Raw genomic sequence first — 143,073 nt, forward strand, 5'->3', positions numbered from 1 at the left:
AACAAACTTTCTCATCTGTGATTTTAATTACGTTCATTATTTAATTGAATGGAATTGTAATTGGGAAATTGGGGTTTTTCCACTGTAGCGGAATATCGACAAAGCTTTGTGCACATTTGTATCGGAAACACAGCTTTGACTCGGGCACGTAGGAGAAGGGATGCATCCAAAAGTTGTAAGACTGATGCTCTTGAGGACCGGACTTGGGCACTGCTGGTCAAGGAGGATACATCGAGATTTGAGGTTGTACCAGAGGAACAATGGATTCTACGTAAATAAAGGTTGATAAAGTAGACCACATTTTGGTTTTGGTCTCAGTTTCCTGCCTCTGTGACGCCTGATGGCGTACACATGCTCTGCAGTCATACAAAAGTAGCACTCAGTGGTTTTCATCTCAGCACCCCCGTCATCAATGAGTAGCAACCGCAACCTAGCAACAGAGAAATATTGTTCAGTGATCGTTGAATTTCACGTGCTCTTCATGGTGAAGTCTTTATTTGCGGCGCCTTTTGAGACTTCAGCAGACTTCCTTGCCGTGAGCGCCGCTGTTCCCACATTCAGCTTCAGACAGCAGAGAAACTCATAGGAGTACATCCTGCTAATGTCAAGTGGGGGCACGAAGAAAGGGGGAAAAGACAACGAGGAAGATGGCTTGAGGGGGCACAAACAAAGCAACACACACGCACACGCACACACACACCCCATGCAGAGGGAAATGGCACAATGACACAGACAAGCACATCTGCTGCAACCCAGGATTGCTGGAGGGTCGCAGTTTAGTCGCTTCATCTGAGTCCCTTGTTGAAGATAGAAGTTTCAAAAGGCCACAGCAGGGCCGGCCCAACCCTCCATGGGGCCCAAAGCGAAATGTGGTTTTGGGGCCCTCTAGTTCTGCTAACAATGTGGACTGGCTGCAATCAGCAGTTCGATCATTAGATCATTCACACACCTGCTATAAACTTATTGCATCTCTGGCAGTGCTGTTTACATTATATACATTGAGAAGTATTATTACAGTGAGGCCCACCAGGTCAGGTCTGAATGTTTACAGTTAACAATATTCACCTCACTGTTGCCAAACTCAGCAACTTTCTTGCGACATTTAGCAACATTTCAGACAAAAAAAAATAATAATAAAGTTAATATCAACCAAAATCAAAATCGGCAGGTCAGGTTCTTTAAAGATCCGGGGATCGGCCAGAAAACTGCAACCGGTGCAGCCAACATTCTTTGATTAAATAAATTTCTCTTCAGAGTTACTCCTAAAACTTTATTTTATACCAGGTGAGTCTTTCTCCCCTGAGAATGTGGACCGGTACCGGTACTGGTACTGATTCTGAGCCTTCAAATGATTTTAACAAAAGTTTCACATAACTTAGAAGTTGATGTAAAAATAACGTTTGTTTTAGCCACAAAATAATTTTGCTCAGCAGCAAACAACATGTCCCTAACTACAGCATAGAGCAGCTCATCGATGTAGCAGCCATGTAGCCTGACGTAAAAACATTTTGCTAGACAATGTCAAACATTGAGAAGTTTTCATTATTGTTATCAAACGTTTTCAAACACGGCGTTGTGAAGCCAAAATACCCCAGAAATATACAGATTCTCAACCATGAGAATCAACTCATTTAAAGTTTAAACTCAGTTTCACACCAACACAAAGACCCGAGCATAAATGTTTGGCTGTTGAACTGGACCGTTCCACGTCGCTGTCTAGCTAATTTTCTATTAGCAGCTTTACAAATATTTTACATTACATTACCAAGGCACATTAAAACAAACTTTTATCTTGGCTTTTTTCTCTAAGTCCTTTTTGAGACATTGTTTTGCTAACTTAACTTCTGACTGGAGCTTTGGATGTTTGGATGCACTCATGTTACCGGCGATACGGTACCTACCGCGGCCACCAGGGGCCCCAAGAGCAATTCTTTTTTTTTTTTTACTTTTTATCAATAAAATAATAATTTCTACATACAGTACAGACCAAACGTTTGTACACACCTTTTAATTCATTGAGTTTCCTTTACTTTCATGACTATTGACATTGTAGATTCACACTGAAGGCATCAAAACTATGAATAACACATGTGGAAATATGCACTAAACAAAAAAGTGTAAAACAACTGAAAATACCCCTTATATTCTAGTTTCTTCAAAGTAGCAACCTTTTGCTGTGATTACTGCTTTGCACACACTCTGCATTTTCTTGATGAGCTTCAAGAGGTCGTCACCTGAAATGGTTTTCACTTCATAGGTCAACCTGCCCTGTCAGGTTAATAAGTGGGATTTCTTGCCTTATAAATAGTCATGGAAATAAAGAAAACCCATTGAATTAGAAAGGTGTGTCCAAACTTTTGGTCTGTACTGTACATTATCAAATAAATATTATTGTAAAAACAAATCACTTCATGGTGAAATTGTGTGTTTTTGATATTACAATGGCATAGAAATTGCTACAAAGAAAATAATAAATCAGCTCCACGGAGCAGGCCCCTTAGTGGCCCTGGGGCCCTTAGCGGCTGCTTAGTTTGCTTATGCCTTGGGCCGGCCCCAGCCTCTGTTTCTGTCACCAAGAAGACGGAAGAATCAACCCCTGGAGAAGGTTTGAGGGAATAAAGACACAGGGTAGAGAAAAACAGGAAGACGCTGTGGAAAGATAACATGTGGCAAGGAAAAGGAGGATGAGGAGATACACTAAGAAAGAAAACATAGCACCCAGTGCCAACCAGCCTATGTCGGCCATTTGTCCATATGGACAACATATGGACAAATGGCCGACATATGGCCATGATTGCACGGTATCATAGGCACTTGACACCATTTGATGGATATCAACTTGATACAATTGGGTAATTACCCACTCGTATCATCAATGTGGATAATTACCCCTCTTATCAGCGTACGCTACCTTCGTCACAACGTCTTTCGCTTTTGTTTGGGGGTTGACAATGCGCACCAAAACATGTTGATCTCTAGTAAACAGGACTCTGATCACCGGACATTGTCATGGTGTTTATTTTAATCTACAGTAGTTTGAACAGGTGGATGTGATGACTTCTCAAAGGTGAACCGGACATGTCACGACAACCCTTTCATACCACCTTCTTCTGATAATATCGCGTTTTTATTCAGTGAATATTTCAACTTTATTGTTATTATTAATATAAGTTATCCTTGTAATTTCAACAAAATATATCTGAGTCTGGCCATAACACGTCACCATAATGAACTGAATATTTCATAAGGATGCTAATTTCTTTACATGACCTTATGGACAGATCTAGTTTCAGCTGTGTGTTACTTTGTGTTGGGAAATACTATAAATTGCAATGTGGTTTATTAAAGTTTATTGCTATCTGGCGACAGCTTCTGAAATGTTTTAAGGGGCAGAAAGGTGTTGAAGTTGGTGTTACAGTTAGCTATTTATAGCAATATAATCTTCTCATTTCAGCCAGGGATCAGCAAGACAATAAAGTAGAGATTTAATATTCAATTGCCTTTTCCTTTAGGAAAGTGGAAAAACTGTAAGTCTGTGTTTTCAAATGCTTTAAAGGATGCAAAAGTAGGTTAAAGTCAGTTACTGATCTAAAGAAGGTCAACACTGAAAACCTATTGAAGTACAAGTAAAAAGAAAAAAAGTTATAAGAACCATTCATCTGTCATGAAGCATCCCTTGACCAATGGTGGAAACAAAAAGCACACAGTGAACTCAAGGCTAAGATAGAATAATAAAAAGGAGAGAATGCTTCAGAAGAAAACCAGAAGACATTTTTCTACAGCTGAACTAAAGAGGCAGTCAATTACCTCCTATTAACCTTCCACTCAATTCACAAGGCTGCGGGGCGCAGGCCACTGAACTTTTCAACACACACAAATACACTGCATCTAAAACACTTATAGTGCGGCCGTAAATTAATATGACCTGCTTCCAACAGAGCCGAGCTCTGTGGGTCCATTGTGTCTTACTTTTTAGCCTGTAAGATGTCCTCACGTCCACACTGACGGCTGTGAATCCCTGCTTGTTCGAAAACAATTCGCCTCTTTGTGCTCACATGGACCCAGGGTGATTTTCTGCCTTTGGAGCAGCAAGCTGAGAGGTGCTACAAGAGCTGCGGGAAGATCTCTGAAGATCAACGGGGGCAAGTCAGATGTCCCAGTTTAAAGAACAAGGCGACGACTGAACCGGTCGAAGTGGAAGCGTTCTTGGCTTTCGGTTGTCAACACCGTTTCTTTTTCTTTTAAATTACGGCATTAAGGAGGCACTTGTAAGGGAATGATGATGAAAGACTGTTGTTAATATAAAAAAGGCAGTAAAACAGGAGTGACAAAAGTACCCCAGTTAATCGAGGCCGTCTCTGATTTACATCTCACTGTTTCCTCGAGGTTTTCAAACGCTCCTGGATTGGCTTTTGAGGTGCTCAAAAAAAAAATTTTTTTTTGAATCTACCGTATATAAGGTCAATACAGAGCTAATTGACGTGGACGTAGAGGTAATTAGTCGCAGTAAAACACAAGAACAAGAAACAAGAAAGCATATTTGCTTAAGCGGAACATCAGAAGTGCAGTCAGGAACATTTAAGTAACTCCCAGTTTAAATTCAAGTAGATAACACTGAACCAGGAACAACGGCTGCTGGCAAAGATCAGGGAACAACATGAAGCCTAGCTTATTAACCGTGCTCCATTTGTAAAACATGAGACCAGAGGGAAATGCTAACTGTTATGCTAAATGAGACAGCCCAGTTGCTTTTAGCAGCATAACCTCAAATGGAGAGAAAAATCCAACAAAGACCTCCGCCGTCCTAAAAAGAATTGAAAGTTTTTTCCGCCTGTCCTCTCCCAGTTACTGAGGCTGGTATAAAGCTCTTATCTTAAGACCGTAGCCTTGGTCTTTGTGGAATAAAGTTCACAAGGGTGGGACTGCATTAATCCACAAAGTCACGATAATGTTCCTGTACTCTGTTTCACATTATCGTTTATGTACGCTGTCCCAACAATTAGTAAATCATCCCAAATTTTCTGAAAGTAGAGGCTCTTTGAGTGGCATTGGAAATCAGACGTGGGTCTGTACCTGGTGGGGCTCCTGTGCCGTTGAGGATCTTCCAAGAGACAAAGGTCTGCAGACGGACGTACTGTGGTTTGTCGAAGTAAGTGGACGTACATCATCGTCTTCACAATGTTCCACAGGATCCCACTCGATCTGAATCTCTCTCCACTTCTCCATCAGGGGTTTCTCCCATTGAGCTAATGTTCTTCAGTAGATTTTCTACCGGGCCAATGAGCAAACAGAAGAAGTTGCGATCTTTGAATTGTAGTCTGTCTGTAGCTTTAGCGATGGCAATGGGTGAAGTGAACAAAGCCGTTTAGTCCGTGTTGGTCACGACTCTAAATACTGAATTAACATTAACAGACTTAACAGCTTGGCACGTCTCTCTTCGCAGTGGAGGATGGTCGTTTACAGTGCAGGGAATTTTCAGGAAGCTTCTTGGCATTGAACTGGCGCATCACACACGACACGGACAAATGTTAGCGATTGGGGAACTTCGACACAGTGCATGCCTCCTGGAGTCAATCATTGATCAATAGCTGTGGGTCCAGACTCTCTGTATGAAGCGAAGAACAAGAGACAGTTTTTTACCCGGCTAGGTGTGTGTGTGCGTGTGTGTGTGTGCGTACTCCTTGGAGAAAGTAAGTCAGGATATCGTCCACACACCAACGTGCTGCTGGTAGGCAAACTGCACGACCCATGTACGCACTCAGCATAGGTCAGATGTGAGTAAAGATCAGTCTTTCTGGTTTCTTTATAATTCACCGGGCAAGAAGTCACATTTCCACACGGAGAAGAGTGAATACCAGGAAGCAGTGGTGGCTGAAGGCTCTGACTGTAGGACAGGAGGAAAAACAGAAAGCTCACAGGGAATCGTGGCGTGGAAGGAATTTCTGGCAGCTTCTTTAAATCCAGGCTGCCGGACGAGGAAACACGGCCCAGGTGTGTCCACTAGCGAGCGCTCAGCAACGTCCTCCTAGGTGGATCAGGAGCTAAAGAGGATAAAAACACAGCAAATCATAAAATCATGACATTTAGATGCTCTCTAAGCTCTTTTGTCCCTTTTTGTATTAATGGGTTTCTGGTTAACTATCTTTTTTACTTGTGGTGTGTTTTGTCATCTCAAAGTGACAAAGCTAAAGTGGATACTTTGTCCTCTGGGCTCAGACGCCGTCTCAGATGTTTTAGTGTTTTAAGCTTGTTGCCTTGGGCAGCTTGAACAGGAGCCAGAGGACTGACTCTTTTCTTGCGGTCCGATCTCTGGCGCGACCTTGTGATGACCTTAGAGTCACATGGTGGGAGCAGGAAAGGTAGAGCACATGTGTGAATGGAAATCTGCGACAAGATTTCCATTTAAAGTTTATTGACGAGTATGACATTGAAATGAAACAAAGGACAAAGCCTGGAATCAAAAGATTTATTAAAATTTTTTTGTAAAAATTTCCAAATCATATTGTAAAAGTTCCACACGTTTCCAGTTTTGCATTCTAACTCGGCTCACAGAGATACCTTAATGCTCCTGGATCCGACTTGATCTCTCATCAAACCAAAATTCCTCCTCTGACCTTTACTGGAGGGTCGAGCAGACCCAGTCGTTTCGATTTAGTTTTTTTTAAGCCCGCTCGTTTGAAGCCCAGCCTGGTTTCGATTCTGTTACAAGAGGCATTTGACTGAACTGTAATGGATCACAGTGCGAGATATGCTGCTTTCTTTACACAAACAATGTTTTATTCATTTATGATTTCTACGACTCTGATGTTTTAAACTTGAGAGTTTAAAACATCAGAGCGTTTCATGTTACATGAAACAATCATGTAACATGACAATAGGTCATATGGTTCATGTTGTAGCTTTGCAACAATATGAACCTGATGAAGTCAGGTCATCAGGTCTGTTGGACTTCATCAAGGAAAGTAAACGTCTCCTGTGGGACATTTTGTTACCCAAAGTAATTTTTCATAATTTACTCTACTTGAAACTTGAAAATGTTGCTGTGTGACTCGAATTTCTTTTGATTTGATCGGATAATAATCTTATCATATTTTCTACTCCTGACATGAATCCAAACTAAACACAATGTAACCTAAACAATTTTTTTAACAAGTAATATACAGGCAAACTAAAATAAAAGTAAGAATTTTTGCGTATTTATAGAATTAATTTCTATCATATCTTAGGAACTTATGGATAAGATAACCCCTTACGTCTTTTATTTTGGACCAACAGTTATTTTTGCAAAAAATAAACTAAAAGTATTTCCCATCATCTTTTATTTCCAAAAGGTGATTTAGGTAAAAAAAAAAAAAAAAAAAAGTCATTTTGGCAAAAAGAAATATTTAGTGGATTATTTTTAAAGAAGGTGACCATATTTAATTTAAATAATAGAAATTGACTAATTTTCATTAGCTTTAAGTACAAAATGATTTTTACTTTTTTTTAAAAAAATTTAAATGCTGGGGTGAAATGTGAACTAACAAAGTGGTTAACTGTTTTGGGAATTTTAGGATCCCCTAAAAAAAAAAAAAAAAAAGGCGTTTCCGTGCAAAAGCGGGACATAAACAGTTGTAAACTTTTCCGCTTTAGACGGGGACTTAAAACGTAATTTAAGATCTGCACAGAACTCCCTGGCTTTGATAAAAAAAAAAATCATTCTGCGTGTCAAGCGTCCGTTAAACGCAGTCCATGTCCCTGGGAGCTAAATTCTGCTTCTACGTCATTAGTTAGCTGACCATTATTACATGATCCAGTAAATTTTATTGAACGAGTGGAAGCAGGGACACGGCTGCATAACCTCTGGTGCATCGTGACTCGCTGTCCCGGCCAAATCCTGGCAGCGACAAACCAACCCACTGCACACATTAGAGGGCTGAGTTATGTTGTTTTTTGTCCAGTCTCTTTTAAGATAAGCAAATTGGAAAGCTGCTTCATTATTTGGGAAAATTTGTCGAGGTTTTTCTGGACACTTCTTAAAATGTGTGTACTCGTCGAATTCTTTTTCAGAAAACTTTGCAGTGCAGTCATTTTTCCCCGCAAGGTCACTGCTCGTATGTCACAGAGACGTGCTTTAACACCTGGCAACGTTATACAGTTTGTGCTAGAGGTTTATTCCCCCAAAAGTTATCAGGTGGAACTTGCCGGAATTTCCTGGCACTCTCCAGGAACTTTAAAATCACTTCTTCCGGGTTCTTTAATGGAACCCGGAAGACACAAGATAATCACATGTACGTTTCTTGGAACTTTCACAAAACTTTAAACTTTACTTTCTTGTAGCTTTCATAAACTTCACAAAGTAGTTTCCGGTAGATTTCCAAAAACCTACTAGATGCTTTCCTAAAATTTACCAAGTACTTCCCTTGAACGTATGTTCCTGAAAATTCTAAGGTTCTTTCATACAATTTACCCTCAGTGGTGCAGCTAAGTACTTCTTGAGGTACATCCAGACACATCACAGTGTGTTTTCAGAGGGTAAACAGCTGTTAAATGCAGAAAATGTCACTAGAAATAAAGTTGTCTGCCATCATTTTGCGCTGCATCTAGTGCATTCCCACTTTTTGCGCCACCGTTTGTCGTACTAAACTTGAAACTTCCATGAACGTTTCAAGAAAGTAATCTCTATGTCCAAGAAAGTAAGTTCAGGGAAAGTACAAGGGGTACGTGTATTTATTCTCATGCAAACATCCAAAATTCTGAAATCTACATTATGTTTCAAGAATTGTCCTTACAGAATCAATGGTTGGCCAACCTACCCTTTATCATGACATCCGTGATCAATTATGGATGTCGCTACAGTCAAAACAGCAAGTTATTGTTTGCAGATTTTAAACTTTGACTTGGACTTTTGGTTTTTGCAATATTTTTGTCAGGGTTTACTCTTTTTTATGATTTATGTTAAGAGAGCGATGGAGGTTACTGCATTCGGAAAGGAAGAAACGAAGGAAGCTGCTGAGATGTTGTTGTGTCCCAGGGAAAAAATAAAAACAAAAAAAAAACTGTATTGACTTTGACTTTCACTACAGTGCTTCAGGTCAATAAAAAAACCAAAAAGAGTCAGAGACATTTCTCAGACCAGCATCGAGTGACTGCATATATCTGTGTGTCTGTACATCTGCAACAGCTCCAGGCCCGGCGGTGGATTTCTCCCAAATAATTCCGGCAATTCGAGCCTAGTTTCAGTCGATAAAACAAATCAATAAAAGTATAGAAATCTTGTTTTCTTAATCTTTCACTTGCGACAAACATTTGTCCAAAAGTAAATAAATAAATAACTGAAGGTTTCCCAGATAAATGCAACTCTTGTCAACAGAAGATCATCCACAGTCATCCTTCGCGGAGGCCGCGATCCTCCCAGGCAGGAGAGACGAGAAACGTACGCGACACCGACATGCAGTGATTTCGCAAACGTCAGCGCACCGTCAACAGTCTGAAAGGTTGAAAAGGTGAAAGAGTGACAGAAAAAAAAAAAAAAGAAGCCACGCTCCTCCTTGTCAAAGTTCAAGTTCAAAAACGCAGAGAGACACAGGAAGTGAGCGTCACGCTAAGATGCGCGTTGAGTTTTATCTTTAAGAGAGGAGCCACCGCGAACGCTGCAGGCGGGGAGCGAAATTCTGGAAAACGGAACGATCCTAAACGTAATTTTACTCTGCACCAAAGACGAAAAAACAACAAAACAAAACGTGAATGCTGGTGTCATTATGGCTGCATGTACGGGAAGACGTTGGGCTGACCTACGGTTTGATAAAACGATCTGACTAAAGAATTTCATTGCGACGGTGCAGCAGTGAACATTTTGTTTCACATTTTCTCCCATTACAACCTCAGGCTTTACTGTATTTTGGCGGGATTTAAGACTGAACTGACTAACTTTTACTTTTATACACATATAAAACAAATCTTTTTTACTTAATTTGTTAAGTAGAAAGACTTGTTGTGACAGTAACGCATGAGACAGATTATCTGTGAAAAGATCGAGCTCCTCCACTTTTTCCCAGTGCTACTATTGTGATCTGTAGAAATGCAGCACTCCGGTCGAAAACAACCAATCAGAGGCAAGAGGCGGGTCTTAGCGCTGTCAGTCAGCGCTAAGACTTGTGTATTTGCTCCTAAATGTGTTCATGGTGGAGAAACAACTTAACTTTACAGGAAAACTGTGCATCCACCGTCGCAGGTGGATATACTAACAACTCTGATGAAAAGAAGGATGAAGATGAATACGGGGTCATGAATGTGAAACGCCTTTCAAAAGTTGGAAAGGCTTTTGTCAGGGGTAAAACCGTGACAGCCTGAACCCCTGACGCCGCTTAAGCCGAAAACCGGTCAGTATTTCAGGCCACCGCTTCCATGTAAACACACCAACTAACTCATGAACATCCCTCCTGCCTCCGCGGTCCTCCGCCCCCCTCCTCTGCATAAGAATGGGAGGGCAGGGATCAAGTCGAGCTCATGAGACTCCGTACTCTGGGACTCAGCGGCCAGAAGCAGAGAGGAGCGACTTGAGGAGCCGCTGGAGCTCGTTACGTTGACGCGGCTCGAAAGGGAGGGTGACTTCTGTTGGAGATGAGCGGAGCGCCGCCGCTGCTGGAACCGCGTCCCTTTGATTCGGGAATCTTTCTCGGTCCTGAGGCTGGGAGTCGGGAAAGTCTGATTTGAGAAGGGGAAAGCTTTCGGAGAGCTCCTGCCTCAGTCTGAGGTTAGGTAAGTACAGGCTGGAGCAGCAGTGACTGGAAAACATTAGGGAACTGCCTTACAAAGAAAAGTGTCTGCATTTTGGCTTTATCTCGTTTTGTTCCAATCAGCTTCTCCTTTTTAAACCACAAAGATTCCCTCTGGGTAATTTGCTCTGTCAAGATCAGGGTGAACTCTTTAGCGAACCAGAATTAGGAGCTAAAGAGACAGATCAGCATTAAAAACTCTTCTCTCTGAAAGAAGTTTTTGTGCACCAAGGGAATTCCCACTGCAAACCAACAGGGACATTTTGTAGTTTAATTTATCAATAGTTATCAAGTATTTAAAGATTTTGAAAAACATTTTTGTTTGTGCAAATATTTTGCTCAAAAGTTTCATCTGAACTGAGTCAGAGGTTTTCTCTCGTCATCGTTGTTTCATAAGATACAAAAAAAAAAAAGAAGTAGAAAGAAAATGACACAATGAGTTGCTCTTAATAAAACATAACTTAGTATTTTTTTTTTTTTTTAAAGAAGTTATTATTGTCATTAATTTTATTATTCCAACAATCAATCTCAGTACACAGTACAGGTTTTTCCAATTCAGTTTTTTTCTTTTCCCTTTACTTTTTTTTTATATGTCAAAAACAATTTAGACTGTGACAAAAATTGTTCTAATTAATCAGTGGGGAAAAAAATGCTTAATGTCGCTGTTTGTCTTTGGTCATGTGGTAACTCTTTGAAGGCCTCCCTGCCATCACCCTCATCTCTAAAATCCCCACATATATTATTCAATCTTGGCAAAAATGAATAGACCAGGAATATAACAAAATCTGCCAAAGGTACAAATCATTTTGAGCAAAACTGTACGCATAAGCTTTTTGGCAACAAATATTCATAAAAACAACTTTCGCATTCAGTGTAAAGTGTTACTAATGTAATCCCCATGACATATCAATGTTCCAAACATTTTATTTTCTCATTCCTGCTACTCAGAGCCCAAATTGTTTTGGGCGTCTACAGAGAGACTAAAAATTTGTAGTCTCTCTGTAGACAGCTTAAGCTCAGAGTCTAAATAAATCAATAAACTCTTTTGTTATTCCACGGTTGGTTTGGCTTAGCTCGTCTTGGCTGAGTTTCACAATCCTAGAGAAATTCCAGCCTTGCCTCAGAATATTCCACCTCTCCCTTGACATTTTACCAAACGCAGATTGGGATTCCTTCTCCGACATGCAAACGATTCCTCTGCCTTCCAGAACGTTCTGGCAAATCGCCACGCGACATTTTCTGCTTCTACTTTGTGTTTCCAGGAGCACAAAAAGGAGGACATAAAGTGGGAGCGTTTCCCGGACGAAAAGGTCATTCCTATAAACGTCCAAAAATAATAAAGAAAAAAAAATGACAACTCGCCTCTGCTTCCTCTTACTGGTCGCTCACATGACGGTTGCGAGCGCGCAGCCGGAGCCAAAGAACCAAATCCCCCAGGCCCCGCTGTCCGTCACTCAGAGACTCGGGCTGGTCCAGAGGAGAGCCCAGGACCCGGCCAGGCCCAACATCACCATGCCGCGCAGCCGCCAGCCGCCCATGTGCACGGGGCCCACGGAAATCCGGGACACGTTCAAGTACATCAACACGGTGGTGTCCTGCCTGGTGTTTGTGGTCGGCATCATCGGCAACTCGACTCTCCTGCGGATCATCTACAAGAACAAGTGCATGCGGAACGGGCCGAACATCCTCATCGGCAGCCTGGCGCTCGGAGACCTGCTGCACCTCATCGTCGGCATCCCCATCAATGTCTACAAGGTTAGAGATGCTCCGCGTCATTTCCGTTACAAATGTGCAACGACTTTTCGGTATTTTTGAACGTTTTCAATATTGAAAATTGTGTCAAAGTTGCGGTGCTTCCATTAGTTAAGAAATGCAATTAAAATCCTGCGTGAATAAGTTCCTTCACACGGTAAGTCATTAAAAAAAACATCCTCCTACCACTTCCTGTCGTCTTCTTCATTTCCGCTAGTAGTATTGATCACGTGACTCGTGTAATGCGGGAAAAAGTGTTTCCAATGCAGTGTCTTGTGAAAGACGCTCATTTCGATGGAGCTGAAAAATCACCTCAACCACAAAAACATTTTATACAAAAAAATTATATATATTTTTTTAAATTGCCGTGTTTCCATTGATCAAATTTATTCTTCTTATTTATGTAATTATATGGTCAATGGAAACACAGCTATTGAGGCGTTGGAGCGGCAAACTCCTCATACATGGTAGTGGCTACCTATGCAGCATTTTGGGGAAATTTGAAGTTGACATTTTCACAGAAGAGTTGGGATTCAGGGGCGGTTTCTTACTCATAGGCAACCACCCAGGGCAACATATTGAGGGAGGGCGTCATCAGCGCCAACCCTGCTGCCCCGCTCTCTCAACCACAGGACCTAATGCCAAGCACCCATTCCAGCCTCTGGTCAACAGCCTCGTTGAAGGGGGGGGCGCGCCGGAAGGGTGGTTCGCCCAGGGCGCCAAACAGGCCAGAACCGGCTCTGTCTGCATTCGACACCATTGAATGACAAACTCAACTTTTGATGAACTTTGCATGCTGCGAGAGCTCCGGCGGAGCAAATAGCTGCTTTTAAGTGTGTGTAAAACTTTGTCAATATTCCACTAACATAAAAAACAAAACAAACAAACAAAAAAAAAACAATTTCGAAATTGCGGCGTTTTTTTTTCTTCAAATTAGCACAGTTGAAATTACATGTGAATATGTTTATGTCATTAAACCACTTTCTGCCGTCTTCTTCTTTTCCCCCAGTAGTAAGATCCGGTCGTTGATCACATGACTCCTGTGATTCGAAAAAGGTGTTTCTGTAGCAGATTTGCGAAATACACTCATTTTGATACAGCCAAAAAAATAGAAATAACAAAAAAACACCTCATCCTTGAGCAAAAACTTTTTATCCCAAAAAAATGAAGCACATTTATTTTTGTAATTCCAATTTGCGCAATCATATGGTCAAAGAAACCGAAGCCACAGATAGATTAGCTTCCTTCTGGACTCTAAACCCTTCAGCCACACCTATTCCTCCTTATGTCCACATAATGAAGCACACACCAGTGAAAGTGGAGACGTAGTGCGTGTAGAAAGGTTGTGTGTGTGTGTGTGTGTGTGTGTGCTCCCTAGTGCTTCTGAAATGTTATTACTCCTCTGGACTCTGAGCCTCTTCATATCCCCCCATGTCTCTCGGCATGTTATTGTGCGCCAGGCTCACTTTGCCAGAGCGAGGGCCAGAGACAACCGGAGTGTCCGTATATTTGGGTAAGCGGGCAGGCGTGTTAAAACAACTGGTGGTCGCAGTTACATACCGTAGCGTAGGCGAGGACCAGACAGGGTGGTACGGAGACAGCGAGAGAGAGACACGGGGGTCACATATGATTTCAATTGATTTCCACTCGCATTCCTGTCCCCCATCCAAGAAAAGCTTTAAAGGCTTTGTGTTGTACATGATCCTCTGGGTGATTCTTGAACTCCAGGAGCTCAAACTTCTCATTCGGTTGGAAAGCTGACGGGTCAAAAGTGAGGCGTGCGGGGCCTCGCTGTGTGTTTCTTTCTTTTTTTTTTTTTAAATTAAAGACAAGGCTGCGATGTTTTACCCGACAAAAACTGTGAGTTCATGTTCAAGCGCTGGCGGCGAGCGCTGTCCTGGAGAAGACAGGCCCTTTGCATCACTCCCTGCCTCGGCTTTAACTCGCTGACCTTCTGCCCGTGTTGCAATCTGTCTGCAGCTCCTGGCAGAGGACTGGCCGTTCGGGGTGACTCTGTGCAAGGTTGTGCCGTTTGTCCAGAAGGCGTCCGTGGGGATCACCGTGTTGAGCCTGTGCGCTTTGAGCATCGACAGGTACGCTTGCTCAAAACCCACGCATCACGCAAACACACACTTCCCTCCTGTCCTGTTAGCTTCTTTTTCTCTCTATCTCTTTATTATTTTTTTTTTATTTAAGCAGTTGGAAACTTCACGTTTTGAAATACAGAGCTGGGGACTGTTGGACACAGGGGTTGGATATTTCTTCGATTGACCCAACACAAAGTGTACAATGGCAAAATCTGTGATTTTTATTCAAAGCTGCATAGTCTGATACCTCTAAACAAAACGCCCAGCAAACAACTGCAGTTAGCAGATGTTAGCATCCTTCTGTGTGTAATTCAATCCCAGTGTCCAGCTGTTGTGCGGAGGCCTGGAAGTTTCGTAAAGGCAAGTTTATTTGTATAGCACATGGTTAAAGCCACACCCGTGGAGAAGGGGCTTTGGAGAACCAAGCAACTTCACGAAGACCAGGGAACACGACAGGCATGAAGTCTAAAGCGGGGCTAATCCATCTGAAGGTGCACACACCTGCAGACCTACTGAGACATGGCCGTCTGCCCACACTTACAGGTCATGTAAGGAGAGAACCCAAACGTCTAGAGGAGTTTCAGAGACTCAAAGCGAATATGGCCATTACGAACGAGTGGAAGAAGAGACTCAAATTGAAGTTTTTAGCCTACGTACAAAATGTCTAGTGGCAAACTAACACACGATCATCCCCCACAGTGAAACCTGGTGGTGGCAGTGTTGTGTTGTAGGGATGTTTGGTAAGCTGAACCTGGAGAGGAGAGACTAGTGCAGTGGAATAGTTGAGATCACTGCGTCGCCTGTCGGAATGGTCCAATCAGACTTTACATCTAACTCTAATTGAGAATGAGTCTTGTTGTAATTAGAGATGAATCGGACCCGAGATTAATATTTGTGTCGGCCCTGATATTGAAAAATGTTCGATCGGGTATTGGTAGCAATGTGCCCGATCCATAACATTCAGTCTAATTTCATGCTTTGTGCTGAGTGACGTCATGCTTTATAAAAAAAAAAAAACTGTTTGGAGTTAGATCAGCTGTTTTTCTGTATCCGATCTGTATCGGCCGATACTAAGCCTCAGATATTTGTATCGGTATCGGAAGTGAAAAAAAGTGGATGGGTCCATTCCTGGCTGTACTGTATGACAAAAGCGGGGAAAAGTTAAAGGTTGAAGGAGTGCAAATGCTTTCGCAAGGCGTTGCATTGGAAGCGAACTGCATGCCGTATCCAAACCAAACACTAAATCACATTGTGCTTTTTTCCCCCCCTCCCAAAAGGATCCAGCCATTTATCTGCCTAAATCTGACTTGTTTTAAGGATCGCATGCCGCTTCGGTTTTCCAGGTTTCGTGCCGTGGTCTCCTGGAGCCGCATCAAAGGCATCGGCGTTCCGAAGTGGATGGCCATCGAGATCGCCCTCATCTGGATCTTATCCGTCATCCTGGCCGTTCCAGAGATAATAGGCTTCGACATGATCACCATGGACTACAAAGGGGAGCAGCTGAGGATCTGTCTGCTGCACCCCAGGCAGAAGACGGACTTCATGAAGGTGAGCTGAGACACGCGGACCGTCTTCTTCTTCTTCTTCTTCTTTCTGTCTGAAAGGAGAAACGATGCGTGTTGACTCAGCCGCGCACGCAGCAAAAACGCAAATGTGCAAAGGTTCAGATCTGCATGCTGTGTGCAAATGCGAAAGCTTTCTTAGCAAAGCGGCGCACTTAGAGTCACAGCGTGACGCCTGAGCGAGGGAGCCTGGAAAGAGTTCATGGATGATGAAATTATATACATCACAGATGGGAGATAGCTTGTTTTTACTTTGCATGGCGTCCCCCTTACTAAAATGTAACAACGTGACCTCCGCATATTGCCGCTGACAAGTCAGCATTTGGTAAAAGGATGTCCTGCATGACGCCAAACCCACCCCTGAGCTTCCCCCTCCACTCCGGCGAAGGTTCAGGCGGCGGCTGCGCTCCAGTAAATCAGCTTCTTACATGCTTTATCTCCAGCTCAGAGCGCTCCCACACAGATGTTTGAACGCAATCCAATGCGGTCCTTTTGTTCTTTTTTTTGTGCAGTTTTATAAAACAGCAAAGGACTGGTGGCTGTTCGGCGCGTATTTCTGCTTTCCGTTGGCCTGCACAGGCATCTTCTACACCCTGATGACCTGCGAGATGCTGAGGAAGAGGAACGGGGTGCAGATCGCCCTTAGCGACCACATCAAACAGGTCAGAGAACACGGGGTTACACAGGTGAAAATTCACAGCAGCATTTGGTTTTACTTAGCCTTTCATAGAGAGACAAAAATGTGGGTGTCATATTTTCACCGTGTCATTCATGCATTTATAAATATATCACTCAAGCCAAATATTTAGTTTACAAACTATATATTTAGCTCTCAAATTAAATATTTAGTCAGGAAGATAATTATTTATTTTGCAAACTAATATTTAGTTCCTAGCTAAATGTTTAAGTCAGAATTAAATATTTAGTTTTCAAACTAAAGGTTTGGTTTCAAACTAAATATTTGAAACTAAACATTTAGTTTGAAAAACTTGTCCGCTTAGTGGCAAGTTAATTTGCATACTAGCTAAATATTTAGCCAGCAACCTAAATGGTTAGTTAGCAAGTTCAATATTTAGTTTTAAAATTAAATACTTAGTTAGATAAATAAATCTAATAAAGTTGGCAAAATAAATAGCGAGCTTGAAAGCTAAATATTTAGCTCACACCCAAACCGAAGACCCTTAAACACTGAATTGGGAACAAAATATTTAGTCTTCAAACTAAATATTTAACTTACTAACTAAATATTTAGTTTGTGAACAATTTTTTTTATTTTGGAACTCTGATATTTATAAATGTATGAATAATACATTTTCACCAAGAATAATAATAACTTGGTGAAAATATAACTTTGGAAAACGAACTCCCACATTGTATTCTCTGTGACCGACTAAATAAACTCAAATTAGCTATAAATTTTTCTTACTGTGTAACGGTAAAATCAGATACCTACAATCCTGTTTTTAAATGCAGCTGGTGTCGATAGTGGAGCAACAGAAATAAACCTTCAGTACTAAATGTAATCAAAAGCTCCAGAATAACTGTTTTTTTTCTTTTTTTGGAATCAACTTGATCTGAAATGACGACAAATTTAGGGGAGAGCAGCATGTTTTTCTGTGATGTATAACTCCACAGAGGTGCAGTCACGTCCAGGCCAAGTCATGATGGATGGGTGTGTGTGTGTGTGTGTGGGTGTGTGTGTGTGTTTTTGTAATCAGCGGAGGGAGGTGGCCAAGACGGTGTTCTGTCTGGTTCTGGTGTTCGCTCTGTGCTGGCTTCCTCTCCACCTCAGCCGCATCCTGAAGCTCACCATCTACGACGAGGTGGACCCGAACCGCTGCGAGCTGCTCAGGTACGGAACGGGGAAAACACACGCGGCATTTACTCAGGCCACAGCTTGCCAAAGAAAATACTATGGAACACTGAGGCATGGCATCTATACTCCTTAACAGCTTCTTTTTGGTGCTGGACTACATCGGCATCAACATGGCTTCTGTCAACTCCTGCATTAACCCCATCGCCCTGTACATGGTCAGCAAGCGCTTCAAGAACTGCTTCAGGGTAAGACCAGCCTCTGTCGTACAAAATTCACATTTTGCACTTTTCTGTACATCCTTTTCGAGTTCTACTGCTTCCTAAAAAACAAAAAACAAAAAAAAACTTCCCAAGCGCTTAAGAAAAATCCACCCAGCAGTATTTTGGCAATAAGTTCATGTTTTTTGATGTCCGGAGAACGACGCATTTCAAAAACCTGCGGAAACCTCCAGATGCTCCTGCACAGAAACTCACATTTATCCAGAGAGACATGGGAGCATCAGTGAATGGCAAAAACGGCACTCCGAAATCTAACGTCACAAATCAACAGGCACTGCCTGTCACCTAGCAACACCAGCGAATCCCGGCCCATCATCTAGCAACCCAAACCGAGTTCCAGCACCTCTGGCCAACTGGTTTTTCCCACTGTACAATGGCTGCTGGAAACCTCAAGCGTTTTTGTTGTTGACTTACTATTCAGAAGCAACTTGCTGCACTCTTGTTGGTTGTGCAGGAGACTCTACTTCTACTTTTCAAAGGAGCTCAAAATAGACCGAATTGACCGGACTAAACTGTCATTATCCAAGAATGAATTTGTACAAAGAAAAACAAATGTAATGAACTTGTTTTGTATCATTACAGTCCTATTCTAAGCTGTTTCAGGAAATATTATAGTTCAACTTTGACAGACAAGCATATACTGTACATTTTCACCATGTCAATTTGATTCAAGTCAATTTGGTTTATTTACGTAGCTCTAATTCACCACATGTCATCTCAAGACACTTTACATAAAAGTAAATCCAATCATGCACACATTCCAACTGATCCTTGTTATGAAACAATGCAGCTAAGCTTAGTTTATTACTTAAAAAAAAAGGTTTCTCTCTCTAAGGACGCACAGCAGATTTTGCTTTCAGGTCGAGTCAAGTTACTGTACTTTGTGTTATTCTGTCATATTAAAGTTTGTGGTTTTAACGTGACAAAATGTCAACAAGTTAAAGCGATGTTTGGTAAAAAAAATAATGTGCATAAAATAGCTGAAAATGTGACCTTCTTTTCCTTTAAATTCACCCCCTTTCTCCGGTTCCAGTCCTGTCTGTGCTGCTGGATCCTACCTGCCGAAATGCTGATGGACGAGAAGCAGTCGTGTATGAAGCTCAAAGTCACCGAGCGATCCTCCGAGCAGAGCCACTCCCGCATCACCAACAAGTCCAGCCTGAGGAGTTAGGAAGGCGCAGCTAGAGGCGGGTACGAGGACCCAAAACCAAAACGACGAGAAAGCAAGAAAAACAAATTTGATTGACACGATTGAGTGAACGAGGCCGAATTCTTTTCTCCTTTAAGATGTCATACGAGCGCTCCAGATGCGCCTCTACAGAAACTCACTCTTTATCCGAAGAGAGATGGGAGCGGGCAATCAGCGAATTCCAAAAACTCCACTCTGGGTTTTGTGTTTCATATTTTTTTTCAAAAGCTGGAGCCAATGTTAGAAAGAATAAGAAGAAAGAAAAACGGTAAAATTGAAGAGTGTTGCTCTGAAAAGGGTTAAAGGTCATCCCACTGCAACAGCAAATCAAACCCGCAGTCTGGACTGTAACTTTGACTCAATGAATCTCATCGTATGGACGGTTGTACTTTTGTTGCAGACGCTCTCCAATACGGCTCTACGGTGGCTCTGAGGCTCTGTTGTTCATGTGATGTGTATCCAGTTAAGTGAATGTATGTGTTAATCATCTTGAATGCTTTGCATACTTACCGCAAGGGGTGTAACGGGATCGCAGCACAAGCTCTTGCAATATTGAACCGCCATCTGGTTGCTGTTTGTCTCTGATTATGTCTGTTGAAGCAAGAGTAAGCTATTCTTCTGAGGACTTTTAACCTGGCGCTTTGTTTCTCTTATTTTTCTGCGTCTCTTATTTTGAAGTAAAGGAGGAAGTAGTTGTTGAGTTGTGTTGACAGAGCCAATTGTTTGAAGAGGCCTGTGCCACTTTTAAAGGTTTGATTTGTGTGATGTGAAAAGTGTTTCTGTTGCAATTTTGTGAAATACGCAAATTTTGATTACCGAAAAACCTCCTCATCTTAGGACAAAAATCTTTTTTAGCAAAAACATGCTTTAAAAAAAAAAAAAAAAAGATTGGTGCGTTTTCATTCAGCAAAATTATTTTTGTAATTCCAATTCGCACAATTTCATGGCCAATGGAAACACAGGTACTAACACTCTTCGGTGTAGAGGCCATTAAAGAGTAACATATTCTCAAACATAGTTATTTTCAGCAGATGTGTTTCCATTACAAATATGTGCAAAACCTTGTCAATATTCAGCTAACGTCGAAAAAACACAATTTCTGAATTGTGACATTTCCATTAAATAAGAAATACAATCAAAATGATACACGAATGAATTTGTTCACATGAGAAGTCATTAAAAAGACATGCTGCGCCATGATCCTCCAACTACTTCCTGTCGTCTTCTTCTTCATGGTTTTCGCCAGTAGTAACATCTGATTGTTGATCATGTGGCCTGTGTGATGCAAAAAAGTGTTTCAGTTGCAGTTTTGCAAAACAATACAATATTGATACGGCCACAAAAAAAGAAAAAAAAAAAAACACCTCAACCTGGTGGCAAAACTTTGTGTTGAAAGATTTTTTTTTTTCATTGCCTTGTTTTCCTTTTCGATACGTCAAATTGAACAATTATAAGAAAAAAATGGAAACGCAGCTAGTAAGGAGAACAAATTTACATTAATTTTCTATGTGTCTAGACAGAGCTGTAGTTCATTTAGGCAGTGAGAGAGAGCAAGTGTTCTAGCAAACACCAGGAAGGCCGGACATATTGCAGTAAAGTTGCTCTGTTTTAATCGTTGAGCTTTCAGGCTGTTCTTTGTCATGTTTTGTAAACCGCAGAGTTAATGTAACCATCACACACAATACTTAAAAAACAGTAAAACCTTATTTTACAGGAACTCTTCTTTGATGCACACAGTGTGACATCACCACTGCCCTTATTAAAAACCTCTCAAAGCAGGAGAGGCAGAGGGAATTGTGTTTAAATTTTATTTTAAAACTCTTTCTTACATATCTAAATCAAACATGCTTTGATCGGTTGAAACTGGAGTGGATATTTCTACCCTGAACAGAGGTTCTTTGACAGATTCAAGAAACCTTCACGGTATTGTTTTTGGCTTCAGCTTCCACCAAGCGTTGACATTGCGTATTATGTGTAAATAAATCAAAACTTGAGTTATTCACAAATGTTTCCAGATTCCTTGTTACAGAAACTGCCCAAAGATTGAACGGATCGCTGGACTCCAGATGTGGACAATTGCAGCAAAAGCGTCAACGCTTCAGAATCAAACGGGCCGGAGAAGAATCGCTGAGCCTCTGGAGCGTGCGCGTGTGTTGTTTGGTACTAAATAGTACGCACATCTATAATTACACGCATCTAGCACCGCTGAGATCTCTTCCCCTTTATTCTGTGAGTGAAATAAAAACTCGGCGTTCTTAGTTTACCCAAGAATATGTAGCTTCACAAACTACCTAGTTTGTGAAGCTACAAGCTAACTCCTAATCTATGGAGTTAGCTTGTAGCTTTACAACGCTTCAAAAGATTTGTTCTTTGTTCTTTTCTTGCTCGATTTTTTAAAAACTGAAAGTATTGCTTGTTTTAACGATGGTCACGTTGGTTTGCATGTTGTGCCATGGTTGAAAGATTTTCTGTCACTTAAATTTTTTTTTATCCACTTATTATTCTATTTTTTTGACCAAATGAGTTGTTCACAAATGGAACCAGCTGATCAGCATTTCCGAAGTTGACATGTGACTCTGACTGCAACCAAAAATGCAAAGACCTAAGGTCTTTTTCATAACGCAGTCATTATGAAATGGAAAAAAAAAAAAAAAAACTCCTCTCGTTTGCCACATTATTGCTTTAAACTTGTTTTTTTTCACTGATTCTTAAACTACTGAAGTCATGTTGTTCTGTGCAGTGGCTTTAATTGATGGCCAGCTTCACTTTTTCTATAATTTTGTCTGACTCATTACCTTCGTCACTTTGACGTACAGATTTTCTTCCAACACACAAAATAATTATAATAATAAAAAAGATGCTGTTATGAAAAAGAGACCCAGTGATTTTTTTTTTAAAATTAATATGTGATGAGATGGATGGTAATTATTGCTTACAGCATTATATACATGTGACTGTCTTTGACTGTGTTCTTTATGAATGCTGGTGTGTGTGTGTGTGTGTGTGTGTGTGTGTGTGTGTGCGTAGTTAGAGACGAAGAGTTGGGTAAAAAAAAAATTGGAAAGATCACAGTAATGTTCTGTGCTGGTGTTCGTCATCACATGGTGCCGCCTGCTGCCACATTTTAGTCAAGCCAACAAGCACAAAACCTTATAACACACACACACACACATGCCCACACGCGTCTGTGTGTGTGTGTCTTTGTGGAGACTTTCTATAGACTTCCATTCATTTCTACAGCCTAAACCTTACCCTTATCCTAACCCTCACAGTTACATGCCTAACCCTACCCAAAACTCAATTCACACCTTAGTCTTAAATCTGACCCCTGGCCCAAAAACAGCGTTTCCCCTTGTGGGAACCAGGCTTCAGTCCCCACAAGGAGCAGTGTGTCCCCACAACGTAGTATATGTCAGGAAAATGGTCCCCACAAGGTATTATAAACAAACGCGCGCACACACACTCACAGTCACAAAAAAAGCTAATTCTGACCTGGAATCTGGCTCCGAGCTAACCAGTGTCACGCATGTCACATTAGCTGTCATAGAAGCTCTTTGTCCGCCGATCTCTCACCAACCCTCATCTTATTTCTTCACTCTGCCTTCATTTTTTTTTCTCTTTTTTGTGTCTGTTTTCTTTCTCTTTGCATTCCTGCCTCAGCTCCTCTCCCTGGAGCCCCCCTCTCTCCCTCTCTGCTGCTGCTCTTCCAACATGCCTTCAATCACCGAGCTGTGGTTCCATGTTAAATCAAACCCAAAGGTGCTCTGAGCAGGTCTAATTGAACAGAATCGCATTCAGAACATTCGTCTCTGGAATGCTTTTGGCTCCCAGCAGAGGCTGAAATAATATATCTGGCTCCGGTTCTTTTGGTTGGCTCTCCAAAGGTTTGATGGATCGTCTGCGAGAAAACAAAAAAGGAGCAGCGTGTGAAGTGTAAGTCGTCCAGGAGGACGTCTGCTTAGCGGCCTTTGAATTGTTGTTCAGCAGGCTTGGGGTCGATTGGTAATTGGATTTTTTTTTTTATCAACATAACTAAATCAGAGTAGAAAACTGTTTTTTAAATCAATTTTTATATAATTTTACCAACTAAATCCATTTAATTCCAGGATAATTTCAGTTCTGTGAAGGTCTACGAGGTTTTTAAGACATTAGCAAACAAAAAGAACGAGGAACACACCAAACAAAAGATTTAATATCCAGATTTATAAAAGCCGTGTTTCCATCTGATTTTCTTTTTTCTGTGCCACAAGTTTCAGAACTTTTTGCATGAAAGCGACACAATCTTTCATGCACCAGAGCCATTCCCACTTTGAAACTCGGTGGTGGCAGGGTCATGCTACGGGAATCATTTTCTACGGCAGAGACAGGGAAGCTGGTGAGAGTTTACAGGAAGATGAATGGAGGTAGTTTGTTGCGCCAGTATGGCTGGGAATATTAGTGGCCCACAGCATGACACTACCACTACTTCGCTGGACACTTCACACAGTGTTCCGAGGTTTAAAAAGCTCAAATTTGGCACAAACGAAGCGAAAGTAGCTACATTTTTGTCACGTCTGACAAAAAAAAAACAATTCTGGAGGGTGGTTTTAATTTACTAACAGCATTTTACCAATTAGGTTAAGTAAGTCTAAGCTGAAGAAGAAGAAAAAAACACTTTTCTTAGGAAACGTGATGATTTGCTCTCAGAGGCATCAAAACATGTTCTGTTTATCGTGAAGGACTTCAGTAAAAACACATATATTACAGATTCTCATCTTTATTTGTCAATAACAACACCCCTGATGCGGCAGATGTATGAAGACAATGTTTGTTAAAACTAAACTAAACTTCAGGAGGAGTGGCGTCGAAGCGGTTCCGTTACCTTCTAGCATCTCTGACAAAACCCTCAGTTGTTTACTCGACACTAAACTCTGAGGATTACTCAAGGCGTGACATTTGAGGTCTGTTGCCATGGCTGCGGCGGTCTGAAGGGCCCTCAGCCCAGGAAAACGGGCGATCTGAGAGGAACAGGGTGAACACCCGGGGTTTCCAAATCAGCCCTTCGCAGTTTTTTCAAACCAAATCTTTCTGGGTACCCCTTGTACTGGAGAGCAGCCAACAGCGAACTTTTATTCTCTATTAGCATCGCAAATTAGAAGACTCGAGTAACAACAAGCAAAATCGTGTTAAACAAAGGAAAATAACGGGACGGCTCTCATGCCTGCCCCTATAAACTAGCCAGTATTTTCAATGGGTTTTTCAAGATTGCCATTCAGTGTATATGGGCTTTTTCCCCTAAGTTTTTTTATTGTAATTGCAGATTTTATTTTATTTTACTATTTTTTTATATATATATATTTTTTTTTGCTGTTTGGACTCTCAATCAGACCACAAGATTGTTATTACAGCACCGTTTTCAAATTTAAAATTCAATTTAAAAAATGCTTTATTGAAGTTCCTGTGAGGAAACCTCCTCACACTCAGATGTCTGATTGTATGAAAGTCAACTCACTTTGGATGTTAAATTATAATTTTTTTCTCTAGAAAATCTAACACAGGATGTACTGAAAACACACTGGCCAATGTTTTTTAAAACTTGCATTTTCTCCTTCTATTTTAGAGCATTTGAGAGAGCGCTGTAAATCTACTAGGCTTCTCCTCGCTACTCAGACAGCAATACTGAGTTTTAAACATTAAATACATTTTTTCTTTAAATTAGAAAACTTGCATTTGGTTCAGTAATTGAAATCAATTCTGGATTTTCACTAATCTGGACAGCAGCCAAACCAACTAAAATCCTCTGTAAAAATCCAGCTTATTTATGCAGCAGACCCATGATGCTGCCGCCACCATGTTTAACAGTTGCTACACAGGTCATCTGGGCAGGTGCAAATTTCAGCCAAGTTTGAAAAGTGTTGACTTTGGAGCAGGGGGAGGGTTCCCTCTGCTGTAGCAACATCTCCATGTGTTTTTGTGTTTTTCTTTCCAGATTTACGTCAATTGAAAACATTTAATACAGCGGGGATGAGGTGGGGGCAGGGGGAGCTGAGTGACTCATCACTGCTAGAAAAAGAGCAGTACATTTTGGATGAAAGGCGGACTGCCACACTGACTGAGGTTTTTTTTTTTTGGTTTTTTTTGCTCAAAGGGCGTCAAAAGAGCCATTGTGAGCATGTCAATGAGGGGAACTTCACAGCAAAGAGGCGAAGTCTTACCAAGTAGGTTTGGTCTAATTTCTAGTGCCAACACATTTAGTACACTTGAAATAGGACAAAACTAGCTTACAATATAGTTTTGGAAAGATGTGGGAGCTTGTTTTAAGTGAACAATTCCTTAATGTTGATGAAAAGTGCGAGCTCCACTGGCAGATTATTTGATTTTTCACACGGAGAAAATGTCTTTTATTTGTCGATTAAATGCCGACTATTTCACCTATGACAAGGAGGAATGATAGATTTGTTTATATCGATATTCAGGAACTATTCACTGAAAACAATCTCTTATTTTTTTCTGAAAAGTTACTTGTAAGTTTGTTTTATTTCACGTGTCCAAAAACATCTGCACTACGAGCTAGACCGAAAATACTGGAAAGGGTTTTGGGTTTTTGCACTGTATGAAAATAACGTCCTATAAACTTATCAATAAAATCACACATGTGGGTTGAGACTGTGGACCTCCAGCGTTCTCGCAATGCCTCAGCAGAAGAAGAAAGATGTTACTCAAAAAAAAAAACGAATAAAAAAACCCACCAGATGCAGCAATAATTCTGCATCCAACGCAAACATACCTGTGGTGAACAGTTTGTCCTCTCCTGTCCTCTGACAGGTCGGGGTCTTAAAGTTCAGGTTGGAAGTTTAGCCGATCTGACTTTTTTTTTTTCCTCCCCCAAAGCTTTCCTCTCAATACAATGTTTTGCTTTTTTTTATGCTTAACAGCAGGCTGCACCTGCATTGAAAATAAAATTTGAACATGATAGCAGTTTTGCTTTCCAAATGTTCAAAAGGTGAGAGCGCAGCAATCTGAACACTTTTAATAGTTTAAAGGCAACATTCACAAATTTTCTTTATGTCACATTTTTAAATAAAATCTGCATCTGATAAGCATGTAATAATTTAAAGTGCAGGCGGAGCGCTTGATGTTTTGCGATTCCATCTGAGTTTTTAGCATATCTGTGGTGGATTGATAACAGAAGGAGGCGAGTTTTCGGTCTCTGCCACAGCATCTGCTAGCATTTGAAAAGAACAAAGGAAAATATGCTTTTCTTTTAATAGAGTGAACGTGTGTGTCGCTTTGTGTTAGAGGGAAATAACGTCAAGGAAAGAACACACCGGTGAGTGTCACACTTCAAGGAATGCCCGACAAACGACACACACACACAAATGCAGCTCATTCCTCCACAGATACACGAATGTCACACTTTTTCAGCCCGTGCATCGAAAACACACTCTCTGGCAGCGGTAGAAGGTGAGCAGACGCGGCTAGCAGGAGGAATTCATCAGCTTGACGAAGCATCGACTCTGGAGCATTTCCCCCCATCTATCTCCTCCCTCAGATCTCCTCTCCATCAGGGGGGGACGGTGAATTTTGTGTCTCGGTCCCTTCCTGTTAGCGCACGTGGCCTCTTACTGCTTGTCTGAACTATAAGACGACAACCCCGTCGGGGCAGGATGACAAGATAAAGAGTCACTTCGAGGCCCGGAGCGCACATATGGAGAGCATGTGCGTTTGAAAGGAAATCCCGCAAGGCAAAGTGTAACAGTCCTCACTGAAAACCTCAACCACTTTTGTCCCAAAAGATGTTAGAAAATGTTTTAACATTTAGCACGAAGAGCCCCCCAATTAGAGGGCCTGGAAAAGGATTTTGAAGTCCCCCTTTTTTATTTTTTACCACTTTAATGCTGCAGTATGCAAGTTCTATTACAAAACAAAAACATATTTGTTTAAACTGTCACCATGTGGTAACAGCATGGTATGAGGCAGGTAATCTGTGAAACAAATTGAGCTCCTCTGCCTGCTCCCAGCTAACTAGAAACAACCAATCAGAACCCGGAGGCGGGTCTTAGCGCTGGCAATCACTATCGACCCCAACCCTGCCTCTCCTTCTCCTTCTTTCTGCTACCGCTACAACTTTTCCCCGTCAGTAGACGCTGTTGTGAATGTTCAGGCTAGTTAGCATAGCCACCGATGACGGCGGATAAATGGTTTTCCTGAAATGGTAAGTTGTTTCTCTGTCATTAGCACATTTAGCAGCGCGTACCCAAGCCTCAGTGACAGCTAAGACCTTCCTCCTGGCTCTGATTGGTTGTTTTTTGGTGCATTTCTTTAGATGGCAATAGCAGCTCAGGGAGGATGCGGAGGAGACTGATGTTTTCACAGACTAACAAATGTATAAAAGAAACGTGTTCTTTATAAAAGTTACATATTGCATCTTTAAAGGAACAAACATCTATAATGTATTGCTATTTAGAGCATCACAACAAGTCCATTTTCAACTGGAAGGAACTGCTTGATTGATTTTAAATGTAAAATAAAAGTGATTGACTTAGCCATCCAATCATTTGGTATGCCCACTTAATCCATGTAGGACAGGGGTGTCCCAACGTTTTGCCATTAGCAGTGGAGAGACATCAAATTTTGACAATCCACTGACGAGTATAGACTACAACCGGCCTAAGGCGGCTTTCGATATACAGAAACGCACTGCAATAATCCAGATGAGACTAAGCAAAAGCATGACTTAAGAATTCAATTTCAAGAGCAGAGAGGATGGGTCTAAGTTTGGCAATGTTTCACAAATGGTAGAAAAGGATTGGATCAGAGCTTGGACATGATTTTCAAGCGTAAAACCTGAGCTGAAGGTTATCCCAAGGTTTCTACGAGAAGCCAAATAACCCAGATACACAAAGTTCTGCTTTATCTTTACAGTAATTTTTTTTTTGTGGTGCAAATCTATTTAATTCAGCTTTTCCTCTTCATTGAATCAAAGAAAACACATTATAATGAAGCTATTAGTTAAATCCAACCATTTTAGTGAAATGTGCAATTTTAAGACTTGATTTGGAAGAAAAGCAAAGCAAAACCACCAGTGGCTCCAACACAGAGCCATGTGGAACACCCAATCGAACAGGACAGGAATGAAATCTGTTGAGTAACCACCAGTGTTACTCAACAGATGGAGAAACATGCGCTTAGGTGAACGCATATTTGTGTGCTATAATGGCCTAGTCAAAGTCCAGACCTGCAACAGACACTTTTTTATCCAGATTGACTAAACGTGAGCTATTCTACAATAAAAAAAAGAAAAAAATTCAAGGGGTATAAACTCTATCCTGAACAGTTTGTCTTGGTCTATATGTTTTCTTTGTATGGAGGATGCAAACAAGTCTGTCAATACTTTTTTGGTTTTTTTGGTATGTTTTTTAAAATATCCCATTATTGACATGTGTCAACAATGTTTGCATGAATAAAACCCTGAAAACAGACAGAAGTAGGATTGGCATACTAGTTAGTGCATGCAGAAACAAGCGGCTTAATCAAACGTGGCGAGTGTAAAAGTCTAAAACCGAAACAAAAATATTAATGACGCCCGAATTTATTTCCTTTTTTCCCCGTAAACATGTCAGCTTCGCGTTGCGTCTGTAAATTACCTCCAGGGTTAAGCAACTGTCTTTCATGTTTCTTCATCTTGACTGAAAACACAACGTGGAGGACCGTGTTTTTTTTTTGTTTTTTGTTTTTCTAAAACATGTGTTCTGCCTCTCAGTGACAGAGGAGCAAATGTAAACTCATGCTACAATAATCCAGTCCTGCTCACTGCTGCCTCCGGAGAACCGTCATGGGAGGCAGCCATGTTTGTTTCAGGCCAAACCGGCACATTCTTCAATCTGCTGCTGCAGGAGGCTCGATTCATTCGGATCTATCAGCCTCGCTACGAAACCGATGAGGATATTGGTAAAGCAAGAGGTGCAAGCGTTAGCATTCATCATAAATGAATGCTAAATCAGAGAAGCTAAAGAAAAAAAAAAAAAAAAAAAAAAAAAAAAAAAAAAAAAAAAAAAAAAAAAAAAAAAAAAAAAAAACTTGTTGTTGCGCAACACCCCCCCCCTCCTTTCTGTCTCTACTCTCTCACTCTCGTACTTCCTCTTCTGAGAGGGGAGATGTGCTACCAGCTCTCCGTCTAACGGGTCCGTTGAGTTTCCTAAATCTGCTGGGATTTACCCTGTCCAGAACTGAAGTAAACTCTGTTTAAGCTGGTTTCGAGAAACGATTCGCCTGGTTATCTGACGGCCTACATCCAGGTGTCCCACCCTTCTTCCCCCTGTGAATTAGCCAGACTGAGCAGCCTACAGCCAACTAGTTTCACAGAGCACACCTGTTAACGGTCGCTCGTTCTCTATTTTGCAACTTGCATTTGTTATTGAACCAGGTAGGTTTTAGTGACTCGGGCGAGTCCCAAGGATGATGTTTTACATTTGGGCTACCAGCAACCTAAAAACATTTTCCACCTCTTCCTCTCCAGAATCAAACATCACAGCTATTTTACAACCATCAAAGAACTTTAAGGTGACTCATTAACTGAATGTCCACAACATCTTTAGATTTTCTTTATGCTAAATATTTTATTAGTAAGGCATTTTTGCAAGGGTCAGTACAGCTTAATTCAGTAGCAGAAATAATCAAATAAGTAAAATCAATCATCTAGTCTATCTTTCCCTACTGCTGATACTGAGAACTAAAAAAGGGAACCTTTGAGAGAGACGGACGGAGTTTGGCGCCTCGAACCCCAGACCTGGCACGATGATGAAGAAGGTGTTGCAACAGGAGGAAGATGTTGATCGATGAAGGCCAGGATCTCCGCAGGTCTGATGAGCCTCCTCTCCGCATGGATGCTGAGGTCACACAGGACTTGGTGCTGGCAGGAAAAAAGGCACCAGTTCTTCTTCCTTGTCTTTGTCTTCATCTTTGTCTTTGGGGTCAGAACCCAGCCGATGAGAGAAGTGCGATTCGAAGCCACAGATTGTGGGCCAGACGGGTTGGTCTCCATGTGCAGGACAGTCTCCGGCTCCGTGGCCCCGGCTCTTCTTCAGCTGCAGAGTTCTTTGTCCATCTCGATCTTGGCTCGAAGCTGCCCGGAGGATCCAACGAACGGTTCCTCTTTTGCACTCACCTTATATAGGGTTCATCCACCCCCCTGGTGCGCCTGCTGTCTGCTTAGACAGATGATCTCATATCCATCACTGTCTTACAGACATTTCCTGATGTCTGTGCCAATGTCTCAGGGTTGCTCAACCTCCTGTGTCCCTTGCCTGCACAACCTTTCACCTACTCTCTACCTCCAACATATCAGTGATGTTTAATTGCAGTTACACCTTCTTACACCATTTCAAGTTTAATGTCAAAATCACATTTATATCACATTTATTTTCTTTAGCTTCTCTGATTTAGCATTCATTTATAATTTTATAACCATAACTTATATCACATTTATTTTCTTCAGCTTCTCTGATCTATCATTCATTTATGATTTTATAACCATAACTTATTAATTATTCTTATTATAATCTTAATGTGAGTTATTACAGATGTTTTTCTGAAAAGAAACCAAGAATAATACATGATTCTAATTATTTACTACTAAAGTTACAGTTACTTGTTTTTCTTGTAGTTCCCACAAATATAAGTGTATTATTACAAGTAAACCAATATTCATATAAGTATTTTACTTTGAATCTTATCCAATTACTAATAATGTTTAGATTTCATTCTTTAAAACTTTCATACTTTAAACTAAGGAATAGTCTCAGCTATTTTTATAAATCTGCAGGCTGGAAACTTCCTCTTTTTCCAGGAAACCTGCTTTTCTTGTTTCATGAATCTCTCTGACTGACTATGATTTCTTATGATTAGATAGAAAAATGTAGAATTAAAGCAAAGTTTGCATGAGACAAAAACAACACACACAACCAGATTTATTTTATTGACACTTAAGTCTACTGTTGGGCCTTGATATCACTTGAGTGATTCATTTTAAAGATAACTTTATTTATTATTACTGTTAAACTAAAATCTCCAGCATGGGGAAGTGGGATGAGCTCGGATTTTCTTGACACCCCCTCCACGAGGTCAGACCTTTCACATGCTGGGATTCCATCACCCTCCTGCAGTTCGCCGTCCTCATCCCCTAGAAAGAGAAGAAGTTCGTCTGGGATGTGAAGATGCAGATTCTTCATCCTCAGTTTTCACAGAGGGCTCAGTGTAGTCATCAAAACTCCACTTCTCTTGACACCCCCTCTTTGGAGTTTTGATTTCCCCCATGAGGTGATGAATGTCGAAGAAAACTTGGATCGCTCTGATTCTTCTACAGGAACCTTCGCTGGATGAACTGTCGGTTCTTCAGGATGTGGAATGGTTCTTTAGGGAAGATGGGCTGAGACAGAAGGCCTCAAAAAAAAAAAAATCAAATTCTGGCTGTTCAGCAGAGCAAAGCAAAAAGCATAAGCATCATGACGCTTTATCCGTAATCATGATCCTTTTCCATTTTAATCCATCAGGTTGTGACAGGAGTTCTTCTTTAGCATAATCCAATTTCTTCACGGCCCTCCCAGTCCAAAGCCTTGAAGTTGTTCTTTGAACGGCAACCTTCCCGTAATAGTGACCAGTCTACTGTAGGATGGCATGGTGCTTGATTCTCTGGCCATCTTCTTGTAATGTTCTGGTTCGCTGTAGCTAAGAACTGGCTTGAGCACTGCTTCCTCATGGACCCCTTTCTTCATCAGTAGTACTGTGTTGAAGTTCAGTACTTACTTTACAAAATCTCGGGCGTTGAATCTCAGCTTGATCACCGTAGATGCAGGCCGATCTTGAGCTTTAATCCAAACTCTCTGCCCTGTTTTCAGTGACACTTCAAGCTGCAACTTCCCTTTTCCTTCTCTAAGCAAAAAGGAGAAGTGTCTTCGCCTCCCTGCTTTCTGTGACGTGAACGGAGTTCCTCTGCAGGGGAAGACCTGCTCTTCTAGCAGTTGTCACTGTGTCCATCAGCACCAAGAGGTACTTCTCACCTCTCTTTCCTGTTATCCCCATTGGCTCTGCTACATCCATGCAGACTGAACCCCATGGGACTGTGCTCTTGATGAACAAACCTTCCATCCGCTGCCCTCGGCGACCTGCGTTGTATTGACCACACACTTCACAGTCCCTCAGCACGCGTTGGACTTGTTTCACTGGGATCCAAAGATCTTGCTCCTCCAGCTCCTTACGGGTAGGTCGCACGCCTGCATGTCCAAGGGCCTCATGCACGCTCCGCACGACCTCGACCACGTACTCTTCTGGGACCTCCCGTCCTCTGGGAGTACTGTCCCACTTCTCGGTACCGACAAAGACGATCTTCCTTTGTTGGACATAACAGTCCACTTCATCATTCCCACGCCAATGAGCTCCCTCATGCGTGTGTGCTCTTTGATGCTCAACTTCTATCTCCAACTGCATTTTTAGCTCAGCAATCTTTTTCCACAAATCTTTGTGTGCCACGGGCTTGCCCCTTGCAGTCTCGAAACCATTTTCTTCCCAAATGGCCAAGTCCTCTCTAAGGGCCTGAGCACAGTAGTAACTGTCAGTTACTAACCTGGCACTCTTGATTTTCCTTTTCACCAGCTCCAGCAATCCTTCCAGTACTGCCGTTACTTCTCCGGCTTGAGCACTACCGGGAGCTTTTCCTTTCTGACGGCATTTCTCTCTGCCATCCTGCTTCAGAATAAATCCCCAGTATGCCGACTGGTCGGACCCCTTTCTGGATCCATCGGTGTAGATTGTCCATTCCGGTTGTTCTGGCTTCTCAGATGTCTCTTGCGGTCGTTTCTTACTGGTGGGTTGTGCTGGCCCAATTTCAAGCTCCGGGTCCAGCAGGATGTCTTTAACCATGTCTGCGTCTGTGTGATGATGTCAGCTGCTGGTGTTTGTTCCTCTGTTGCCGGATGTCTTCTCGATGGCTGCAGTGGAGGACGCGGTGTGCTTCCTCATCCATCGTCGGCTGATGACACCTTTCTCCGTCTCCTCTGCATGGTTGCTGGCTGGTCTGGTCAGCATTACATCACGAACCACTCCAGCAAGAGTGAGCCAGCTTTCCTTTGTCAGGGGTTGATGTTTCAGTTCCTCATTCTTGGAACCAACTTCCCCACTTGCTTCAGGTCTGAGTCACAGTAGCTGTGTAGAAGCTGATGCAGTTCTGTTGAGGTCTCCTCCTTTTCCAAACGATCTGGACGGCCGGCTTCCTCCGGTTTCTTCCCCAGATTTTCCTCCTCGAAGTGATCATCCATCACTCCGTCTCTCTGTCGGTTCGAGTTGTCTATCCCCCAAAGCCTCTCTTTAGCCTTCGAGCAGGGATGGGTCTAGACTATGTTGGCTACTAGCTTCACTGTCTGGATCCGGTCATTTATCCTCAGTAGAAGCTTTCCCTCACCTGTATGCTATACAGTTACTGCAAGGGTTGTGACTGACGGCCTTATCAGTCACCATTAACTCTATTCCCTAAGAGTTAACCATCCAAGTGAGCTATTCAGAATCACACATCTGTTTTTACTGACTTGGTTTATGGGGCCCTCCTACTCCGTTGGATCGAGCCCCACGTTGGGCGCCACTTGTTGTTGCGCAACACCCCCCCCCTCCTTTCTGTCTCTACTCTCTCACTCTCGTACTTCCTCTTCTGAGAGGGGAGATGTGCTACCAGCTCTCCGTCTAACGGGTCCGTTGAGTTTCCTAAATCTGCTGGGATTTACCCTGTCCAGAACTGAAGTAAACTCTGTTTAAGCTGGTTTCGAGAAACGATTCGCCTGGTTATCTGACGGCCTACATCCAGGTGTCCCACCCTTCTTCCCCCTGTGAATTAGCCAGACTGAGCAGCCTACAGCCAACTAGTTTCACAGAGCACACCTGTTAACGGTCGCTCGTTCTCTATTTTGCAACTTGCATTTGTTATTGAACCAGGTAGGTTTTAGTGACTCGGGCGAGTCCCAAGGATGAGGTTTTAAATATGGGCTACCAGCAACCTAAAAACATTTTCCACCTCTTCCTCTCCAGAATCAAACATCACAGCTATTTTACAACCATCAAAGAACTTTAAGGTGACTCATTAACTGAATGTCCACAACATCTTTAGATTTTCTTTATGCTAAATATTTTATTAGTAAGGCATTTTTGCAAGGGTCAGTACAGCTTAATTCAGTAGCAGAAATAATCAAATAAGTAAAATCAATCATCTAGTCTATCTTTCCCTACTGCTGATACTGAGAACTAAAAAAGGGAACCTTTGAGAGAGACGGACGGAGTTTGGCGCCTCGAACCCCAGACCTGGCACGATGATGAAGAAGGTGTTGCAACAGGAGGAAGATGTTGATCGATGAAGGCCAGGATCTCCGCAGGTCTGATGAGCCTCCTCTCCGCATGGATGCTGAGGTCACACAGGACTTGGTGCTGGCAGGAAAAAAGGCACCAGTTCTTCTTCCTTGTCTTTGTCTTCATCTTTGTCTTTGGGGTCAGAACCCAGCCGATGAGAGAAGTGCGATTCGAAGCCACAGATTGTGGGCCAGACGGGTTGGTCTCCATGTGCAGGACAGTCTCCGGCTCCGTGGCCCCGGCTCTTCTTCAGCTGCAGAGTTCTTTGTCCATCTCGATCTTGGCTCGAAGCTGCCCGGAGGATCCAACGAACGGTTCCTCTTTTGCACTCACCTTATATAGGGTTCATCCACCCCCCTGGTGCGCCTGCTGTCTGCTTAGACAGATGATCTCATATCCATCACTGTCTTACAGACATTTCCTGATGTCTGTGCCAATGTCTCAGGGTTGCTCAACCTCCTGTGTCCCTTGCCTGCACAACCTTTCACCTACTCTCTACCTCCAACATATCAGTGATGTTTAATTGCAGTTACACCTTCTTACACCATTTCAAGTTTAATGTCAAAATCACATTTATATCACATTTATTTTCTTTAGCTTCTCTGATTTAGCATTCATTTATAATTTTATAACCATAACTTATATCACATTTATTTTCTTCAGCTTCTCTGATCTATCATTCATTTATGATTTTATAACCATAACTTATTAATTATTCTTATTATAATCTTAATGTGAGTTATTACAGATGTTTTTCTGAAAAGAAACCAAGAATAATACATGATTCTAATTATTTACTACTAAAGTTACAGTTACTTGTTTTTCTTGTAGTTCCCACAAATATAAGTGTATTATTACAAGTAAACCAATATTCATATAAGTATTTTACTTTGAATCTTATCCAATTACTAATAATGTTTAGATTTCATTCTTTAAAACTTTCATACTTTAAACTAAGGAATAGTCTCAGCTATTTTTATAAATCTGCAGGCTGGAAACTTCCTCTTTTTCCAGGAAACCTGCTTTTCTTGTTTCATGAATCTCTCTGACTGACTATGATTTCTTATGATTAGATAGAAAAATGTAGAATTAAAGCAAAGTTTGCATGAGACAAAAACAACACACACAACCAGATTTATTTTATTGACACTTAAGTCTACTGTTGGGCCTTGATATCACTTGAGTGATTCATTTTAAAGATAACTTTATTATTACTGTTAAACTAAAATCTCTAGCATGGGGAAGTGGGATGAGCTCGGATTTTCTTGACACCCCCCCCCCCCCGGCTCTTCTTCAGCTGCAGAGTTCTTTGTCCATCTCGATCTTGGCTCGAAGCTGCCCGGAGGATCCAACGAACGGTTCCTCTTTTGCACTCACCTTATATAGGGTTCATCCACCCCCCTGGTGCGCCTGCTGTCTGCTTAGACAGATGATCTCATATCCATCACTGTCTTACAGACATTTCCTGATGTCTGTGCCAATGTCTCAGGGTTGCTCAACCTCCTGTGTCCCTTGCCTGCACAACCTTTCACCTACTCTCTACCTCCAACATATCAGTGATGTTTAATTGCAGTTACACCTTCTTACACCATTTCAAGTTTAATGTCAAAATCACATTTATATCACATTTATTTTCTTTAGCTTCTCTGATTTAGCATTCATTTATAATTTTATAACCATAACTTATATCACATTTATTTTCTTCAGCTTCTCTGATCTATCATTCATTTATGATTTTATAACCATAACTTATTAATTATTCTTATTATAATCTTAATGTGAGTTATTACAGATGTTTTTCTGAAAAGAAACCAAGAATAATACATGATTCTAATTATTTACTACTAAAGTTACAGTTACTTGTTTTTCTTGTAGTTCCCACAAATATAAGTGTATTATTACAAGTAAACCAATATTCATATAAGTATTTTACTTTGAATCTTATCCAATTACTAATAATGTTTAGATTTCATTCTTTAAAACTTTCATACTTTAAACTAAGGAATAGTCTCAGCTATTTTTATAAATCTGCAGGCTGGAAACTTCCTCTTTTTCCAGGAAACCTGCTTTTCTTGTTTCATGAATCTCTCTGACTGACTATGATTTCTTATGATTAGATAGAAAAATGTAGAATTAAAGCAAAGTTTGCATGAGACAAAAACAACACACACAACCAGATTTATTTTATTGACACTTAAGTCTACTGTTGGGCCTTGATATCACTTGAGTGATTCATTTTAAAGATAACTTTATTATTACTGTTAAACTAAAATCTCTAGCATGGGGAAGTGGGATGAGCTCGGATTTTCTTGACACCCCCTCCACGAGGTCAGACCTTTCACATGCTGGGATTCCATCACCCTCCTGCAGTTCGCCGTCCTCATCCCCTAGAAAGAGAAGAAGTTCGTCTGGGATGTGAAGATGCAGATTCTTCATCCTCAGTTTTCACAGAGGGCTCAGTGTAGTCATCAAAACTCCACTTCTCTTGACAACATGGAAATGTTCAAACAATATTTTGGGAAATATTGATCCTGCTCCATCTAAGTGTTTCCGTTTAACAGATTGGTTTGTTATTCACTGACTTTAAAAGGTAAAAAAAAAAAAAAAAAAAAACAAAGAAAAAAACTTCCGGAAAGATTTATTTTGGTCACACCTCATAAAGTCGGTGTTTTAACAAGGATTTCTGAACATTTTCCTGTCTGCTGTTTGTATGTTGTGTAGAAATCCACACATTCCCCCAACTCCACTCTTCCAGTCAGACTCTAATATTCGCAGCTTCTTCTTTTTTTTTTTATTTGTTTGCACAATCATCTTGAAGCTGAAAAGACTTCTTTGTCACATGTACCCTACGAAAACTTTTATATCTCAAGAGATTTAAGATTCACTTTATTGTGACTCAGCGCCGCCTCATAGACACAGAGCAGAACGAAGTGACGTTGCTCAAGCTCGCGCAAACACATGTAGAAAAAAAAAATGTTGGTACAGTTTGAAAAACAGGCATGCATGTGTGGCTGCACTGTTTATTGTTTAGGAGGGAGTGGTTTGATGTCAGGGCAGGACAATATTCAAATTAACTCCAGAAATACAATTGTTTATTTGAGTTTTTTTTTTTTTTTAAAGCTGCAGCGTCTAAGTTTTATTTAAAAATTTAGATATGTTTTTTAAATATTTGTCAAAATGATCATTATGTCGTGACAGTAGAGCGCGAGACAGACAATCGGTGAAAAATATCAAGCTCCATTCAGAGCCAGGAGGAGGGTCCTAGCGCTGTCAATCATACTCATGTACACGTTGCTACAACTTGCTCTGTGCTACGCCACAGCTTCTTCCCCACACCGGATCCTGATGTCGTGAATGCTAAGGCTAGTTAGCATGGCCACCGATGACGGCGGATAATCGTCTTGTCCTGTGGGTAAGTTGTTTCTCTGACGTCAGCACAAATATTAGACCACTTCCTGTCGGTCCCATTCTTTCAATAGCCGACCCGAGGCTTGTTTTTCTGCGCAAAGGGGTTTAGAGGTCACAACATATTTTCACTGATGTTCAGATGTTCATTGTTTCACATATCTAAGTAGTCATGACTTCCCCAGAAGAAGGCTCGGCTGTACAGTCATCGCCACGGTGATGGTTTCAGAGACAGACAGAGAGAGGCTGTTTACGTGGATAAGCTAAACACTTAAAAGTAAGCACTTGCAGCCCTCTAAGCCTCTAAAGATCTCCAAACCAGACTCTGGACAGACAGACTTATGAAGCAGAGCTCAGTAAATTAGAACTTGTGTTCCGACGAGGCTTGTTTTGTACGATTTCAAATAAATCTATTGAAAACAGCAACTTTTAAGCTGTTATTAAAGCCCACATTTCCATATTAAGAATGTTTTTATTGCTCTGGTAAAAGATTCTAACCTCAAGTGGTGTGTTTTTATTCATCGCAAGCAGGAAATCACCATAATCAACGAAAACAAAACATCAGTCTGCTTGACGGAGTGGAATACGTGAGTGAAATAAATCAGCTTTTAATTTGAACTCTGCCTTCTTTTGTTTGTGCAGCACTTTGCTCAACATTGTGTTGTTTTTTTTAAAAGGCTTTATGAATAAATAAATATTGTGCAACTTTTCAATAATGTACTAATTTACTGAGGCGCACTTGTAATATCTTGTGTAAACACTCAACACTCAAATGGATTTATTTTTAAAAAGAGCAAATTCACGTTGTTGCCACTAGGGGGCGTGAGGGTCTCATGTAAAATGCAAACTTCTCTGAGAGTTTTGGATTTTTTTATTATTATAAAAAATTAAAAAACACCTGATAGCATATTCATTCATTCTCATTAAGGTGTGAAAAATTATAGAGGTTTTTTATTTTTGCTAAATATAATATTTAGGGAGCGTGTTAACCTTATTAGTCTGCATTCATATTAGCACCACATTTGTTTGCAGAAGGCCTGCTCGCTGCTTTACATTGCAAATAAGGCCGTGTTTACATTGCCTCACACTGACAATGGTCTCTATGGGTTACCTTCGCTAACAACACAGGTAGCCAATCAGATCTCACAGGCTGGGGGAAGAGGTGTGACTGAGTGTGTGTGTTCAACTAGTTCTCTGGAATAAAAAAAAAAATAAAAAAAAGAGGAAGCAACAACTGACAACTCTGATCTTGACTGTGTGCGTCACTCCCTCCCTGGTTCCTGGGAATTCACAATAAGGGAAGCAGATCCCAGGTCTGCGAGCAGATGAGGACTCTTTCTCTCTCTCTCAGTTTGTCAGATGTAATGAGAACAATTTCCGCTCCTCTCCTCAGATCCTCCAGGCGACTGTGGCTGGGTCATATACACACACACACCCCGAAACGAGCCCAGCACAGATAAGGTAAGCATGCCTCTTCTTCAGTTTACCAGCCCTTACGGCGATTTTCTGTTCTGTAAAAGAAGGGGGGGGGAAAGCAGAAGAAAAAACGTGTGCTGGGGTCTGACATGTGCCGAAGAGAAAGTGAAAGTGCTTTCCAGGGAGCAAAAGGTTTCCAAGCGTGGCTGTTTGTGGTGTATCTTTTTAAAAGCTTTTTACCTGAGAATGCTAACAAAACAAAACAGGAAAAAAACAAAAATCTTTTCTTTCAGACACAGCTCTGTCGTTCGCACAGATTGCTTGTTAAAAAAAAAAAAAAAAAAAAGAGACAAAAAAAATAGTGCTGCAAACACCTCCACTGTGCTCCAATTCCCCATCTCCAGCAAACACACACACACCATATTTCACTGTGCTCATTTAACAAGGCCCGGTTACCCAAAGCAACAAGAGGGGCTTATCATCTGCTCCCTCTCTTGCCATGCTGTTATCACACTGGCCTAGTTCACACACACACACACACACACTCGTAGGCACACGCATACTCTGTCCTATTCTGTCAAAAACACTCGCGCTCTTTTCTATCTCACTTTCTGACTCGCTCTCGCTTACACACACACATGCTGGCACAAACTGGGGAATGAATGTTATGGGTAGTGGGGATGGGGGCTTATCAGTGTCCTTGGGGGCCTGGCAGTCTCTTCACAGACTCGGATCCCAGCGCCGGGGCCACAGGGACCAACCTATGTGACCAGACTGCTGATGAACAAAGGGCTCTACAGTTGGAGTGTCCTCTGTGGAGGCAGCAGGCTGCAGGCCTCGCTAACGATCAACATATAGGAGCTGGGGACAGGTCTCTGTTCAGGGCAGGAAAAATGATACTGTTCTGCTGCCGGGTGGAAAAAAAACAGTTCTGTCTGTTTCCTCTTATACAAAATGGTTGATTTTTACTCCCAAAACCGATTGTGCTTTGACTAGAACCGTTCTGTTTTCAGAAATGTTTGAGTTACAGAAGGAACAAAGCAATTAGCAATTAAGCTAACTGTTTAAAATGGTTAGAGACAACCAATCAAAGGTTTAATTTTACCAGAAGTATTCATACCTTTCGAACTTTTCTCATTTTGTCCCATTTAAAGTTGCGGCAATTATGTAGAATCGACTTTTTTTTTTCAGCTTTACATCATGTTACGATGTTGTTTCCTCATCAAAGACATACCTGGAGTGTTGCTTTGATTCTGTCTTTTTAATCTCCGGTGGCAACCATTCACGGGATGCCTTAACGTTTGTTCTCATTGAACGCTGCATTTTCCTTTCAGCTCCTTCAGACTAGCCAGCGGCATTTAGCAAACACCTGCGCTTCTTCTGAGCCCGTCAGACGAGCAACTTCTCAGTGCAACGCTGGTGAAAACGTTAAAGGCTTAATGGAGAAACGTTGCCGTGATGACGTGGTGCAGGTTGGAAAGAGCAGGAGCTTCTTAAAGAGACAGAAGCCCAATTTCGAGGTGTTAAATTGCGAAGTCAAATTTCTTTTAAATCATGTTCGATATACCATTTTTATAACAAATGAAGTTAACATGATTGTGCTATAAAATGCCCCCATAAAGCATAATACTATTCCTTTGAAGCACAACTTTAATGTAAGTTCTTGATATTATTTGTAATAGAATGACACAAAAATCTGAAAAATTAGGCCCTTTTTGATTTAATATGGATAAATAAGATTCTGTGCAACTAATTGCCATGCAAAGTCACAAATAGTAAATGACAGTTCAACAAGGGGGCATTTAATCTGAGTGTAAATCCAAAAAGCGTCAGAGCTTTGTTAGAAAATATTAACGAACAAACATCATCATGAAGGCCAAGCGACTCAGTAGACAAAACAGGTTATAAAATAATAGCTCAAGCTTTAAACACATAAACTTGCCCATTTTCATCAGTGGACAACAGAAATCTACCAAGCTACTTATGACTTAAACTGACAGGCTAGACTATAGTAAAATCATTTTAGGATTTACAAGGAAGTGGTGCACCTGGGCTGGAAACTGTTTTGGTGACCTGTTCACTAAAGTAAAGAATAGGGCTAATGTTAATACAAATTACAGTATATTAATAGGTATCCCTTTGCATTACCAAATGTGAACTGATGATAAAAACTGATAATTGTAGGTTCAATATATCTCTTAGCCAGTAGCTTCATGTTGTTCTCCCCAAATATTATTACAACCTCTTAATTTTTAAATACTTGAATATTGTTTATCTTCATACAGGTCCCAAAATAGTATCACAACTTACCTGATATAGGCTCTTATGTATAAAGTACAATGTTTGCAAAACACACATTTGTAAAATAAAAATAATAAAACAAATAAAAATCCTGCGGATCCCCCACACCCAAAAAAAAAACAAAAAACAACTGGTGCCCTGGGCTAGTGCCCTGGCCCCAGGTCAGAGGTTAAACATATGAAAGGTCAGAAGAGACCAAAACTGAACATACAGTCTGCCAAAACTAGCTCTGCACATCATCCTCAGCATGCCATTCCCAAAGTGGCAGAAGATGGTGGCAGCATTATGCTGAGGGGAGGCTTTAATTTAGCAAGGCTATTAAGTCAGTGGTTCAGGGGAAGCGATCTTGGAGACTGAAATGGAAACTTCAAAATGTTCAATACCACATTTCTACTGCCTTTCAGTGTTACATTCTACCCTGTGTATGTCTATAGCATAAACCCCTGTAGAACGTTCTAGTTTTTTGTAGCTGTGTAACTAAATTATATAGCTACTTAATGTTTTTTAAGCAATTCATTAATTGTTATGGGACTGAGGGGGGAAAAAAGGTTTGAATCATAGATGTTTTTTTCTGATTCAGACTTCAAACCAGAACACACTTCACTGGCAAAGCCCTCAAAAGCCTCCACTCATTTATTTCTGTTAAACCACAAGCCATTATGCATAAAAATATAATTCTGTAGAAAAAAGACGTCATCTTCTTTCTTCATATAACTTATCAAAACTCCCAAGAACAAGTTGTTTTCTTTCAGGTCTTGTGGTTAAACAGTAGATGATGTAATATCAAAGAGTGTCAGTGCTCTAAACTAAATTAGTGACAGTGACATTTGATGATGGCGCTAGCATGTCTCCACAAGTACCGCTTGATTTACAAAAGACCGGTTTTCGTCCATGTACAGCCCCTATTATCTGTTCAGTTTACGCTTTCTTTTTGTACCTTTCAAAACTGTACTCATTTAGCCTCAAGTGCTTCTCAAAAACCTCTCTGTTGTTCAGAAATAATGCTGTATTCACTCCACTAATCCACTTCTATGAGCATCCTGTTTTCAGTACTGATTCCACATTTCTACCTAAGACTTGACCTGCTCTTGTTGGAGTGAGCAGGTGTGCCACACAAAGTAGAGATACACAGGGCAGAGCGGTGGCTAGCGTAGTTGATTCTCAGCTAGCAGGGCCCTGCTAACTACACACTTCAAACTGCTCCTAAATGTAAGAAGCCACGGGCCAGAGTTACTGTGTCAAAACCACAAACACTTTCCATCACTCCAGCTTCAGAGTTTGATGTCCTTTTAACAGAATGCTAAAGTTCAGTGTAAGCAGATTCACTGCCTGCTGGCCCTAGCTTACATGTTTCAGGTCACTGCTATTACATGTTTTGCTAGCTTGGAAGTCATTTGGCTGTTCAGGAAGTGATGACATGGAAACTAAAGTCACATCACCCATTAGTGATATTAATACATTTTTAAAAGCACAGTTTGCATGTTCAGAGGCCAGAGTGTATTAACGAGCAGAATGCAGGTTAGCAATTTGAGCTAATAGCCTGCCATACTAACTAATGTTAGCTTGTAAGCATGTCAGGGTCACTCTGTAGAGAGTCGAATTTCAAAAAGCGATAATTTTGGGCATAATAAGCATGTTTATTCCAAAACATCTGCTAAACTCTGGCGTATATTTTAGTATTCAACTGCTGTGTCCATCATTTGTTGGCCATCTGATGAACGGTTGGAACTCTTTCACCTCTTTCTGTGACTGATTTATTTACTTGTTTCATTGAGTCAAATCAGAAAATGCGTTTTATAGGAGGTTTGTCATTTACATTTTTAAAACCTTTCAGAGAGATAACAGCTATAGATTTGTGTTTCTAACATAACAGATTTATTTTCTTGGTATACGTGAAAGTCTAAAGTCCCAGTCAAAAATAAATACAGCCATAACGTTATAACTGAATTGTTTTCTTTGTTATGCTTATTGCACTTCCTTTTTTTAGTGACATGACATTTCTCTTATGATTTCATTTTTAAAGACAGACAATATAAAGCCCATGCTGCACTTTCCACTCAATAAAATATAGATTAAAAAGCCACTGCAATATATTTCTCACTTTCAATACTTGATTAACTCCCATATTGAGATTAACTAGTTTTATTTGCCTTAAACTGATTTACTGATTCATTTCAATAGTAACTTTTTTTTAATTATTATCAGACCAGGTTTGAAAGCAGCAACAAAAACTGCAGTTTGTCAGTTTCCTAAATGGTTTGCGGCTGCTGGCTTGTGATACAAACTCTATTTCTGCATTCAACAAGTTTATTGTGATTGAACAGATAACAGACCATCCAGTTCCCTCTTATCTTTAAGAAAAGGAGCATTTCAAACCATACTTATTGAATACGTATTGTTAAAAAAAGATTGCAGCATCACATTATTAACAAAAATATTTTTTTTTTGCAATTTTTAATTCCCAAAGCCTAAATTATCTGCTCATATCATCCCTTTTCTTCTTTTCAGTGAAGATAACTTTTTAATTATATTAATTATACATATTTTCATAATTATATTCCTTAATTATGACAAAATGATCATTTTAGCTTTCGTCGACTCCATTTTGGTTTTCGAAAATGTCTTAAAGTGGACAAACATTTCAACATGATGCGTCGATGACTTCCACCTGGAGCAGCCCGTTTGGTTATTGTGAAATGCAAATTTTATGTAGACATTGTACGTTCTCTATGCAAAAAATGAATAAATAAAAATGTCAGAAATGTAATGCTTTGTTTACAGTTTACCAAAAGGCTTAAAATTTACTATGAATTAAGTCTTACATCTAGAGTGAAACATGCAGACTTTGGAAGGAAGTTGTTTTGAAATTATGTTGAAAAAACCCCAACATGCACCTCAACTAAACATTTCCATTTGGAGTAAAATCTAAATGACTTGATTTGATCTACACGGGAGACTTATACAAAAGCAAGTTACTAACCTAACACCTGCAGAAAAAGATGCAACTCCTGTTACAGTTTTGATTTAAAATGTTCTTTATTTAAAATCCAAATTCAGCCTCACAAAAACAACGTGCACGCCCCGAGTGTCATCACATACGGCATGTGGCAACCGAGCCAAGTTTGTTCCCTCTTTTTTTTTTTTTTTGCGTTTTAATCTAAATTTGCTGAGTTTACTGAATGGATGTAGCACAAAATGTGACAGTATGCAAAAACACTGCATGGATCTAAGCTAAATTTGGAGAGAAGAACCAGAGCGGACTGGAATGTAACTCGACTGCTTCAGAATCGAAGTCCAAAATTCATCAGAGTTGCTCGTCTCCGCGCTGATTTTTCACAAAAGGTAGAAGTTCATGTCTTCACTTCAAATGGCTTTAAAAAGTTAGCATTTCAAGAAATGGAAAGTTAAACACAAACACCAAACTTTACTACCCAGCTGCGTTTTTATATCCAGTTTAAGTCTGTGGGTGTGAGAAAAAAAAAAAAAAATTCCCCCACAAGATGATATCTCTAAATCTAACTAAAACAGTTTGCTCATTTTGGAGGCGTCTGTCTTTTCTAAAATAATGCTTTGCACCTCGTGTACCATCAGATAACAAATACACTCACATGCTGACCTGTCATTTCTCAGGTCATATTAATACCACCAAGGCTAAAAACAACTGGGAGCATCAGAAGCTGAGAGAGAAGAGGCCGCTGCTGGCAGAGGTATTGGCCCAGCGGTTTGGCCCAGAAACTCAGGAAGTGGTTCCATCTAACTGAGCTGTGCTTCCTGTGTGATAACTGACCCAAACACGCTGCGACTCTATCTCACACGTACACACCAAAGGAGAGTTTTAAAAAAACATCCCTTCTCACGTTAGGAAAAAAAAAGTACTTTTTCATCACAAGTGCGGATTAATTGGATTTAAAATGTAGGAGCAGTTTAAAAGAAACTGGAATTACATCCTTGGACGTAAATTGTTCACAGAGCGAGATCCAACACAGACAAAACCTAAATGTGGGTGGAAGAGTTTTAAAAGAAAAATAAAAGAGGGTTGAAGGTAGGAGCAGGTGTGGTAGCAATGTTTACACCTTAAATTTGACACTGGTGAGGGGGATGGGGGGGCTAAATGGCGCCATGGCAACAGCATTTATTCCCCCTTTTTTCACATTCTGTCACATTGAAACCACAAGCCTCTGTGAATTTACTGGGATTTTATGTGATAAAACAACAGTTTTCATTTTATGTGTCACCAGTAAAAAATTTTTAAAAAGTCTGAAGAAAAGTGGCTTATAATCGTTTTAATAGCCTGACTGAGGCACATATGAAGGGTGAAACTTTCACCCATTTGTCTTTGCCAAACAGCTCAAGGTCAGTCTTCTTTTTTATTACTTGTTTTGGATATTTAAAATGGATATCAGTTCCAGTGTTAAACGCCGTTTAGAAATTAAAGTTTATCGATCTTTGAGACGGTCCACCTGGGTTATTATTCCCCTACTGTTGAATCACTTGAACATGACCGCAAAACGACGGTATTATTGTTTATCGCAATAACCTCTACGACAATTGCAGCAAAATTTATTGTGACAGGCCCAGTTCTAAAATATGATAATATAATTTATATGAATAAATTCTAAAAAAAAAAATCTACAAAACTAAGTAGATAGCTTTCTGAATTATCTACAGAACTTCCATTAGAGAAAATTACCCCAACAGCAACAAATTTACTTTTGTAATTTTGTTTCCCTATAAGATGAATTGAAAGAGAATGTAATTCCTCCTTAACCTAACCCCCAGTCAAGAATTGCATTATACTGGTTGTGTAGGGAGAACTCGGTTTACTTTGTTTATTCCAGGCAAGTAATTATTAAGTTGTTATTACTGTTGTCATTTTTTTAATGCAGTGAAAACGGTTTTAAAAAAACATTGGGTGAACAAAAAAATAAGCTTTTGCACAATCTTCCCTCTGATCTGTCCACTGTGGCAGGTTGTTTCAGTGGATTTTTTTGAAAATCGGGTAAAGACAAAGGCACACCACACTTTTAAGATTTTATTTCTCAAAAAATCTAGAATGTTCTATGCATATGCATAACTTTCCTTCCATTTCACAATTATACACTCCTTGGGGTTGGTCTACCATAGAACCCCCCCCCAATAAAATACATTGAGATGTGATTCCAACCTGACAAGACAGGAATAAGGTTGAAGGGACTGAACAAGAGATATTTTCGGAAGCACATGGAGAATAATTTCCCTCAGAGAACATCGGGTTCTGGTTGGTGGACTCAGAAATTTTACAGCGTGTGCTGGGCAGAAGGCAGAAAAAGGGAGGGAAAAAGAAAACAAGAAACGAGAAATGAGTAGCGGAGAGGAGCCGCGCCCCGTCGGTGTTGTTAAAATCTCCTCCTTCACGGCCATGTTGTGGGGAATGCGCGACCCTGAGGCCACGAACGTTGTGCAAAGACGTCATCTTGCAAGTTCAAACCCAGCTGCCTCCCCTCGACCCATAACACCCACCCACCCCACAGATACTGACGCACACACACGCCCCTACACCCACACACACACACACACACACTGCAGCGCGAAAGCTTCCTTCCTGTTGCTGGTTTAGCCCAGTTTAGAAGCGTGATAAGAGCGAAAGAATTAAGATATGTAAAACAGAGAGACTTGAGCTCAGATACCGATGTTGTCGTCTTTTTCCACTCGAGGCAAAGTATGCCATTTTTTTAATCTAAGACTTGGATCAAAATTTGAGAATATCTTGAAGAAATTAGGTTTGATCCCTCGGCGGCTTTCTGCAGGTGTAGCTGTGCCTCTAACGGCTCCCCTCACTCACATTTTGTTCCCTGGTGCCTCTGTGTTGTTCTTCAGCAGGTTCAGTCAGACCACAGGACAGTTCACCGCCCCCCGCCCACCACCCCTCCACTTCCTCATCAAGAATCGAAGCAGAGCAACATGAGTTTCCTGTGACGCCGCTTTGTCTCTGGTCAATTAGTGTAGCCGTTCGCATCACTCCTCCACAAGACGGGCTCCCAAGCGCATCTGCAGCTCCGCGAAGAGTTCCTCCGCAGGAAAGATCCAACAACACTTTTCTGCTGGTTCGGATCCTCCTCGCCGGAGGGGCCTGTGATGTTGTTTTCATGACGTTGGAGTTGCTTCGGGACACGCAGCCATGCTTCAGCAGCCGGAGCTCATCTTTGACTTTGCCAGCGACCACTTCAGCTCGTCACAGGTGAGATCTAGTTTGGTTTTTTGGAGTTTAAAAAATTTTTTTTTATTAAAGCCAGTATTTGATTTAAAACAACCATCCGGTTTCAGATGGGGATGTATTCAGAGTACCCTGCAGTGGTGGTGGAGGAGGTCCCCCATCAACACCTGCTGACATACACAGGTCTGATGGGTGAACACTCACAGACAGAGGATCACCATGAGCTGCTTAAAGGTCAGCCCCCACACAACACATACACACACACACACACACACACACACACTCACCCCGTCTGCCACTCGGCCGGTAGTCACAAAGTTGTCGAAAAATGTCATTTATGTCAGTAGTTTTTTTTTTAGGACGTGGCACTCACCCACAGACTGACAGAGTTCAAGTGTCTATTGCTGTTAACTGTGACTTACTGTGCTGAAAATTCAGTTCCCTGAAATGTAATGTGGAACAATACATATAGAGCTGAAACGATTAATCAAATGTGAGTAATCGGTTGCATCGGGATTAACTGGCTACATCGTGATTAACCGGTTTACTGAAATCATCGTCAACTCGTGCAGTAATCGATTATTCGTTAACCGGAGACTAAAAAAAGAGCCAGTTTTCTGAATCAAGCTTGACATATTCAAAGCAATAATGAATTAATGTACACAAATTATCTACACTTTGCATTTCAGATAAAAGCACCTGCACTTGTCAAAATGCTCTAGCCCGAAATTCTCAAGTGGCACAGCTTTCACCTGGTTCAGATTTACTAAAGGAATGCTGTTTTATTGCACGTTAGGCAATAACATTTTTATTTCTTATTTCAAAAAAGAAGTTGTATTGTTTGTTTATTTACATCTTTCAATGTATTTTTAATGTTGCGTGAAAAATCCATAGAATATGCTTTTTAAAAAATCCGATTAATTGTAAGAATAATCGATAGATTAATAAATTACTAAAATAATTGTTAGTTGCAGCCATGCTTTACATAAGTTCAATAGGAAAGGATTTTGATTCTGAAATGCCAGCCTACTAATAGTAAACTAGTAAACAGTACTGAACCTTTTGCATTAACTTGTACTGCATCCAAGCAGCCTGATAATATTTGCCAGGCTGTAGGTCTCCCTCTTGATTATGCAACTTTTATACTACACTTTTTCCTTCCACTCAACTTTGTAACCGTTACGCTCGGATACAACTCTCCGAACAGTCAACTTCTTTAGCAATGGCCTTGTTTTGTTGAACCTTGCTGGCAGCCTCTAGGCTGCCAGTGACTGCTGGGCAAAAAAAGAATACAGGTGATCCAACTTAAAGAAAAATAATTTATTACAAGTAATAAAATTAAGTTTATCCAAGTAAATATATTAAGTTGATTAAGTTCTCATGTTAAGCAGACGTGAATGAATGAAGTTTAACAAACTTAATTCGATTACATGTCACAAGCTAACTCCTTTTTTTTAAATTGGAGCTTCATTCTCTTTTGACAGTGTCTCAAGCGAGCACTCTTCCCCCTTACTGTGAAGAACACAACACTTACTTTTCACAAATTCTTTTTAGAATTGATCATATCTAATGTTAATTTTTTTGTCTGTGTAACGGAAATGTGGGTTTTTACGGAAGAAGATTAGGGCCACCGAAAAAAAAATAAAGAGAATTCTGAGATTAAAGTTAGAATTCTGACTTTAAAGTCAGTAATGGTCCAGATCAATCCCAAGGTCAGTTTTGGATTTTCGTCAGTGATGTCATCGTTCCTTATATTTACAAGTTTGACCTGTCGCCTCTTTAAATAATCCAGAGCTATTTGTACAGTTACAAAGTACAGTTTAAGTCAGAATTCTGAGATTAAAATCATTTAAACTCAGAATTTTTTTTTGTTTTGTTTCGGTGGCCCTAATCCTCTTCCGTAGTTTTTGGTTCGCTGTAAACCATAGCGCTTAATTTAAAAAAAAAAACAAAACAGCGCCTTATCTGTGCGCATGCGCACTGGGGTTCACAGCACATGGACCACCCTCCTCAAAAAAAAAAAAAAAAGATAAAAAAAAAAAAAAAGTTCAGGAAGTGAAACAAAACATTCCTAGCGTGCTCCTGTTAGTGAAGGAGTCCCAACAGGATGCTGAGGACGCGGTGAAGGCAGGCTGCGGCTCTCCTCGTGCTGTCGTCGGAATGAAACAGTAAGGCATGTCGCCGGGTTTCGTGTTTATCTGCGGGAGCGACAGTTATTAAAAGCGGCTCTCGGCTGTATTAGCCCGCGGTAACAGCTGGTTTAGAGAAGGACTCAAGAGACAGCCGAGGAGAGTTCCCTTTAAAGTTTCTACAACATGGAGGTCAGAACCGCGAACCTAGTGGGTGTTTTTTGTTTTGTTTGTTTGTTTTTACCTGCGCGGTGGGTTTAGTGGAGCTCTGTCCCTAGCAGAAGACAGGTAGCTGCTAGCTAGCAGATGTTCTGTTGAGCTGCTTCACAGCCTCATCACCTCATGAATAAATGCGCGCAAAACAATAGACCCCGTTTTTGTTGGGGGCTACCTTCATCGTCGTGACCATACGGTACCGTACATTATGTTTCTTAAACGTGGTTGCGTGTGGTGAGTAAAAAGTAGCGAGCTGTAGCAGGATGTTTCTTGTTAAAAGAACAGCATGTAGAGAGTTTAACTCAGTCTGTTACTTATTAACAGGTTGTACTGTAAATGAATCTCATAACTTTGGCGCAAATATTATTCGCTGGTTTAAGGAAAACGCCAGTACATACTTCAATAAAATTAAAATAGCGTGTGTTATGGTCAGAAACAATATTAAAGATAAAAAAAAAAAAGAATAAACCTGTAATGTTGTAGTATTGAGTTTTTATTAGTAGTAGTATTTTGTCTCCAAGGGAAAAAAACTTTCCTGCTATTTTTAGATAGTTTTTGGTCATTGCTTTTCCAGACACCTATCATAGACCCTTTAGTATTAGTTGCTTGTTACTTTGTAATTTGTTATTAATTTAAGGCCATTGCAACAATTTATTTGTAATTTTGTTTTAAATGACACAGGGCAGGGCAGAACACTTTTTAGACAACATTTAGGTTTTTACCTGTCCTGTGTTTCTGCATTTTTTCAGAATATCAAAAAATGTTGTCTCATGTCAAACATGCTTTATTAATCCCAAAGGGAAATTAAATGTAATATTGCTATTCTTTAAATAGCTGTTGTAGATGACAGCTTAGGGCAAGAAGGATCTCCTGTTGCAGTCAGTATTACACCAAGCCTGAAGAAGCCTCTGACTGAAGACACTTTCTTGAAGTCTCATCAAGACGATGCTAAGGTTGTCCATGATTCCATAATTTTCTGTCTTTAGGACGTAACTCGTCTGCTGTAGTCGTCACGACACAGGTCTTAAACTCCATTCATAAATTTGAGGTGGTGAAACCTGAAGAAACCCTGACGTAGCTGATCCACTCGATTGGTCCGGCACGGAGCAACTTTTTTTTTTATTTTTTTATCATTGGCTATTCATAATTTCTGTCTATTGTAGGTTTATATCAACTCTTTCTCATACATCGATCGAGCAAAACCTATTTTGCGATATTATATATTGCTGTCTTTTTATCGCCCAGCTCTGTGGCGTCTATGGAGATCTACTCTCACCTTAGATGAAGTTCTTTTCTGAGTTTGCGGGGGAGTCGGCATCGCAGGAAGTGAGGGAATGTTTTGGTGACCTCTCCGTCTGAATCCCAGCCTCCCGTATCTCAACGTGTTTTTCGCCCTCGCTCCTCTTTTGATCTGCAGTGGAGCCATGTGAGAGCGGCGAGGAGGAGACCATGGAGACGCTTGTTGCTGCTGACTCGCTCCTTGACATGGACTGCGTTGACACACTCTCGCTGGAACAGCACTACTGTAAGCCCACACACACGCGCACACACACACATTTTCTGATACACAAGTGGTTTGTGCTGGGAGACGTTATTTTTAGATACGATGTTCTCTTTCATTAAATCTGTTTATGTGCCCCCTCCCCGCCCCCGCAGCCCAGGCTTTCCTCCCGTCACTGAGCGATGTCATCACCGCTCCCGTTACCCAGGTAACCGTGTCCGCCGAGGGCGTTGTGGGAGCCGTTGACCAGTCGCAGTGGCACTCGTTGCACAAAGAGAGGCCTGCGGCGCAGCTGCAGTCTAGAAAGAGGAGTGAGTTGTTATCTTTCTGAGCGGAGAGGTGAGGTCACCTGGGAACATGTGGATTAAAAAGATTTGATTTGTTTTTGTGTGAGCAGGTAAGAAACCTCGACATCGGAGGGCAGAGTCTCCTACACCGGATATCAAAGTAAAGAAGGACAAATATAACAAAGGTATTGGAAAACATCATTAGTTTTCATATATCACCTGGTGCTAGATCTGGACTTCAAAATAAAACCATTTAAAGAGAAATTAGTGATTCAAAGGGGCATTATTATGTGTTTTACAGGCACATTGTGCTATAAAAGGGCACTATCAAGTAACTTTTCTACCTTCAGTTGTTATAAAAGTGCTATATCGATCAAATATGACGTAAAAGAAATTTTACTTCTTGATTTAACGCCTTGAAATTGAGCCCCTGTCTCTTTAAAAATTCCTGCTCTTTCTGAAACTCCACCTACAGGAAGTCGTCACAACGCTCTGGATGGAGCGAAGAAAGAGCCACAAAAGATTTGAGACTCTTAGAATATAGTTTACCAATAGTTTACCCAATATAGAGCTGTGATGGAATATTTTAGGTCAGAGTGCGTTACATGCGTTACAGAGGCTCAGTCAAAGTCTACCCCAGTGGTGTCAAAACGTTTTACCACGAGACCCAAAGTCATTGAGTTGGAAGTAGTTGGGGCCAAATAAATTGTAGATATATTTTTAGGACATTTTAAAAATATCCTCAAAAACTATTACTTTTATTACAATTAACCAAATAGTGTGGTTTTTGTAAAAAAAAAAAAACTGATCTGTAAATCATTATATATTGAAAACATCAAAAAGGTCTTGTGAATGTAACAGGCCCGCGGTTTTGACATTACTTGGGTTTATTTTCTTATTTGGAAGTAAAATTTTTCTTTTGAGAAAAACTAAGTCAGTGTTTGTGGTTCTTGTAGCTCCAAAATTAAGAAAACTTCAATAATTCAATAATTAGAAATCTGTATTTTGCATCTTTCTGTGTTTTTTATTTTTATTTTTAAAGGAGACGTTACTTGTCTGTAAAAAGTGTTGCCCTAAAAGAAAAAATGTCCATCTGGACCAACAACCATCATTGCAGGTCAGCCGTAAGTGGCCCCCGCGCCGCAATTTCATCTGTAGCAAGACTTTCAAGCTGCTGTTTTTCTTCCAGTCTGACTGAAGTTTTCACTGCAAAGAGCTTTTTAAATTCAGATTTGCTAATTTCAAAACATAGCATGTTCTGGATCATCAAAGGTCTGGGCTTAGTGATTAAATGCACGAACCACTGCAGGTACGCACATTTCATCTGTTTCTTTTTGATATTTCAGTACAAACACAATTAGATATGCAACACAGACTGCGGGAAATAAAAAAACAAAAAAGAATCGACCAGTCACCATCTTTGCAAAAGCAATGAACCCATGTTTTTGATTCGAAGCGCATACCTTTGGGCTCACATCATTCACTTTCAACAATGAAACAACCAGCAGTTGCGTGGCCACAAATCATACTTCATGTACTTAAGTGGCAACAGAGCCGAAGAGCATCAAAGTGTGTGTTTGGATTATGAGTAGAGAATAAACAGCGGGAGAATATTCTATTTACTCTGCAGAGAAGATCATTCATTTTACTCCTTTGCTCTTTCTGCAGTAGCAGTGACATAAGTTGCTATCAGCTGGTTAATTAGGCAGGCCGTCTGACATGTTGCCATGCCGACTGTCGTTTCAAAACGCTCTCGCCTTATTAGGAGTGATGGTTGGTGCGCCGTCAGTTTCCACATCGTGACTCTGCTTTTTGCAACCTAAAATGTTTCCAAACAGTCAGAATGAGTCATTTTTATAAGTGATAGAAATATGGAGGAGCCTCGGGTGTAATTTGCTTCTGACACATGAACGAGCAGTACTTATCAAAGATTGCATAAAGGACAGCTGATGCGTCAGCTTGTCTTAAAGGTGATTCTTTGTTAAAGAATTATTTACAAAAAATGTGCAAACAAGCAGCCATTTTTTTTATTGTTAAAGGACTTCTGGTTGTTGCTCTACAGTTCAAACGCACAAATTGAGATTTGTCTTCTTCAGACCCTCATATAAACAATCTCAAAAGCCTGTAGGAAAATAAAAAGGTTCTAGAAAGAGTTTTACAGTGCAGCTCTATATTTAACCCTATTCCCTTTCATTTTGGTTCTGATCCCCATGTAGACCAGGTGGCTCTTATGAAATGTGACAGATCATGACTCCTTATCAAACCAAGTCACTTCCTGCCTGGTGGATTTATTTATTTATTTTTTTACTTGAGTCATTTAACCACATTTTCTTACACAAGTCTGTCGTCAAAGCAGGTCCGAAAATTCCCACTGGCAGGTATGCAGTGTCTTCCAAAATCTTTCAGAGCCCATTTTGCAGTTTTCCTTTTCAGTTGTTGTTCAGAGAAAACCAGTTCTTGTAGATTAGCAGATTATTAGCTATTTTTATTTTAAAGCTGCAGAATGTAACTTTTCTAAACAATATGTTTCATACGTGTTTGTTTAAACTGTCAGTATGCCGCGACAGTATAACGTAAGATAGATGATCTGTGAAAAAATTCAAACTCCTCTGCCTCCACCCTGTGGTCCTACTGCAATCTGCTCAGTCAAAAACAACCAATTAGAGTCAGGAGGAGGGTCTTAGTGCTGTCAATCATGCTTATGTCATTGTTGTTTAATGTGCTAATTGTGGAGAAACAACTTACTGTTTCCCACAGACTTATGTTTTAGAGAATATAAAAATAAATAAAAAATCAATTTGAGCCAAATACATGTTTCCTTACTACTTCTATTAAGTCTTTACCAAAGTTATTCTCCTCAGGTTATTTTTCTTTGTCTCTTCCTTTATTGTTCTGTTTTGTGTGTGTGTGTGTTTTCTGCTTTAGGAGGGAACACCCTCTACCTGTGGCAGTTTCTGATGGAGCTGCTGCAGGACAGACAAGTCTGTCCTCGCTACATCAAATGGACCGATCCGCAGGCGGGCATCTTCAAGCTGGTCAACTCCAAAGCCGTGGCCAGGCTGTGGGGCAAACACAAGAACAAACCAGACATGAACTATGAGACCATGGGAAGAGCACTCAGGTACAGCTTCTTTAGGAGGGTTTCGGTGGAGTTTTGGACCTCGGTCCTGTTTTAATGGTGCAGCTTCACTTCAAAAATTTAAGCAACAGCGCATCACACAGTCGTGCGTACTTGTGCAGTGGAAAAATACCACTTTTTAATTCTTTTTTTTTTTAAATTTCCATCTTCCCTCCATCTTTCTGAGACCTCTCTAGCGCCCTCTTGTGCTTCCCCCCCCCCCCCCCCCCCCCCCCACACACACACACACACACACTTTGAAAAACAGTGGTCCAAAATATAAAATCCCACTAAAACAAATTTTAGCTTTGTAACAAAATTTGCAGTAAGAACGTTCCGGGTTCAAATCCCGACCTGGGGTCGTTCTGCACGGAGTTTGCATGTTCTGCTTGTGCATGATTGAGTTCTCTCTGTGTAAATCAGGTTTAAGATCCAACTTCCTCTTCAAACTTGAACTGAGACCTGATTGGATGTTTATTCCCCTGTGTTTGTGAAGGTACTACTACCAGCGGGGCATCCTGAACAAGGTGGAGGGCCAGCGCCTCGTTTACCAGTTCACCTCTCTTCCCGTGAACATGGTGTACATCACGGACGGAGATTGCGGCAAAGAGGAAGAGGACGACGACCACGACAAAAGTGGAAACGACGAGGGGCTGAGCGACGGTACCATCTCCAGCGACCAGTCTGCGGAGGACGAAGAAGTGGACGAGGCGGAGGAAGAAGAGGACGAGGAGGACTTTCAGCCGCCGCAGAAAAAAACCTCGTTGGTCTCCCCGCGAGCCGCGGCAGGGCAGCGGCCCAGACCGACTGCCAAGCAGCCGGCTCAGCGCGACACCGTCCTGCGGCCCGCCGGCGCCAGCCTGATCCAGGAGCAGCACCTGCCCATCGTGTCCGCCGAGATGCTGAGGACGCTGCAGAACCTGCAGAAGGTCCGATCGCTGCAGCCGGCCGGGCAAGCGTCCGTCTTCAAGACGGCCCAGCTGCTCGGGAGCCTGTGCGAGAGGCAGGCTGCGTCCGAGACGGCAACGGATGCCGGAAAAGGGGCTCCGCAGAAGTCGCACGCAGAACGCCGGAACGCCCCGTATTTGGTGCCTCCCACGACCTCCGACCAATAAACACATCCAGCCTCTGCTTCATACCAAACACGTTCACTCCGCTGACTCAGGAACTCTTCCACAGCTGTACTTTGCTGCATCGACGTCTGAACGCCAGGTAAAGCCGTCAATCATTTAAGTGAGGCACCAATTAGACGTTTCTCGGCGTCTTTGTTCGGACGACAATTACGGCAAACCAAAACCAACTCGATCGTCCCTTAGAAGACGTTACACCCTGTTGTATTTTCTACCAACAAGCTACTCAAGAAACCAAAGACAGACATGCACTGGAACCCACCGCCTCTCTGCACCTTCTGCAGATCCTTTTTGCTTGCACTTCCACTTCAGGCTTTCCTGGAGTCATTTATCATGCCATCACTTCTTCGTCAACTTTTTTATTTTTAATTTAATGTACAATCACAAGCTGAATCATTCCTTTGCCTTCAAAGCGTCTTGTTTGCACTATGATCTTCACTCTGCTGTACTTTTCTTCTCCAAGTGCCTAAAGGTCTCGATCCTGGCCCTGCTTTCTGTCTGTCTTTTGCTGATAATCATGAGAATTGTGAGGGAAAAACATTCCATTTTATTATTATTATTATTATTATTATTAAGAGTACTGTTGTTTGTTTTTGGATATGTTTGTATTGTGATATGTTAAAACAAGGGATGGCTTTTTGCTGCTGTTAAATGTTTGGCCTTTCTTTTCTTGACAATCACAAGTGAAGTGCTTCTTATAAATTTCCATTGTGACTGTAATGTCTTTCTGTTTGGACACTGTGCATATATAAGCCTCGGATGTTATATACTGTAAGTTTGAATGTGCTCCTGCTCTGTTGCCATATCCCTCCCCCTGTACCTCCAATCCCCCCTCAGGTTCATTTATTTTTCTACTCTACAGAGACCATGTACTCCATGTAAGGAGCGTAATGGCCGACTGTTAATAATGAAGTAATTAGTCAAGCGTTTCCTCCTGCCCTGGCCTTAATGGACCCTCGCAACGTTCACCTCGCTCCTGAGGAGTGAGGTTGCCGTTTTGTCTGGCTAAACTTAGTTAGGAGATGCTTACGCAGTGACTGTGCCTTTGCCTGTAGGGAGCCGCTATGCAAAACTGCTTCTCACTTTATTAAGCCATTTGTCTCAGATTCCCCCTCAGCTGCCCGGGTGTCTCCTGACGCTGTTTATTCAGCGTAGGGCGAGCTTTGGCCGGATGAGGGAGGATTTCTGTTGCCTTATTTCTTTTACGCGCTTTCCTTTTTGTCCAGAGATGGTAAATGGAATAAATGGAATACATGTGTGAAATTTGTCCTCGTCTTATTTTTTTCATGTTCTATAAAACTAAATGTGAGAATCTGCGGTTTGTTTTAGAGGTTTACATCCACAGAGTTCAGGATTGCCAAGCGATGATTATTCTTTTAGAACAACTAGTTGGTTCCCAAGTTCTAATCAAACCGTTACTGGTGGATAAAACAAAAATGTTTCCATTTTAGAACCAGTTTTTTATTTTTACGTATGTGTTAAAAACTCACTATGTTGTGACAGTCTGAGACAGATAACCTGTGGAAAAAATTTACCTCCTTATGCTTCTATTGGCCTCTACAGAAATGTACCACTCCCAGTCAGAAACAAACAGAGCCAGTAGGAGGATCTTAGTGCTGTCAATAGGGCTCATGTACATGTTGCTAAATGTGTTCAGTACTTGAAACTAGGATTTATGAGCCACAACATTCTCTCTTTCATTATAAACCTTCTATAAATGCTTTTTGTCAGCATGGAGGTTGCCTTGACACATTCCAGACTTGCTGAGAAAGAACATAGAAGTTGTAGCATTGGGTTTTTTTTGTCAGTCTATTGAGGACTTTTGATCTCAGAAGATTAAGAAAAAAGTCAGATTTTTTTTTTTTTTTTCCAGTGGTCCTAATCCTCTAATGTACTAATCCTATTAATAGTATATGGATTATAAATAAAAGTGAGATTCAGACCAGGAAACCAACTAGCTTAATTGAGTGCTGCCATATCTGGTATAATATTGTGAAGTGGTCTATCATCCAGAAATGATTCCAAAAGCACATCAACGGCTGCAAAAAGTATATTATTTCTCTGCCACATGCTGTCAGTAGAGGTTGCTGTCCCGCAACCTCTACTGTATCGAGCACACACACGTGCTTGAGTGTGTTGACACCTGGCTGGGTGAAAACACTGAGGAGGAAAAGAAGCAGGTCCTGATCACATCCATTGGTCTTCATGTCTGGAGCATACCAGCTGTCCTGGCATCGTCTTTGTCGACAATCAGGACTCTAGAAAACATACTACCAAACTCCAGGTCTCCGACTTCAAGACTGATCCTGCTTGTCATGAAGGTTCCAGATAAACTAGTCTTGACCCATCTCAGTTCATGAGTGAAAACTGCTCCTGACCCTCTACAGTTAGCCTACCAGCTGCATGCAGGGGTGGATGATACTGTCATCTACTCACCGAGTTTCACCTGGAAAGTGGTGGATGCACAGAGAGACAGGATCACGGTGTGTGTGACAAGCTGCTCGGGACGGGTGACGGTGCTTCCACTGACTGCTGGGTTGCTGATTACCTGTCAGACAGGGCTCAGTGTGTTTGGCTGAGGAACACCGTGTCTGATGCAGTGCTCGGTAACATGAGTGCCACGGGGAACTGCTCTCTTCCTCTTTCTGTTCTGTCTTTACACCTCTGACTTTAAGTACAACTCTGACTCAGACCACCTGCAAATGTCCTCCGGAGACTCTGCAGATGTGGGGTGTACTGGTGGACATGAGTCATTGTACAGATAGATAGATGGGTGGGACTAAATCACAGTGAGGAGTCTTCCGCTCCTCACTGTGGACAAGACTTAGAAGATAGCAGTCCGTTTGGCAGAGTAAAACATCCTCTGACTAACTTCATCACTTCCTCGACTAGAGAGGTCATGGATGTTGGATTGGAGGACCAGCACACGTGTTATTCACAATAACAAAGTGTACAGACTTTACTCCCTGAAATCACAAGTGTTTTGACATGTTCAACAAAGATCTTCTATCAGTCTGTAGCATGAGCATTCATCTCCAGTGTAGTGGTCTGTATGGGAGTGAGAGCAGCTGTGCCCTAGCAGATGCTAGCAGATGCTACAAACTCAAGCAGTAAGTCTTTGGACTGAGCCTGGAGACATTTGAGTGAATCAGGGACAAAATGGCGTGGCAGGAAATTGCTTAAAAAACAGCTAATGAAGAGTAATTCTCCAAAAGTTATATTAAACATCGGACCATCACTCCAAACTTATATCTCGTCTAAATGGTCCAGACTTGATCGTCTGCATGTTGTACATTGAACACAGTTTGGCTGCGTTCCTTTACTCGTGAGTCAATGTTGAAGACTTCAAAGAAATTTTGTGACTAAACGTCTTAACTGATCAAAACAAATGGCAATTGAGATTAAATTAGCTTAACTGGTGTAGGACAGCGGCGCCTCTGTTGGTAGGGGTTCATCCCGTATGCAATCTGTCCTTCTTGGTCGTTGTTTTCTTGGGCAAGAAACTTCACTCGCCTTGCCTGTTAGTGGTGATCAGAGGGTCCAATGGTACTGATTAAATGCCAGCCTCTGTCACTCTTCCAGGTAAGTCGTGGCTACAATGTAGCTTCACACCATCAGGGTATGGATTGGTGAATGACTGATTGTAGTGTGAAGCGCTTTGAGCCTTTGGTCTTGGTAAAGTGCCATAAAAGAGCAGACCATTTAGCATTCTGTATTCAAGAAGGAGGTGTTCAAAAGACGTTCAATGATTGGCGCTAATAAGACTCTACGTACAATTATTAATTACTTGCTGAGATTTATTTGCAGTCAGAGTCCATGAAACATGATCTCAACACAGAAAGGACTAAACTTTCCTTACTTTGCTTCAGTAAAGTTAGTATATTGGCGAATTATTTTAAAATGGTATTTTTTTTTCTTTTCAGAGAGTAGACTTAGGCATGTTGGAATTTGTCTACTTATGGATTACTTTCTGTGCATTGGAGAGACTTATTTCAGGGACTTAAAAAGGCTGAGCAACCTGATAAAGAAGGCTGGTTCTGGGGACCAATGTGCGATCTCTGGAGACGATAGGGCAAAAAAAGAAATTCTTCATAAAATCAGGAAAATAATGGACAAGCCTGAGCATCCTCTTTTTGCGATACTGTAATAAAACAAACGGGTGTCTTCAGTCAGAGGCCTCTTCAGAACCACTGTGGAGGCTGTTGAAGAAGGGCTTTTCCTGTCCATACACATACAAATCTTTGAAGAAAATTATATAAGTTACAATGTACTTTCAATCTAGGATTAATAAAGTATTGCTGAATTGAATTTAATGACCTTTTATGAAATTACTCTTAATAATTTATAGTGATTGCAAAATGTCCCACTTCTCTTATTTTAAAACCTCAAATGAAATTGTGCTGTATTATTCAGATTGAAAATCTTCTACTTGGTTGGTGTTTTAACCTTTAATTCACACCTCTTATCTCTTTCTGCCTCTTTCTTAGTAATACATTACTTACTCGGGTACAACAACAGATTAAAACGCCACAGCGAGATGGTTTTTCTTCTGTAAATTCATGTTTTGGTGATCTACTCCAGACCGATGGGAGGAGCAACGCCAGCGTCAGCGTCAGAGCTCAACGTAAACCGGATGTTGTCGAGCCTTCTGTTGCGTTCACTGACAGTCGCCGCCGACACGTTTTCTAGTACTCTCCACGTCTAGAACTTTCCTGTGAGAAACGCAGCACAGGTCTGCGGGCGAAACCCATGGCAGCCGAACGGTAAATTAAACCCACGTATTTATTTCTCTCTGACTCGGTTTAATGCAACATTTCCCATTCATTTAACGAAGTCCGGGTGTGTGATGTTTGCTTTAGCAGCTTCTCCGATAGCTTCATTGACGAAGATCCACAGAAAGCTCTGGAGGTAAACATTAGCATCTGTTTCCATCTGTGGTTTGATTCTGCTGGTGAAGGTTGTCGGTTTAAAGTTAAAGTGATATGACTAGCTGTCCTGTACAGCAATCGGGGACATTGCATGATAATGCACATTATGTTAGCTCTGGTTTCACTTTGCTAAGTTAGCTAATGTTTCCGGCTAGCACTACTTTGGAAAGCAGCAGAGGGCTGACAGAGACTGAAGAATAATTGTTGCATTTTATTTCGCCTCCTGTTTGCTTAATAACTTTGTATTTATTAGTTGTAGCTAAATACTTCAAGTTAGCATGCTAGTTAGCCGTGCACTCGTTCAGTATTGAGTTTAACTGAAAGTGGAAGCCAGGAGACGCGTTTAAGGTCGTTTCTGTAGCTACAGCATTTACTGACGCTTTCAGAGCCTAAAGCGACATTCAGCTCCTAACTAAAGGCATGTTAGCAACATTTTCAAAACAAACAATTACATATTACAACAGTGATATTTCATATGTCAAAAATCACTGGTGGACGCAGATACGTCGTTGGCTTCAGCCAAATATTTGAGCAATTCATGTCCCTCAATTCAGAGTAAAAACCTGTAAAATGTTGTGATCCAATCACAAAAATGTTTAATTACATTTTTTCAAACCTTTCTGTGAATTGTTTAGCATGTTTTTTTTTGTCTAGTAATAAAAAATATCCTAATATTTTTTTTTTTAGGATATTTGCCTTTAAAGGGTTTTTGCCTTCTCCAACCATTTAAAGGCAAATATCTAGTAAAGTATTGTGGCTTTTATTTAGGAAAGATCACGAGTTTTCTTGCAGTAAAATGTGTTTTCACAATAACCATCAGCGTCTAGGAAATGAAAAAGCTGTACTGCGTACAATATTTTTTGAAGTAAACATTATAGTTAAGATATTAACAATTCTTTTCCTCGGGTAAGTTGAACGGTTTTGTTTGTAAAGCTACTTTTTCTTCAAGTAGCTTTACAATCTAAACTAAAATGGCTGTCACAGAATTTAGTCAGGAAATTTAATAAGGGTTAAAGGTACACTGTAACTATATAACCATTGCATTGCCTTTACACTGTACCTCATGTTAAAGCATAAATAAATTTTGGGAAAAAAAAAGGAAATTTAATAAGGCTAATTAATGCTTTGCTTTTAAAAGAGTTTATAAGTTAAGTGATGTCAGCAGGAGTTGAGGATTTTTCTTGCCCTTTGTTGCGTTTATAGTTTTATTTCTATACTCTGTCTCAAATGGAAACCACGTTAAAATAAATTGTTTAAAGGCTGAATTGTTTTCAGGTTCTTAATGAGGCTCTGCAAGGAGACTGTGACAATGCTGAGTGGCTCTGCCAGCGTGCCTATGCCCACATACTTCTGAAAAACTACAGCAGTAAGTCAAGTTCACCTTCACACAGATGGAAACGAAATTACTCCATAGTCATAGTTAACCGCAAAATATGGTAAGCTACATTCTCACGTTTTTATTTACAAAATAAAGTCACGCACCATTTAGTATATTGAGTATCATTTAGCTTTTGCTTGTTTTAGTGGTTTTATTAAGGCGAACATGTTCTGTAAAATTTACCATTTCATTGAACAGTTTTTAAGTCAGCCACATTTTTTTATTTTTTTTTTTATTACTGGGAGACCTTAAAAAGCACAAGAACTTTGATTCTGTTGCACAAATTTCTGTAAGTATATCGACTGAGCTCTTGAAACCAATTTCTGACGAAATTTAAAAAGGTAGTTTATTGTTGTATCACAGTGAGAAACTTAATATTCAGCAATGTAGCCTCTGATATCATTGACAAAATATTTTTGGTTTGATTCCTAGTATAATATCTCTGACTAGCCGTTAGTCCTTGACTTCTCTACCAACTCAGATGCAGGTCCCTAAATTCTGCCATGTAATTGGCTAAAAAAAGTGACTGGTTACTGTTTGAATAACTGCTTTACCTCGATGATTAACCTTTTTCTTTTCTTCTTTTAGGTGCTGTTGATGATGCAAAGAAAGCGCAGCAGCTAAAACCCAGCTTACCTTTAGCCTTCATGCGAACAGGGTGCGTAGAATAAAACAACTGGTGTTTGTGTAATTCACTTAGAGATAGAAATTAAACCGACCCTTTGCTCAGCTGTCAAAGAAACAACAATGCTTCATTCTTTTAAGTCTCTGGAAGTATTGAGGTTGAGCAAAGATGTTTTAAGCCTTTTTTGAAAAAAACAAAACAGCTCCTTTAGGAATAGGGTCTTAAATTTAGTCTGTCGATGATATGATAATGATAGTTAGAGTTTTCAGGTACATTTGAGATCTTCTCTTTTGTGAAGATCTCAAAAAGATAAATACTGAAAAAAATTCAATATTTTTATCACTCATTTCAGAAAGTAAAACTCATAAAACGTATTAATTGCACATAAGGCGAAGTATTTCAGGTCTGTATTTCTTATAATTTTGATGATTATGGCTAACATAACACAAACTCCAAATTCAGTGTATCATAAAATGTTAACATTGTGAAAAGTTAAATATTAGGACTTCCTGGTGTCAGTGTAATCAACTAATTAAGTTTCTTGAGGATATAAATGGTGTCTGAGTACATAGAGGTGAATTTTCAATAGCCAGACTTTACATAATATACATATTTATATTCCGTCTGATGCGCAATTTTGAGATTTTGTGATCTATAAGACATGATCAGCAAAATTACAGAGATAAAGGCTTGAAATTTCAATTAGAAATGTTAGATTTTCACTTTCTAAAATGAAGGACAACAAATATAAAACGTTAAGCTATTCAAACTTAAAGTTTGACCCAATCAAACTTGTCACGTAGCTAAGAAGTTTCTTTTGTTAAAGAAAGACGTCCACGCATAGAAGATGCCGCATTTTCAAAGTTATTATTGAGAATTTCTTTTTTTTTTTTTCTTACTCTCATCCAGAATTGGAGAGTACCACCTGAAAAACTATGAGTCGGCACATTCGGCTTTCACTCAGGGTCAGCAGCTGGACGGTAAGTTCGGTCCACTTCTGCTCTCTGCTTATGCGGAATCCACTTCAAACCACCCGCAGTCTTTCATTGCCTCTGCGAATATTTATGGTTGTTTTGGATTTCTAAATATTTGTTGCTGTGTCAGGGCCCAGAAATCCCACTGGCTTGCTCTTGTTTAATGTTTTGTATATATGCTGCTGGATTCTTTAAACGCGTGAGAATGTGAATCTTGTTGTTGCGAAGATTTGTTAATTTACTGCTGTTTATGGGTAGATGTGATAATCTCAAAGTTGTTTTTTTCGAACTGTGTTCTTGAGTCCAGACTATTGTGGCTGATTTCATCACAATTATCCAGATGAATGCATTTTCATTCAAATGTGTTGAAACTGATGGGTAAATATCATTACAGGCTGAACTTGCTGCACTAAGAGTGAAGATTGGAACATAAATACCACGATAAAAATCATTATTACTTTCATAAGAAGTGAGGCTATTGAATAAATTGATTTGACAACTGCCTACAAACAATTTGTGAGAGAAATTACAGTCTGTACCCTGAACACACCATCACTCAGAATACACACAGAGGATACTGTAAGCTTTTTTAAAAAAAATATTATAAACTTGATCAGTGTTTATGCTTGAGGCTCTTATTGTGAAGGTCCGTGAGAGGTTGTCTCATTTCATCTGACTTGAACAATTGAGATGTTTTGCCGACTCCTCCTTTATTGATCAAAGCATATGTCCCGAAGCTTTTTGATGTTAAATTAAAAACATTGCCTCGGTGCTCTGTTGGTTTATCCATTTATAATCTGAAAATAGTTTGAGTTGGTTTGATTCATTTAATGAGTAGCATCAATAAAGCTAAATCGGTAACAGAGTTAGTATCAAACCTGAAACCATGAGGGAAAGTTCTGTTCCAAAGAATCACTTCCTGAAGCACAACTGTACAGGTGACCAGTAGCAAATATACCCTGTTACCCACCATGTGGCAATGACAAAATGTATTACCTCAAGGTAATAGATTGTTTATTACCTTATGGTAATTTATATATTCAAGGTAATACAAAGTGTATTACCTTGAGGTAATACATGTTGTCATTGACACATGGTGGGTATCAACATGTTTAACACTTTAGCATTACCTTCTACTAAATACCGTGTTGGTATATTGATTTTAGCATTAGCTTCCACTAAATGCCATGTTGGTATATTGATTTAGCATTAGCTTCCACTAAATACCATGTTGGTATATTGATTTAGCATTAGCTTCCACTAAATACCGTATTGGTATATTGATTTTAGCATTAGCTTCCACTAAATGCCATGTTGGTATATTGATTTAGCATTAGCTTCCACTAAATACTGTATTGGTATATTGATTTTAGCATTAGCTTCCACTAAATGCCATGTTGGTATATTGATTTAGCATTAGCTTCCACTAAATACCATGTTGGTATATTGATTTAGCATTAGCTTCCACTAAATACCATGCTGGTATACTGCTTTAGCATTAGCTTCCTCTATATACCATGTTGGTACAGCGTTTAGCATTAGCTTCCACTAAAAATCATGTTGTTAAAGGGCTTTAGCATTAGCTTCTGCTAAATAATATGTTGGTATAGCGCTTCCACTAAATACAACCCTGGTATATTGATTTAGTATTAGCTTCCACTAAATACCATGTTGGTACAGCATTTAGTATTAGTGGATCTAATGTTTATGATTAGTGCTTTAAGGTAAGGCTAGCTTTTTAGTTAGCAGTATCCACCAACACTACATGTATTAAACTGGGAATGAAAGATAAATCATTATCATCGGCTAAACATGGCTAAGATAAGCATGTTTAGATAATTATCTTCCATAACAGCAATTTTAATATTGGCTCAAATGTTCATACTGATGCATCCCCAGATGAAACACATTCGCTTTCAAAGATTATGACAGAAGCTGCTCACAGTCTGGTTTTCTGTTCCTCACCAGAAACCTCAGCAGTCTGATGTCCTTATTTTTCTCCAGATTTGGCTTATATAATTGATAAGCTTAGTGGAACTTACTAAAGGTTTGCACAGTTGGAGATGATGCGTTTCATATTTCATAACAGCTCAGTGCAGCAATAGCTTTGATACCATTAGTTCTGACAACGTTCTAACTCTTTCTTTGTATTTGGTTTTGATAACTAAAAGGCTATGAGGAAACATGAAATGTAGTCTTGGTTTTAAACCTTTTTTTGTTATTCAACTGCATTTTTTTATATTGCAAATCTAACTGAAACAGATATTATAACACTTGTCCAAAATACTATTTTTTTATTATTTTAATGATTAAAAAGAAAACTCACACAGAAAAAAATAGATTTATAAAGTTAAATCCTAACTTTGACATAAAATCACTCTGTTTTATGTCTCAGTGTTTACATATTACTAGTTCATAAAGACTACATTTAAATCTGATGAGCTGCCCATTGACAAGTTTACACATCAGAGTCACTTTAATGAGCTGCCCACACGTCGTTGCTTAGAGTCAAGCTTTCTCTTAAAGTGCCTTTATGTGAACTCTTTCTTCTTCATCATGTGTTTGGATGCTTCAGATTTACTTTACGCCTGTTTGATTTCAGTCATGTTCTTTCGCTTCCCCTGAATGTTTCCCGGTGAGTGTCGGACCACGCCGAGACCTGCGTTCAGCGGGTCCGCCGTGTGAAAATAACAGTAGATGTTCATTGGACGAATCTTCTCAGTTGTTAAAAGCTGCATTATTGTTACTCTGCTTTAGGAGTTTGTGTCCGACGTAAAAAGTGTTGTGTCTTTCAAAATGAAAATGGAGAAGAGAAAAGCAGCTTTCAGAATTGACAGAACTTGCTAATGAGACAGATGGACCGAAACGGTCAGGGTCTTACCAGGGTGCAGACAGCAGGAGACCCAGCAGTGTTGGGAAGGAAGGAAGCACAACCAAAGTTGCAAAGAGCTGTAGAATCTCTAATAACACACAAAAAAAGACTAACACATTGATTCTGACTTTCTTCAAAAGATAAATAAAGAGAAAAAAGTGATAAGCCATTATATTAAGTACCTGTACTCCATAACACCCCTCTGGACGCTAAGGGTGCATTCACACCAGCCTTGTTTAGTCCACTTTAATTGAACTTTAGTTTGTTTACCTAGAAAATGAAGTTTGTTTGTTGAGGTGTGAATGCGCAATCAAACTCTGCTGCAGAAAAACTGCTTCTTCACTAGTTCTTGGTGCAGCGCCACCACTAGTTAGAGGGTAAGCGGTTTTACTAAGGATTTGATTCTGTTGACACAATAGAATCAAAATGCCCCGCCATATCGGGTGAGAGAGAATTGTACCAGCTGAAAATGTAACAAATGTTACAACTGAGGTCCCCGACTGATACTGGACTATTCAGATGGCATCAGCTACTAGAATCACACTCAGGTGCTGGAGACTGGAAAACACCCACACCTCTAACACTGACAGAGGGGAAACTTAATGACTAAGCCTGCATTATATGGGGTGATAAAAGGTGGACCAAGGTGGAGAGGGTCAATAGTCTCTGGATGTTGGGATAATATAAGTCAAGTCACATTACCGCCAAAAGTACTCGTGCTACTGTTGGATCTTTGCCTTTGTGTCTTTTGTGTCCCCTTGCAAATTTTGGGTCCACCTTAGAATTAGAAAAGCATAGAAGTCAGCAATTAATGGAGCGGTCAGATCTAGATTTTGTGATTTATGAAGATATAAAATGGAGCTTTTAAGTTTCCCTCAAAATATAGCTCAAATCTTTGTATTTTTAGCCATCGATCTGATCTACCTCAGCAATGGTGTAAAAATCAGCCACTGTCCTCTTCTGCCGTCCCGTCAGAGATGTTTGACTGACAGCCCAGCCCACTAGGTCATGTGTCTGCACATCCGCAGTTAACAATAGTCACTTTATTGTCATATTTAGCAAAATGTAAGACAAAAAAAATCAGTGTCGGCCAAAATCAGAATTGCAGATTGTCGATTTTTTCTTAAAAATTGGTATTCGCCGATTGGCCAGAAAACTGCAATCGGTGCACCCCTACTAAGTAATGTATAACGGGGAAAACATTTAAAACTATGATCTTTTTTTTGTTTTGTTTGCAGATTCTGACAAATCATCTGAAGTCTGGATAAAACGATGCGAGGAGATGATGGGGAGTAAGTATCTCTGACTTATCAGTAAAATTTACATTATGCTTACATCTGACATTTTATTATTGTCCATTTTAACTGCACTTGGCAGCGCTGAAATGTAAAATGCCCCGCCATATCGGGTGTGTTTCCAAGCAGGATTCTGCCGAGGTTTACTCCCTGTAAATTAGGCCGCGGTGTTGTGTTCTCTGCTGCCGTCGAACATGAAACTAAACGGTGCGGTTGGGGAGCGGATCAGCTTATCTGATCAAACAAACGAGAGCGCACATATTCAGGGGATCCGCTCCGTGTGCTCCCCCCCCCATGATGGAGGCAGCGGCGCTCTGTGCAATGAAAGATGCATGCCTCGTCGGGGCTGCCGTCGATGCCGCGGCCCTCCGGATTATCTCGAGTAAACAGGAGCACCGGTTATGTCAAACACGCTTCACACCCGCTTGCGCACGTACACTCCCCCGCCCCCTCAACAGCGCCTTGATTTATCAGAGTTCACATTACTTATGTTTGAAAGCCCCCGTTGAGACGCAACCCTTTTACACAAACCCGCGCACACAGTGAAAGAAAGGCAAGTGGAGCCAAAGTTACTCACGCACACACCGTAAGCAGGTGTTTCTCCAAGCGACGACGGCGTGTTTACCACATGCTAACACATATGCCATGTGGTTATTCTGTCACATGTGGCACAGAGAGTGTCAGAGTTCACGCAAGTTCTGCCTCCCTTCTAAAAGCCCCCCCACAGACCCCGCTTTGCTTCCCATTTCAAGCTCGACCTCATTAAGGCGACATTACCGCGCCGCCTATCCTCTCATCCCGCTCTCTCCACGCGCGTGCGCTACGCGGTGAAGTCGGTGAATAATGCATGATAGCACGCTGTGTAAACGGCGCGTGCGACCTCGCTTTGTGTAAATGGCTCACTGGGCTTTTAATGGCCGTAGATGGACCAGTAAACAAACCGGTGGAGAGGGCGGGTGAGCGTGGAGGCGCCTCCGTTTGCCGCCCATGGTGTCGGAGCTGAGTATTTAAATATGTTTTTAGAGGCTTTGTTGTATTAACAACACTTAAAGAGGATTTAGTTGTCTATATTGTTGTTTTTTTTCTCTCCTTTCCACAGCTCAGACACAAAACGGCAGCGATGCCACGGTGAGTTTCTCCGTGGGGCCACTTGGGGGCAGTGTTGCTCTCGGCATCAGATGAGCTGAAGAAGGAGTAAAGAAAGAAGCTCGTTGTTGTTTTGTGTGTGTTTCTCTCTATCCCCACTTGTCTGTTTATTGTTTCATGATTGTGTTTTTGTCATTTCTTCCTCTCTAATTATCGTCCCGACTCGGGGGCAGACACCAGCTGCTCCACCTGTGAAGTAAGTGAGCTGTCGGTATACCTTGCCTCGGCCTCTTCTGATGTGTTTTTGCTGTTTATCTCCCATTATGCAAACCCTCTGCACTCCATTACATACTTATCGTGTCACAGCGATGTAGGCATGTGGAACGTCTTTTATTATGGATGGTGTTGAACATTAAAATGGCAAAGACGGAATGATGAGAATCAAATGTAGTCCCTTGCAGAGATGGGTGAATGTGTTGGCACTGTTTCTTGCTACTCTCTTTTATTGCAGAAGCCTAGCTAAAAGTTTGAAAAAAATCCAACGTCTGAGTACATTTTTTTACGAAATTACATCTTGTTACGATTGTTGATTTTGTGTCACTTAAGTCATTACCGTCTTGTTTAGGCACAATCACAACTATTTTCCAGGAGACCTGGTGGACTCTGATAAGAGTCCACCAGGTATTTATTTGAAATCTCTCTTGGGATTTCAGAGACGTCATGATGCTGCGCAACAGAGAAAGATTCAACTAAACCCACCTTACTTAATGGAGGCTAAGGGTTGCTTTTCCAAGTCTTCATTGTTTCCACTCGGAACATGTGTTGAAAAAGTTGCCTGCCAAACATTGACTTAGTATTTAGATGGCGTGCGATGGTTGCTATGGCGATTGAGTTACCCCAACATTGCCACTTCTTTGCTGCTGTTTTCCAACAGTGAGCTTTGGAGTCTTCTTTTAATCTAATTTACCATCCTGCTCACTGTGTGTGGCGTTGAGATAAATATTAGTCCTCCTACAGGCTCTACTGCAAAGAGAGCCTGATTTTGCACAACAACTATTTTAGTACACTTGAAATGAGAAAAATTAACAAGCAACTTCCCAGCAAGATACAGCAGCTTGATTTAATTCAACAATTCCTTGAAATTGATGGAAAAGGTACTGGCTCCACTTAGGAATGCACCAATACACTTTTTTTTGTCTTCCGATATCTGTGGTTTAGTATCGGCAGATAACAAATTTAGAGAAACAGTGTTGAATTGACTTAAACGTTTCTTTTTTTTTCTCCCTTTTTTAAAAATGTAGACAAATAAATGTACCGAATTACAAATAAATCTGATAACTTTGCACCAGCACACTTATATACACCAAAAGCTTCACAATCTTGGTCAAACATGTAAAAACAACACAAGTTTTATTGGTTCAGTCGGTGCAATTAGAAATTAGAACAGCCAATAAAATAATAAAGAAACTGAAATTGATAAAAACAATACGTTGACTACTTTGGTCAAGCATGCAAAACATAAGCTGCAACAAACCTTCCGCCTTTATTGAATGGTCACATTGTAACCAATACCTAATCTAGATTTTTCAATATTGGGACCCATACAGATATTAATATCGGGTTGGTGCATCTCTAGTTCAACTGACAGATCATTTCACTTTTAACATGGGAAAATTGTCTTGTGTAAGTGAAATAATCTGCCAGTGGGTTCAGTACTTCTTATCAATACTAAGGGAATATTTACTTAAAACAAGCTCCAATATTTTTGCTGAAAAGTTACTTGTAAGTTAGTTTTGCCTTATTTTGAGTTTACTAAGCTTTTGTGTTTTTGCAGTACAGCAGCAGCCAGAGGCTTAAAATTGGGCTTCTTAGTCCCATTTAAACCCTTGGAAACTGGAAGATTGGATTATGCACCAAAGGTTTAAAGTAAAATATAAATAAACAATGATTTTCCTGCATTTATTTTGCCTCTTGTGGTTTTGTTGAACTCCATAATTCCTTAAAGTATGTCCACTAAATCAATGCACTCAAACGAAAGATTGGATTTTTCGACATTTATCAATGTAAGATGAAGCTTCTGCCATAAACACAGAATTTATTTCAGAGTTTTTTATTTTATTTTATTTGATACTCATTTGTACCGGTGTCGTCCGTTTCTTCCAGGCATGACTGGTACCAAACAGACTCACAAGTCATCGTCACGGTGATGGCCAAGAACGTTCCCAAGGACGCAGTGCGCGTCAGCTTCACGGAAAGAGAGGTACGGAAGCTCACCGGCACGGAAGCCGACACGGTCTGCTTTTCTCTCTGTATGCGCGGAACAAAGACGGGTTATCTTCTGGAGTGTTTCCTCAGGGGGGCCCATTAGATGGGTCTCATCCACACACAGACACACAGATACAGACACCCATGTACACACACACACACACTCCGCCTTACAGACCCAAACATGCCTCCAGTGGTGCCTTGTTAACATTGCCCCCAAAGTACAGATCTAAGAACAATTTACCCTCCCTAGCTTCTCCAACCCTCCTAATTGTCTGTAGATGGGAGGCATAACTGATCTCGGATCAGCTGCGGAGCCCTTCAGGGACAATCGCTCCTTTCTTTGACTTTTTCTCTTTTCGTTTCAGTCTTTCCAGCCGTCTCTCTGAGGGGTAACTGCAGGGCACCCCAGGGAGTGGCTTTGTCTTTCCTAATAGAATAACAAACCGAATTTACCCCGTTTCAAAAGAGAGAGTTCACTCCCCCACCCGAATAACAGTCACTCGTTAAGCTCCCTTTGCGGTGCCGAGTAAAGATAAGTTCATATATTTTTTACTAGGTCAGTATATACAAAAGAAATTAAAGATGAAAGGAGGTGCTTGCACTTATTTTCCCCTCGCGACCGAGCGCGGCGGCTGTGTACCTACAGACGGCACGGAAATTCAGCTAGAAATGAATATTAAAGCTGTGATTTCTTTTCTTTTTTTTCTTGCTGGAATTGCCCAAAAGCAACTTTTATCTCACTTTCTAAGCTCTTATTCCCATTGAAGTTCTTCCGTTCATTGGTTCCAGATAAGAAGTAGGCACTTTTAGGAAAACATTCGTTGTGGACTGAGACGTGGGCACATATTGACGTAGCGTGATTATTAATGCAGAGTCTATAACAAAGTTGCTCGCTTTTTCTAAGCGTTTAGCAATGAAGTCGTGTCCTTTTGAACAGGCTAATGCAGCCACAGTGTTGGTGAATGACAGGCCGTGCCCCTCGCCCCCTCCGCCCACTCGCTGGTCATCAAGAGTGTAGCTGAAGGGGACAGGACGAGGTCTCCAGACGATCACAGCAGCCACATCGCATGAAAGTTCTCACAGCCTCGCTGACGCCTTCGCTCCCGCCGTCTATGTCGTTTTGCACGTTCTCTGAGAGCTGCAGTCAAATCAAATCACAATGTTTCTCCAACAGTTTCATCACGGGGAATATTTATTTGTGTCATTTAGGGCTGCATCGATTAATCAGATTGATCGATTAATCGTGATTAATTGAATTAATTGGGATTAATTGTGACGAATCGATTGTTGAAATAATCGTCAACTAATTTAGTCATTGATTAATCAACACCTGGAGTATACAGAATCAGAAAAGGGCAATTTGCTGGAAAAAACCCAACATATTCGGAGCGCTAATTAAGCCAAAACTGTACAAGAAAATGTCAATTTTGCATTTAATATATATATGTAAAAAAATGCCTTGTCTGTAATTATGTTTTACACAAAACTCCTCGAGTGGCAGTGTTAGCTTCACCTAGCTCAAATTCAGTAAAGGAATGCTATGTCACTAAGATATTTACTTTTTTATTTATTTTCTTGTTAATTTGCATCTTTCACTGTGTTTTTAATAATATGTAAAACTGCTGAAGTGGTTAAAAGGAAAAATCTGTAGACTGCTAGTTTTTTTTTTTAAATCCAGTTTATCGATTAATCGTCAAATTAATTGATTACTAAAATAGTCGTTAGTAGCAGCCCTGGTTTCATTTAATAGTAACTCTCTTGTTGTTGCAGCATCACCTCATTCACACTTGGAGAGTTTACTAGTTGGTTGCTGATGAATCCCTCCAGAGATAATGACTAAAATCTATTTTTCTTTTCTGCAGCTTTCTGCACAGATACAGATGTCGTCGGGCGAGGATTGTGACCTCCACTTCCACCTCCTGCACCCGATCGTACCGCAACAGAGCACCTTCAAGATCCTCTCCACCAAGGTAACGCTTTCAGGGTAGCTAAACACACAGGGGTGGGCGTGTGTGTGTGGGTGCGCTGAGTGGAGCTTAATGTACAGCACTGCTTTATGAAAACGGTCTTATCCTTTGAACTTTTTCACATTTTGTCACAACACTGACACAAATTTTAATATTGGTAAGTTGAACGGGACGAAAAAGGGCGCGTTGTTTTTATGACTCAATAAATCCAGCAGTTTCTGCAGCTTTCTAGATGCGCGCTCAGATTTGGAGTGGAGTTTTTTCACTTTATATAAGTTTTGTTTCCTCAAAGAGTGCAGTGGGAGCTAATGTTTTTGTCGCCATTACAAATCTTTGTTGATATTCCACTAATATTGAATTTCACTAGGACTATTGTAAACGAATATTTAGTAATCGAGTAATCTGTCGATTATTCTTACGATTAATCGAGTAATCGGATAAAAAGAAAAAGACAAAGTAAAACATTGGTAAATCTTAACATATCAGCAGAGTTACTATTGCATATCAACATCGGTCCAATTTTTCACAATTGAGCTTCCCTAACAACAACTTTTCTGTAGTTTAGAAAATTCACCTGTAACAATAATAGCTCACTTTCTAAGTTAACCTGAAGAAAAGGTATACAAGATTCTGAAGTTATATTCAATTCAATAATAAAGAGGCAGGCTCACAAATACACTTATAAAAAATGTCAATACTCCAGCTTTTGGTTTCTGTATTCATCTTCATTCAGTTTAATAGATGAACTCTCACCTTGCCCAGACATTTATAGCTTTGTGTTCATGTTAGCGACGGGATTTGACCCCTTCGTTCGGCAGCTACGTGCCGCCACGATGAGCTCCGCTACCCATTTGTTGAGACCGGGATGATATGAAATAAATTTCCTGGTTCGTCCGTAAAGCTACACGTTAATTATTTAATGCACAGCCGGCGCAGTGTTCAGTCTAGTCGCTCACCTGTATAAATACACCTGCGGCGCTCGTCCCCGCCATTCGCTCTGAATCGCCACCAGGCAGCAGCTCCGGGAGGAGAAAAGCTGCCGTACTCCAGGCATCGTGCCACTTATTTTAAAGATGCTTATTGGTCCCCCGAAAAACGACAAAGACCCGGACATTATCTCCAATAAATAAAATCCTCCCATTCCGAACTTGAAAACTGGACATTATGCTGCTAACACTTAGCTTTCGTCAACAGCTCAGGTGGAAGTGAGAGCGCTGCGCAACGCAAGTAATAATCCGGTCGGAACACGGTGCGCTAAATAATAAAACATAACTGAACGTAGCTTCGAGGTAGATGCATTTTCCTCGAGGAATTTTAATAATCGAGGTACTCAAATTACTCGAGGAATCGTTTCAGCCCTAAATTTCCCGTTAAGTAACACCTAAAATTAAAATCACATGGGAATAAACTTGTTCGCACAGTAAGTCATTAATGGCTTTAAGGCAGCGACAAATTTAAACAGTTCCAAGAGAAATATTCATAATTCAACCACGCGCTAGAATCTTCTCTCAGCCATCAGAGGAGACGTTGGCACCTTATCCTAGCATGAAAACTTTTTTGATCAAAAAACGAAATTGGCATGTTTCCATTAAACAAATTTATTTTCATAAATTTCAATTTGTGTAATTCTGTGGATGATGGAAACGCAGCTATGGACTCAGACTAACGTCGGTTCTTCCCGGCATTAAACGCTGCACTCTCCCACACTCCATGTTGTCTGTTGTTGATCTTCACAGATGTCTGTTACCATGGCGACGCACGCTCGTACGTGATTGCCATGGGACACTCGCATACAAAATCGCGGTTTCGTAACGCAGCCTGCTCGCATGGAAGTAATTGTAATCTAATTACTTTTTTTTGTTGGAATTGTAATCCCTTACTAAACTCGTTACCTGAAATATGTAATCAGATTACAGTAGGGCGTTACTTCTACCAACTGTGTTGTCCTGTCACATGCAGCCTCAATCAAATGCATCACACAATGAGGCTGTAACATGACAAAGGTGAGAAAGTTCAACACTTTTCAAAAGGCCTTGAAGATTTTTTTGTAAATTTGATGTTAGGATGTCTTTTTTTTTGTCTTTCTTTTATTAAAGGGCAAACGACCCCTGTTGTGCCAAACTGTCACCTGCCAACCCAAAGACACATTGAGATTTTGTAGTGTGCCGGAGAAGAAAGAGGAAAAGAACAGCCCACTTTTGTTTTTCATTTATTTTGTTCTGGGTCAGGGTGACCACAGCCAGGCAACATTCATACACGACATGATGAAAAGGCCTCGGACCGAGCAACGTGAAAATTTGACGCGTGTCACAGAACGGCGGTGTCGCTTCGGCAGTATTTAGAAAAGCAAATAAAAGGCGCGGACAATTTCCAAAACAAAAAAACGTGATGCTCGCACCAATTCACGCAAAAGTGAGGAATTTCTCCGATTAATCAGATCTTTCATTTATTTTTCCTGTGGCCTTTCATTTAGTTTTATTTTTCTGTGAGGTGCTTTAATTCCTTTGTCGGGTAAAACAACGTTAAAGCGGGAAAAGAGCACGCTGATTTGAGTCTAAGCTGCTTACTGGGACCACGACTGATAATTACTGGGGTTGCTGCGCTGAGATCAGCTTCTTAGTCTCTTCAATAAATTAAAGCAGAATAAAGTAGGCTTTCCTTACCTTTAATTCCTTAATGCTGCTGAAGCTTTCGGAAGCAAGAGTGGAAACGAGGAAATCCACTCTTACTGTATGCAGTGCAGCTCCTGTGTAGACATCAGTGAAGGTGCAAATTCGTCCTCCCTCACAAACACACACACACACACACACACACACACACACACACACACACACACACACACACACACTAGTATAATCTACCCGTTGAATGTTCCTCTGCACTCTTTAAGGTGATTACTGACCTAATGAGGAGGATGGCTACTTTTTTTTTAACTGTGCGCTAATTAGTGTGTGTTACCGATGTGGGCTAATGAATGTGCTGATTCAGGATTTATACCACTGTCAGGTTTTAGCCCCACAGATCAAGAAGCAGATTTTATCCAGCTTTTTTCTTTAATCATCAAGGCTGTGAATGTTGGATCTTCCCCCCCCCCTCCTCTACCAGCGCATTGATCTGCCCAACCCAGCAACATGGAGCTCTACTCTCTACTACAGAATCTTCCTCAACTGCATTTTTTTTTTAAAGGCATTCCACTCCCACATACAGATTTGCTTCTTTTTTTGCTGCTTTGGCTGTTTTCATACATGATAGTCTGGTAGACTTGGTTTGATTCGAGACCAAAATTGCAACATTTGCAAATTTTTCAGATGGTTCGGTTCGCTTTCGCACTGTCAAACAAACCAAACCTTTTGAGAAACTCGTCCACCCCTCACCTGTGGTGGCGCTGCACCAAGAACCACTGAAGGAAACGACACCAAAACCTCTGAAGAAGACACTGTCCGAAACTTTAACGGTTGTGGGATTTCTCATTTGTGGTCAGTAGTAGACTACAGGCTATTTGTCCTGTTAGCTCTAGGCTCTCGCGTTTGTTTTGGTTCCGTTGGTTGCCCTGTTTCGTCTGCTGTAATCGAACTCTAGTTTGTTTGCCTGTTAAGTCCTGTTTGTTTGACTACTGTGTGTGTATATATATATATATATATATATATATATACAGTAGCAGTGAAACTATTACTGTAGTTTCACGCTGGAAAACTACAGCTAAAAGTTCACTGAGAATATTCTGCTCATTTTGACAATCCCACACCAAGTTATACGGAGGAGAGGAAAAAGTAAATTTCTTGCGAAAGCATAATGTTACGGACTATATTAAGACAGGCGACCTTTATGAGAAATGAAAAAGGGATTTGTCTGAGATACACAAACCACCTACGTACGTAAAGGAAAGCGAGTGCATCAGAATCTCCTTTGAAATGGTTGATTATAATGAGAAAACGGGTAAATCAAGTTGTGTGTGTATGTGTTTTTAAAATTTTTATATATATATATATATATATATATAATTGTCAAAGCAGTGATGTTGAAGCTTTGTGTGACTTATCGAATTGAGCGTCGTTCTACATCCGAGCAGCATGAGCATCAGCCGTAGAGGGGTTTGTTTTGCAGATCACAAAGCCTTTGAAGCCATTTTTTTTTTTTGCTTCACAGTGAATTTGCAGCAACTCATTACTGACGCAATAAGACAGAAAACCCCTGTTCTAATTTGTCCATAAAATGGACTTGGAACCGTCAGAGATCGGAGATGTGTCCAAGTCTATATTTGTTTTTTTACTATTATTATTCGTCAAGTCAGTTTCTCACAGAAACTGTGGCAGTGGGGTGGGAGAGAAAATGGGAAAACTAGCCTCCGATATGGAGCGAGCCTTAAAGATGCGGGGCGGCTTGCACTAATGTGAGACGTTGTGTGGTTAAACACGCCAGGTCTGCCTCTTAACTTGTCTCGCGCTCGATTGGAGCGACGATTACCGTGCTGCCCAGCAGACGGGAAATGGTGACTAAGACTCTGTGAGCGCCCGCGGGCCACGCCGCTGACCTGTAAACATCAAATCTCTTCCCAGCGAACACATTCCTCCCCACCAGCGAAACACCGCCAGGCAGTCACACACCGGACGGCACGACGCGTCTGTAAACGTCAGGGGGAAATCAATTTTTGCTCGCTTTCTGAAATCTCTCCTCATTAGAGAGGACTTCACTTGATGTGGTCGCGTGTTCATCGAAGCCCGCGAACCCAGCCGAGGATTGAGAATTTCACTTGGATGCACCGTGCCGAGGAAAAATCTTTTAGCGGATTTCTATGCAGTTTGCTTCAAAGGCATCAGGTTTCCCGTTGCAGCAATCTTGATCTTTACTTTTCCGGGCCTTCGAAAGTTTCTTTTTTTCTTCCTTTATTTTCCATTGCACACACGTTCCCTCCGGTCCTATTACAACAGCCATCACAACGCATAGGACACTTAGTAGCTCAGAGGATGACTTTACAAATAAAAAAAGATCAAGGAGAGCTGAAAGGTATCTGAAAGTTGTGGTTTAAGAAATAGGGAAACCTTTTGCTGAGTCAGTCGAAACAAATATAAGCTTTTTTAAATTTATTTATTTTTTCTCTTATTGCCTCAGATTCCATTTTCTCATCTCATATTTGAAGAGGCGAACCCACCCGAGTAGCTTAAGCTCAGAATACGTCATTTCTTTTTGAATACGTCAGTGTTCAAAAAGTTCATGGGTTCAGCAGACTTTTGTGAGATGAATAAAATTCAATTCAGTTTATTTACATAGCACCAATTCACAACCACAACAAAAAAAAAATCATCATTTTACTTAAGTCACACATACATTCCAGTTGATCCTAGTTATCAATCAGCGCATCAAGCTCAGTTCATTGGTCAAATTTAATGAACTCATCGACTTGCAGCATTCACTCTGCCTGGACGAGCACGTAGCGCTGTGCGCTTGAGTTGTCATTGACTTTACATACTGAGAACATGCATGTAGCGACAGTGGAGAGGAAAAACCTCAGTAGAACCAGAACCGGGCTCAGTGCAAGTGGCTGACTGGGGGGAGTTTGAGAGGACAGAGTGGATACTCAGAAGGAAACGGATGAACCGATTTTCAGTTATTTTTCAAATTTGTGAAAAGTGAAACGGTTAAAAGGAGAAGAGGCAGAACGATTAGTCGTTCCCTCATCCAGGAAGTCAAACAGAAGATCAGACCAGAGGCACCTTCTATGGAGAGGAAAAAACATGAAGGTCGCAGTCAAAATAACAGCAAATGAGGCACGTTGGAGAGTAGTAGAAGAAGAACACGATGCAGAAGAGGGTAAGGGAATCACACACTCGCAAAAATGTCATACCACTGACGACTCTTGATTCCTCTCCGGCAGACCTGCATGAAGTGTCAAACCGGTTGAAGCCGACTGAATTCAACAAACTCTTGCACAAACTCTTGCACTGGTTTACACACCAGCTGGTGGCGCTAGAGTGCCAAATTATTTGTTTTACTTCTGCCAGCAAAAAAACCAAAAAGTCTTAAGAGAAAGAACAGAGGGGAAAAAGAAAACAAACACGACCGACAAACGGGCTCTGTTTTCCACGTGTTTGGTTTGGTTTGCTCGGCTGCGCCGAAGGTCGGGTCAGGTCTGTACCTCCTTCACACTAACTACTCTATTTTTGTGCCAACTTATCTGGCAAAAATAGATATATTTAATGTAGAGCAGACCACAGGATGGATGATGGTTTAAAGCTTTCTGTGAGGAGCGGGGTCAGAAAGGAGATTTTCCTTTCTTTCTCACAGAATTATTAGTAAGAATTGTCTATAATTTGTGTTGTGCGTCCTCAGCTCTAGATGCACCACATGTGATGTTAAAGAAAGCATGCCCTAATAGAAGAATTATTACTGAAAACCTTTTTTTTTTACCCTACAAGTCAAAACCCAGGAATGATGCAAGTCCTACAACTTGGTTCTGTTGCAATCAATCCATTGATCTGACTCTGGATTCAGGCCAGAGCACATTTCCATCTTTGTCAGTAGAATCTTCTATCTGTTATGAGAAATTAGAGTAGATTAAGTCGTCTGCTAGAGCTTAGGAGTCTTTTTAGGACGACTAAATAGCTCAGAGTTATGCGGCTCAATATGCATTCTTCAGAAAATAATCAGGTTGTGAACAAAAATGTTCAAATCTGCCAGCGTTCAGAGAAAAAGAGGAATGTCTGAATGAAGTCTGGGTTCTTGGAACTGAATTGCTAGAGACAGCGAGGCAGTTTGAACTCATTCCTCAACACACGTACACGTGTCTAAGGCCATCATAAGGAGATGCTGTTAAATATGATTATTAAGTCAGTAGTGTACAATTGTTACTCTTGTTACTTTAAACAAATGCATAACCTGATCAAGTCAATAATAAGCAAAACAAGCACATTTGACACCGTGCCAATCATTTAAGGTTTTGGCTGCTCAGTCCTCTCGTTGTTGTAGTTCATACATCAACGGCTACACCCTGTAGCCGCTGTATTAGACAGTTGTCTAATCCCGTCTAGACAAGAGTTTTAAAAAAAAATTTTAATTAGTTTTTTAAATTTCTCCCAGTCTGTCTGTGGTGGAAAAAAACCCTTCCTGAATCCTGGCTGCACTTTTCTTCATTTTCTATGTTTATAGCAGAAAACTATTTCTATTTCTGTGTCATACTTTTGTTATTACTTTCAAAACCAGTGCATTGTGTGTGTGGGGGGGGGTTATTTATTTTATTTTTTACCGGTGTCAAAATTTTGTTCTTGGTTCAGAAATGCACAAAATACCAAAAAGCAGGTGCGTAGATAAAAATTCAAACTCTTTACAATGCTGGTGTGCTGGTATTCATCTCCATGGCTACCCTATACTTTCCATGAAGATATGTTGATAGCTTGTAAAATCTCACTTCTTTTATAGATGTTTGATCGCGTTATGCACTTTGATAGCTGGAAATGATTAACTTAGAAGAAGTGAACGCTACACCGCTGCATCTTCGGTACAGTTCTAGTCCTAACGTACAGGCTGAAAGCATTTCTGACAGTTCAGTCTGACAGCAACCCCACCGGAGGAGCGAAAGGGCAAGTCGGGGGGGTACGAACTCAAAAGCACGCACTGTATGTGAGGATGTGGCAAATAATAATAATAATAATAATAATAAAAAAAGTAGAAGCTGTAAAGAAAATCGAAGCAGAGCGTTGCGTAACCCACATCTATATGTTATATGTGCTCTCTATCGGTTGTGGCTGACCCGCACAGGAGCTGGCCCTTCTCAAAAAAAAACAACAAAAAAAAACACTTCCTTTTCACTCATTTCCTCACTTTTCCATGGCAACAGCAGACACTGCATACCAGAGGTGCACGTGGGTTGCAGCTTAAACAAGGGCTCAGTCTTAGAGAGGCTGCAGCTGAGGATGGACTTAGACTCCTTCTATTTAGTTTGCTCCCTCGCCCGTCTTTCTATATTTTGTCAATTCCCTGCACGCCCACGGTCATAGCAGCGCAGCTCCGGTCACTCCTTATGTTTCTGGCTTATTTAAACACCTACAGACTCGCCGTCGAAGCCGTTCTTTTTTTCTTTTTTTTTCTTCTCTCCCTGGACTGTTTGTTCACAGGTCCAGTGGGCTCCTCAGGCGCACCTTCCCCCCTCACACTCACCCAAACACATAGGATACCACTTGCAGGTAATTGCAGCAGTCAAACTCCTCAAACTTCCCCTCAGCTCGTACAGGTGGAGCGCTGTAGACCCTAACCGACCGCGGAGCTTTCTTTCTTCACGCGTGTCTCATTTAACATTTTTGGTGCCCCGTGCGAAGCGGCTGGGTGGGGGGATAAAAACACTCAAATGAACAACGGCATCAGCAAGTCGAGTTTCCCTAGATTGGCATGCATCTCTAATGAGCCCTTTAAAAAATAAATAAATAAAAGAAGAAGAAGAAAAAAAATAGAAAGCTTCGCCCTCAGAGCTGTTGAGTCTCAACCAGTGTCTGACTGTAACAGGCTGCCCTGCACTGTGTTTACGCTTCATCTCCTCGCTGTCTTTAAAGACAACTTAGCAGGGGGAAGCTAAGCTGGGCTTCAGAGTACGCACACACACACACACACGCATGCATGCATGAATGAATGCAGAAGCAGAACTGTAATCTTTCAGCACACTTGTGCTATTTAAACTATTTTCCTTCTTTCTTTATGTGTGTGTGTGTGTGTGTGTGTGTGTGTGTCAGTGGCGTCTGTGGCACGTTATCGTCAGCGCGACCTCCTCCCGTCCTCCCATCACAACAAACATCCCAACCGCAGGGGTCACCGCGACAACGGGGAGCCAATTACACACTAGTGTGTTTGATCAGAACAGACGGCTGATGCGCTCACACACATGCGCACACACTCGTTCTACTCTGAAATCATCTCTTTCCTGCAAATAACTAAAGTGCCGTCTCCCCGCTTTAATTTGCACGCCTGTCACTGTCTAAGAATGTTGATGTTTCTTTTTTTTTCCTTTAAAAAAAATTTTTTTTTTTAGGGAGATTGTTTGAAATCTTCCAACATCTGGGGGGGAAAAAGAGGTTAAAGATGTTGGATGAAGAGTTATGTTAGAAACTCGGTGGGGGAGATGCTTATAAACACATGCGACAAGTGACACGGGTCCCTTCTGTAAATAGCCTGTATCTCTGTGTGTGTGTGTGTTGCATAGTCCAGCCCCTGGGGTCCTGTGGGTGGTGGCCCCCCAATTGTGGTTGTGCTGTCACATCCCTTTAAGGACTGTCGCCTCGCCTGTCACACACACACACACACACACACACAGAGAGGCACATGCACGTGCGCGCTGCTCGGCCTGCCACGTCCCTTGAAAGGCAGGAAACTCGGATGTGGCAGGAGATTAATGTTGTATGGCCCAGGAGCACACATGGCAGCGCACACACCTCCACGTAGCCGGAGCCGCGGCTTGACTCCTGCCAAACTTAAAGCGTCCTAAATATTTAGGGAACAGAAACGGCACCAGCTGGTTGTTTCAATGCGAAGAGTATTTTTTAAATTATTTTTTAGGCGACAAAAGATGACAAAAAAAATTAAATCTCTTTATGTTGTTGCTAGCGCGAGAATTTTGAGCACTGCTTGAAATATCTATCACACCACGTCGGTTTGTGAGGATTGAAATCCGGATTTTTTTCCTACGTCGTAAAGTTCTTAAAACAACGTGAGATCAGACGGGAACCAAAGTGCCTTCTCAGGCGGATGCTGCATCTGTCGAAAGCTTTAATGAATGTTTGATTTCCCGCGTGACGCTGCTTCAAAACCCCAAGATTAGCTTTCGTTAGCTTCTCAAACACACATTGCTTTCAACAGAGATGGCTCCTGTCAGATTACTCTTTAGATTGATTACAAGTTGTTGCTTTATTCGTTTTGATTCTTTTTCTTGTCATTGTTGAAACACCAATATCTAATTCAAGCAGTTAAAAAAAATAAATCACAGCACTTCTTTTTAATGGGAAATTAATCAAAGTTCAGTTTGTACAGTCAGTGACCAATCACTGCAGCTCGGCTGAATTTCAGCCCATTTCCTTAGCCCCATTCTGATGTAACCTCATGTCTCACGTCGTCTCTTGAAAACCAAACTTTGAAGATAAAAGCGTAGACATTACAGGGTTTCCCCCAGTGTATCATAAGCCTGGCAGACCACCAGGCTATACCTACACCCCCACCAGGCTAAGCATCGTTTGTTTTACATACACCAGAACCAGTAACAGTGATGACATAGACGGGTTATAGAGTGTCTTTGATGAAATGGTTGGAAGCACAATAGATGTCAGTATGTGAACATATAGGTAGACTGAGGTAATTTGTTTTTATTTTTCTAATTCTCCGGTACCACATAAACACTGCCTGTCTTTAACCGTCTACATGGTAACAACTTCAGCGAATAAAATTGACCAAGTCAAAGAAATATATATTTATTTTAATTGCATATTTTTATCTTTGCCTTTTTCAAGACTTTGCAGTTTGTGTTTATGTATTAATAATATCTTCCATGTCGTTCTGTAGATTTGAACACAGTTCCTGTTAAGTTGAATGACCAACTTTGGCAACTCCTCTGGACATGATTGTATTTTAATGAAGAGGGGGGTTTCAAGAAGGCATTTGAAATGGTTATTTGCACTACAAGTATTAATATTAGGAAGGTTATTTGCAACGTTTTGAAAAAGGTGTTGCAAACATAAGTAGTTTCAGGTCACAACAATCAAAAAAGCATGGCAACATCCCGGAGGAAGTGATCTATTGTGACGAGCAACTCTGAGACGCAACCAGCGAATGAGTCGGCAACCTCGGTTATTCAAATTTTTATCTGGATATATATTAAAGTTGAAGCTCTATGTTTAATTTTTTTGTTCTAAATTAGTCTCTCTAGAACTAGCAACCTCTTGCTCCTCAGTAAATGGTTGATAATGAAATAACACCTCATTAAAAACCAGATTTAGCTCTGTAGCCTGAACGCTACATGAATGCATATTTAGCACCTAAACTTACAGGCCTCCACTGCCCTACACTCAAGTTTTTTTTTCTCCACATCAGCAATTAAAGTTGTGGATCTGTCATTTATTGGTCAAAAAAAGAAAACAAAAAGAAAAAGCGGCTCATGTTGATTTGGAGATTTTGACGCGACTGTGTCGCTAGCTGGGCCCCGCTGCTAAAAATACTTATTGCTGAGCTCAATGGTTTCCAACCAAGTCGTTCCAGGGCTCTGTGTGTTTGCCAGAGTTATGAACAATATTTCGATGCATTAGAGTCGTGTGGGATGACAGCAGTCATTTTATGTACCAGTCAAGTCCTCCAGTGTTACCAGGGAAACCAGGATATATATGACTTGTGAAGAAGTTGAGGCATTAATTGAGTAACTCGAAGCTAAAAATGTTACTCTGAACGATTTCCAATGTCTATATCACTGTTTATTTAGCTAAAGATGAGGTGCTAGTTGCATGAAACATTTTAAATCAAATATCCCATTTAACAGTTTCACAAACCAAATTCCCTGTAAAGTGATTACTTGAGCAGATCTGGGGGTTCGTCGTGGTAGATGTTCCGTTTTTAGTCCCTGCGTGGAGCAGAAAGTGATGAGGCGTACCAAAGCAGTCTATCGGCGTACAGCCACCTCGCGCACGCTAGCTCATCACCTCTAACAGCGACCGCACCGCCCGGTTCCCCTCGATCTGCTCGCCTATAACCCCATCCACATATACACCGTCTGCCTCCACCCTCATAAATAAATCATCATGTCGCCCAGCAGAGCAGAAATGTTCCTTAATTGCATCGGAATCACCGGATCTGTCTTTCGTGTGTCAAAACGCACACGGCATTAATAGGAGGGGAGAGGGATTTCTGTCTTCTGCCATGTCAGTGCAACTCAGTGTCCGTGTTCTTTTCTTTGCTGCATTGTTTTCCTCCTCTACTATGTTCTCCGTGTGTAACGATTCGGATCAAATGCTGCTGTGTGGAATTGGGATCCGCCGCCTCTTCCCCCCTCTCTCTCTCTCTCTCTTTCTTTCTTTCTCTCTGTCTCTCTCTCCCGTGCCCCGTCTCTCACACCGGCCCTCTGGCTGACAGGCGTCTCGTTAGCGCAGTGTGTCTGTCAGTGGGGTTGGAGATTGAGCTGTGCCCCCGCATATCCCCGATGTCTCTCTCCAACTCTCTCTCTTCCTTTGTTTCATTCTTTCTTTCTGTTTCTCTCTATCTTTTCTTTTCTTTCACTCATTCACAGGCTAAGTCGTTCCGTGGCTCCCCCGAAACAAGCCTCAGTAATGATCCGATGTGTTATGCTTATTTTCATTCACTTTTGGTCAAACGTTGTTGTGTGTTTCTCTCTCTCTCTCTTTATTTTCTGTTAGGTGGAAATCAAGATGAAAAAGATGGACGCCATCAGATGGGAGAAGCTGGAGGGAGAAGGACAGGAGTCCAGCATCAAACACTTCAATCCGAGTCAGTCCTCAGCTTCGGTGTTTATGCTCAGTTTTTTTTTTTTTTTTTTACTCCTGTAATCTATCTGTATCTCTTCTCCTGTCTCCACTGCCGTCAGTCCGTCTCACTATCTTCCTCCTGAACCACTACTTGTTTCTTTCTGTCTCTGCGCGAAGATCAATATAAGCTCCTGTTTGTCTGTTCTCCACTAAAATGAGAGTGGGCAGTCGGGCCCTGCTAGAGTCTTTCATTAGCGTGACGGCGAAGGAAAGGAAAGGTAGCGGTGGCGGCGCGCGGCTCGGTATTTCAGCCCACGCGTTCCTGTTATGGACGGGATTAAATACGTATGTAGTTGTGTCGGTGAGGAAGGCAAAGTTGTCGTTAAGTGGGCAGCCTAACTATTTTTCCTCTGCCCAGTTTTTTTCCCCTGTTTACCAGGGCACGCTTCTAACTTGTGACGCCTTCGAACATGATATTTGGGAATTTTTTATGAAACGTTTCCACACTTGGCCTGAATCTGTCTGCTGCCTTATTTATGTAAATCTGCGTCTGGATTACGCGTCCTGCTCTGCCTTTCCATCTCTTGCTGGGATTACAAGCGGATGTTTTTACATCTGGAGAAAACAGAAATCAAATCTTGGGGTGATTGTTCGCCAAATGAGTTTATTCGTTCAGCCTTGCTGGGCGTGTTCTAATGAAACCATTAATGGTGAACTCCAGTAAAGATTGCCATTTTTTGTCTCCTTCTTATATGGTTCAAATGGTTGCATACCATTTGAACTTTGTCACATAACTACAAGCTTCAGTGTAATTTGTTGAGTTTTTAGGTGATAGACCAACTAAATAAGGCATAATTGAGAAGAGGAAGGAAAGTATAAGAAATAATTTCTTATTTCAAATTAGAATCTACTTGTTTCATCAACAGGGAAGTTTCCAGACCTGGGCTTTATGGAAGAAAGGCAAGAAGAAACATTTTCTGGGGGGATAAAAAGAAACATTTAAAATGTTATAAAATTTGCCACAAGCAGGCCCGGCGTAAAAGGGTGGGCATGTGGAGGGCCGAGCCCAGGGTGGGTAATTGAAATTCAAATCAATTTCAAATTTTTTTTATTGATCCCAAAGGAAAATTAAATAACCTAAACATGTGCGCCTTCAAAATGATCTCGTTTGACATTTCTCTTAAAAAACAAAAACAAACAAACAAACAAAATATATATTTTTCATTTTCATAGCACCACAACAGACCCCAGCTAGAAAAATTGGTAAAAATGGATTCAGCCAGCATCATGTTTCACTCACAGATCATTTCTCACGCAAGATTGTCTAATTTTCCACTAAAGAAATAGACTTAAGAGATTGGAAATACAAATTTCCAAGGTTTTTGCAACATGTGAGCTAAAGTGTATGCTAATCTTAGCATAATTCCTCTTACCATCGGTAATTCCTCTTTATGATTTATCTCAACAAACAACATGGTTATTTCATTTGAAACGTAGCAAAGATGTTTCTTCAAACATATGAAATAAAAAAAACAAAACATGCTTACTGGCAAACAATTCAAAGAAGGTGCTACGATCAGATTTCTTATTTAATTTTTTCCCCCTCCATTGGATTTTTTGTGGGGTCTAGTGTCCCTTATACGACAGTAGGCTGTCAGGAAAGGGGGATGACATGCGGGAAATATCGTCGGGTTTGGGAGTCGAACCCGCGACGGCTGCGTCGCGGACTCAAGGCCTCTGCTACAATCAGATTAAACCAAAATTATACTTTCGACTCTACATGAAAGATGCTGTTTGGTAGAAAACTAACACTGCAGTTACAAATATGAAAACATATTTTTGTGTTAAAACGACGGCGCAGTCAAAGTCCTATTGAGAATCTGGGACAAGATTTGAAATGTAAAGAGAAATGAAGTGGTAGAGACGTAGCTTATATATAAAAAAATAAAACTGTGATTGTATTCAGAGACTGAATACAAAATGAATTCCACACTTTTCAGATTTTTATGACGAAAGCAGAGTTATTTTGCTTCCTCTTCAAAATGAAGGACTACTTATTGTTGGTCTGTCTGGTAAAAACCCAGTAAAACACTCTGAGGCTTCCGCTCCCAACCAAACGTGAAAAGGTTAAGCCGTTCTGCTTTCTCTTGTCTCCAACCTTCTCAGATTTTTTCCACTTTAACATTTTTTGATCCTCAGTAAACCAACGTTGCGAGTTCTTCTCCTCAATTTTTTTGTTTTTTTGTTACCCCTTCAGACCAGTACCCAACGTCTTCCCACCACACCCATAAGTGGGACAAGATGGTGATGGACTTAAGCGAGGAGGAGAAGAACGAGAAGCTGGAGGGAGACGCGGCGCTCAACAAGCTCTTCCAGCAGATCTACTCGGACGGCTCGGACGACGTCAAGCGGGCCATGAACAAGTCCTTCGTGAGTACTCGCTCCTGCGGTGACGCTGCTGCACGTTCACTCGTTCACTACTGTGAGCGAAGTGTAAACTGCAAAAAACTTAAGCAATGCCACGCGTTGCTCTTTACAGGCCTTTTTTTTTTTTTTTTTTTTAGGTGTGCAGAAAGGAAGCATTTTTTCTCATCACTCTTGTATTGATCTTTCTGAGAACTGAAAATAAAGAAAATAGAGTTTCAGGTCCACTCTATATAAAAATGTAATAAATCTTGTGGGCTGCGGATGTTTCCTTGTCTGCATTCATCCGATGAAGGTCTTATTGTAGTTTAGAGGCAGGAAGAGCTTGATAAGTGTCCAAGTGGCAGGAGTCCGGGGGGGAGTGGGGGGGAAACAAATAATCGCGACAAAATTCTCTAAAAGTCTGCTTTCCCTCTTCTTCTGTTTGTAGAGAGCAGCTGTGTAGATGTTTGTGCTGCCGAGACTGAGAGGAGAAATGGAGAAATATCTTCTTAAATAAAGGTGGCTTAGAGATTACACACAATATTAAAAATAATGGGTTTGACTGAGTCACTAGAAGTTTTTGTCAACGCCCCAAAGTTCTTGTTAGGCCTGTCGCAATAAGCAATAAATCAATTAATTGCATGATAAATTAAAACAAACTCAATGATCTCCTTTTGCATAATTTATTGTTTTTGTCTTTTCTCTCTCTTTCTCCCAAAAACCGGATGATCGAAGTATAATTCATTTTACTTTTTGTTTTTGTTGTTTTGTGTATTTATTTTGGATATTTAAAACATCTTCCAGTGTTAAATGTTCATTAGAATTGAAAGTTTGTTGATTTTTTGAGCATGTGTTCTTTCATTATTATCACCCATACCGTTATATTACTTTAAAATGGTCTCAAAACAACAATTTTATCGTTTATCGCTGTGACTTCTCTGAGAATTTGTCGTCCGGCAAAATTTGTTACTGCGACAGCCTTAGTTGTTTGGTGTAGAAAAAAGAAAATCAAGCCAAAAAAAAGTCGCAAATATCAGTAAACTGTTAACGTCACGTTTTATTGGACCGCACTTCTCTGCGTTTCTCTGTTCAAGTGCATTTAAATTCCTTTAAGATTAAACTGCTGCTGAAAAAAAACCCCAACCCAGTCACAACTGAGTGACATTGATGGTAGTCATGATGAACTACTGTTTTTCCTTTTCATTTAGGTAATTGAATATCTTGATTTTTTTTTTTTTTAATCCAGTCTATATAATTTAGCTGCATTAAGCAGACCTAGAGAAGCTGTTTGGCATTGAACGCAACTAAAGGTTAATTCATTGCACAACCTGAGGAACAAATACAGAGAAAACCCAACTACTGCCATTATTAGGGCACCAAGGTTGTTGACCCAGCCATCAACAAAAGTGCTGTGTGCCTCCGTAGGCAGTTCCCATATCAACGGCCTTTACTGCAGACAAATACTTCGGTGCGCTTTTAAAGAAAAGCCCAGGCGGGTGTTGAGATCCGTCTCTGCTGCAGCCATGTTTGAATCGGTGGAATTTTAACCAGGTCTGTTGTTGTGTGCACAATCCGCAAAACTGAACGTCAGGACGCTTGGGGTATGTCGTCGACAGAATACGTTGTAATTCCCCCACGTTGTAATTAAGGGTTTTCATAATTTATAATGAAAGGCTGCAACGTCTCCCTGTCTGTGATGTCACTTCCTGTGTACAGATGGACTTCAGATAGTTAAAGATGATTCTGTGCAGAAAGCTCTGCAAGTTTTGTTGACATGGGATTAAGTGGAACCACACGGAAATATCTTACTTTCAGAATGATCAACAAGTCGTATCAAAACAGAGAGGAAACATGCTATCTGTTAGCCTAGCACTTCAGCAAACTGCTTTGCGTGCTACGCTCTGTCAGCGGGAGCAAAGACACGAGTTTATTAAACACTGTTAATGTCTCAGAAATAGGCTTTTTTTCCCCCTCCAAAGAGATCCGGAGCTTAACCAGAGCCCGTCCTAGAGCCGGTTCTGAGTTGGTTCTTTTCCACAGCCAAAGTTATTCAGAGGTTTTATTCAGAGGATTTGGAGAAGATCGTAGTACAAGGGCACTTAGCCACACAAATTATATTATTTATCTCGGTATCCATGGAAATAGATGTTGTATTCTTATAGATATATAGATGGATAGATCAAATGTCTGTCTTTGTCTTTTTTCTGTCTATCTTTCTTTCTGTCCTTTGTGTTTTGCTTTTTTATCTTTCTGTTTCTTTCTATGTTTCCTTCTGCCTTCTTTGTCTTTCTCCCTGCCTTTAGTTTTCTTTCTGTCTTTGTGTTTTTGTCTTTCATTTTGTCTTATTTCTTGTTTCTGTCTCTTTCCTTCAGTTTGTCTTTCTTTCTGTCTTTATTAATGCCCACAGGAGAAATTCATGTTTATTAACCCTGTGGTTTTTATGAACCCCTCATATTTCCTATCAGCTTGGTCTCCGAGCCGATCGGAACCAGCAGCTCGGTTTATCACCACCACCTGGCAATAATAAAAGACGGGCGGCGATCGGGAGACGAGTCTTGAAATAACATTAAGGGATTTGGCTGAAAATGTCAATTTTAAGCGCAGATCTGTGTTAACGTATTGACCCGCACAAACGCTGCGACATCAAAACAAACATGGGAAGCAAAAGAGACACTGATGCTTATCCAACTTTTCTCTGTGTTTTGATCTTTGTCTTTTTGTCTCGTGTTAAATTAGACGACACAAATGATTTAGCCGCTTTGTGTCGCAGTCGGTAGGATAGGCATCCCTTGTTTAAAAGCCACTTAAAAGAAACTGATGCTGGAGTTTTAAATATTCTCGGAGTTTTGTTGATTGGGTGTTGGCCTCCATAAGCCGTCACTAGCTCCTATAAAAAACGGTTCTTTCATCTGACCTAAGAACCAAGCTTATAAATGCTGTTGATTTGATGACTGAGACTTATAAACAAATCCCTAATTGGATCCTCATTAGATCATTCCTAATCTAGCAAAAAAAAAAAAAGACTTGTGTTTTTCCCTCTTAGCTCACCTCATTCTGCCTTTTTAGCTCTCATTTGTACATCGGTAGAGTCACTTCTTACAGGCAATCTACAGATATACACAACGAAACAAACACTGATACGTACAGCCTGATTTTATTGGTAATTGCGGCTGCACAAGCAGTCGTCTGCTGTTTGGGCTCAGGGTTGGTTTTCCTGCTGGAAACCCAGCAGATCGATGTGAGTTTTAACAATTTAAAGGACCCGAGGAATTCCAAACACACTCCGAGCTTGTGCAGAAAATAACCCATTGTAGTCCTTTGAAATAAAACGGAGAAGAAATCTCTAATGTCAGTCTCTGCGCGTTTTGTGGAGAGCTGACCTTTTGATAGAGGCAGCTCTGGTCTTTTCACTCTAATAATCTTAAGTAATGTTGATGCCGGCCGCAAATTGACCGTCGCGAAATGCGCTTTAATGACAGAGACCCGGGCTAATTTGGATTCCGAACTCGAGACAAACCCCCCCCAAAAAATACAGGCTTTCTCGGTGGATGTGTAACACGCTCACACTCCTGAACCGACAGCGACCCAAAGCCTCTTAAAGAAGACATCCATCTGCACTTATCTACAGGCATTGATTTGTCACCGGCTCTAAGAGAGGAGCTGAGTGCAAAGTTTACACGCCCCAAAGTCAAAACGACACAAAAAAATGGAAAAGTGGGGGGAAACTCCGTTTATAGAACGTTATTTTAATTGAGGGAAGCTGCACATGTCCCAGTGATCAGTGTGAGGTTTCAACCTTAAGAGAATCATTCGCCGTCTTTCCCAGCAGAATTAACCTGCGACTCTTTTTAACATTCATGCCAAGTAGGCGTTTGCCCCAACGTTTACCAGCGCTAGAGCGGCGCAAGCATCCGTCTACATTGCGACGCCGCCGCTCAATAAAAAACAAAAAAAAGCCAGGAAAGGGAAGAGTGGTGGAAATAAAGATGCAGCAGGGGAGAGTGTTTCTTTAGTCGCATTGATTACTGCGAGAGTCTTCACAGGTCTGCCCAGAAAGACCCAGAACACGTCCTTCCACTGACTCCCTGTAGCTCAGAGAGCAGACTTTAAAACACTGCTGCTAGTGAATAAATCACTGAACGGCTGAATGGCACCGCAATACATTACAGACTGACCTTCCAAGTCACTCAGGTCTTCTGGTTCTGATTCTGGTTCTGCATCCCCAGAACCACATCCAAACATGGAGAAGCAGCATTTAGGGTTTTTGCTCCTCATGTCTGGAAGGAACTTCAAGAAAACCGCAAAACTGCTGAAACACTGTGCTACTTTAAATCAACTCTAAACCCTCCTGATTAGAGATGCCTTTGATCGGGTCACATAATTGGCAACTTCTCTGTATTTTGCCCCTGAAATTTATTGTTTTTTTGTTTTATTTTATCATTTTGTAAAGCGCTTTGAACTGCTTTGTTGCTTAAATGTGCTATACAAATAAACTGGCCTTGTGATTTAACATCATTTCCACAGAGAGCCAAGTTGGTGTGGATTGTCAATGAATTATCAATTCAATTCTCAATTCAAACTGTTTAGTATATATATACGTTTTCTCTGGTTATTATTAAAATCAGATTGGTGCACTTAAACATTACATTGTGACAGAAAACAGTAAAAACAGGAGAAATCTACCACAACTGATGGCAATATTATATTTATGTAGCCAGCTCCACTTTTACCGGAGTAGTGTGAACCTTTATTTTTTGCATATTTTGGCACATTTTAACACAACTGAAAAAATAATAAGAACTTAAAAAAAAAAAAAAAAACTTATAGTAATCATCTGTTTCTCCTCCTTGTGCAGATGGAGTCTGGTGGTACGGTCCTGAGCACCAACTGGAGCGACGTTGGCACGAGGAAGGTGGACGTGAAGCCACCAGAAGACGTGGAGTTCAAGAAATACTGAATGTCCCCCTGCGTCCCTTTTTTTCTTTTCTTTTCCTTTTTGTTTAGTTTTAAACATCGTCTGTCTATACTCTTGCCCACCTCAGCTCCTTCGGGATCCCTCGTTGCTCGGCCGTCTGCACCGCGGTCTACTCTTTAGCCTCCTTCCTCCAGGAGGCGCTGCATTCACACCACCGCTCCACCGAAACCAAGCTAATCAACTGATTGGGTTTGAAATGCGAATGATCTATTGTTGTTTTTTTTTTTTTCTTTAGAGGCCGACAGACTTACAAAGGTGATCGGTAGACCTGAAATGCAGCGATTCAGCCTTCAGACGAGTTTCCTCTAAACAACCACAGCCTTTCTGTTTGGAAGCCTTTTCACAATTTGCCATCTTCAACAGCGTGTAAAAAAATGTACAATTGCTTAGGATAAGAACTATAAGTGAAACTTGTTTTTTTTCTTCCTGTGAAGAGTCTGCACCAGTGCTCATTGTAAATAAAAAAGATTTCTTCTTTGGGCTGTAAATCCGTGTACTGTGTTGTTACTGTCTGGAGTCTGTTGCGAACGGGACGGGAAGTCCCTGAACGCATCACTCAAGACTCAAAGACGGCAGCGTATTGGGACGGGGAGGGGAAGCCGCGTGCTGGGATTGCACGCCGGCAGCGGTGAAATGTGGTATAACTGATACGAGAGCAGGCGGTTGAGATACGGCTGACGCCTTGAGGACACGGTTTACTTACTGCAGCGTGATCGGTATCGAGACCGAAGAAGTTCCCCCTCACCTCAGGTTGTTTGTCCAAGGACAAGGATGCAGCTGAAGACGAGGGAAGCGTTCGTACTGTAAATGCACAGTGTGTCGGTGCATTTTTAAGAAGTCTTAAATTAAGGCTTTAAATTCATTTTAAAAATTAAGGTGGCATGTTAATTGCAGCTATTAAATTTTGTCTTGACAGGACTAATTCATCTTGTATATTAGAGGTGGCCAAATCGATAGAAAATATCGATAATGTCGATACCAAGACCATATCGGCTCGATATTGGAGTGGTAAGATCAATGCTTCAGTTCCAGCTTCCCTCTTCAAATTTAGTTTTATTTTTGTATTGCAGTTTCTAACCTGCTCTACCTGAAAGAGTCTGTTGTGATTTGCTGGAATTCTCTTTTTTTGCACTTTATTTAGGAAAAATGCACACAAATCAAGTTAATATTATTAAAGTATTTCATAGACACTTATAAATTTAATCCAAATTATGTTAAACCAGAAAACCACCAGTAGGTCAGATGTTTGATATCAAACTTAAATAAAAAGTATCGGTATCAGTATTGGTATCGCCACTATGGAGCAATACCAATATGCAGTATCGCACCCCTCTGTCGTATATTCCATGTAAATTTTTTTTTGTCACACAGGTTTGACTCAGACATCTTCATTGCGTTCTGTGACTCGAGACGGTTGAGGCTACTGCTAACTAGATGCTAATACTCCCTTGCTAGCTAGCTACCGTTTGTGTCCATCATGGGTAAGTTCAGATTTATTGCCAGTTATATAAATGAAGTTTGGATATTTCTGTGGAAATATAGGTCTTAAATTTTATTCACAGTGCTCTCAAAAAGCTCTTCAATGTAAGTTGGTGAAACAGGCAGAAACCCGGTATGCAGCAGCTGCAACTGTGGTGGGGGGGGCGCGTCCTACCAAGCCAGGAGAGCATTAATATGGATCAGCCTCCCTAACCACATCATCAAGCCTCTCACACTGAGTTAAGTGTTAAATTCATCACACATCGTTTCATCTCTCCTGATGATCAAACAGCCATTTGTGACTCTAGATGGAACTCTTAGCTCCGTGACACTTTACTTTTCTCTCTCTCTCACTCACACACACACACACACCCCTAGTATGCTTCCCACACACACAAAAAAACACACCGCCCCATCCTTACCCCCTACCCCTGCCCGAGGCGGCTCTGCGACATCAAAAGGAGCTAAGCGCTTTGCATCGTGGGTAAGATCTGGGAGCGTGACGGCTGCAGAGTCTTTAGTCTCATTAAAGAGTTCTAGATCTTCGACTCTCACATTAAAGAACTCTGGAAAAACTTTCTGCTGGGGCCTTTGGAGCAGGGACCAGATGAGACGCTTCTCAGAGAACACTGAAGGAACCCGGCGATACACACAAGACGTGTGATCAGATAACGTATATTCTTTTGATCTATAACGGAATAAAAATGCTTGAAACCTAGAAGTTTACTTTAAAAAAAAAAAATTTATTTCATGATATTGCACTTTGAAAAGTTTGGAATGGAGGTACAGCTACATTTGTTAAAGGCAACTCGTGAAAAGAGTTGAAGCTAATTTTATCTGAAACGTTAACAGTGTTCACCCCCCTGGAGCCTCTTCCAATGGGTTTTATTTGGGTTTTCATTCAACAAAATGGCGCACGGTTGTAAAGTGAAACGTGTTTCTTAACAAATAATCTTAAAAGTGTGATGTGTCTTTACTCTGATACCCCCTATTACAAGTACAATCCATCACCTTCAATTCACCTGGCGTGGTGGTGGAAGCATCATGCTGTGGGGATACTACAAACATCTCATATTTTTGCATCTATTTGCTTTATCTCTGGATCTTGGGCGTTCTAGCATGAAAGCGTATCTGTGAATCTGACCAATAGTGAGAAACGGTGACATTGTAATGTTACTGTGATGACTGCTTTGATTACGACAGAGCCATAAATGACTTCTCTTCCTGATTGTTAGCATTTTGGTCACCAAGATGTAGGAAAGGTTGATGCCTATTAATATTGTATTGCTAATCAGAGCCACCTGGAAGGTTACAGCCAATCAAATATGACATCTGTTTTTATTATTTGTTATTAAAACTGATTGAATTTCAGCTTGTTTTACATTTCTAAACCAAATCCTTATGCAACTCTGGCTTCTGGTGGAAGGGTTTCATAGGGGCAGTTACCCAGGGCGGCCTCAGAAAGGGGCGGAATGCCCAAAGACAGGTTTTCTTCCACCATTGCCCTGTATTTAACCCTTCCCTCCAACTCTGCCCACGTACCACGTTCATGGCGAGTTATCACATAAAATCCTAAAATAACAATAAAATGCATCGAAGTTTCTATTATTCAACTTCGGAAACCTCCAGATGTGCGGTCCTGTAAATCCACCGACTTCTTCTGGAGGTCTTTGTAGATATTTATGTACAGAATTTTAGGCAATGTCAATCACTGGCTCTATTAATGCAAGCTTTTCCTATGCGTTTACATGAAGTAATGTCGCCTTCTCTGTTTTCTAGGTAGCATGTTGTGCTCTAGCTCAGAGGACCCCAGATTAGTAGCTGCAGTGTGTGTGTGTGTGTTTTAACAGCATGAAAGGATGTGCCGCCACTGCGTTTGCCTTTTAGTGTCAGATCAGCTTTATATGCATCTAGAATTCATAAACACAGCTACTAATGCAAGTTGCTTTTGAACAAATCTGCTTAGACTCAGCTACCTACAGTAGATGTTATTAAGTAACTCCCCCCACTCCCTCTTCTTTTTTTTTTTTAATAACTTTTCCCTTCATCTCACCTCCCTTTGAACCCTGTCCCTCCCTCCCGGGCTCTGCCACATCTCGGGCGAGTGCGGTGGTTTTCTCACACCAGCCCCATGATGCGCGCCACCCACCATTTGCAGGGCATGATAACTCTGCAGGCCACCCTGCAGCCTTGGTAGTGGTACGGCCAGGGCTGGTAGCCGCCGAGCGGCTCGCAGATCCTCTGACAGTGGGTGTAGCCGCGGCGACACTCGCTGCAGCACACGCCCTGGTGGTCCAGCATGGGGTCGATGTCCATGGCGCCCTGCTCGCCCTCCAGCCCACGCTGCAGGGAGGAGGGAAGAGAGGGGGGAAGCAGTCAGACTTGAGTGGCTCGTTTTCCTCGTGGGCATGTTTAGCAGTGAAAGAGATCTCATTTCAGCCCTGTTAAATATGGATTTTTCAGCTGGCAGGATTGGGAGGCAGGGAGGTCACACGTGGGTTTTTTTTTTTTTTTTTCCCCTGTTAGTTTTCAATTTAATCCTGCCTGTCAGGGCTGTGATGAAAGGAGAGGAGGCTGCAAGTCTGAGCAGCTGGAAAGGAAGGGAGGATGTGTAAGGAGGCAGAGGTTTATAGCAACTAGCTACATTTACTCGCTTACTTTTACTTGAGTAATATTACTATGAAGTATCGCTACTCTTACATGAGCAAAAATTCTGGATGCTCTACCCACTGTGAGTAACTTCACTGAATGAAGAACAAACACGTTTGAACCAAAAATCCATCAGACACGCACCTGAAGTTTTTGTTAATGTTTCCGAAGCTTGAGATGGAAAGAAATTGATTTGGAAAACTGCTTCTTTTGCCTGATTTTGCTATTTTGTAATTATGCTATTTACATGAATTATTTTTCATTTTGGTCCTTAAGGGGGTAGTATTACATAAAATCTACTTTTTTTTAGCTTTAGATTATGTTATAATGTTGCTCCATCATCAAAAACATACCTGGAGTGCCGTCTTGATTCTTTCGTGCATGTTTGAGAAATCCTTTAATCTCCATGGCAACCATTCAAATTGTGCAAAATGCCTGTGGGTGACCTAGCCCCGCCTTCAACAACAAAGTTCCTCCTCAGAGCTGCAGTTTCCAAGCTCTCCTCCATAACCGCCTCCACTCAGCTCCTTCAGACTAGCCAGCAGACATTAGCAAACACCTGGTGGCACTGCACATGTGCAGAGCTCAATAGAGGAGCTACTTCTTAGTGAAATGTTGGTAAAAATGTTAAAGGATTACTAGAGGAGCAATTAGTCTGAAGGTGGAGTTTCAGAAAGAGGAGTTTCTTAAAGAGACAGAGGCCCAATTTTAAGGCACTAAATTACTAAGGCATGTTTGATATATACAGCCTTTTTATGGCAACTCAAGTTAATCTGCTTAGACTCAGCTACCCTGTCCTACCCTGTTGTACTATAAAACTGTGCTATACAACTAGAAAACACATAACACTGCCCCTTTAAAATACTAAAATTTCCACATAACATATTTTTGCTCCATCTGATGTAATTTTTAAATATTTAAATGATTCGTGCTTTGATCAGTTACTACAAAGTAGGCTTCTTTTCTTCAACAAAATTCTTCTTTTTACTCTTGAGTACTTTCTTGGACGGCTACTTTGTACTTTTACTCAAGTAAAAACATGTTGAATAGCGCTACTACTCTTGAGTACAATTTTTGGGTATACTCAAAAACCTCTGCATAAATATGGAGAAGAAATGCAGCGGGTTGGGGGCGATGAAATTATTCATACAGCCTCATTCCTGAAAAGGAAAGCTTTAGACAGCCGCGCGGAGAAAACACATACACTAAAAGATGTGCAGTGACGTGCCGGGCCCCTCCGCCGTGACCCCAGCATCTGCTGCGGCTCCCGTAGATGTGAGAAACTCTCCGCGGGGGAAAGGCCTTCTCAGGTAGCGCCCGTCGTATCCGAACGGACAGCTCGGAGCGCTCCGGCCGGATGTAAACACCGCGGAGGGAGCGCGTGTGACTCACCTGATAGGGGTTCTCCGGGTTGAGCTGCGGCCCCCCGTCCTCGTGCTCCACCGCAGCAGCTGCCTGCCGGCGCTCGCGAGGAGCGGCTCTGCTCTTCCTCTGGCCGCCTGCACACATCACAGCGTCACCGTCTGACAGCGGGCCAAATTTAGGAGAGGAGTGACACTAATGTCGCACGGCCATTTCCCGGGCAACGGTTTTCAAGATTATCAGACGATGAAGTAGGAAGATAAACAAATGGTTTTATATATATGTATATATAGCCATATAGTACAGACCAAAAGTTTGGACACACCTTCTAATTCAATGGGTTTTCTTTATTTTCATGACTATTTATAAGGCAAGAAATCCCACTTATTAACCTGACAGGGCAGGTTGACCTATGAAGTGAAAACCATTTCAGGTGACGACCTCTTGAAGCTCATCAAGAAAATGCAGAGTGTGTGCAAAGCAGTGATCACAGCAAAAGGTTGCTACTTTGAAGAAACTAGAATATAAGGGGTATTTTCAGTTGTTTTACACTTTTTTGTTTAGTGCATATTTCCACATGTGTTATTCATAGTTTTGATGCCTTCAGTGTGAATCTACAATGTCAATAGTCATGAAAATAAAGGAAACTCATTGAATTAAAAGGTGTGTCCAAACTTTTGGTCTGTACTCTCTCTCTTTATATACTGTATATATATATATATATACAGAGATAACCTTTGACCTCACTGCATGCTAAAAATTCTCCATTCACGCTCTGTGAGAAACTTCAAAAACACGATTCAGATCAAACGGCTGCGATGTTAAATAGAAAAATACTTCAACCCATTTGACCCATGTTGTCTTTGTTCCGTGTAAGCACTCTGTTTGGCTGTTCAAATCCTTTCTGTGTCAGATCTGAAATGTTTTTGGGTTGGTTTTTTTTTTTAGTGTGTGTGAGTCCCACACACTCACTCATACCCAGTGAGTGTGTGGGACGGAGCCAGAAGATGGGCAGGTCTCCACACAGGTCCATGATCTTGCTGCTGAGGAAGGAGGAGTCGGACAGAGGCGGGCCTGCTGCCACCAGGATCAGGTCGTCCTCGAGTTTGGCTGGCATCACCTCGTCGCCCTGCAGGGAACGAATGAAAATGAAGCGCACTCAGAGCCACAGCCAGTCGTATCCGTACATGTTTGTTCTTCCTCGTCTTCAGATAACCTACTCTCCACGACGGGAGCTTCACTTTCTTGCCATAAATATGGCGTCGAATTTACGCCAAAAACGTCATTAGCTGCACGAGCGCCTTGAACGTCCCATGCGCGCACCATTCAGGGACCCGTAGCGATACTGTTTAATGACGTTTTTTCGGGGGGGAAATTAACACCTGTAGATGGCTGTGCGCCTTTTATGAACTTTATTAGCTGTCTGTGATCTCAAAATATCAATCTGTCAACGTATCAACTCACCCTGTTAAATAATGGACAAAGTGTAGAAGAAGAAACAATAATTAGTCTATGATTGGCCAGTTTTACGCTATCGCGGCCCCGTGACTCCAGTTGTTGTGGCTTCCATAGCTAATATATGGATGCATAATGCTAACGCCGCTGAGTCGAAGCTTGTTTAGTAAGAGTTTTATGAATTTTTCATAGAAACATACATGTTTCATAGTTACAGGGATGTTATGTATGTATACATTACAAATCCACAATACTACTTGGTCTGGAAAAAGACACATTTGTAGTTTAACAGGTAAGAAAGTTTGATAGTTTTAGCCAACATTTAGCTCCCCTTATCTGGGGACAATAAAAACTGTAACCCATCTTAGATCAAGGTCACACTGGGTAGCAAATAACCATTCAAATAATTTACAGCACGAGAAATAAAGTGAGACTTTTATGTATTAATTTACTTAAGATGAACTTACTATATTACTTGCTACAGAATATGTTGATGTGAGAATCCATATTAAGCTTAAGGTTTCAATATATTTTTCTGTTTGTCTTTCAGCCTACTTCTCAGACCTGGTAGCTGCCAACACTTAGCCGCCACGGGGATCCTAGAAGGTCCCACAGGTGATGACATCCATTGCTAATTATCTGGAGTGGCAATCACAAATAGTTCAGGCAATTAAAAGCTCCAGCCGCACATTTGCTTAAACATCTAAAATAGAGCTGAACTTGGAAAGAAACACGCCGAAAGGTCAACGGAACGTATCTGTGGAAACACAAAGAATTAGACCCAGTCCTTCAGCACGATCACAGTGGGCAGATTGCATTTTAATTAAGTGACCTATGAAGCCAGCTTTTTTTTTCTTCTTTTTTTGTTGTTGCAGGGTTTCATTTGCACTGCAAACCCCAAATCTTACCAAGTATTTTTAGTCTAGTTTCCAGTGCAAACAAATTAGTACATTTGAAATGAGACAAAACTAACTTACAAGAAGCTTTTCAGCAAGATATAGAAGTTTGTTGCAAGTCAACTATTCCTTAATGTTTATGACAAATTATCAAAGCCAGTGGAACTAGTACTTTGTCATCAATATTAAGGAATTGTTGACTTAAAACAGGCACTTGTTTCTTGCTGAAAAGTTGATCTTAATTCAAGTGTACTAATATATTTGCTCTAGAAACTAGACCAGAATTACTTGGTAAGATTTTGTGGGGTTTTTTGCAGTGTCATCCTTCACGTACTTTCAAAACCGTGTATCATTTTCCTTCCATAATTATGAACCGGCTTTGTGTTGGTGTATAGCAAATATCCCATATAAAAAAAACGTGTACCTATTTTAAGGTGCATCACTACTAAAGTCATTGCCAAGCAGACGTAACAAGAACAAAACAATAGTTTGCTGCCGGGTTTTATCTGTATCTCGTCACTCCCTTTTAAATAACCCACACTCTCCGCATCATGTCCCAGTCTAATCCTCATTATCGGTGCCCCGTTAACGCTCCGTTTTGGAATTATAAAGTCAAGCCCGAAGGCCCTCCGGGCTGCAATATGTAGATTTTGCTTTCGCGCTGACATTTGGTCGCACGCACGTAACGTCGGGTCTCGTCAGCGTCCGACGGGGGCGTAGAGGGGAAGTTTGACGTCATGAATGGACGAGAGTCTGCGTAAGATCCAAATGAGGTCTCGCCGCACAAACATACGTGTTGTGTGTACCCACGGCCCGCAGGAGAGGAAGTGGGGAAAGTCTGCTGGGATGATCTCGCCCACAGGCTGCACTGCACCAGCCAAAGTCACGTTTAGGGAACCGTTCAGAAATTACTTCTTTTTTTTCTTTCCCAGCTCAAAATAATTTGCTGGAGGGACAAATAAAAGCAGGGGGTCCTTCTTCACTGCTCGTCTGACTGATAAGAGTTTATCTGACCCGCTCCCACTGGATCAGGGAGGGGGTTTTGTGTGTGTGTGTGTGTGCACTTATCTAACCCATATTTCCCATCATTCTAAATTATAGCAAATGACCAGCCTGCAGCAACCATTATAACGACATCTCCATGTCTTCCAAACACACGCGGGCTTCACACATGGCGTACACACACACACACGCGCGCGGCGCGCCCACGATCATTTATGAGGCAATAACGCAAACACACACCCGAGCACAAATGTGAAATAAATGATCGTTTATGAGGCAGACAGAGGCAATAAGAGCAGCCTTGCGTGATAATTAATTGTGTTGTTGTTGCGTTCACGTGGGAGTGTTTGTGCGCGTCTGCGTCGACGGGGAAGCGGTTGGTGCTGATGCGGATTTACGCGGATGCGAGGCTTACCCAGAACTAAATGATTTTAATTATCACGCAGCCTCAATTGAGCAATCACACGCTGTGGTGTGTTTTTGTGATAACAATCCTCACACACACACACGACGTGCAAGTCCTTCTACTGTGTGTGTGTGTGTTACTAGTCACTTGTGTGGTCCTGATAGGTGACTTGCTTAGATTTCTGAGCGCGCATTAGCGGTAATTAAAACGTGGCAGCTGTTTAGAGCAGTGATGTTAAGTATAGAGAATTAGTTTTCATAAATACCTGTGAGCAGCTTTAGGATTTGTAATTGCAAGCGTGCGACACGGGCTACATTTATTAATCCCTTAGACTTCAACAATGCTGCACATAAACGCGCGTTAAGGGTAAAAATAGGGCTGCACCGATTGCAGTTTTGTGGCCGATCGGCGATTACCGATCTTTTAAAAAGCTGAATCTGCCGATTCCAATTTTGCCCGATACCACTTTTTTTTTTTTTTGTCTGAAATGTTGCTCAAAATAGCAAGAAAGCTGTTGAGTTGGCAACCGTGGGGGTTGCACCGTCTGTCGGAAAACTCATCAGCACGACAGTGTTAGACCCACGCAACAAAAATTTAAATAATAAAATTAAGAGAATGAAGTCATACAATTACAAGCTGTGTTATTACGAGAATAAACTCATGCGAGAATGAGAATAAAGTCGTAATTCGTGAAATCACCAGAATAGAGTCATAATATGATTCTTGTATTATTTTGACTTTATTCTCAAAATATAACTTCATTCTTAAATTATTGCGACTTTATTCTCATTATTTCAACTTTACTTTCTTAATATTATAGCTTTATTCTCATAACATTGTGGTTTCATTCCTGTGATATTAATGACGTATTTTCATAATTTTATGACTTCATTCTTGTAATTACGATTTTGTAATTTTTTCTTAGTATAGCCCTCACACTCCGTTGCGCATCAGGGCTTGTGCAGGGCTAGCTGCTAGCATTTCTGAGGACCCCACACATCCTGGACACAAACTGCGAAGACGTTTACCATCGGGTCGGCGCCACAGAGGCCGTTTCTCCTCCCAAGTCATGCATGCGTTTCGAGGGAGGAGGGACTCGTATCTCATTCTTGCTGCTCTGATCAACAAAACAGAAAACATTCAATCCCAAAAATAATCAGGAAACTGCGTGGTGGGAAAATGTTTCTGTTTTGGAGCTGCTATGATTTCTACATCCCCTTTATACCCAAAAAATTACAACTTTATTCAATTGAAGTGTAGGTGAAATTAATTAAAATTTGAATCTGAATCACAGTTTTTAATTGAGGGGCAGGTGGGGGGGGGGTCAATCATAAGTCCTTTCAAGTTGGCCCCTGTAGTAAAACGTTTGAACACCACTACTGCAGAGGAACCATTAGCTTCCAAACTGAGCGGTACAGAGAACTGAATACCTTTTTGACGATTGTGCTGCCGGCTGAGTTAGTTTTAACCAAAGCACGATTCATAATTAGGCTGAGGAATTACAGCTACAATTTTCCATCTCTTGAATAAACGGAATGAAGGCTGAACAGCATTTTGAACAAAGACAAAGCAGATCACGCCCAAGCTGGGCACACATCTGACTAAATATTTCTTTTTAGACGGGTTTCCGTCTCTTCACAACGGATGGAAGCGTGTTGGTTACACAGCATAACCAGCAGATATGTTTGCAGCAGAAGAAGTCCAAGCTAAAAATGATAACAATCAGCATGTTATAAAGGATTTATCACCTGTTTTTGACAAAGCAAAAGAAATTCACAGTTCATCAGATTTTAGCTCATTGCGGGGATAAAGAGCAGCAAATACTTCAATGAAAAAAAAAAAAACACACAAAGAAATTCATCTCACCAGTTCAAATGTGGTCGGGTCCTTGTTCAGAGGCTCCACATCCGGGAGCTGAGCTTTAACCTGGGTCCTGATGAAGCACTTGTCTCCCCCCGAATACCGGATGCCTGTAATTCCCTGAAAAAGTTTTGAAAGTGCGAGTTTCTATCTGTTCACCTCACCAATAATGTCACACTCGAGATCTGATGCATTTGTGCACAACTTTAAATATACATGAAAAAAAAAAGGATCAAAGGGACTGTGATTAAAGGTCAGAATTTTAATATTCAAAGCCGTCAACCGCCGCCGCACTTCTCTGATTAGCCTGATTGGGGCTCTTTAATTAAAGGTCAAAATCCACCAGTCTGAATGCGCCGGAAATCAGAGGGCCGATGCATCTTGACACTGATTTTTCCCGAGGGGATCCGATGTCTACTTGTTCTTCATTCCTCCACCGGGTTAATGAGCCGATCTTCCAACCCCTGACCCCCAAGAGGAGCCGTCGTCGTTCCGACCAATCTCACTGATTCCTCCGAGACAGCCAACGGCGGCGCGATGTTCTCCGATCGCTTCGCATGAAACTCACAATCTCGAAGTCGTGGACCTCAAGCGCCTCGTCCGCACCGCTGCCTGTGCTGAACGTCTCCATGTTGTTGGCAGAGTCGATCTCCATGGAGCCCTTCTCCACCTTCCCATTGATGCTCATGGTGTAGTGGACATTGTAGACCTGTGGACACACACACACCCCAATGCATGCAATGAGCTACAAAGAACATGCTCCACAAACTTTTCCATGTTTTTTTTTTACACAAACTTCCGTGAGTTTGTTTTTTTAGGATTTAATGTGACAGAGCAGCACAAATTAATGCATAACTTAAACCGTTTCTCGTAATCAGAATGATAAACTTTCACTTTGGAGAATCTCAAGAGCAAAGTCCAGGTAATAGAAGATTATTGCACTGCAAAAACACAAAATCCTACGAAGAATTTTTGGTCTAGTTTCTAGGGCAAATATCTTAAGGAACTTGAAATGAGACAAAAGTTAATTCCGAGTGACTTTTTAACGAGATATAAAGACTTGTTTTAAGTAAATAATTCCTTAATATTGTTAAATACTTTTACCATTGGCAGATTATTTAACGTAACTTGACATTTTCCCTTTGTTATAAGTTAATTTTATCTGCCAATGGAACAAGTGCTTTTTCATCAATACTAAGGAATTATTTACTTAAAAAAATGGTTACTAGTAAGTTTGTTTAGTCTTATTTTGAGTTTACTAAGATATTTTCACTAAAACCTAGTCCAAAACAATTCTTGGTGGGATTTTGTCATCTCAACAGTTTTGGTCAGTATCTGTGAATGCTACCTTCTTGCATTCATTGTTTCTGAAAGGGGAACTATTATGTCTTTTCCATCCTCACAGTGCCATTTCATAGCACTATCAAGTAAGTATGTCGCCTTCAGTTATTATAAAAATGCTGTATCTAAAAAACATGACTTAAAAGAAATTTGACTTTGCGATTTGACTCCTTGAAATTGCGCTTCTGTCTCTTTAAGACGCTGCTGCTCTTTCCGACCCTCCGCCTTCAACATGTCATCACATCAGTGCTTCTCATTATGCCGCCTACAGCCGTTCATTGGACTGAGAAGTTCTTCCCATGATGAGTCGCAGATCCACCAGGTGAAACCCTGGAAATACCACCATTCATTTCTTAAAAGAAAAAAAGAAACTAATTTCATTCTTTTTCCCCCAGTATATCATACAGTCTCTTTTTCACCAAATCTGTCGCTATGTACTTTGTGTCTTAAACTGGTAATTAGCGCAAATGTTGCACCATGGTAGTGCAAGGTCACACACACACACACACACACACACATTGACTGTTCCCTATTCGTGTCTCAGTTCATTAGTCAGGCAGTTATTACGGGTTCATTTCTTCGTCAGAGAAATGCTGCTTAGACTCTAGGAGCAAACGTTTCCTCCCGTTGCTACAGTAACAGTGGAGCTGAGCTGACACCAGCATTCCTGGAAGCTTCATTATGCTGATCCGAAGTGTTTTGTCACTATTCACAAAAATGTACTTTTTAATCACCATTCGTTCGAAAATCAAGTATGTACCCAGAGAACCGGTCATTACCGGTCAAGACTCCCTCATCATGCTGGTATAACATATTTGAAAATCTTGTGTCGCAATTCTTACCCTCGCAGTAGCGCACACGTTTTAGTCGATCTACTGCATGAAATTTTGCAAATTCATGCTGAACTGTGTCATTGTAACGTAAAACGTGGGAAAGGCCAGAAGGTGTGAGGACGTTTGGAGGCTCTGTGGCCGACATCCACCTCACACTGATGTGTAAGTAAATAAAACTTTACTCATATAGTGCTGTTCAATATATATATTTTTTAAAAGTCTTACATCTAACAAATACACAAAACAAATGATATTGGAGTCGGAGGAAGGGCGTTGGAGCCACAGGAGAGGAACCTCTGTCTGCTCTAGTATTTAGGTTTGAATGGGGGGACAATCGGCAAGTCGTCACAGGACCTCAAGGCCCTGATGGGGGTGTAGAGACGCAAAGGTTTGTGGCACAGATCAGTGTGTGTCCATGTAGGCTCCCCAATGTCTTGAAATGCACTAGAGAATGAGCAGGGAGTCCATGAAGTAGAATTAGAAGTGGAGTTACAAAACTATGAAGATCCAGTCAGGAGCCCAGCAGCAACATCCTGCACAGACTGCAGCTGATCTGTGGAGGTTCTGTTTAAACATGTGCGATGTAAAAAAAAATCCGAACTGGACGAAACAAAAGCATGCATTAAGATTTCCATTTCTGGATGAGAGACAATAGGACTAAGTTTGGCAATATTTAGCAAATGCTAGAAACAGCAACAAAGCAGAGATTTGACTTGATTTTCCTGTGAAGGATATCCGAAGGTTTAGAACCGATGATTTAGCCACATAACCAAGAGGCCCAAGAACCTGCTTTATTCTTAATTTTTTTTTTTTTTTTTTAGTCTGGCGCAAAGATGTTCACTTTGAAGAAAACTTTCAGTCCTCCAGCTTATAATTGAATCCAGAAAGTTTAGCAAAATAGTCTTTATTTGGATGAAAAGAAATATACAACTGGATATCATCAGCATAATAACAGCTGCGTTTCCATATAGTTGCGCAAATTGAAATTGCGAAAAGAAATTTGCTTAATTTGCCAATTTTGCTGAACAAAATAGAAACAAGGCAATTTTGGAAAAAGACTAATATCTTTTTGTAAAGATTTTGTGCTAGGATGAGGTGATTTTTTTAATTTGCTGTATTGAATTTGGTGTATTTTACAAAACCACAATGGAAATACTTGCTTTGCTCCACTCAAGTCACGTAATGAACAGCCGGATGTTATTACTAAACCACGAAGAAGAAGACAGAAAGAGCTTGGAGGATGATGGTGCGGAATGTTTTTTAATGACACCACAATTGCAAAATTGTGTTTTTTATCACAATAATATCAACAAAGTTTGTAGCTCATTTGTAATGGAATCTCAGCTACTAAGACGCTGACGTCTTCTGTGACACCTGGTGATGAAATATTTCAGCCACCCGAGAGCCGTGGCTGAAATAAGAATATATGTTGTGTAGATGTTTACATCCGTCGCTGCCAATGAATTTTAATAACCTATTGCCAGAGCTAGCTTACTTAGACATGTTTCTATTCTTAATTTAATAGAGACGCAGCAATTGCGGAATTGTGTTTTCTTGACATCAGCAGAATGCCGACAAGGTTTTGCGCACTTTTGTAACGACAACTCAGCCAGTGATGGGAAATATTCTCAAAAAGTGACGGTATCGGACCAAGAGGGAGCAGGTAGGAAAAGCAGTGGGCCCAAAACAGAGTCCTGTGGAACGCCGAAATTAAAGGGACAGGAACATTTTCTGTAGCCAAGAAGGACAGGAAGTGGTACGAGGAAGAGGGCGTGGGATTTATTTAATAACTTATCCTGAGAGCAAACTGTGATTTGAATTGGATTTCTTATTTAATGGAAACGCCGCATTTACAAAATTGTGTTGTTGTTTTTTTAATATTAGTGGAATATTAACAAAGGTTTGCAGACTTTTGTAATGGAAACACAACTAGTGATAGGAAATATCCTTAAAGGAGATCAGTATATCAAACCAAGAGGGAGCAGGTGGAGCAGAAACAGCGATGGCCCTCAAGCAGAGACCTGTGGAACGCCAAAACGAGTGGGACACGAATGAGATCTGTACGTAAATGTAGCCGAGAAGGTTTAAAGAAGAACCCGAAATACCAACCCAACTCCTCAGTCTGTCTCACGATGCCGATTGGTGAACAGTGTCTTTTTGTTCTCTCACATTCACCTCTACCCTTCTCTAAGTTAAACCTGACACTTTTCCCACAAACGTCCCACATTACTTCCCTCTCGTCCTCTTCCTGAGACACACGTTCTACACCCGGTTTAGTCTGGCCTTTCCTCGCCACAGACCCTTTCAGTCTCTCGGGAGCAGAAAGCGCTCGCGCCGCCGACTGCATTTTGCCGCTGGTGTTTTCCACCTCTTGCCCCCGGAGCTTCGGCCGGACCAGAGAGAGAGGGACGGGGAGGAGGGGGCCTCACCCCACCCCACCCCTCTCCACCTCGTTGCTCCAGTCCAGGGTCCCACAGCACAATGGCTCCTTTCATTTGCCTCACACTGTACCACAGAGAGGAGGCGGATGATTTGCACTTCTCCTTTTGCCTAAATACCAACAATTTAAAAAAAATGTTTTTAAAAAAAACTCATTTTGAACTCCGTCTGTTTTGATCTGCTGGGACTTTAATTCAAACAAGTTGGACATCCCAACACCGATGACTAATGAGCTTTTTTTTTTTTCTTTCCTCCTTCATTTTGAACATATTCAGCCGACATCTTTCTGGATTGCCATTTTCTCCAAAGAGAGCTGTTTTACTTTTCTCTTTCTAAGTGGATGTAGAGAAGCAGAGAGGAGTGTGGGGGTATTTGAGTTCTATTAAACTGGTACAAACTGATCAGTCACATCCCTCCCGTTTTTAATCTGCGCTTTAATGGACCTGCAGCAACGAAAGGACCACTGGATACGACCCTGAAACAAAGACACGAAGTGTAAAAAAAAAAAAAAGCCCGTGCCCTTTAATACTAACAAACACATTTCGATATGCACACAATAATAAACCAGAATCTCTCATTGGTCCGCACTATGTCCTCTCAGCCTTCTTTCTCACCGACCCACGTTACGTCTCAGGCGGGCTGGCGAGTTTCTCCCGCACAGAGCCGCAGGTGTGAAACGTCACTCTTACGTGTTTCTCGCTGTTGTTCCAGAAGTAGAAGGCGCCGGCGGCTCCCAGCAGCAGCAGAACGGCTCCGGTTACCAGCACGGCGATCCCGGCCTTCAGCAGGCGTCCGGCGGAGGCCGGCTTCACCGCCACGGCGGAGTAGGCCTGGACGGGTTCGACACGAGCAACAAAACAAAAACCCCGCGACACATGAGACCTCTGTGGTTTGACTGACCCGGTCACCCTTAGGGGGATGCACAGCAGGGTGCCACGGCGCCGTCTTGCACTAAGCAACTCACCGGTGGCATGAACTGATGCTGGTCCTCTGGTTCCGCTGTCGCGATGGGTATTTTCTCTGAGCTCCCGGCCATGACTGGAGGCAAACAGGCAAATACCTTTTTAAGCCCCAGTTCACTCAACCCCCCCCCAAAAGTCCCCCTGTCTCTCTCCTCCTTCTTAGAAAAGGAGGAGGGCACTTCTCAGCCAACCTTTACTTGTTAGTCCAAGCTGAGCATTTTCAGCTCTTAGAACTTTTAATAAAAAAGGTAAAGTTAAGGTTGTAACTTCAAGCTGATTAGCAGCCAGAGAAGGCATTAATGTAACTCGGAGGGTTTTTTTTTTTTAGGCTTTCTTCCAGAAAAAATCATTAACCATTTTTTTCCCCCCCTTTTGAAGCTTCCATAGGCTTTTGCTCATGCAACTTACATGAGTCTGATCCCGCTCTGATCTGCAGGATTTCATATCATTAGGTTTTATGACAACCTTAGCAAGGGCCGACGTGGACCTGTTCAGTAATCGTGAGGATAGGGGAGTTCGTTTGTTCTTTCCTTCTTTTTTTTCCTTCTTTCTTTCTTTCCTTCCATCCCAACTTTGCACTGCTCTACCTCCTGATTTTGTTCCCAGTTACTGGTCAAAGGTTACTCCTGCGGAATGTTGCCGTTTTGGTTTTTTGGGTTTTTTTTCCCCTCCTCCTTGATGGACATGGCGACGAGCCAAAGCTGTCCTCTCTCTCTCTCTCGCTGAGCCGCATTCCTACACCTACCTCCTGCGTCCGCAGCGTTTGCTGCTAATAAAACATGCCCTGAATCCATGAATGATGGCGATGGGATTACGTGTGCGTTTGGCACGTGGACAAAAATAAGCAAATAAATAAAAATGCCTCCAATTTACTCAAACGTTTTCGTTAACCCATCGGCACTTTCCAAAGTCATCACATCATCATTGTTTAAAGAAGGTAATCATTTTGTATGTAAACTTCTCATTTTCGAGACAATAAATCTGACATATTCTCATTGTTGTTGATTTTAGGAAATAGGAATCATTTCGGCGATTTTAACTGACCTAAAGCCAGAAAAGTTTGATCTAATTTATGTTCAGACAGCGATTTTAAAGAAAGGTGCATGTGTCTTTTTATTCCGACTAGGTAAATATCTGGTTTTAGTTGTATTTGCATGAAGAACTGGGGGAACTAGTTTGGGTTTTAATGGTCAAAGTCACTAAAAATTGAGATGCAAGTGTGTAAAAGTTGCTTTATCTGTTGTTAAAAACTTCAAAAGACGAAAAGCTCGACAGGGAACACAGCTGTTTTGCAGAACAGTTTGAGCAAAGCAAGATTTGGTCAAGATCATCTCTTGACCAAATCTTCCCTGCCTCTCATAGCATGCTGAATGAATTTTAAAAAGTTTGGTTTTTGAGCCCATCTGACTAAAAAACAGAAGGACCTTTCACAGGTTTTGGTCATGTAATCCAGGAAATTGGAATTACAAAAATAAATTTCTTGAATGGAAACAGGCCAATTTTGAAAAAACAGCACCTCACATTTATCAATAAAAGATTTCTGCGCTAGATGAGGTGGGGGGTTGTTTTTTGGTATTTTTTGGCTGTATTGAAATCAATGTCCTTCGAACTGAAATGGAAACATTTTTTTTTTGCATCACACGAGTCTCGAGATCAACAACCAGACGTCACCGTCGGCGTGAAAGACGAAGAAGACGGCAGGAAGTGGTGGGAAGGTGACGCCGTGGCAGCATTTTTGAATGACTTCTCTCGTGAGCAAACTTATTCTGACATGATGGGAAAGTCGAAAGAAATCGGCCAATATATCAGAAGAGAGAACCGTGGAGCTGCCCAGGTCTGGTTCTTCCTTGGGAACAATGTCCAGACTCCAGAAGGAGTCGCGTTCATCTGGTCAGTGTAAACACGGTGAATGTCCTGTCATCACATCGCTCAGGAAGGAGAAATGGTTCTGTGTCCCAGAGATTAATGCGATTCGGTCCAAAATGAGCAAAACTGAACCCAGAACAAAAACCTAGAGAAGATGCCAGCCGAAGCTGATAAGACGGAGTCGTCACTCGCACTGAAACATGTGCAGTTAGGCTTGAATATGCCGCTCTGTAAGGAGGAAGCTATTACTCCAAAAAGAAGCATAAGAATCAAATTGCGGTTTGAAGATCCACACATGGACAAAGACATTCAATTTTTTAGACCTGAGGTCTGACGAGACTAAAGTGGAACCGTTTGGTCTGTTGTTACATTTGGAGATGAAAACCTGGGAACAGCACCCCATCTGGTTAGCATGGGGATGGCAAGCATCGTGTTGTGTTGGCTAAAATAGATGGCATCATTATTAAAGAATATTATGTGAAAACATTAAGGCAACATCATCCAGGAAGTTAAAGCTTGGGTCCAAATGGGTATTACAAATGGACAGTGACCCTTGACATGCAGCCAAAATGGTTTGCAAAGTGGCTTATGGACAACAAAGTTGTTTGGTTTTTTTGGTGTGGCCGTTGCAAAAAGCCCTGATCTCAGTCCGATAGAGATATTAGATATGAAACGGCAGGGAGGAAGGAGCCTTACTAACCTGACTCAGTTACACTGGTTCTGTCAGGGGGGAACTCCAAAAAACTACTGAGAAGCTTGTAGAAGGAAACGCAAAAGGTTTGACCCAAGTCACGCAGTTCAAACGCTGAATTGAACACTTTTATTTTAGCTGTAATGAGGAAATTTATGGAAACGTCTGATTTTGAAGAATCCGACACATAAATCTCTAATAACCTCTTTTATTATTGTGATACTGGGCATATAACTGACCTAAAACACGAGACGTCGGATCCGATTTAACTTCAGACGGTGAGAAAACAAAGGTGCACGTGTCTTTTTTTGTTTGGTTTATGTAAACTTCTGGTGTCGACTGTAAATGCAAGAAAGTCGGTGATAAAGAGCAGGATTACTAAGGTGGGTTTTGGCTGACTTGTGTGTGAAATGGTGGGAGTCGGAGGGGCAGGAGGAGGTGGGTTGCTAAAAAGCGCCTCAGTCTGTTTTTGGCATCTCACCAGCAAAATCATGTATTCACAGAGGGGGAAAAAAACCAAAAAAACCTTAAGTGACCTTCCTCTGCGGGCTGCAAGGACACTCAGGCTCAGCCATGCTGCAATAACAGCGACGCCTGTTGGCTCCCGCTGCCGACTGGTCTGACTGACGCTCCGTCATCCGTTGGAACAAACTCCAACGCGCGGGGGTTCACAAGAGTATCTCAAAGTTTATTTCTTTTCATAGTATTGTGACGATTTAAAAAAACAAAAACAAATTCTGTACAATGAATTATTGCATTCAAAGGTTTCCATACATGGTTATCAACTTGATACGTTTTGAGTCACCGGCCCCTCAAATGGAACATTTTCTGAGGGCGTTTTTAAATAATAGGCATGCTTAAAGATCTGTATTTACATATATCTACATTTTTTTTTTTTTTTTTGCTTAATTCTCTTTTATTCATATATAGAAAAATAAAAGTCTCTCCATGTACAAGGCTTGCATATGATACACTTCATGTCCAACAAATGTCTCAAAGTGATTGACTGGACCTCAGAGGTGGCTCTCAGCATAGAGACAGACATACATGAAACAGCAGAGCCGACCCAAGGCATCAGAAAACTGTGTAGCTGCTCAGGGCCTCCAGAGCCAACAGGGGGCAGCAAAGAGCTCTACAACTGTTGCACAAGTCAAGTTTTAGATCATTTTTTTGTTGTTGTTTTCTTGTACAAGTGATACATCTGCAGTTTATTGTGCAAAATAAAACTTGTGATCACATTATACATCATATCTGAAATCATTTAGTATTTATATGGTTTTTACAGTTTATGCTATACAATCCCCTAAGTTAGGGTGAGCTTTCATGGTATCGTTTCTGTTATATGTACGATGCGTTAACTTTTGATTATAAAAAGGATTATTTGAATGATGGCAGCTGACAAGGGCCCCAAATCAAATTCTGCTCAGGGCCCCATTCACTCTTGGACCGGCTCTGTATGCCAGGAAAGGATTCTGTAAGCTCACTCAGCAATACAGCCGCATCTCTCTCAGCTTTGAAGCATCAAAAATTAAAACTCTGGAAGGTCTGTGCATTTCATCGAGAGCGTGAGAGTTTGTGCGGCGCTCCGCCCTAGACGTCGTTGTTGGGGCAGTGCGTCGGAGTCGGGGTGTAAACGGGGATGGCGACTTCGCTGATCTCCTGCACCCTCGCTGGTCTGGGCGGGGTGACCAGGACGTAGTCGTATTCGCTGTGCAGGACCTTCTCGTAGACGCTCTGCAGCCCCACCGTTTTGGGGATGTGGGCCTGGTAGTAGTTGTCCCTGCGGTTGGGGTCCCGGGGCAGCGAGGCCGTCTTGGGCAGGCTGCTGAAGGAGGAGAGGGTCGGGGCCGGAGAGGGGGCCGCGTTGGCTCTGGTGGCCGAGGGGCTCCAGCATCGGTCCGAGTGGCCCAGGACTTTACACTCGCTGGTGCATGCCCACAGAGCTAACAGAGGAACAAGGTTAGGTTAGATATGTGGACTGGTACAACTCATCATCTATTGTTTTGATGTCTTCACTCCTTACCGTTTTGCCCCCCCATGGGAGGAACCATGGCCCCATCCTTCTTCAGGCCAGTGTCGCCGCTGACGTCACTGTCACTGTCATTGAAGTCGCTGTCCCCCTTGCCACTGTCTTTTCCACTGAAGGCGGGGTCCCGGGCAGAGATGGTGGTGTAAGAGTTGCCCTTCCAGATGGTGATGGGCCTCACCGCCTCTTTGCCGTTCCCATAGCCAGGCAGAGTGGAGTAGCCCTGAAGGAGAGAAGAAGAAGAAGAAGAACAAGAAGAAGAAGAAGAAAGCACATGTTAGTGTCTGCTTAGTAAACACATTTCTCCCCCTCCTCACAACCCCTCTGTCCCAAAGGAGCATCTCACCTCGTGTTTATTCCCTCGGACTTTGCTGTTGTTGTCTGAGTCATACACACAGGGCACCTCGCTGCCGTCCTCAGAGGCCGAGCACATGTCGCTGCCCCCGGGGTGAGCCGGAGTGAAAGCACCGGGCTGGCTGCTGAACGAGTGTCCATCAAAGACCTCCGCTCCTCCTCCTTCTCCACCCGCTCTTCCTCCTCCCCCCGCGGCTCCGTGGAGGGGCAGAAGCGGGTTGTCCCCCGCGTGGCCCCTGCCCCGCTCCAGCGTGCCCTTCTCCCCGTAGGAGTCGCTGTCCTCCCCGCTTTTGTCCCGCCGGCGCCGGTTGCAGGTGGTCGCGATGAGGATGATGGCGAGCAGCAGGAGCGTGCAGCTTCCCGCGAGCACGACGATGATCACCACCGACAGGTCCCACTGCGCGCGCGCCTCGTCCCCGCCGCCCGCCTGGTACACCGTCCTGTCGCTCGGCGGGGAGCCCGCGATGATGAGGAAGTGGAGCGTGGCGGTGGAGGTGAGCGCGGGCCTCCCGTTGTCGCTCACCGTCACGGTCACGCTCAGGGTCTCGTCCACGTCGTGGCTGAGCACCTGGTTCAGGTAGATATCCCCCGTGACTTTATTGACGGAAAACACGGAGGGCTCCCCGGTGGCGAGCCCGTACGACAGCTCTGAGTTCATGCCCTCGTCGGCGTCCCGCGCCTCCACGCGGGTCACGATGTAGCCCGTGGGCGCGTCCCGGGACAGAAGCACCTCAGCCGAGCCGTTGTTGAGCGGCGGCTGCAAGATGAGCGGCGCGTTGTCGTTCTGGTCGATGATCCGGACGTAGACGCTGGCGCTGCCGGACAGAGGCGGCGAGCCACCGTCGCTGGCTGTAATTCGGAGCTCCAGCTGCTTCATCACCTCATAGTTGAAGCTCCTGAGCGCGTAAAGAGAGCCGCTGGCGGGATCCAGAGACACGAAGGTGGAGATCGGGGAGCCCATGAAATAGGTGTCCGCTAGTTTGTAAGTGACCTTCCCGTTTGACCCCATGTCCATGTCCCGCGCCACCACCGTGGTGATGTAGGAGCCGGGTGCATTGTTCTCCACCACCGCCACTTCGTACACGGGCTTGCTGAACACCGGCGCGTTGTCGTTCTCGTCCGTCAGTCTGATGGTGTACTGCGAGATGGTCCTGAAAGGAGGGGAGCCCAGATCCTCCGCCACCACCGTTAAGTTATATTCGGGGATCTTCTCCCGGTCCAGCGGGCTGGTGCTCACGATCATGAAGCTGTCCTCGTACGCCTGCTGCAGTCTGAAGTGGTCGTGTCCGTACAGCGTGCAGTGCACCTGCCCGTTTGCGCCAGAGTCTCTGTCCGAGGTGCTGACCAGAGCCACGAAGCTCTCTCTGGCCGCAGCCTCTGTGATGTACGCTATCCCCGCTGTGATAGAGGTCATCGGGGTGATGGATATCTCCGGCGCGTTGTCGTTCACGTCCTGCACCTGAACTACAATTTTGCAAATGGCCGGGCTCGGGTTCGGACCCAGGTCGGTGGCCTGGACGTCAAACTCGTACGTGTTCTTGCTCTCAAAGTCAACGGGGCTCTCCAGAGTGAGCCGCCCCGTCTTCCTGTCCACCCTGAAGAGTTGCCGTATCTCGGGAGGCACCTGGTTTCCGAACCCGTACACCACCTCACCGTTCAGCCCTTCGTCCGGGTCCTCGGCGTTCAGGTCCAGCAGCAGGGAGCCCACCGGCGCGTCCTCGGGCAGGTCCACGGAGAAGCTGCTCCTGTCGAACACCGGGCTGTTGTCGTTGTAGTCTTTCACCTTGACATTTATGCGCGTCGTCCCGCTGCGGGACGGGTTGCCGCCGTCCATGGCGACCAGCTCCAGCGCGTAAGAGGCTTGCGTCTCCCTGTCCAGCTCCTTCATGAGCACCAGCTCCGCATATTTAACCCCGTCGGCCCTGCTGAGCACGTCGATGGAAAAGTGGCTGTTGACGGAGATCTGGTAGCTCTGGATGTAGTTCACCCCGACGTCCTCGTCCACGGCGAAGTCCAGCGGGATCCGGGTGCCGACCGCCGTGTTCTCGGAGATCTCCAGACTCGACTCCTTTCGGGGGAACTCGGGGGAGTTGTCGTTGATGTCCCTGACCTCCACCTCGACGTGGATGAGCTTGAACTGCTCTTTGGAGAAGCTGACCACGTCGAAGGCGATGAGACAGTGCAGGGTGTGCTTGCAGATCCGCTCCCTGTCCACCCTCTCGCCTATCGTCAGCTGCCCGTCGCTCTCCCTGAGACGGATGAAAGAGGAGTTGAACTGTTTCATCATCTTGAAACTGTTCCTGGAGCCTCCCGAGAAGGGCGAAGTAGAGTAAACGTCCTTGGCTAAGTTTCCAATCACTGTCCCCGGCGCGTCCTCCTCAAACGTCTGATATTTCATCGTTTTTCCTTGCGTAAAAGCGGCCAAGACCAGGACGGAGGCGCACGTAAACACCAGCAGCCCGTTCCACCCTCTTCCTCCCATCTTGATATTCTGAAATTCAGCAAACCGTCCTCACTGAGTCCAACTTAGGAGTTCAAACAAAAACGCACCTGGTCAAATAATAATAATAAGAAGAAGAATAAAGAAGTGTCCTCCTCTCCCTTCAGTCCACTCTCCTGGGTTGTTTGTCAGAACAAAGCCCGTGATAAATATTCCATATGTCTGATTATGCGCACTCAGGATGCGCTCCGCTCTCTCACTCACTCACTCTTTCACTACTGAAGGTGTGCTGCTCTGTCAGCGCAAGCGGGCTGCAGTGTCTGCGGGAGGGTTTATATGGCGAGGCATGCAAATGAGCCGCACTGTGACCAATCCGGGCTTTGAGATGGGGAAGACAGACAGAGAGAGAGAGCGAGAGGAGGAGGGCCAGGGGGGGCAGTGGGGGTGGGGGGGATCTTCTTTGAGACCTCTAAACCCTGTTTAGAGATTCCTGGGCTGTCCGGAGCAAGTTGGCACCCAATTTGTGGGCTAAATGCAGAGCTTGATTTAATACAGCTATAGTTTCCGTTGCTTGTTTATGTTCCTCGGGGTCGTTAAACGAGTCTGCGCACCGACACATGGGTGGAGGGGGAGGCACGGAGATGCGCAGTGTCCCTGAGCTAGAGGACAAAGCATTTGAATAGGAGCGTCTGACTGGGACTGCTTTTACGTCTGAAAAGAGGTTTCAGTGTGCGACGAGATTTACACCGAAACGCCGTTTGGATCCCCACACGCGCGTCCCGTGTAACCCACTAAGAGAAAACACGAGGCTGAGACGCGCCACTGACCTCTCCACCTCTAAAGCGGGAGGAGACCTGAAACTCAAAGCACGCACGACACAATTTATCATTTTCACCTCGTCCTCGGAGCGCCCTCATCCCCCCTCCCAGCCGGAAGAATATGCTGAATAATGGAAACGGCCACGGTGCTTTGGAAACGTGTTCGGACCCTTGACCCCCCCACATTATGGCACACCACCTGCAATGGTACTGTTTTCTGTTTTGGGGATTTTGCGTCATTGTAAACTCAGAAGTAAAATAATATGGAGCTTTTACACACAGATGAGTCTGAAAAGTGTGGCGTGCCGCTGGAAGTCTTTCGGGGCGTGTCTCAGTTGCTTTGGACATGACAGGCGGACATTTTGTGTACATTTTTCTTTGCTCAACAGCCCAAGTTCAGTCAGACTGGAAGGAGCATCAGTTATCCAAACTTCCCGCACGTTCTCCTGTTAGGTTTAGTTCTTGACTTTGACTGGGCTGTTCCAGCACGGGAGTAGGATTTGATATTATACCATTCTAGCTTCGGCTTCATGTTTAGGGTTGTTGTCATGCTGGAAAGTCATCTGCGGGCTCTTAGCGGGTTTTTTTCAGGGACTCCCAACCGTCTCATTGAGTCAAAACAGCCACTGCCGTGTTTCACAAAGGGCATGGTGTGTTTTGAGGGTCTGCTGTGTTAGTTTTAGTTGGACGATTTGCGTGTCTGTGTTCTGATTGAACAGACCTCAGTTATCCTCACAGTTTGGGATATAAACTTCTCCACAACTGTCCTAATGACCTGCTCTGTTCTTTACCCACTGTGTTGACGCTTGTTCTCTAATAATAACCTCTAACAATAAATCATATTCTGAAGTGCACTTATAACTAACTGCGTTGGTTTTTCTAAGACATTTGTCACACTGCAGTTTGTTTAGGGGTAACATAGTAAATAGGATTGAATGGGGTCCATCTTTCATATTTTTATTGGTGAAAAAATTGTTCAAATTCTGCATTATTTGACTTTGACCTCACAATGATGTGTTGATGAGACGCTTCCAAGAAATTCATTTCCGCATACGCTCAGAAGAATGTGGTGCTAATAGCGTCATTTCATAAATTCCAATAAATTCTAATAAATTCCCTCTTCCTCCCGTTCACTCATCCCCTGCCCCCTGCTGTGCTCTAATCTTGTAATTGTTTGTCTTTCAGATCATATCTCCAGCTACACGGGGACTATGTGCACTTCGGCATGGATTTTACTCTAATTCGGCCCTAGCTCAGATCGGCTCACGAGATGTCTTGTTCAGGAGAGAGGGCGACATAGAGGGGATGTTTTTATTTTTTAATTTTTTTAATTAAAGCCTATGTAACGGTGCCGTTTAGCGCGCGGCTCCCAGTGGCCTCGGCTGCCGGAACAGAGAGGCGCAGGTGAAGACGCACAAATACTCCCGGCTTTCACCCGTTACAAACGGGATTTAGCTGTCAGCGCAGAGGGTGAGGTTGGGGTGGGGAGGTGTGTTTATCAGGATTTCAATGGCGAGATTATATCAAAAGCCTATGAAGCCCTCGTTAGCAGCGGCGGGATAATGGCATGACGGGGTCTCCCTTTGCAGCCGTCTCACGCCTGCATTGTGGCCCCCTCTAAATCTGTCTGCGCGGGCCCTCGCCCTTTCTGAACCCCTCACAGTCCCTCCAAACCCCCTACCTCCCTCTCGGCCTAACTGTGGCATAATGGAGCAAAGCCACATGTAGCCTTTGTAGCACCATGCCCTTCCACCCTCCTCCCTCCCTCGTCCTCTCCAGATCCAGAAACAGTCCCCGGCTATGACTCCTTTCATTACTCGGAGATGGGAGATGAATTGCCCCGGACACCAGGGTCTCCCCCATTAAAATACATTTAGAGACAGACCGGGGCCCCGTCACGGCTCTTTAAGAGATTTTCTCATTCTTCCTATAGGGCTCGCTCGCTCTTTCCCGACCCCTCCTCATGCTGCACCCCGTCACCCCCCCAGCCCTTTTTCCAGGGGCAACACTTGCCTTGCAGTGGAAGCTAATACAGGTTGGCATGTTCTATAAAGAACCCATCTGCCACTGAAAGTCAAATAGAAGGCACCTGAATGAACAAGCCCAGCTTAGTTGGGCCTGTCCCAAAGAAGCAGACATGAGACTTTGATTGATTAATGACATCACTTTCCAATTACCCCAGAAGAATGGGATCACCTCATGACTTTATGCTTTAAATGAGTCAGACTTGAGGTCCTGAGGCTTTTTGAAGGATTTTCAACCTCTGTTTTTTTTTTCTTTGCAATTTGTCTATACTTATTCCCTCATTTTCTGTTCAGAGCTCATACCAGGACAGGATATCAGATTGTGTAGCATGTGTGCGCACTGCAACTGGTTGGTGAAATGAAGAAATATGAATTGGCATTGCATCATTGGTTGAAAAAAAAAAAAGAGAGAAAAAAAAAGCTATTTTAATATCAGTTTTATTTTTTACTTAGAACATTTCCAGGTTGGAAACATAAACAGGAAAACTTCTAAGTTTTAAGTCAAAAATGTATCTGGTTCCATATCTTAAAATCCAGCATGCCTGTCTTTCAAACATGGTGATAGCCACAGTACAACAGTGAACTCAACCTGTGAGTTACTGTAATCTACAAATACTTGAGACCCCTCCATGACTGCCTTTTTTAATGGTTCAAACAGTAAATATACCTTAATATGCATTAATACTGTTTAAGCTCTTCCACAGAACATAACATCCATGGTCAACCTTATTGTAGTGCTCGGGGGTAAGGGGGGGGGCAAACCCTTAGTTTTTCGCGGCGATTAGTTTCCAAAAAGAACCTGTGATAGGCGAAATCCGCGAAGTAGGAACCTTTATTATACAATGAAATATTTCATAATACATTGAAACCAAAGAACAAAACCTCTTTACTACTGTACTGTAAAATAATAATTTTAATATGAACTGAAGGTGGATTCCCGTGCCCGAATTGCGGAGATCAGCGCTGCCTCACCGCGACCCGAGTTATTGGATTAGAACAGGAGAAAATAAAAAATGATTAGGGTTAGGGTTAACCTTACATTAGTCTTGAGTACACAAGATGGAAAAGCATGGTTATTAATAATACTCAGTGCCCTGTGATATCCGGCATGAAAATGAAGGCAGTGAACGACAGAGTGATGAGCATGGAAGACAAAAGTTGAGTTTTGTAATGCAAAAACATAGGAGCAAGTATGGAGCCTTGTGGAACTCCTTTATTTTATTGTTTTCATCGGCATAACAGGAACATTGTGCCGCAATGAGCAACTCTGCGGGACAAAAGACATCTATTAACGAAATAAAATACAATAAAAACACTGGTAGCCATCAATGGGCTGTGTTTGATTTATGAAGCCAATCAACTGCTTGTTTGGAAAACAATATCTGCAAGATGTGATCAATGGTGTTAAAGGCTTTAAAGGGATCCTAAACATTGCTGCTGGTCAGGATGGTTTGGTATGTTATTGATGAGCTTCATAAGGGCTATGATATTTTACTTTATCTTATTTTTATTTGTTGAAAAGCACTATTTTTTCTCCTCTAAAAACTAATTAAATACATATTAGCAGTAGCAGAGAATAATAATAATTTAAAAAAAAACTTCTACGAGGGCAACAAAACAAAAACAGCAATGATATTCGAGGTAGTAATTTGTTTTGCAGCTGCAACATTAACCTCGGTGCAAAAAAATAAAAAATAAAAGATCTTTCATTCAGGCGACTTGGTGAAGAGCTCTTTCAGATGAAGACAGAGAGGCTTTTTTTTTTTTTCTGAGCCCACAGCACAACATGCTCAGAGTGAACACCGGATTCCCGCGTATTCCAACACCGCTCAGCGTTTTCTCACACCCAGAGGTACAGAGCAATCAAAAGCAAATAACGCTGCTGCTGTATGTCGCGTCTCGCCTGGCGGATTAAAAAAAAAAAAAAAATCGCCGCACGTGCACACGCGCGCGCACTACACAGACACTTCTCCTCCCTCCCCCTTAAAACAGTTGCTGGACAGACTCTTGCATCCACACACACACACACACACACACACACACACACACACACACACACACACACACACACACACACACACCCTGACAAGAAAAGCTCTGATTTGAAGACTCAAAAAAAAAAAAAAAAACTTCTGTCACGTGATCACCGTGTCAATCGCGCCCGTCTGCACGCGAGCGCAACAAAAGCAGAATTAGGGAGTCTCTGAAATCCTCTCCATTCTTCACGAGACATATTAGCATTTTCTTTAACATATATAAATATGTCTTTAGAGCAAACCTCAAACCCCCCACCTCCCCCCTGTTTTCTTCCATTCTTCCGCATTGTGGCTCCATTTGCTCAAGTGATTGCAGAGGGTATTTGGGGGTCTGAAGCTGCTCGGCCGATCCGTGCCTTTTGTTGGGGTTTAACTCTTTCACATGGAAATGGGCGATTTGGTCGCTTTTGTGTCCAGCAGATAAGCGCTTGGAAGTGGGGAGGGGGCTGCGGGTGGAGGGGGGCAGGAAGGGTGAGAAAGGAGGACTGTGAGCGCGACTTTGGGAAGGAGGGGTGTCTGTTTAGGATAATCGATCAGAGTTGGTGACCCACGCACAGAACCCCACACGCACCAACCCCAAATCTCACTTGCTCACGCGGCCTTCCTTTGGCCGAACTCGCGTGCCATCACGAGCCCTGAGCTCTAATTGGTTCCCAGCAGTAATTATCCAATTACCGCCTCTCCAGCGGAGAGCCGCTCTCGACGCAGAGTTGGCCCGGATAAGGGCCTCACCCTTCTGCACTATTGATGGGAATCGTTAGGAGTGAACGCGCCCCGTCGGCTCCCGGGAAGTGCAACACTTGAGAAAGTTGGTGCCGCTGCTCCTGGTGATATAGAGGCCTTTATGGTGAGGACACCACTTCACATGCAGAGACCATTCAGGCAGCGTTATTCCCAAACTCTTATCGAAATTGAATTCATGATAAAGTGGTCGGTGGGTTAATTTGGCCCCTTTGTGTGGCCATTAAGAAGTAAATGTTGGAAGCCTGACATTATAGGGCGGCTTCCCACGGGAATACTGGGAATGTAAAACTTCAAGATTTCTGGCTGGAAGATTCATTTTAAATGTTTTTGGTGTTTTTTTTTTTTTTTTTTACCAAAACACAAACAAAACTGTCAACGGCTACTTGAGTTTTGCAGAAATTAACCTTATAGATGGAGAGACCGTAAGAAAAACCTACATTGTTAATCACCTGGCCACACCTACGGTCAGGGATCATGCGGATATTTTTCTGCATGAAGAGCTTGAAATATTCTTGAAATTCTCCTCCAATTCTCTGCTCTGAAAATCACAGTAAGGCATTAATGAAACTTCCAACACAATGATTAGCCAAACTATCCTAGCAAGAGACTAAAGAAGCGGCTTGTACTTAAATCCCATAGAAAATCTATGGATGGACCTGAAATACCTCTATCGATATTGCCCATCCATTTATTGCTTTGATGCTGGTATTGCTGCTAAAGGTGCTTCAACAAAGTATTGAGCAAAGACTGTGAATACTTATGAACAGCATAGCCCAGAAGTTTTGAAATTATTTTCTTTTCGTCAAGAAGTTAGTTTCTGACAGGAAAGCAGACAGGTTTTTCAGAAATTATTCACACTCTTCTTAATAATAGATGGAAAAATGTGTTTTGATGTGTCCATTGGTGTTTTTGATACCATTTAAGGTTGGAAGGCCTCCTTCACATCGTCCTAATTTTTAGCTAACTCCACAGATTCTCTCGGAGATTCTAGTCAGGACTTTGGATGGGCCACTTCAAAACGCTGATATTACTTCCTTCCAGAGGTGCACTGATTGTAGTTTTCTGGCCAATCTTTAGAAACCTTGACCCGTTGATTCCAATTTTGGCTGATGCTGATTTTTTTTTTTTTGTCCAAAATTTTGTAAAAGATAGGAAGAAAACTGCGGAGTTTTCAACAGTAGGAGAGAAAAGGGGGATGAACTGTTGTTAACTGTAAATATGCAGAAATGACCTGGTGGACAGGTCTGTCAGTCAAACCTTTCTCATGGCAGAGCAGAAGAGGGCAGTGGTTGATTTTTTTAATCTTTGTGGAGATAGATGAGATCGGTGGATACGATCATTGATCTTCTACAATTGAGGAAATCGGCACCGTTATGTCGGTGAAGATACATTCAAAAGAATTATGTTGGCAAAATGTAAACACATGTATTACATACATGTTGATACCATTTGAGGTTGGAAGGCCAGTTGATGTTGGTGGTTTTTACTAAATTTACGAGCAAACTGTTTTCACATTGTCATTGTGGAGCACTGTGAGACGTTGAATCCAATTTGGAAAAAGGCAAAATGCTAAAATGTCGATTTTCCTACTGCTAAACTCCCATAGTTTCCACTTAGGAATATGAAAATGTACTTTATTTCCTTTCATGTTTAAAGATGCACAAACACACCAATCTACACTACAAATATGGCTGGAGAACCACGTGACAGTTTAACTTTGGAAAGGTTTTAGATCCAGTCGGTCAGCGGACGGGCAATGAGGCTGATCCGAGCGCAGCAGCAGGCCCGGGCTGGCACCACAAAAGCCGACAGCAGATTGATAACGTCCAGTTTTACGCCCCAACATTCCTTCTCTGCTTCCTGCACCTCTCCTTCTCCCAGAGTTAACTCCTGCTCCAACCCATCACCTTTCAGCCCATCTGTCGCCGATAGCCGCAACACTTTGAATAAATTCCTTGCCCCGACAAACAAAACGGTTAACACCTCATGAATACGGCTTTTACACCCCGCACACAGATTGTGGGGAAACTTTAGGGCCGCAGGAGTAAGTAGAGCAAAGAAATCTGTCAGCGGACACTCCCCTCTTCCCTTCCACTTCATTAGCAGTATTGTGCTCGGGAGCGCGCAATCTGTGCGGCCGTCTCTGCCCGGCCCCGCCAGCTTTCTAATGACTTTCCGATGATGATTTAAAGGATCGCACTCCATCCCGCCTCCCCGTCTCATTCTCTCCTTTCTCCTCTTTTCGGTTTGGGCCACTTTTGTCTGGGAGCTGCTTCCATCACTCTGCTTCTTTTTTTTTTTTTTTTTGTCAGGAGGGGAAGGGTCCCGTAAAGATTCACACATCAGCCTCGCATGAAGGAGTTTCCACAGGGCAAACTTTGGCCCCTTGTTTTAGCCCACCGCACATGCACACTTATGCTTTTTAAAACTTTTTATTAGTTGTATGTTTTGTAAATTTCATATAAAAGTTTTGCCTGACATATGTATATGTATCACATGGAAATAAAAGTAGCTTTCAGTTTATATATGGCGAATTTTAAAGTAATCTTTTTTTTTAACCCCAATAGTGGTAAAATAATAACCCTTGTGATGGGTTGTGAGTTTCAGCCCAATTTTGGGTCATTTTAGCTGTGACGCTGCAGTATGTAACTTTTACAAAACATATTTTTTCTCCCATATTTGTTAAAACTGTCACTATGCCGTGACAGTATAACATGAGACAGATAACCTGTAAAAACATCCAGCTATTGCCGTCTGAAGAAATGCACCGCTCCCAGCTGAATACAACCAATCAGAGCCAGCAGGGAGGTCTTGGCGCTGTCAATCACCCTCGGGCACGCTGCAAAATGTGCAAACGACAGAGAAAAAATTTTACAGTTCCAGAAAAAAAACAAAAAAAAGTTTATCCTCTGTCATCGGTGGTCATGCTAACTAGTTTTAACTTTGATGGCAGGCTTTGTTGTGGTGAACCAGCTGTAACAGAGAGAAAGGGGGAGTGTGTGAGCAGCCAGTACACGCGGGTGATTAAGGGCGCTAAAACCCTCCGTCTGGCTCTGATTGGTTGTTCCTGACTGAGTGGTGCATTTCTGAAGTTTACACTGGGAGAGGCATAGGAGCTGAATTTCTTTTAACAGATTATCATATTATACTGTCACCACATAATGATAGTTTTTAAAAATATCTAAAAACTTTTTATTTTAAATAAAACGTACATACTCCAGTTTTAAGCAATGGTCAATTTAACTTGATCTTTGGGTAGTTGTCGTAACCCAGTATGCTGGGTCAAACCACCAACCCAACCCTGTTGATTTAAAACAACCCAGCGTCGGCTCGGTCCAAATTTGGCCCAGCACTGGTTCATCCCAACGTTGGATTAGTTTTAACCCAGCATTTTTTTCAGTGTGTGAGGAGGGGGCTTTTATGGGGGGCAAGGAGGGGTCGCATTTACTCTGAGGAGGTTTTCTAAAACGCAAACTCCTCTAAATGCCCCATTTCCCTCTTTTTAAAACAAGCAGGAACTACAAGGTAGCCTGTGAGCATAATGAAAAGCTCAGGGGCTTTGTGTGCTGCACACCTGATGGCTGCACTATGCCAGATTGCGCTGCGCCTTACATGAACAGATGGGGGGTAGATGAGCTAAGAAAGGCACGGAGGAAGGGAGTGGCGCACGTCTGGATGTCACTCATGTGGAGTTATGTGTTGTTACTGCGTGGGCCATATACACTTAGACATGCAGCTGTGTGTGATGTGGTCTATAGGAGGACGGTAAACAGTGATGCAGCCCGGGACGATCCATCTGTCAAAGCTAACTGTGCAGGAATGTGTGTAAACTTGTAAGTTTGGACTTCTCAACTTTTTAAATGTGTCATGTTGTAATCATGTATTTCAGTGGGTTTTCAGGACAACGTATTGGAAGGGTACAGAGTTCGTAAAATTTTAAAGGTGACCGCTTAAGCTTCCTTGAACAGGTTAGAATAGATTTGTGTTTATAAAAGTTTTTTGCACAAATAATGGATAATAATAAGATTAGTTTTCCCTATTCTGTGCTTGTTTCAGATTGAGTCGTTTTAGGGCCTCTTGTCACTTTAAATCCAAATAAGCTGCTGTTGGCCACGCCCCCATCCACCCCCAACTCAACGTTTACACTCGCACGTGAAAATGGTTATATACAACTGTACATCTTTGAAAATTATTAGTAGAGCCTCCAGCGCAAACAACAAGAATGCAGCAAGTAGTCAGTCAACAACAAAACCCTTATCTTTTCCAGCAGCCATTGTACAGCAGTAAAACCAGCTGACCAGACGTGCTGGAGCTGCGCTTGGATTTCTAGGTGACGGCGGCTTGATGCTGGGGTTGCTAGGTAACAGCTTGTTATCAAGACATCAAAAAACATTAGTTTGGCTGGGTGTCTTTTTTTTCATAAGCAGTAGAAACCCAAATAGAAGTACAGAAACGAGCAAAATGTGAATTTTGCTTAATGCGTCCCCTTTAAGTAAAAATTGTGTGAAACCATGTATCATTTTTCATCCACTTCAAAATTATACACTAATCTGTGTGGGTTTAGTACTTAAAATGACATTAAAAAATGAAAGTTTTTGGTAGTGAAGTGAGAAAATGGAAAGAAGTTTAATCAGTGTGAATGTTACAGACTCACTGAGACATTGTGTGATGCAGGAGCAACACAGCAAATAAAACATTTACATGTTTATTTCTATGTATAGTTCTAAATTTTTTAATGCTTTTCTTATTCTTCAAGAAATGTCCCTGGCTCCCTTTGTTTACCAGTGAAGCACTTCATATATTTTCTATAGAAACAACCTGGCTTGCCTTTAAAGCACAAACGTCATCGCAGTCTTAAAGTGGCAGGCCACGCTAAAGTACCACAATCTTCTTATTGCTGCTTGGATTTGGCTATTCATAATCTGACATGTTACGATATAGAGTCCAGAATGTGGCCTAAAGGGAAAACAAGCATGTAGCAGCTGAACAGAATGACAACCGGTCACAAGCGTGCGAGCGTTGTGTCTTGTTTAGGACCCTCAGCATCATGTTGTGACCTTGTAGCATCAATTTTTAATGCACAGCCTTCATCCATCCCGACTGGAAGGAGCGCAGCCTCCTTAATCTTCCGATTCAGACGTGAAGCGTGAGACGCTGCAGTGCAAACATAGAGCTAGGCCGAACTGTTTTCTGATTCAAATTTATACGTCAAGGATTAAATTGAAGACAGACGACGGCACAAGGTCAGCGGAGCTGCATGAGTTGTGTGAATGTGCAGAAGCAGGCTGTAATAGTCGCAACTCCGGGGCACGAGTATGATTATTAAAAACAGGCCCGCGCAGGGCGCTAGCCTTAACCTTGAGCGTTTCAAAGCACATTGGAATAAGCAACTGTTTCACTCTGGACTCAGAGCAGCGGTAAACCACAACATACAATATGTCTCGTGTAGATTTTCCGCAAAATGCGACTGTGACACTTTACGTACAATTTCCATACTCCATCATTATCGGTACTCCTGGTAAAGATGCACAAAAAACATTCCAACAAGTGCTTTCTTTATTGCAGGGGCATATTCTACACTGGACATTGAAAAAGATAACCTTTAGAATGAGTATATGTCCACCTACAATCCTCATATTTACTTTAGTAATCCATGACTAATGGTATCACTGGTGTATAAATGCGTTGTGGCTCAATGCCAGCTCAAAATTAGCCTGGTAAAAACCAGCCTATTGTTCTAAGCTTTGCTTCGTCCAGAGTGTCCGGACCCTCGGTTATTGAGAACGATTGCTTTTTGGAGAGGCGGACTCTGACGTTCTGACTTGTATCCAATCACTAACGTTTTCCCATGACGTATTTAACATCAGCCTGCGCTGTAAACAAACATCCTCCACTGCGGCGAGAGATGTGCCGAGTCGAATGAGGCGGCTGTTAATTCACCATGGTCTGAACGGCCTAGTTCTAAAACAGCGCAGAAAATCGACGACATCATTTAAAACCTCTCCTTCTGTTCGCCGATTTTTTCCAAGGGAGATGAGAATCAAGCGGGATTGCGTAGGAGGGTAATGGCCAGGATACTACGACATATTCACCTGGACTTGCCAATGTTCGCAGTTGCGTTAATAATTAAGACAAAAGCGGCAACTCTTTACGATCCTCCAGTGTGGATCGAAGAACAGCTTCAGTTTTATTGGAAGCACTGATTGTATTTAAGACGCCAGAATCATGATTCTGCTGGAAGTTATTGAATTTTGGAGTAATTATGCATTTCATGCTGGGGTTGAGTGTTTATTGTAGGAGTTCAAGCTGAAAGGGGCAAAGATGGAACACTATTTTAGTAGATTTTAACCGTGTGCAGTTTTACAGCATACCATTCCTACATTTGGGCCCTGGTTTTTTAGCCAAGCATTGTCCAAGGTTCTGTGTAGAGTTATCTTGGTTGAGCTCTATCACTTTCACTCATCAGCTGATTCGGCGGATCAACCAACTTCGAGTCTGCCGGGACAACTTTCATTAAAACTAAAGGACCTGGGTAGCGCAGGAACACACTATTATCGATGCTGCAGCTCAACTGACACAAAATCCCAAACTTTACTCCATTTTTGGTGGAGCTAGAGGACCGACAAGTCCTGGCTGATACAGCCAGCAGGCTCCAACATTGTAGCTTCACATTAAACCACAGGAATTGCTAGCTGAAAAAGATAGATAACAGACCGATAATTTCTGTCAACTCAGCCTTCCACCCCAACTAATATGTCTATTTTCAGTTCGAGTTGTTTAAAATTGCTAAGCTCAGCTAAAACCCCAAGGCACATGTCGGACTAGCTGCTGGCGTCCTCCACTCCGAGGACATACTGAGATTTTGAGTTAGCACACAGGTATATTACATCTTTCTAAAACCGGTAGTCTAGTTCCTTTTGTTCCGCTTTCCTGAGCTTCTTTGTGTCCTTGTGGGTTTGGTAGTTGAGCCATTTGCTGTTTTGGATGATGTTTTGTGTTATGTTCGTACAGCTTTCTAGCTTCTCTTAGGTGTTTCAATCATTCATTCAAACTGCTCCCTATCTCAGCCGGTCCTCATTGTTTATATATCACTACCCGTTTCTTCACTTCATTGCAATATCCTGCTGTTGTACGTTCCTGTTGCCCCCCCGTGTGTTTTGGTTTTGATTCTGCACTCCGTTCAGTCAGCTTCTGCTTCTATTATTAAATGCTTTGCTCTGCATTGTACATGTCTGACCTCCCTACCTACATGCGGTTCTTCCATTTCACTGCACTTTAACAATGCCCGTTGTTGCGTATTGTTAGTATAGCCGTAGCCTGGTAAAAACCAGAGCCTTGTTCTTCGCTCCCTCCGGACAGAGAGTGTGGACCCTCGGCTGTTGAGAAACAATTGCTTGCTGGAGGCATAGACGCTGCTGACGTTGAAGTTTTAATTAGTTCTCAATCGTGTTATGTTCCCGTGACGTATGTAATGCGCCAATTCAATGCTGTGAAGCTTACCCGAAATTGCCTGTGCTGTAAACAACCGTCCTCCACTGCGGAGAGAGAAGTGCTGAGCTGAACAAGATGGCTGTCACTGTTAAGTCAATATTTGACCACAACGGACTGAACGGCTTCGTCCACTTGCTAAAACTACAGGCAGACTACGATTCTAAAACAGCTCAGAAATTCAACATCATTGTTCACAACTTCTCCGTCTGTTCGCTGATTGACCTGGTTGAAATTCTACCAAAGGTGTCCAAGTGAATGGGAGAAAACCCAAAGGCAGTACTGAAGGGAGATTAGAATGGAGTGGAATTGCGTGGGAAGGCGATGGCCAGGTAAGTATAGAGGAGAATCTGTGATAATGCCGGCCATTTTATCCTTCCCGATGGATGCTCGAAACCTCGGGCCATCATTAGGTCTTTCAAAGGGATATCGATCCAAAGAGTGTCCCCAAATCAACAGACCGGACATAAGATCAAGCTTCTCGTTCTGCAGGCGCTAGCTCTCTTTCTCGATTTGCTTCAAGTGTTACACATTACAGCAGCTGGGAGAAATCAGAGACAATAAAAGGGTTCAACTATTAAATTCTCCAGGATCAAATATTATGTCTGCGGCGGTGCGGCAAAAAAAAAGAATGCTCTAAGCAGCATGAGATTCTTACATGTTTCATATATTGCACACAAACTTCACTGCAGTAACTTTAATCACATATTAGTTCTTTAACTTTAAGCAACAACCCACTGACCTACTTTATAGACTTTATGAGTCACATAAGACAATCAGTGTGCACTTGCAGCTGAGGTGGAAACGCTTCTTAAACTTACTTATTTGATAGGCAACAGAACGCCCACTCTCGCTTACTTTTGCCGCTTCTCACACTTATCTCCTCCCCCACTCCTCTCCCATCTCACCCATTCCCTTCCTCCATCTCTGCAGCTCTCTACCTTTTTCTTGCTGTTTCAAGTCCCCGCAGTGCTATTTAGAGCGTGGCACACAGCTATATTAATGGGACTAAAGAGGATTGCACAGGTAACACAAGTCCAGCTGGTGCTGCACTCAGCAGTGCGGCTCCACGCCGAGCAGCACAGAGCACTCACCCCCCCCCCCCCAAACTTCACACCTCCCGCCCCGTTTACTGAGTCACCCTGCCCTGAACGAGCAGCACTATGTAATTCTCTTTGAATGCCGACCCCCACTGCCCCCCATGCCCGCTACGAAAAACAGCACGAAAATAAGAGGGGACACCGTGCACGCCCACGCTCGTCGCAAGCATACACTAACGGCGGGGTGCAAACGCAAGCACCGGCTTTATGCGATAAGTGTGTCCTTCTCTGCAAGACTTTGAAGGGGGTAGGCATTGTTTTCCCTCAGGAGTAAACACCCATAGAAGACAGATAACTATATTCAACAACTAGTCCAAATGCACTAAAAAGACCAACACACATCCAGCACTGTTTTTTTTTGTTGTTGTTGTTGTTTTTTTCCATCCAGCATGGCTCTAATCAATATTTCAGCAGCCCAGCCTTGATTGTTCACGCAGGCCAGAAGAGGGCTAATGAGGCAAAGCTGCAAAGACAATGTGCTCCATAAAAGTGGGCTGTTCGCTGAAAGACAAAACGGTCCTTGGGTTCTGCAGGTTCACTCGCGCTCTCCTCAGAATGAGAACTTACTAAAGTGAGCCCCCCCAAAACCCCCCCACTATCCTGCATGACAGTTAATGAGTGGGCATGTCTCTCGGAGAGAGCGGCAGATGTGGTTTCCCTCTGATCTGCTTTGTCAAAGCAATCCTGCCTCATTGTTGTCAACCCTCTTTGAATCGTAGTTTATGTGCGAAACGTGGACGGCCTGTGAATCCCGCTTGTTGGAGTCGCCCTTAAATGACAGCTTGCAGAGTGTTTATGCGTGCGTTATGTAACCTAAAGTTCTGCCGTGGGAGAGAGTGCGAGGAGGAACAAAGGTTTGTTGCTCAGAGGACGGCCGTCGTTTATCTTGTTCATGTGCTGCGCTAAAACTTCGTGGGTTTCTGCTTTTAGTAGCATGAAAAATGACGGTGTAAAGATCACTTAATGCTACGTGCGTGTCTGTTGCAGCAAGGTTTGCTGAGGATGAAGCCATGACAGTGTAGCCAGGTCTACGTAGAACATGCTCACTGCAAGAATATAAGCATGTGCTTATATGCTGACGGGTTTATTTAAATAAGAAGATATAAGAAATGTTTTCCCTTGACCGACTGGTAATATGAGATGGAGTCTGGAAAAGTCTGGATTTTAGCTTGTCATGTTTTCCAGGTCTGGATACGTTTGGTAAAGATAATGAATAATGACAAATTCACAGCAGTTCTGCGGGGCGGTTTGCAGGGAGCACTGTCATCCGGCAGCAAGAAGGTCATAGGTTCAAATCCCAGCCTGGAGTCTTTCTGTAAGTAGTTTGCCTGTTCACCAGGTTACTATGTATGCGTTACTCTGAGAGTACTCTAGTTTCCTCCCACAGTCCATAAAAAAAAAGACTTTTACGCGGTCTCACGTTCTCCGGTGTACTGTTTGCGTACCGTGAGCCGTGCAAATTCCGCACACACCGTCAGCGGACGTTGGGGATTTTGTAGTACCGATTGCTTACATCTCTCGTGACACATTCCATCATTTTCTACAGTCTAAATCAGGGGTGGGTAATCCTGGTCCTAGAGGGCCGGTGTCCTGCAACTCTTTAGACATCTGCAACACACTTGAATCCAACAGAAGAATCACCTCCCAAGTGCAGTCAAGTTCTCCAGAGTCCTGCTAATGGCCTCATTATTTGACTCAGGTGTGTTGAAGTAGAGATACATCTAAAAGTTAATGCTAAACACCCCCACCTCTGGTCTAAATGGATAAACAGATACCTGGACAAACTTTGTTTTTTTTCTCCACCAGAGAAACCACAGCACACACCACGCGTCCTTATTTAGACTGGTTGCGCTGACTCTGGTCCTGTCCCAATACTCACACTACACCCTACGGCGTGTGCTCAGTCGAAGTGCACATAACGGTTTGAGTGTGCAGGTTACAAGCGTGTAAAAACTGGAGAATTGGGACTCTACAGGTTACATCATCGACTTGCGCCTCTGCGTTGTAACTTTGACATCCAAAATGGCGGGAGCAGTCGTTTAAGAAAGTGGCAGTACAATTGTAGGTGTGCAGTATGGATTTTTGCTTTCCAAAGTCACTGCAGGAGATATGTAGCTGTTCAAATGTGTTTTGTCAAGACTTGTTGAATACAGAGGAAAATTTGATAGCATTCACACTATAGAATGAAACAAAAAACTGTTGTTCAATACTTTTGAAAACAAATTTTTAATTTTTTTTGACAGAACTAGCTCGGTGAACGTTGGCATGTCTCTGCCTTTTAATTCAAAATATCACAAGCAGTGATGAATTGTGGGTGATAGACTTTGTCCAAGTCTGCTTGGACGCAGGCTTATAGCCGAAGTGTGGATCGAGGGTGCAAAGGGGACGGGGCGAAAGACCACTCCGGAGAATTGGGCCCCGCCGGAACCCTTCAGTGGGAACGCACCTTCGAAGGACACAAAAGTGGAAGTGTGAGTATTGGGACATCTTGGTGACACATGCAAAACATTTCAATGTGAACTCTGTTTCCTACTGAGGGACACCACATACACGGTTGTAAAAGTTTACCTTTGTGCAGATCTGTTCCGCGTAAGTCTGCCTTTACGTTAATTGGTATCTCCAAATTATCCGGAGGAGTGAGTGTGTGCATCGTTTGTCCTGTGTCACTATGTTGCCCTGAGATGGACTGGAAAGAACAGAGAAACACCTAAGAGCAACTTAGAGAAGCCAGTTAGCATAACATGAAAGTTGCTGAGCAGTGAGTACCCAGTGAACTCAAGCTATGCATGTGGAGAGCCCAAAAATTAACTACTGCAACATCATTGTAGAAATCTCTGGCATAAATTCCATGGGAACTTTTGTATTTTCGATATAAGGGAAGTAAGAAGGACTGAGAACTCTGGAGGTTTGGGTTTGGAAGAGCGTAACACTGTGACATAAAAAGATGGTTGCAGAAACATTGCAATTAAGCCCTTAAGTCTTTCGTGACACGATGCCTCCTGCGGCCAACTCAACGTTTGAACGTTAATCTAAAACAAAAATCCACAATAGTTTATCCGTGGTTAGAGTGAAAACAGAGAACCCTCGCTTTGAGCATTGCTGGCCCTTACTGAACTCGTTGATTGCAGCTCAGCACTGCAAATGCTTTCAAAGCCGTGCATTCAAACAATGGTATCTGCTTCTGAACAGCCACAAAGCTCCGAATGCACTCAGTGGCTGCTGACGAATATCAAGAGTTTGTTGCTGGGGAGTTTGGGGGCTCGTTAGGTTGGCTCATGTACAGGAGTCACAGTACACTGCACTGTTCGACAACTCTCTGCTCTGAGGATGCTTTCCCAGCTTTTATGTTGGGCACTATAAACCATTCAGAGATAGTGCAGCTTTACAGCATGTTTAGAAACCTGCAGAACAACATGTCTAACAGTTAATGTGAGGAAATACAAAGGAGCAGGAAAAGGAAAGGTTAGTTTCAGTCAGACGTTAGCAGCATTTGATGTACACTGCCACGGGTAGATGGAAACCTCAAGGGGAATGTTTTAATTCATGCTTTATTAGGTGGTTCAATGCAAAAAATGGTTTGTCTTTACTGTATTGTATTTTTCCGTGTTTATCAACGGATGGCCAGTATTTTTAGGCTAAACATGTGTCATGCTGCTGTACTGCATGGCTTCTGTACAACATAACGGTGTAACAAATACACCAATGTGATATACTTTATTTTAAAACCCACTAAAATCCAAATGTGAAGAAAATTAAGTTCACATTGTGAAACATCAAGTTCTAAAATATACATAAAGTATGTGAGATGCATTTGGTAGCATTTATTGGATCTGTATTTTGGAAAGGCATAACATTTACAATGAGGACCAGTGGAAGGATGAAGTTGTTACTCTTGCTGTGATATCACCATGTCTTTTTTTTTTTCTTCATTGCTCAAGTGGTTTAACAAATTTTAACAGTAAACAGCTGGGTCCAATTCCTTTACAAGGTCAGCCGCTGTAAGGATTCAGCATACTGTGCTAACTAAATCTTCATTGGCGCAGACAGAGTGCCTGCCTAGCTTAGCATGAGATCAAATTGTGACATCATCGGTCACTACAGGGGCATTTGTCTGGCAGCTAAATGAATTTGGTAGCTGCCGACACAAATTTTCACTTGCCACCGAAACATGAAGCAAACAACCAAAGCCCCAAACCCCCGGGATCATAATACTATCAGCGTGAAGTTTATATTTACAGCTTCTAGGTTGGGAAAAGTTTCAGGTCAAAATTTCCACCATAAATCTGACCTCAAAGTACAATATGAATGCATTTTTATATAAAACATAGTAGTAGATGCAGTAATAAACTGTATTTGCACTTTGCAGATCTGTACTACCTCTATTACTGAACTGTTGCACTGCTTGAATGCCTAAAGTGCTCAGAAATAAATGTTTTACTGGTTTGTACTGCTAACGACAGTTAGCCTGGTCATTGGGCAAAAATAATTAGCAAATCCCACTGGTTTTCCAAATTCCAGCTACAACATTGGGTAGTGGGGATGCGTCGTAGCGTTCTGCTTACCTTTCCCTACATTGCACTTCTTCTTCTTTTTTCTTACAAACAGGGAATGTAGAGAAACAGATTAAATTCCTAATATTTGCTCAAATCCTGAGCATGTTTTCTCTCCACTCAGCACAGATATTAGGCATTAGCCGCTCTCTGTGGTTCGGGAACGGAACAACGCTCTGTAATTGAAAAATCCAATAAATTTCGAGGTCCAGACCTGGTTATTGGAGATAAACATTCCAGCTCTCAGCACAAATTGATATAAGCACCTCTAAGGGTAATATGCTCAGCTTCGCATCCCTAAATATAACAAAAATAAACATTTCCCATCGGCGCTTGAAAAAAAAAAAAAAAAAAAATCTACGTTTCCTGCATCTTGAAGAGAGCCAAACATAGAGGGCGCCTGCCCTCACTGCGGACGCTCTCGGTTGTTTCTGGGTCGGTTCGACGCGCCGATGCTGGAAACAGCTGAAGTGAAAAGTGTTGGGTTTTGCCGGACCACAGAATGAGCGCAAATGACGGATATACCAATGTTGGTGCTCCACATTTTGCTTCTCCACTGCTGTCAGCAAATCTCTAAAAATGAAAGCGCTTTATAAACAGAGGCCTTCGCAGGCATGCAAACGCGCGCAGCAGGCAGCACCCAATTATCTTTGCTCATAGTAAATGAGAAATAGGCAAATTAGTGGAGGGCGTGTGCGTCTTCAGAGAGTACAGTAGAATATAACAAGCAGGGGAAAACGTCCTCACTCGCTGTTCTTCTCAAACCCTCAGAACAAAACCAAATGTAGGCTATTTCATAAAACTACAACCGGCGTGCCATCAAAGCTCTCCCTGCGGAGGCGTTATTCTTCGGCGCTCCTCCCATCTAAGCGTCCCATTTCTTCACTCAGCCATCTTTGTTTGCAACGCTTGTCTCGCGTCACAGAGAGGGGGGAAAAAGCCCGCGCTCGACTCATCTTAGCAGCTTGTGTGTCGCTGGGAAAAGAAATAGATGAATCTTTAAAAAAACAACAAAAAAAACATAGAACAAAGAAAGAAAAAAAAAATCTACCTTTGTTTCCAGAGAACAGACGGCTGACAAAGTTTTAGAGAGGCAGCCGTGAAGTTCTGCCTCATTAAATGGAATAGCTGTTCTGTATTCAGGGTCTCACTGGGTTAACAAACGCAATGAGCGGGCCAAACTCGCTTCGTTACGCCGGAGCAAGGGCCTTTTTGTCTGGGCTCGGTGGGTGGAGTCGGTCGGGGCGCTGGGGGCGGGCCAGCCCTTTAAGACAGGTACTTGTTCCCAGCTGAGGGGACTTTGTGAACAGGAAAATATACTCAAACGTGTTCCCTGCAGACGGAACGTCATTATTTTCTCTCGCTGCATAACAGTAGATTGGGTGATCTCAGACAAGGCGTTGTTTCCTCAGAGGCTGTAGCTGAAGTTCTCATATCCTCCTTGAAACACAGACAAGCTGTGTTATGCTCGAGCAAAACCTTAAATGTATTTCACCTGGATTTCAAAGAAGCACAAAACTGTGGAGCAAAGGGAAAACAATGTGTAGTTTTTTCACAAAAAAAAAAAAAAAGTTGTTGGAAAGTTGGTGTAATGGATGGAACTGAAAACAAGGAAGTCCTGGAGGAAGTCCTATCGGACGGTTCGTCCTTCGCAGAAAAAATCCTTTTGCTCAGAGCTCACTATTATAGCTGCATATAATAGGTAAATACTGACTTGACAGAAAATTTTTCTGTTTTTTAGTAGCCACTGTCATTTCTGACAAAAAAACTGCCGGCCCTTCTGGAAGGTGACCGCCTCACCAGCAGAGTCGTGTTACAGGCAACTGTTGGAGCATCTCACCGTCAGTCCCAACAGAGACTAGAGGTCATCGGACTGAGAGGACGCCTCATCGATGCATAAGAAATCAGTACCGTCACTCGACAGACTTTGCTAGGGTTCGCGTTTTGGGTTTGCCAGTCGTATCTTTTCATTTTTCAGCATATGGAGCGTATAAATGTATCACAATAGATATGGACGTGTATCTTCTTCCTCGAAGTGTTGCAAAGACGTGACGAATGTGAGAGTTTCTAGGGGAGTGGTGATGTAGTCCAACAAGTTGTCTGTTGACCTTTTTAACTGACTGCCAGATGCCCAAGCGTCTTTCCTCATCCTGCCACCAATTACATCTTCTGTTTCTGCTGCTACATCTACCGTCCAATGCTGTGGTACTCCAGACATGTCTTGACCACATTTTCATAGTCTTGGTCTCAGGTTAGGTGATCTTGACTAAAACAGTAGCGCTTCCTCCTCGAAATCCCAACTATTTATATACCCCACACTAGTTAGCGTAGCTAGGTATGTTGAAAAATCAAAATCTTAACCCGAAACATTCGTCAACATTCGTTTGGTCTCATTTTGTCACTGTTTTACATAGAAATGTGGGCTTCTGACAATGTCGTGGCTTTGAAGATGAAGTAATCTTACAGTTTTTGACCCAGTGTGACGTTGAGATGGAATGGCTGACATATTCTATAGGTTAAATAAAGTTACTAACCATTTCTTGGACGCTTGAAAGTGCAATACTGCAGGTCAACACTGATGTGAAGAATTTTTACACATGGCTCAGTAAATGGCTGCAACCATGGCAAATGTTCACTTTCATCTGCATCGTAATTATTTTACTGCTCCGTGTCAACAAACGCGTAGCAAACACAGTTAGTAGTCAGTGCTTCAATTTTGTTGGAAGCCAAAAAAAAAAAAGAAATGCGTTTTCTATCTAAATTTGAGGTTTAGTAAAACAATATCCACCTTTCCAAAGCTGTGGTTGAATCTCTCCATCTCAAGCCGGTTGTGGCAGAGCAAAGAACGGAGGCACATTAACTGCACTGAATCTCAATGAATGCTCCTTTGACGCTGCAGTGATCAGTACAGAACGTCTTGTGAACCAATATTCCTATATTTTTCTCCTTTAATGCTGCAAACTGAATAATGTGGCTTTCATTTGTATTCAGCCGCGCTGAATCAATACTTTGTCAAACCCCCTTTCGTTGCAATTGTAACCATATGTCATTTACAGTAGGTCTCTGAAGGTCTCGTCCATTTTTTAAACAGCTAGAAGCTCAATTTGGCCCGTCTGAAAGTGTCTATGAACATCAATTTTCTGGTTTTAACACAGATTTTCAGCTCAATTTGTGTCTGAACCTTTCCTCTGCCATTTTGTATTCAAACCTAAACATGTCCACATCTGATTGGGTGATTTCTGAAGACAATTGTTGGGGTTGTCAAAGTGAAGAGGCTGAATATAAGCCACATTTTTTTTGCGTTTTTCTTACTTTTTCTAAATTAAACCATGAAAGCACGCTGACAGATTTCCTCTTGAGCTTTTTGAATTTGTTCTGTACCATTTTGGTTCCTCTCGCAGCCTCACCAACGCCAATGCAGACAGCTGAAGGCACTAAGAGAACTAATAAAGCAACTTCGTGCTGCCTCCTGCTCCAAAGAAAAGCTAAATTAATTCACCCAGAATGAAACACTGATGAATTTACCATTCCTGGGTTTTCTTTTTAAAGTTTTTTTTTTTTTAATCTTTAAAACTCCCTCGGATTTGAGGCGGTTAATCTTTAAAAAGCAGCTGCCTGAGTTTGTGAAACGAAATAAAAACTGTCCTCCTGAAGAACTTTTAGAAGATTAGGAAACCGTTTCCTGAGCTGCTCTTTCATGTCGGCGTCCCAGATTCATCGATATCTTCAGAAAAAAAGCTGCTCCGCCGATGGTGCTGTGGTTTGAGATAATGGGGAGAAATTTGCACAGTGTCATTATTTTCATTCTACTCCGTGGATATCATTTCAAATAGGCGGTACAGCATGAATATCTTAATAGGCTTTTTTCCCATTCTTTATTTTTCTCTAGTCGCTATTCACGTCGTCTCGCTCTGGGGCTACTAATGCAAACGTTACACAGGCTATTAGAGGTTTTTAGCAGGCTTGTCTCAGAAGAGTGGAGTATTTTGTCGAGGCAGATGGACACAGGCCCCCGGGGCTGCCCTCACCCCTGACCCCCTCCTCCACAGATGTCCCAAACTGGAGCCGCAGCGCCGTCCGCGAAGCGGCGGAAAATCAGTAACGCACCGGAACCGAGCAGTCAATAAGCAGGACAATTAGGAGCGTTTGAGAGCCAGTTCTGGCTGCGCAGCGGCGCTCCTTGCTGGGAGAAGCACGCAGCGAGCACAGGCCGGATGAAAGAGGAAGAGGGGCCATGCGGCGCCTTTCTGTGAAGGCCTGTTTGACCGATGGCTCTCCGCTGAATAGGGTTCTGGTGGTAATACATAAATTAAGAGGTTAAGTGAGCCATCAGGAACAAATGTTTGCATTTATTAGCTAAGAATAATGGCTTCCAGCGGCAAACCCACCGCTTGAGTCTTGCCTTCGGGTTGACTTTCTTAGCCACGTTGGATACCTCCTTCGCCTCGGCCATCCTGTCGCTTCATCAATCAAGTCTCATTAACCCTCACTGAGCCGATTCCTGTCGCCGCACGGAGCAGGATTGCTGCGGCGAAGCAAAAGCTGCCGTACATTCACAGACGTCAGGCGGAGAATATTAATGCCGTTTCGGGTGTGTTCCAACTGCATGCAAAGAAAATAAATAAATAAAAAAAAAATGTTTTGAAAACCAATTAGCTGTGGCTTCATCGACACATCAGAGACCGAGGTGTTCATGATGCTCGTTACGCAGAACAAACAGTCCCACTCACGCGCGAGCGGGGGTCCCGCAGGAATGCACGAGGCAGGTGTAAATTTAAACTGTTAATGAGACGCATCAAAAGCATCAAAGGCGCTCCGTGCTGAGCCATTCTGCCATTAGGCCATATATGAGACAAAAGCCATCAGAGAGCTTTTCTCCCGCTAAACGCTGCAGAATGGGTCGGAGCTGCAGGAGTCATATTGTAGCTGCAACCCCCTCCCCCCCACACACACACACCCACCGTCTGCAAGACCCCACAGGGTCAAACACAAGGTAAGTCTAAACTCCTAACAAGACAGATGAATAGCTGCTACTGGTCAGCTGATAGAGTCATTTGAGTCTGGTGGACTCAAACATCCACTCTGGTAAAGACTTTTGAGTCTGCGAGACTCAAAAGTCTCTTTGAAAAGCCTCTGGTAGAGACTGTCGAGTCTCTGGTAGATATACTGTAGGTCTGGTAGAGACTCAAAAGATATCAACATTTACAATGCTCACATGTACATCCACAATGTTCATTGTCAATGTGATGGAATTATAGGTTTTGAATATGATGGTTTTGATATGTGAAATTCCCCCTCTACAGTTTTGACTTGGCTACACTTTGATGATCACAAAGGTTGAATATTGGCAACGTAATGCCAAGTAACTAAAGGCAATGGCCAAACTATTAGACATCAAGCTCAACAACAGACAAACATTCAGTGATTTACATTCATAAAGATCCCATAAGGGCATAGACTTAAGAAAACCAAGCTCAGGAACATCTGCTCGTAATCTCCATGCCTCCATTCAGAAGTGATGAGCATGAAAGCAAAGCTATCATATGTCACAGAGGACTCTTAATACGATCAGACTAGACGGCTTACGTCAAAACCCTCTTTCAAAAGCTGATTAAAGTTTTATACGCTCCAGACAAAATCAGTGATCTCCATATTTTATAGCCTGATGGTTTTATGTCACAAGGAATTCCTTCTTCATATATCCTTCTTACAATGTTAGCGACTCTGCATTTCTATTACGTACAATTCACTTGCTGATTTTAATAAAAACTATGTATCCGACACTATAGCATAAGCCAAGTCAGGCTGTGGTAGAAGTTATTGGACATGTTGAAAATTTCCATCACTTGACTTTCTTAAAATGGACACAACTGCTACACAATTTGTACAATTGATTCTGAAACAATGCAGCAAACACCCGATAGTGAGATTATGTAATCTCATGCAAGGCTACGCAGATTCTCAGTCAGCACCAATGAAGAATCACTCAGTCAGCATGAATAATTGCAGGGACTCCAGTGGAAGAACGGTCTTTAATTTTGCTAAGAAGTCTCAGAATATTATAGTCTTTGAGTGATGAACTTTCAGACTGAAATGTTTAGGAAATCATTAAGTTTGGACAAAAAGTTGTAGAAAAAGTAACGTATTTTGCAGTAGTATGCTGTAAATTTTACATTCTCGATCCCACGGTGGGCTTGTTCTTTTAACGGCAAAGGATTTTGTCATGAAATCCTCAACCAGGTCAGAAACCAGTTTGCTGTCAATGTCTTTGAAGCGGACACCAAAGTCGTTCTTTAACTCTTGGTCGTCTCAATTTCTTGTGGATGGAAGATCCACTTCTTTCATCTCAACGGTACATGATCTAATCACGTTGACATTAGAATTAAGACGAGTCATTTGATTAAGATTTTGCTGTCATTCTTTATCAATATAAAGCTCATATCAGAAAAGTAAAACAGTTTTCTGTTGTGTCAAAATGTCTTTTTTTTATTGCTTATACAAAGTAGAATTGACCAAAACGTTAGCTTAAACCTGA

At 42.0% G+C, this 143,073-nt stretch overlaps 5 protein-coding genes and 2 long non-coding RNA genes across 16 annotated transcripts; 4 read left to right on the forward strand and 3 right to left on the reverse strand.

The window, feature by feature from the left end:
* The first annotated feature begins 10,491 nt into the window (after window positions 1-10,491).
* On the forward strand, window positions 10,492-22,086 carry ednrba (endothelin receptor Ba). The gene is made up of 8 exons (XM_028019823.1): window positions 10,492-10,740; window positions 12,020-12,512; window positions 14,490-14,602; window positions 15,940-16,144; window positions 16,671-16,820; window positions 17,877-18,010; window positions 18,111-18,219; window positions 19,286-22,086. Exons 2-8 carry the CDS (start codon window positions 12,108-12,110, stop codon window positions 19,421-19,423), a joined length of 1,254 nt encoding a protein of 417 aa, XP_027875624.1. The 5' UTR covers window positions 10,492-10,740; window positions 12,020-12,107; the 3' UTR covers window positions 19,424-22,086.
* A 17,342-nt stretch (window positions 22,087-39,428) lies between these two features.
* LOC114146063 (ETS-related transcription factor Elf-1-like) lies at window positions 39,429-57,770 on the forward strand. Of its 8 annotated transcripts, none has more exons than XM_028019817.1 (9): window positions 39,429-39,525; window positions 39,606-39,673; window positions 47,786-48,146; window positions 48,233-48,356; window positions 51,885-51,992; window positions 52,124-52,279; window positions 52,366-52,440; window positions 55,181-55,376; window positions 55,870-57,770. In XM_028019817.1, exons 3-9 carry the CDS (start codon window positions 48,087-48,089, stop codon window positions 56,486-56,488), a joined length of 1,338 nt encoding a protein of 445 aa, XP_027875618.1. In that variant the 5' UTR covers window positions 39,429-39,525; window positions 39,606-39,673; window positions 47,786-48,086; the 3' UTR covers window positions 56,489-57,770. The 8 variants fall into 8 exon arrangements, with proteins under 8 accessions (XP_027875618.1, XP_027875619.1, XP_027875616.1 ...); XM_028019818.1 differs by having other exon boundaries at window positions 47,789-48,146; XM_028019815.1 differs by having other exon boundaries at window positions 39,480-39,673.
* A 3,356-nt stretch (window positions 57,771-61,126) lies between these two features.
* sugt1 (SGT1 homolog, MIS12 kinetochore complex assembly cochaperone) lies at window positions 61,127-94,205 on the forward strand. 3 transcript variants are annotated; one of them, XR_003596020.1, is made up of 14 exons: window positions 61,127-61,266; window positions 61,363-61,411; window positions 62,707-62,797; window positions 63,398-63,467; window positions 64,344-64,414; window positions 68,519-68,572; window positions 69,675-69,703; window positions 69,895-69,917; window positions 71,825-71,921; window positions 73,792-73,899; window positions 86,268-86,358; window positions 88,594-88,766; window positions 89,191-89,261; window positions 93,598-94,205. XR_003596020.1 is itself a non-coding variant. In XM_028021625.1 (13 exons), exons 1-13 carry the CDS (start codon window positions 61,253-61,255, stop codon window positions 93,697-93,699), a joined length of 972 nt encoding a protein of 323 aa, XP_027877426.1. In that variant the 5' UTR covers window positions 61,127-61,252; the 3' UTR covers window positions 93,700-94,205. The 3 variants fall into 3 exon arrangements, 2 of the variants coding, with proteins under 2 accessions (XP_027877426.1, XP_027877427.1); XM_028021625.1 differs by lacking the exon at window positions 89,191-89,261; XM_028021626.1 differs by lacking the exon at window positions 89,191-89,261 and having other exon boundaries at window positions 61,134-61,266; window positions 61,366-61,411.
* Window positions 66,657-68,364, reverse strand: LOC114147085 (uncharacterized). Its single transcript, XR_003596021.1, has 3 exons — window positions 67,463-68,364; window positions 67,290-67,368; window positions 66,657-67,196 (listed from the first exon to the last, which is right to left on the reverse strand). It is a non-coding gene; the product is annotated as an uncharacterized LOC114147085 (long non-coding RNA).
* Window positions 94,206-95,918: 1,713 nt separating the features above from the next.
* Window positions 95,919-111,912, reverse strand: LOC114147101 (leukocyte cell-derived chemotaxin 1). Its single transcript, XM_028021648.1, has 7 exons — window positions 110,404-111,912; window positions 110,129-110,269; window positions 105,395-105,535; window positions 104,833-104,946; window positions 100,186-100,336; window positions 99,238-99,344; window positions 95,919-97,539 (listed from the first exon to the last, which is right to left on the reverse strand). The coding sequence occupies exons 1-7, from the start codon at window positions 110,473-110,475 to the stop codon at window positions 97,315-97,317; spliced, it is 951 nt and encodes a 316-aa protein (XP_027877449.1). The 5' UTR covers window positions 110,476-111,912; the 3' UTR covers window positions 95,919-97,314.
* Window positions 100,262-107,101, forward strand: LOC114147102 (uncharacterized). Its single transcript, XR_003596024.1, has 3 exons — window positions 100,262-100,396; window positions 101,213-101,277; window positions 106,366-107,101. It is a non-coding gene; the product is annotated as an uncharacterized LOC114147102 (long non-coding RNA).
* Window positions 111,913-112,034: 122 nt separating the features above from the next.
* On the reverse strand, window positions 112,035-118,097 carry LOC114147100 (protocadherin-8). The gene is made up of 3 exons (XM_028021647.1): window positions 115,331-118,097; window positions 114,982-115,207; window positions 112,035-114,901 (listed from the first exon to the last, which is right to left on the reverse strand). Exons 1-3 carry the CDS (start codon window positions 117,818-117,820, stop codon window positions 114,549-114,551), a joined length of 3,069 nt encoding a protein of 1,022 aa, XP_027877448.1. The 5' UTR covers window positions 117,821-118,097; the 3' UTR covers window positions 112,035-114,548.
* Window positions 118,098-143,073: the final 24,976 nt, after the last annotated feature.

This window comes from Xiphophorus couchianus, chromosome 6, assembly GCF_001444195.1.
Source record: "Xiphophorus couchianus chromosome 6, X_couchianus-1.0, whole genome shotgun sequence".
NCBI classification, from domain to species: domain Eukaryota; kingdom Metazoa; phylum Chordata; class Actinopteri; order Cyprinodontiformes; family Poeciliidae; genus Xiphophorus; species Xiphophorus couchianus.

Excerpts from the sequence above, each read along its gene's own strand:
- LOC114147101 (XM_028021648.1), bottom strand. The coding sequence starts at position 110,475 with ATGGCCGGGAGCTCAGAGAAAATACCCATCGCGACAGCGGAACCAGAG. Across the intron at positions 105,536-110,128 it reads GGAACAACAGCGAGAAACAC|GTCTACAATGTCCACTACAC; the intron begins GTAAGAGTGACG and ends GTGTGTCCACAG. Across the intron at positions 100,337-104,832 it reads ACCCGACCACATTTGAACTG|GGCGACGAGGTGATGCCAGC; the intron begins GTGAGATGAATT and ends CGTTCCCTGCAG.
- LOC114146063 (XM_028019817.1), top strand. The coding sequence starts at position 48,087 with ATGCTTCAGCAGCCGGAGCTCATCTTTGACTTTGCCAGCGACCACTTC. Across the intron at positions 48,357-51,884 it reads TCACCATGAGCTGCTTAAAG|TGGAGCCATGTGAGAGCGGC; the intron begins GTCAGCCCCCAC and ends TTTGATCTGCAG. Across the intron at positions 52,280-52,365 it reads GCTGCAGTCTAGAAAGAGGA|GTAAGAAACCTCGACATCGG; the intron begins GTGAGTTGTTAT and ends TTGTGTGAGCAG.
- ednrba (XM_028019823.1), top strand. The coding sequence starts at position 12,108 with ATGACAACTCGCCTCTGCTTCCTCTTACTGGTCGCTCACATGACGGTT. Across the intron at positions 16,145-16,670 it reads AGAAGACGGACTTCATGAAG|TTTTATAAAACAGCAAAGGA; the intron begins GTGAGCTGAGAC and ends TTTTTTGTGCAG. Across the intron at positions 18,220-19,285 it reads GCTTCAAGAACTGCTTCAGG|TCCTGTCTGTGCTGCTGGAT; the intron begins GTAAGACCAGCC and ends CTCCGGTTCCAG.
- LOC114147100 (XM_028021647.1), bottom strand. The coding sequence starts at position 117,820 with ATGGGAGGAAGAGGGTGGAACGGGCTGCTGGTGTTTACGTGCGCCTCC. Across the intron at positions 115,208-115,330 it reads TCCGAGGGAATAAACACGAG|GGCTACTCCACTCTGCCTGG; the intron begins GTGAGATGCTCC and ends TCTCTCCTTCAG. Across the intron at positions 114,902-114,981 it reads TCCCATGGGGGGGCAAAACG|CTCTGTGGGCATGCACCAGC; the intron begins GTAAGGAGTGAA and ends TTCCTCTGTTAG.
- sugt1 (XM_028021625.1), top strand. Across the intron at positions 69,704-69,894 it reads AAAACGGCAGCGATGCCACG|ACACCAGCTGCTCCACCTGT; the intron begins GTGAGTTTCTCC and ends ACTCGGGGGCAG. Across the intron at positions 69,918-71,824 it reads CCAGCTGCTCCACCTGTGAA|GCATGACTGGTACCAAACAG; the intron begins GTAAGTGAGCTG and ends CGTTTCTTCCAG.